Raw genomic sequence first — 113,500 nt, 5'->3', positions numbered from 1 at the left:
AAACCAGTGTTCCGCAACCTTTTTCTACTCGCGGCACACTTATGACTCGACATGACTCAACACGGCACACCAAAATGTTATTCCCCTCAAAAACGTAAGATATGATACTACAGTATTAATAGACTTTCGTAACGCCATCAACTTATTATCTTGGGTTTTGTGAGTTATATTCGGTTGACACCGATGGTTGTGTAATATGCTGCACCAGAGTAACTTCCAAACAAGACAAAAATTAAATTATATCTTCACAAACACAAGAAAATCCAGCAAAAAATAAATTTTAATTATATAACAGAATGTTTTCGACAATCTCGAAAATATGCACCTTAAAGAAGATTTGTTCTTTTGAACCAATAGAACTAATTCAATCTAATTTCATCCATAAGTTAAGTCGGTATAACACGGCAATCCCCTCTGTTTTAACGGCCCGAAGGTGCCCCTCCAACGCGGGCAAAAACGTTAGCCGCGTTAATTTTTGTGCCGACGTCGGTTTATTTCGCCTCGTCTATCGAGTAAAACCGGTTCGTATAATAAGTCCTATTAGTCCTTAACAGATTACAGTCACAATAGACTAAATATTAATCAAATAATGTTTAAAGGACTAAAAGCATTAATTAATTAATTGCCTTCTTCAGGTTGAAGAATAAATATGGAAGATTTCAACATTGTCGAAAACGTTTGTTTATATAATTACAGTGGTGCCTCGTATAACGTACGCCTCGAATAACGGACGCTGCGAACAACGGACTTTCTGTTTGGCCGTTACGTGACTCGAGCAACGGACTGGCTGCGAACAAACGGACTTTCCGGCATAATTGGTGACTGCTCCATGGGTGCGTTCTTTAATAGCGGTCGTTCTGCGTCTCCGCTACTACGGGAGTGCGCTGCTGTTTGTAGGCATTTAGGAACGACGGTGAAAGAAAGAAAGATGGCGGCGCCCGCACTATCGATAGTATCGTGATGGAGGAATCTGTTATTCTAAAATAAGAGCTTTAAAAGGCAAAAGAAGGGACCCAATTGTAAAATTTAACCATAAAATGGATTATTTGTTGAAAGAGCATTCAAAATAGCCTCGAAAAAAAATTCGTAAAGACACTTACATCACCGCGTGCGCTAACTCGCGCTTTCACAATTTCTAAATTCTACTTCATAAAACCACATAATGGACCCGGAAACGAAACTATCTGAGCCACGGAGGACGCCGTGTTGCTTTCCACCGTAAACTGCTGCTACAAGCGGCCGTTTTTGCCGTTCGACGGCGCGCACTCCCACCGGAATTTAGGAACGCGTTCCGCAGGAATTTTTAAACGAATGTCGCTCGCGCAGAGTTACGCGGTGGAATAAAAGAACGCATTCCTTGTTCATTTTTTTATGATACAGTACGGTTATCTTATGCTGCGGAACGAATTAGATGTTTTAACATGTATTTCTATGGGAAAATGCGTTTCGTATAACGGACGTTTCACTTAACGGACGTGCACCTGGAACGGATTAAGTACGTTATATGAGGCACCACTGTATACTTTATTTTCTCCCGGTGCTTACGAAGGTATATCATCTATCATCTATCTCATTGCTTGAAAACGTTTAGAGTAAAATAAATTAATATAAAAGCATTTTAAATTTATTACAAACGAAAATGACGGATCTGTATAAGAGCACGAAGGACATAGTTACTCAATTTCACAACTCAAATTACGAATGAACTTACTAATAATCCTGTTCAAGTATTAAAATTTGCCAAACTTTAATTATAATTAATTATTATTTTACTGCTTACAGAAATACTTCATCTGGAGGTATTAATGTATAAAGTTAAAAATAATAATTTAAATGTAATATTCACCTTCCCTCGCCAATTCAAAATATCTTTCGCATTTTCTTTTGTTTATTTTTAAATGTCGTTTGTATTAAATATGCATATTATCAGTTACTAATGCAAAATTAATAATTAGAATGGCGATTTCAGTTTTAATACATGGAAAAATATTTTTATTTCGTAAACGCGATAAATATACGATGAACTGTGATGCCACTCGAATCTGGCGAGCGACCAAGAATTTTTCGGTGTAATCTGTTCCGGATTCGTTGGCCCCTTGGCGAATCTGAATTAGAGGCCACCACATACAGTGTTGACTTCGGGGAATATTTTTCTTATAAAAGATTGGTTTGGAGTCCCCGTTAGTGGAATTGCCTTCTTTTGCCCGTAGAGTAACGTGCCACTGTCCATCCTCTCGGAGGTCGACATATCCATACCTATTGTGGGCCTGCCGAACCCGCAATGGGTATGAAAAAACAAATTTATGCCCTATTGCACTTGCAGGGACGGAGTAAAAAATAATGTTTATAGTAAACTTTCTGAATATTTAGTTGATTTATTTCTTTTTAAACCATCGTGTTTCGTTTTGTGCTCGTTCGAAACGTCACGAAAAAGTATTGTTGCAAACAACAATTTGATAATTATAACTAAAGAAGCCTATGCGAAACAATGCTAATTTGGTAATTGTAATTACTGTAAAGGGGTTCGTGCAATGTAAGATATGAATTTTAATTAGTTAGGCCTAACTGTATTTGATAAGTGTATAAAATTTAGGCAATATTGCGGGCTCGTTAGTAAGGTCGAGGAACACCTAGACGACTTAAGTACAATTATATTCTCTTTATTACACCGAAAATTTACACACAATATGAGATTGTAACAAACGTAGAGGCCAACGTGTACATCGCAAGGGACGAGCCAGAAAGAATAGTTCGCATTTCTTGTGCCCCCTAATTTATAGCTCCCGGAAGTAGATTTCGCTTTCGGGAACTATAAATAATAGTATTGAGAGGGGAGACAACGTGCCGCCGCCTCAGCATCATTATAAACAATGATTTCGTTTCTTAAATTTGACTCGATGTTGCAAATTTAAGATGATGTTGCCTAAATTTTTACAATAACTTCCATAATTTACAATGACACCATTTTAGAAAGTATACTTGTTAAATACAACAATTTGCACGATTGATTTTGTAATTTTTGATCATTCTAAGATGACAAATAAAGCAGATAGAGGAAATGGCGACAAGTCCCGCGCTGGACAGAAGATCCCGCCCCCGAAGACCTCAAAGAAGTCGAACAAAAGATGCGCCTGGTGCAAGAAGAAGACCGGACTGGCGACCAGCTTCATTTGCAGGTGCGGAAAGAACTTCTGCGCCAAGCACAGATATCCCGAACTACACGACTGTTCCTACGACTACAAGTCGGAGGGAAGGGGGATCCTGAAGCAGCAGCTCCCGGTGATCGGGGCCCCAAAATTACCTAAAATTTAAATAGTAAGCCATGATTTTTTATATCGTTTATTATTAGAGAAGGCAAACCAAAATTTTTATATGCATGTATCTAAGAAAACATCTTAACTTTCCAGAGATTTTATCTTCTTTTTGTAAAGTGTCTTAATGCACCAGAGAAAATTTAAACATACAGAAACTACGTGTAGCTCATCTTTGCAAGTTCATAAATTTCAAAATGTCAAAATTTATAAAAATAAATTCATTATTTCTTCTTTTGATTTTCTAACTAATCTGATGTGAAAAAAAATTAAATCTCATCTTCCATGGTAGAGACGACTTCTGTCAATTTGAAACTAAGATTTTTAATGATGATTAATCCTTACTGAGTTCTAGATTTGTGGTATAGGAACATAAAAGACATAAAACACAAATTGTGAATTTGTTAATTAAGCATATAAACTAAAATAGAGGTGGTGAACCTCAGTGGCGCATTATATCTTAATGGGCCCAGACAAATTTGAATTAGAAGCCCCACGTAGTGTTGACTTCAGACACTTTTCTTCGAGGAAGTTTTTTGAGAGAAATTCCCTGTATTCTCATTCTTTTTTTTAACGTGCCCTCAGGAGGGTGTTCTGCTCTGCACCTGTGCCACACCAGCAATCTCGGGTCTCCCAACATGGCACCAAATTTAAATTTTGACATTCTTACTGAAGTACAGTAATACCTCGACTTACGCTACCCCGACTTACGAGACCCCGGAGTTACGCGATTTTCAAATCTCGTCGATTCGTCTTTTGTTTGAGCGCCACGCAACTCTTGATTACTCACTCCCCCACACTATTGTTCAGCTTACATGTTCGGACGTGTCGCGCGGAATCGACACATAGCTACAATTTATTTTGTGTTATTTATTTCTGTGTTTGTTATATCTACGGATACTCGAGCGACTGTTTATTGAAGAGAGTTCAATTGAAAAGGGGTTACAAATTTTAGAAAATATAGACTCCAACGAAGAGCGCATTTCTTCTACAAAACGAGAAATAAAAAGAATTATTAGCACGCTACGAGGAAGTTTTGCGGGAGAAAAACAATCTTTGAGCCGTCATACGAATTTGTTCGATTTTATGAAGCTTTCTACATCAAAATAACTTCGGTTTACGATTTTAATAATATAATTTGTTATACATATGTATTATCTAAGATTTTATTAAGTATTTTTCTAAATTATTGTTTTCTTTAGTCTCCGGCCCCAATTAAAAATAATTTGTATGTATTTATGTGCGAAATTATACTCCGACTTACGCGAATTCAACTTACGCGGTTATCGCTCGGTCCCACTCATCGCGTAAGTTCGGAGTATTACTATAATGAGTTTATAAAAAATGTGAAGCCCGAGCGATACTCGAGCTCATGTGTTAAAAATATCATAAAAATGTCAAATCAAGGGATCAAGCTTTGATTCTAACGCTCGTAGAAATTGGAAGAAAACTTAAATAAAATCGGGAAATATTAAAATTATTAATCGAGAGAAAAATGTTTTTTAACCTTAAAAGGAGATGCAGCGCTGATATTATGTATCAGACTTATAAGAATTCGAAACAATTAAATACGAGCAAGAGTTTCAAGGTGCGATTAATTTCCCTTGATCGGATTAAAACACAGTGTCGAATTTAAACCTTTAGTAGCTCGAAATGGTCGGTCATCTGCCTAGATACAGGAAACCGACCAATCGGGAGCTGGAGATCCAGGGAAGAGAAATCTTATAAAAACCTGGATCTCAACGGCAAAGCAGACTTTTCCTTTGCCTCCCCTTGTGAAGACTTCTCCCAGACTTCTCCAAGAATTCTAGACTTCTTCCAGCTTCGAATTGAAGTTAAAAATCTGGACTTTTCCTTGATGTCAGAAACCTGATTTAGACATTGGGCTTCCTTCATTTCATCCAAGGACTTCCGAACATCCTGAAAACACCGACCGACCGCCCCGGGGCCAACGACACACCGTCCAGCAGCGCCATCGGAACAAGACACGCAAGACTGTAAGAGATAGTGTAAATAAACGGGTTTGTTTGTCACTGCAGCTATTTGCCTCGCTTTCCTACACCCCACATTCGATAAATCCTGACATTTGGATATCACGAATTTGGCAACCTCACAAAAATTGTTTTGGGTCCTCAGGCAGTTGGCCTTTTTGCCCATACAATAAAGCGCTACTGGCAAACCTCGGCCCATGTACCCAGGTGACACATTGAGAAAAATTATCTGGCACGCAACATATTATATGATTGTTTTGATTAACGGTTAAAAAAAAATAGCCATAAATTAGGATATACTGAACTGACTTTAAAACCATAAATTGCAGTTCGTCATCATTATCATTTTCTCAGTTTCTTTCCATTTATTCTAATTAAAGGATATTCATTTAACTTGTTTAAAGATGTCTAAAAATAGTTATTCGAACTTACTCGGCCACTTCGTTGGAGTTTGAAAATTGCTTATTTGCAATGGCACCGACTTGATTGATTTGGACTTTTAATGTACAATGGGGCCAAAAGTAATCCGGAGTGAAACTGTCCGGTGTTTCTCTTATGCCGTTAATTAAGGTGTAGAACCATTCTGAAAATTTTCTTCCCATTTCCTGTAAAATGTCAGCATCGGGTAGAAAGTTATTCGAAATTAAAGTAGTTTCTGAAGTGTCGTAATCCAAAGAAATTTGTTGCTCATCTCTACTTTCGTCGAAGTGAACTCACTCAGCAAAATTAAATCAGAAACAACCAAACACCTTAAGTTGCTGAGAAAATTTAATAAATAACAAACGTTTTCAGCCAAATCTGTTGGCCATCATCAGGCTAAACATATTCGAATGCAAACACAAAATGGAACAAAAAATTTAAATACAAACAAATAAAATAACGGATAAAATATACATATAAGAAAGTAAAAAATAAATATAAATAACAAAATATAAAAAATATGTATAGGTTAAATAAATAAATATTAATAAACTACATGAAACTCTAATAAATGCAAGACATGCATTTATCAATAAATTATATGAAATTCTGACAAATATAAGATATGCAGTGATAACAAAATCAAGGCATTAAATTAAGAGCTATCAAACCTCTTAATTAAATATTTCCATGCCGAAGGCAACCCTTCAGCATCCCTGGCATTAATGCAGGCATTATGTAATCTGCTCTTAAATATTTCAATTTTTTCGGCGCAAAACGCTAAAGTCGGTGAAGTGTACAGGTTTAATAATGTCTGCTTCACCCCACTTGACTACCGAGCCTTCAACCTGCGCCATCTGAGATAGAATTGTGGCGTTAGATCTTTTGCTGATGTTGTATTTGTGCTCCCTCAATCTAATCCCTAAGCTTCTATTAGTAACTCCAATGTAGTTTTTATTAATGCCTAGTTCTTGGTTTTCATAAGGAATTTTGTACACTCCGGCCATTCTTTCTTTATCAATACGGTCTTTGTCGTTCCTTAATAATTTGTACAAGTTGGGAGCCCTCTTGAAAATTAACTTGGTATTTTTGCGGGCTGAGATTTCCTTCATGATAGCTTCTTTCTTTCTGTCATACGTGAACTTTGTGAATTTGCGGAAATTCCCTCCTTGAGCTTTTGTTTTGTTATTCTTGTAGTTTTTGATTAGTGCGGTTATCATATCCGCCCTGTACCCTAGAATTCTAGCGATATGCGATATCCTGTAGATTTTTTTTTGTCTATCAACCACACTACTGCAGTAGAGAAAAGCCCTGCGAACAAGGGCACGGAAAGCAGCCATTTTGTATTGGTAAGGATCCTTACCAATGTTGTGAGCTTGGCCGAATCCATCCGTATTGGGCATGGAAAAAAAATCATTCTCTTAGTGCAGCCAGTTAAAAAGAAATAAATAAATAAATCATATATTTACATGCTATAATGTTTTTACCTGTAAAGTTCAAACAATGGACAGAATGTACAGTGAATAGAAGTGATGTAATTAAAAACTCAATCATTGTAATTAACTGTAAAAATTCGAGTAGGATGTTTTAAGTTGACTCCAATTAAAGATAATTTTATGTGTTAATACCTAATGCTAACAAATCGTTCTGTTTAAGCTTAGAAATATTTTGTACTATAATATTATTGTCCTACCATCGTGAGAGATTCGAAATTCTTAATTTTTCATAAATACAGTAGTTCATATTGGACCATCGTTTCTTACATTTCATCTATTTTGTCGGATTGCTTTGAGAATTATGGCCTTGTGTATTAACTTTCATCAGCAAAAGTGCATATTTTTATTGTTGTGATATAATTATGTTGAGAGTTATGAAATGATGGCCGAAGCGATAAGGCGTCAGCCTACCGCTCTGAGAGATCCGCGATCGAATCTGGGCTAGGAACCCCAGAAACTTTTCTGGAGGTGGTTTGTTTTAGACACATCGGGCCAGGCCCACAATGGGTATGATTAAAAAAGGCCTACTTAGCGCCCATAGGATGAAGACGGTCAAATATGAAAACAAGAGAAACAGAGTTATGAAAGAAACAGTCAAGAATAATTGTATTGATACTTGATAGGAAAATACACTTTTATTTATTTATATCTGTTTAATTAAAAAATGAAAATATAAACTTTAATAAAATAAACAAAAACATTCCCCATTCAGAATAATATTTTTGGCTATATTTGGGTGTATTCGTAGATATTTTCTTTAGTAAATTCAATATTTTAGTAGAATGTTTATGAAAGGCGCGGGTAATTCGTGCATTGTATTAGAAGTAAAATTAATTTAGTGTCATTTACATATTTAAAAATGTCAGAATATCATCTAGAAATAGATGGAATCGATATTAAATTTCCTCATGTCCCGTATGAAGTTCAAAAAATTTATATGTCCAAAGTGATAGAATGTTTACAAAAGGTAAGCACCATTTTCATAGAAAAGATGATGAAATTGAAGATCAAAAATCACTTTTTAATTAATGTTATGTGTAAAACAATAAAATAATCATTACAATATTACAAAGAATGAGTGACGTTCAGACATGGCTATAGTTTGACTTGAAAAGTTTGTTCATAACATCCATTAGGGTTAATGTTATCCTAGGTGCCAAGATGGCGGCTCGTCTCTGATTCCAGTAAGGAAACAGTGGAACGCACGTTCTAACCTAACCTAACCTAACCTATTCTAATAAATTACCATAATTATTAGCAACCAAATTATTAGAATAGGTTAGGTTAGGCTAGAATGTGCGTCTCACTGTTTCCTTGCTGGAATTAGAGACGAGCCACCATCTTGACATCTAAGGTAACATTAACTCATATGAGTTTTTGAACCAGCACCAAAACCAGCAGTTTAATTGTAAAGTCATAGAATGATTAATTTGATCAGACAGATATTTAGCTAAATAATAATGCTAATCTAATTGTGAGAAACGTCTGTAATTTTATGATCATGTTAACTGTAGATGAGGCCCAGCGGTTTCGTTCACTGAACACTGGGAGTTTGGTTGTGGGATCTTGCCTGGCCGAACAGGCTGGCTGCATAGAGTTTTCCGGGTTTTCTCAACATGTGTAATGCCTAAATAAGGGCCAGTTACCTTTAAAAAGACCTCCCGGAAGGCATTCCTCCCAGGCAGATCATCCGAGTGTTGCATTGTCATAACAAACAAACATAACTGTAGATGAAGTGATGTCCCACTCAGTGTCTGTACATTTTTTTACAAACATATTGTACTAAACATAGAAATTGGCAGTTATTTATTATTGAATATACAGAAATTTTTCTGAATGGTATTAAGTTTCACAAAACCTTTCACTCTTTCTCTAGCAGTTTCTTGAAAGGTTTTGTGAAACTTATTTAAAGAAACTCTAGCGTTTCTTGCATAGATGAATGGTGTTATTGTGCAAGAAATAAGCAGACATATTACAACATATATTAGTTCAATTACTCAGAACTGGATATATGTTAATAAACACTGCACAAATAACAAAGATCACCAATAATGTTTTTTGCTGGATATTGATTATTTGTACAGTATTTATTATATATATGTGTTTTGGTAAACACGTACCTTTTTCTCCATGTAAAAAATAAAGCATTCAATGGAATTTTTTGGTATTTTATTAATTTATAATCTTATAAATTATTTAGGCAAGTGTTGTTATGCATTGAATGAACATTATAAAATGACAAAACTGAACAATTCTTTGGAGGTTGCTGGAGTTTTCAATGACTGTGATGCACTTATATGACATCCAGTAAGCCTTGCTAATTGTAATATCATGTAAGGTTCTATTCTTCAACTATATTTTCTTTTGTTTTGTTGGTATTATTTTCTTACTGAAGAATTTGTATATCAGATTCTCTTATTCATGACCAATGCCTTGAACATGATTATCAGTCTTTGCATTAAATAAAAATCATATTTGAGATCATAATGTTATAATTTTTATTTATTAACATATTGGTTGCCATCCATACATTTCTGATAATCTGTTTTGGTTTGAGACATGTCAGTCATATTTAAGTGATGTTTAAATTTTATTTTAAGACATGTCATTAAAATCTACCATATTTTCATGTAACTAAGAGAGTGTACACTTATATGTGAAAATCATTTGTTTTCACATTTTTGAAACACGTTCTAATTTGCTTATAAGAGTACTGTAGTGTTGTGGCATTGTAAATTAAATGTAAATGTACTAATGTAACTAGACTTATTTAGTAACATCTCTGTGGCAACCGTTATTAAAAATAAAAACCTAAAATAAGAAAAGGCTTTTGATACTATAAAAGTTTTTTAAAAATATTGTGAATTTTTTAATTTTTTGGCTGTTATATATAACAAGAGAAAGTATGGTTATCAGTCAAAAAATGACCTGTTGAAATTTTCACATTTTTGGACTTGGGACCTTGAAATGTTGAAAAATAAAAATTTTGTGGTTTTTTTTTTTTTAATGTATGTACAGATATTTGTATGGGGCATAATTTTATTCACTCACTTTGAGGCTTAATCACTCTTGTTAGTTTTGTTGAATATTTCTGAAATTTTTCAGGGAGGTTTGTATATTGGGGGATTCATTTTATTAAGTTTTGATGGTTGATAGTTGAAGATTGAGGGGTGGGGAGATAGAGGGGGTCATGTGTTTTATTTTGAATATATCTCATATATTGTGTCCAAATCACCCATTAAAAATTATATAAATTTCCTCTTTGAAATGCAAATGGAATTTGACCCAAACAAATGGCATAAAAATTTCAGAAATGGAGTAGTTTTTTCATTTTGTGTTGGTGTTGGTTTTATGCAAAATAAAGTATTTTTGAGCATTTTTACCATAGGCTTCATAAATATTTATTTTATGAGATAAAGAAAACCACTTTTTGGTTGTTTTGATTAGCACCAAGCTTTGTAGAATTGATTCTTCCAATTCCTGGGACAAAATTTATACTTAAAATCTCTACTGTTATCATTGTATGTTGAAGTAGGCAGAACAGTATTACGGTAGAGTCCCGCTAGTCTGAAATAATTGGGACCAAGCCCTTTTTGGATTAGCTGAATAACTGAAATAATGCAGAAACAAGCAGTAGTCCGGTTTATATAGATCCAACACCAGCAATGACTTTTGTGTACAATAAAATACAACTTTTTTGTTGTGGAATTCTAAATCTTTTTGTACCATTAATACCATTTAAATTCAACTGGAAAATACAAAAAATGTATATTTTGTGAGCTAAAAAGTTTCCACTCCACCAACTGAAACATGTTCGGATTAGACAGACGTTCAGATTAGCAGTATTCGAACTAGCGGGACTCTACTGTATTTAAATTCTCATTATCATACAATCTATTCATTATGCTTCTTTGTTATATTTGTTATATCCTTTTTTATTTTCATCATTAATGATAGTAAAATCAAAATATTGATCAACTTTGAAAAACATTGAAGATGTCCTGCATCCTGTAATATCAATTAATGAGCCAAGATGCTCATTATTTGATTTTTTTAATATAATTTTTTATTGCTCTTTATGCAATAAAAAATTATTTTAAAAAAGTTTTAAAAGAATGCTTTTTATTCACATAAATGCACTAAAGCAGTGGTTGTTTCCCAAACTTTTTTGATTATAGGCACTCTTGCTAAATGCGGATTTTCCCAAGGGGCTCTATGTCAAATTCTAACTTTATAAAAATTTTATAACATTTTGTGGTGCCCCTGTGAGGAAGCCATGGCACACACTTTGGGAACTGCTGCACTAAAGGGTAAAAAGTAATTTTTTTCTCATCTTTCACAGTATTCTTGGTATTATGTGACCAAAAATAAAAGCATGGGGACTCATGTATAGAAATATTCGTAGTTTCACTGTCAAACAATTTTTATGGGCCACCCCACACTTTTATTTTTGGTTGCATAATATCAAGAATACTGTGAAGCTGAAAAAATTTTATTTTCATACCTTTTAGAGCATTTATGTGAATTAAAAGCATTTCTTTACAATTTTTTTGAAATAATTTTTATTTTGTTTTTTAGTTTTATATATGAAACATTGAATTATTGAAATTCTTCTTGGTTTAATATTTAATTGGAAAGTGAATGAAAATTGAGTTACAAGATTTCATATAGACATGACTGACAAGTCTGACATGACAAGACTGAAAAGTGGCATAGCTATGTGTAATACCATCTGTTATTCAATTTTATTTACAAATTTCAATTATTCATTAACGTTTTGCTAATTGCTAAAATTGTTTGCATACTCTAAAAAAGTGTATTCTCATCAGGAATACATATGTATGTAAAGTTTTAACTAGATGGGAAATTGGGAAGTTTGTGAAAATTAAGTTATTTTATCTGGACACGGAGACAGACAGAGTAAGTTAATAAAAAGCATGTAAAAATAAACTCGTACATCCATTTCACTAGTATGCAAACTTCCTTTTCTCCTAATAAATGGTGTTAAGTGGTAAAATTATGAGTATAAGAAAAAATTGTTAGAATTATTTTTCTTTGATTTATTATCAGTTTATGTTTTATTTGTTTATTTATTTTATGTACTTATGTATATACCGTATATTTCCGTAGATAAGGCGATAGTTGAATCATAAAAAAAGGCCCCCAAAATCCACGGTCATCTTATAGGACAGATACAAAAAAAATTAGATTGAAATTTATATAAATTAAACCTTTATAAAAAAAACAGACAAATTAATTATTTACTAGTAGAGAGTAGGGTATGTCCACAAAATAGAATAGCCCATATGATGATTTTGTGAATAGTCAAGGTCATTCACTACCCGAATGCCTGAATCAGTGCAAATGTTTGCAACAATTGCAAGGCAGTGCTGCCAGATGCAAAAAAATAAAATTTGTTTGTTCGAAAAATTATGAATAGGACACAATTCTGTATACGCTATACAGTATTATTATCCAGATGATGATTGCTGATCTAAACTAAATTCATAGGCCATTGATAGTTTGGGGGTTGTCTTATAGGACAGATATATGCTAAAACTATAAAACTTTGACGAAAATTTATACCTGGTCTTATCTACAGAAATATATGGTATATACTAGGATCATGTAAAATGTTGTAGGGTGAAAATAGGTTGTGAATGGAAAAAGTTTAAGAAGCCGTGACATAAAAATAATGATAAACTGCCATCTGAATAATGACCACAATCTGAATGCTTTATTCAAATGGATAGTCAATCTGGGTTGGCCATATCACTTATAATCAATTAATTATCAATCAATATCAATTATAATCCCACTGTTTTCAGTATGCTAGTGAACAGGAGTCCTTCCTATTCACTAGCATACAGACCCCCCCCAAACATACAGAGAGCTCCAGGTGTTTACATGATTCCCCTTTGTGATAATAGATTTCATAGGGATTTAATTTGTTGGCTTGACCAAGCATTTACCGTTAAAGCATGAAGGAACACAACTGCAACATCAATCACAGGAAGGCTACCTCCCCTTTTGCTTTATGCCTCAGATGATGATGTGGTTGATATGCTACAAGTGACTTTGTTAAGAATGGCCCTACATGATGAGCAAATTAGGGAACTGGAAGCCCTGAAGATTTTTAAGATGGATAAGAGGCAATTACATCATCAAAGAGGAGGCATCAGTTTCCCATGTGTGGCAAGCCTTTTACAAAGCTCCTTGGTAATTCGACACTCCACCAGTCATTGCACCCACCTCTGGCTACACAATCACTTTCAGATTTCAAATTTGGCTGTTCTTTGAACATTCCATCTTAGAATTTATTCTGTTTCTGAAAAAGATCTTCAGGGTAGACCAAAAATGTTTGAAGTTTGAATCTTATGACTGCTGAACTGACCGTGAGGTTCATGTTTGTATTCTGTTTGTTCTAAACATCTCAACATACAAAATACATACATTGAAAAATGAGTAAATATTCAAAATTTTGCATGAAATAAAGTGCCTCTGAAGAATGGATAAGTATGCATATAGTTTTGTAATATGCATGCCACATTCACTATACAAAAATCTGGGGCATTAGGCTTTCTATAACATGATATATTACATACAGTATATCTTAAGTAGGTCAAAATTTACAGTAATAATAATGATAATAATAAATGCTAAAGTAAATGCAAAAAATATTAAGTAGATATTAATGTAGATAATTTTTTTTAGTATATTCAAATATTTGAAGAACTATCTGGAATTGACATATTTATGGTGGTAATATAGCTGGATTGGTGTGACTCTTAGCAGGAATGATTGTTACACCAGATTTAGAGTGTATAAACAATGAATAAAGTAATTGTCATTAACATCATTATGGTTGATTTTACTAAGAACGATGCATATAACTTCTACAGTATTCAACAAGATGAGCTTGAGAGTTAGTTGCTTAGCTCTTGTGAACTGTGGAGAATTAACATGCACTAAAATTGACTTGACTTGTAAATAGTTCTTTGAGAGTCATTATACAGAAAGGGTGAATTACTGAGAAGTTACCAGCTTTCATGATACAAGGCACCATCCATTAATTATGTTACAGTTTAAAGGGGATGTCACATAAAGTACATCATTGTACACAGTGATGGAGGGGTTGAGACATTGTCTATGTGGATTTTTTAGTGGTATTAGTGGTATATGAATTTGTCCCTAAGTCTATTTACTAGTCATGTGACTAAACTATTAGAGTATGTTTGCGGAACTTTTTTAAGTCTTCAATGTCAGAGAGGGGTTCGTGAACTATTGTAGTTGTAATTAAGGAAAGGGGGTTTGACAAAAGTATATTTTTGTAATACACAATCCTCACAAAGCATTTTAATTTGCTGAGATTATTTATTTCTATAAACTAACATTTTCAACCTATTCTACAGGCCATCTTCAAGTTTACATAATTAAGATGCTTTATGAGGACTAATTAAGTCTCTGCTGACTGTAGTGTTGTGGTTGGTATATTATTGTGTACAACAGAGAGGGAGGAAAGTTAAAAGTGACTCAAAAACTATACATGTAATTAATGGACAGCCCCAAGTTTAAGTAGGAGTGTCTAATAATATCAGTTAAAATGTAAATTGACATGCAGAAAATGGAAGGCAACTAAAAATGAAGCATATGTACTGTATACATATGTCTTTGGTGGTTTTCAAAAACACCGTGATTCCAAATAAATGAGTCCAGCATGTTAATGGTTTTTAAAAAAGCTCTTAGAAAGTTTAAACTAAGGGAAAGTTGTTGGGAGTGAGTTCATAATTGCAATTTAAAATTGACAGATGAGCTGCACCTGCTTTTAAATTTACTTTAAAACATGGAGTTTGTGAGTTATTTGCAGGAAGTTATGGTAACAAAATTATGATCAATTTGTATATATTTTATTGAAATAATATTTATATATTAGTTATTTATGTAGTGGATAACTATGTTTTCCATCACTACTATTATGCATCATAGTTTTACAAAACTTACAGTAACTGCTTATAGAGAATTACAAAGTTTTCGAATAACCTAAGTGCTTTTAGATGCTTCTTGTCCATCTTTAGAACAAACCAAAACTTTCAATGTTCCAAAATTCCTGAATGCACTTCTACTTCAAACATTTTACATTGAAGAGCATAGTGGTTCCAATCCGACTTTAAAAAATTAATCAAGGTATTTGAAATAGAAATGACAATCGGTGGAATTTGAAACATCAAAAGTGTCATTTTAAATCTGAGGATAGTTGACAAGCATCCAAAAGTGCTTAGGTTATAGATTATAAAAATTTTGTACCTTAATACTACAGAAGAAGCAGATAGTTATTATGTGAACCATGTTTTATGAAAAATATTAGTTATATGAAGAGATTATTAAATTTTTAAATATAAATATTTACTATTGTATATTTATGTAGGGTGTGAATGGTTTATTGGAAAGCCCAACTGGTACAGGTAAAACATTATCATTGTTGTGCTCTAGCTTAGCATGGCTGAAGCACAGACAAGCTACCTTGGAGCAAGCAGCATTTATGCCAAGTAGTGATGCCAGAGATATTCTGAATATATCACATTTATTTAATACAGAAAACACGGCGACAGTTGGAAGAAATGGGCCAAATTTTGCATGTATGATTCTTAATTGGTTTTAATTTACAATAATTTTTATATGTTCTGTAATTCCATTTGTTCAATTTGTCAGTTTTACCCAAAATCATATACAGTTCAAGAACTCATTCTCAACTCTCACAAGTTGTTCAGGAATTAAAGAGGTCGTCATATAACAAGTAAGTTTTGTGAAATATATTCATTAACTTGTTATTTTCATGTAATTGATGTTTACATTTTCTCTTTTTATTTTATGTAATTTTTATTTCAAAATAATGGATTCTATTGTACTATAATAGAAGGTTGTTAAGTTGAAGATATAAAATTTAATATCTTTGGATAATTCTTTTGGATAATCTTTGGATAATTTAATCATTTATTTTCTGATGCAATAATTCTTTTAGACTCAGGTTATAAATAATGACTTTATGAGATTTATAAATATATTAAATTTATATAATCTGTGGATTTTTTCTAAAAAATTGTGACAAAATTTGCAGTTTATTTGAACCAAATTTGATGATGCAATTGGTAAAGCCAAGGGTGCTTCCGGTTACTAAGCATTTTACTTATTTTCATAGTGATAAGTTTCATTTATAAACTGGATGATGACTTAATAACATGGTTGTCTACAGTTGATAGTTACAAGCAATATTATTAAATGTTGTGGAACAACTAATTTTGTAAAAATGAGGATCAATAAAGTAAGTTAAATATACAACTAGAACTGATAGTAAATAATCTTTATACCAACATTCTTAGTTTAAGCTGATGGTTAGTTTTTCATCTTTGATTCAAATTAAACAACAAAAAGAAGTTTTATTTTCATTTAATTAATAGGTTAATTATAAAATGTATTACTATAATAATTTGAGGATGAGTTAGCTGTATTGGATATACAAATAATTTGTTATTTTTTTCCTTGGTATTTTTATCTTTTAATACCATGTGAACTTGTAAACCGAACACTGTCACATTAACTTGTCATCTCATATTAAATTTAATAATTAGGAATAAATTAGTTAATTTAGAATATTTTGGAAGAAGAAATTGATTCAACATATGACTTGAACCCATAGCTTCTACTTACAATATAGATACATATCAATTATGCTACTCAGACCTTTGTCCAATCTTCACTTCCAGACTGATTAATTTAGAACAGTGATTCCCAAACTTTTTCAAGCCACTGCCCTCTTGGTTCCATAAACTTATACCTAACACCCCTAACCCATTTTCCCTTGTGTGAGAATATTCTTAGAAAAATTTTTCTATGAACCTCACACTTACTGTACATTGTTCTCTACACCTGGAAACCATTAAATGCAATGTTTCTTCTTACCCATTTTAATAGAGGAAAGGGAAAGGTTGTCAGAGACCCCAACCATGGTGTATGGTTACCATTCAGTACCCTGCCAGGCCCACCAGTGGCCAAGGAGTTCTGTTCCCTGAACACTGGGAGTTCGATCGTTGGTTCGCGCCTTGCCAGGATGAGCTGGCTACGTGGAGTTTTCCAGGTTTTCTCCATGTCTGTAATGCCTGAATAGGGGTCAGTTACCCTTAAAAAGACCTCCTGGAAGGCATCCCTCTAGGCAGATCGCCCAAGTGTTGCATTGCTGTAACTTAATAAACAAACAAACAAACATCAATACCCTGCCTCCAGCACCCCCTGCTGACCACTTGCTTCTTTTTACTCTCCTAGATTTACTCACTGTCCACACTTGCAGCGTGAATGGAGCAGAAAAGTCAGGACCACTGAAAGATATTTCCTAGCATGAGGGAGAATAAAAGAGATTTAGCAGTAGAACTGAAGGGGAAGAATAAAATGAGATAGGATAGTTGATGAAAGTGCAAGAGTCTGAGTGCTGCATCATATTTATTTAATCAATCAGGATACAGGTAAATATGAACAGTGTTACAAAGTTTTTGCAGTTATAGATATGTTGGTTTTATCTATATCTATAACCGGAGTCTAGATCTATAATGTAAAATAAACAGATGCCCAACACAGTTATGTACAATAAAGTTATATGGATGTTGAAGACGAACTCATACATGGACTTACACAGATGACAATCATACTATGCTATGACACAGGAGACAAGTGGTGTGAACACATATACACATAGAATTAGTGACCTGCATAGCTGGATCCCCATAGGCTGCCACACTTTAGGTGAAAAGTTTATACTAGAAGTACTAAATATTGAAGTCAGATTCTAGTGCTTTTGTTGTGAATATAAAGTCCACTAGTTCCTTGAAAACACAAGGATAACCAATAAGAACATCCAATGGGCAGGGCCAATTGTATATTCCTTTAATGGTGGTCAACTTTTTCCCATAGGTTGCTAAAGTGACTACAGTGATAAATTAAGAGAATGGAGACATCATTACACGTGCAATAGTGGGCCTCCCTATGCCTGAACCGGTATATGTACTGATTGAAGTTACCATGACCACTGAGAAACACTCATAAGTGTTGTATAGGAGTCAATCAGAAGATGCCCCGTCTTGAGCCTGAGGCTAATGTGAGGTTAGCCGATTGGGTGGAAAAATGTCACGACAATCAAGCGGTCAATACTGTCGTGTGGGAGTGGAAAGACTCACTGAGGCAGGTTTTTCATCTGAAAACCATTTAATAAAATAACAAATCCTTACAATTATTCTTATAACAAGGCATAATGCCTATCCAAAGGTGGGAAACCAGTCTGTGCAAAACGTTCAAATGTTCCGACAATTGTTTCTCTTCCAGCGAAGGTGGTGTGGAGAGCAACGGCCCCAGGGTGCACAGCACAACTTGAAGAGATGATATCCGGCAACGGGGTGTACCTGAGCGAAACTTGCCGGGATGGGATGGCGAAGACAAATCCTGAAACATCAAACAAGCTTCCATTGTTGAATGACAGCAGCAAAAATCCAGGAGAGGTGCACTCTGAACCAAGCACGTCATGACCTTGATTTCTGCAGTTTTATAACTTTTTCCCCGAAAGCCGCCTTTTCATTGGTCTTGACTCATCACCTGGTGACAACTCAACCAATCGGAGGGCATGGGAGAGGTCAGTTTCATGACTAAATATGATTCCTCTCCAGCCATGCTTTTCTCGACTTTAGTCTTTTCTATTGTTTTAATAAAAACTTTCATTGTTCAATTGGGACATTTAATTCTTCCTATTCATGTCTGAAAAGGAGATCTTTACTTTCTTGATTGATAGCCTACATTCAGTCCTCCAAGTTGACCCTCGTTTGGGTCCTCACACTAATGTCCGGAAGAAAACGGAAGATTAGCTGACCGATGTTGCTCTTCTCCCAATTTCATTGCCATAATAGAAGTGTCGTCTGATGGACGTTGTTTTGGATAGCACTAATGGGAACCCTGTTATAGGCAGCAATTGCTGAAGAGGTACCCACTTGCTTGCTTGGCCAGAATGTCAGCCCACTCATTCCCCTCCTCCCCAGACCTATGAGATGACGATGTAGTTCAGTTTATTCCTATTAACCTCCAACCCAATGAGTCTAGCAAAGTGGTCTTTTTGACAGCTGATCTGCCTGATAGCTGTTTGGCTATCAGAACAGATCCTAATGTAGTGATTTACTAGCTTCTTCCTGTTGATATAAGTAGTTGCCTGTAGAATGGCAAAAAGCTCTGCCTGTGTGACAGTGCAGTGGCCTGCAAGCCAATAACTATCCCAGTACAGACACTTGCTGGTCCTACTTTTGATGATAACAAAGGATGCTCCCACCCGGTCACCACATTTAGAACCATCTGTAAAGATATAAATGGAAGGAGTAAGGCCCTCGTGGTATCCCAGCAAAGCAATATAGCTGAAATGACTGGGATGGATACAGATATTGTCACCTACAAATTTCTCCCTCTGCATCAGATGTTGCAACAGCCCATGATCCAAGCTGGGAAATATCCCAATATTGATATAGAGAGATTGTTAGGATCCTCTGAATTGCAGTCACTGCACAACTTCCATTTCTACATTTCTTCCTTTGCTCTGTGTGTAGGGGAAGAAGCCCAGCTAAGACCTGTAAGGCCGAGGAAGGGACGGTATTCACTATCCACGAGGCAGTAGCACCCTCTTTGGGAACCTCTGATTTAGAAGGTATAACCATACAGAACACTTGGGCATTCATTGTGCCAACTGGTACAACTATGCACCCACATCTGTTTGTGGCACTTAGCTGACTTAAACTGTCACTATGACATGGTGTATATACACAGTATATAATTACATGTAATAATTACATCTAAAAATCAACATCCATAAAACTGTTATTATGTGCTTTTCCCTACTTCGTAATCCCTACCACCCTTCCATATTTATCGATTCTACTAAAATAAACTATGTTCAGTCTCATTGCAACCTTGATATCATATTTGATGAAAAATTAATATTCCACGAACATATCTCTTACATTATTAAATCCCTTGCCATTGGCGTGGCTTTATCTGGCATTTTTGCAAAAATATTTCTTCAAAAGCCATACTCAGAACAATTTTTTTTACTAATTTTCAGTCAATAGTCGATTATTGTTTACCCGTTTGGACCATGGCTGCCCCTTATCTGCTTCAAAACATACAATCTGAATTAAATAAAGTTTATTTTCTGATACATAAATTCTACAATTTACCGACCAATTTACAATTTACTGATAGCCACAACGTGGCAAGAGTTCGCCTTGGTCTTCCTAATCTTTCTGATCGCTTAAAATATTTTGATTGCATTCTCTGCTTTAAATACTTCAATGGTCTAATTTCAAACTACTGGTTAGGTCTCCGCTTCTCAACTGTAAAAACCTGCAGTACATTATGCTTCTTCATCCCATATTTTCACCTATCTCTCTCACAAAGATCTTTTTTTTACTGTATAGCATCTCACATACAGTCTGTGGAACCATACCTACATTGTGATTTTAACTTTTTTAAAAATAAATGTAAATCTATTTTGTATATAATGTAACTTTTGTTTTGCTATGTTTATAATTTTTATTATGTCTTTTATATTTTGTTATTATTTTATTGGGGATCTTTTTTATTTCTTGTTATCAGGAGGATGGAATATAATCATCTTCAACGTTTCCAATGTACTAACTAAATAAATAAACAATCAACTGAGTAGGATTTGTATGCTATCTCTACCTACATGTATACTTACATTTCACTTCAATTAAATATGTTTTTCATTAAAATATATTTTATTTATATTTTCATTACTCATTAAGAAATTTAGAATTTTTTTAAATGCTTAATTAATTTATCTTATCTCTGAATATATCCATATATTTTGTATCAAGTGGATAGATAGATTGTAACAAAAAATCACACCTTTAAAAAAATCCAGCAATGAAATTTACTAAATAATAACGTTTTCATTCAGCTTCACTGATCTTCACAGATGATGATGAGTGAAGCTGATCGAAAACGTTATTATTTAGTAAATTTCATTGCTGGATTTTTTAAAGGCGTGATTTTTTTTGTTATAATCTCTGAATATAGAGAGAGGTATAATAAGACATGTTAAGTCAAGTTTAAATAAAATATATACAGTAGTGTTCACTTGTAATGTACCTGCATATAATGAACTCTCAGCTATAATGAATCAATTTTAAAAGTATGAATGAAACACCCATAAGAACAATATTTTTTTTTTTCAGCTACAACGAACCCATATATAATGAATAATATTTGGATTTTAAAAAAATGAAAGTTATTGCTTATAATAGATTATGAGTACAAAGAATACTCTTGCGTTAGGTTTTTAAATAAAAACTTTTTCCCATAACATAATGGGAGTAACATGAAAGGGTTTAAACAAAATGTAAGGGGTCATGACCTAATATGAGAAATATTGCTTAATTTTAGATATTTTTGCTTTTAACAACTGTAACTAATTTCAATGCACACATTTATTTATCTAATTTTTCATCACAAATTTAAATTTTTATACTCTCTCTGTACCAGTTTTCTTACTTCACTAAGATATTTTCTGAGGTTCATCTACTGACTCATTAACAATGAACTTAGAAATTTACACTGTCAATGATTTTCATTTGTTAGTGCTGTAATTTAAATTTTAAATGTTATTTCTGATCTGTTATTAACAGTTAAATGATTTTGTACCATTTCCTGCCCATTTAACGTTTAGAAATTGAAAGTATGCTTTTGATCGACTAGAAAATTTCAACTGTAAATACAGTATGTCAAATTTGAATTTCAAAACCAAACTACCACCAAATTTAAAATTTATGCTGTTTTTGGTTAGAAAAATTTTGTTTACTGACGTTGATTATAAAGAATAATGAACTGTATGTAATCTTGAGCCATATCAACTCTTGCTGTTTGTTCACTAAGTCAGAATTACGAAGTACTGTGCATACGTTTTTGTAAAATATGATGACTAAGCACTAATCAGTTTAAACAGAAACATAAGTCATTTATGTTACAGACTAAATATGAAATTATTCAAAGGTTGGAAAGCAATGTAAAGAAAAGCAAATTATGTAAAGGAATGAATGTAACTAAATTGACAGTTGCTACCATTTGGAAGAAAAAAGATAAAATACTCTTGAGCTTTGAACTTGATAATTTGAATGCTAAAAAGCTTAGAAAATCAGCACATGATGAATTTAATCAAGTATTGTTAAAATTGTTTTCTCAACAGAAACTTAAAAACATGACTATTAGTGGTGCTATATTGCAGTCAAAAGCAGAAGAATTAGGAAGCAAATTGGAAAAGAGTACTGAGTTTAAATGCAGTAGAAGTTGGATCAAGAGATTTAAAAAAAGACATTGTATTGGATGTTGGAGAAGCAGCTGTAGTAAACATGGACATGGTAGAAGACTGGTTGCAAAATAAGTGGCCCTAAAATTAGAGAAAATTTCCAAGATTGTAATATCTTTAATGCAGATGAAACGTCTTTTTTTATAAGCTTACACTAAATAGGATACTAAAATTCAAAACAGAAAGCTGTGTAGGAGGAAAATTATATAAAGAAAGAATTACTATTCTTCTAGCAGTTCTTGTGGGAATGGAAAAAAGAAAATTGTTAGTAATCAGTAAATCGAAAAATCCGAGATGTTTTAAAAATCAACTACTACCAGTAAACTACAAATCTAACTGAAGAGCTTGGATAACCTGACATTTTCTGTGGAGAATGGAATGAACTGAAAAAAAAGAAACAAAAAATTTTATTATTGATTGGCAACTGCCTGGCACATCCAGACATCAAGAATTCATGTTGAATTACACTGGTGTTCATGTCAACCAAAACAAAGTTCAAAACTACAGCCTTTAGATCAAGGGATTATACACAGTTTAAATTATTGGTGAATTCTCCTTTCAAAAATGATGAAGAATCATTTTCTATAAATTATCTTGATGCAATAAACTTTGTCCATATGGCATGGCAAAATGTATTAATGCAAATTGTTTTTAACATGCTGGCTTTCTACAAACTAATTGAGAAGTTTGATTTAGATGATGGCATTCCGATCAATGAACTTTTGAAAAGTAAACTTACAAACGATGAAACAAAAGGTGTTCAAGATGTGCTCTCTCTGCAGTTACTGGATGCATTTTTTTACCATGATTTTCAAGAATATGTCAGGATTGATGAGTGTTGTTAGTAGGGAACTTTTGATTGATGATGATATTATGCTTCAGTGTCTTCCAAAAATGATGAAATTAATGAAAAGATTAATGAGGATGAAGATGCCATTACAACATACACAGACTGTATCAATGTTCTGATAATGTCAACTTCTGAAGTTTTGCAAAAAATTACTGTTATTCAAGAGTTTTCACAAATGCATAATACTCTACAAAATATTTTAAATAGTTTTGCTGAGGTAAAACTGTATATTACAGAATGCTATGCAACTAACAAAAATCAACAAATAAAAATAACAGAATTTTTTAAGTAACCATGTACAGTACATTTATATTCATATTTTAATGGGTGACGTCCTATGTGATAATTTGTTTCATTTTATCTTTGACATGTTAAACTAACTTTAGTTTTTCAAAATGACTATTTTTTACTTCTTATCCGATATAACCAACCAGTTTTGATGGTTTGTATAGGTTTGTTATAAGCAGACACTATTGTATTTAGCTTGAAAAAAATATAATTTTATATATACTGTAAGAAATAAATATTTTTAACATTTGATGAAGAAATCTTATTTGTATCAGTTTAAAATTTAAGTGAATTATTTTTAATTTATCACATAATATTTTTTATAGTGTTTCTGCAATTGTTCTTGGTTCACGTGATCAGTTATGTCTGCATCCAGAAGTATCAAAATTACAAAGCAACTCAGCTAAACTTAATTCCTGTAAGAACAAAGTAACAAATCATACTTGTCCTTTCAATCTTAATTTAGATAACAAACTTGTTTCAAAAGATTATCAGGATAATTCCATTCTTGATATAGAAGACTTAATTGCAGCAGGAAAGAAAAATACGTGAGTATTAAAGTAGCAAGTATTGTTGTAATTTATAATTTCAACGAATTAAATAAATAATAATTTTAATATTTTGTAGATGTTGCCCATATTATGCAGCAAAATCACTAAAAAGTAGAGCTGATATTATATTTACTCCTTATAATTATTTGGTTGATCCAAAAACAAGAAGAACTCATGGCATAGAAATTACTAAAAATGTTATTATATTTGATGAAGCACATAACATTGAAAATGTTTGTGAAGATAGCATGTCTTTCCAGTTAAGATCTTCAGATCTAGCACGTTGCATCACCGAGGTAAATAATTATAAGCAGAAAATAATAATTATTATTTAACTTTATAAAAGTAAATGTGTAATTAACTTTGTCTAAAATTAAAACTATATTTTTAAATTGGTCAAAGTACACAAGGGTACACAAATATTTATTTTTAGATGCAAATATTTATGCTAGGATATTATAAATGTCAGTTTTAATTCCAGCTGCAGATATTTGATCAGATATCTGCAAATGATTTGTAAGACTTTTTTTTTCTGAAAAAGTCTGTATTATGATCCTGTTATGGTATACACTTTTCAAAAAACAGATTTCAGAAAATTAGTCTTTTGTCTGCACACAAAGCTAGAACTAATTTAAAATCGTAGGCACAAAAAACCTTTCACACACTATTTCTAGCAAACAAATTAATGAGCACAAACGTTTTCGGCCGTTTTAAAAGGCCTTCTTCAGGTGCACTGAGGACGGTTGGAAAGTCGGATAGCCAATGTTTACGTGACGTCATTGTTTATGAGGGGTTTCAAACGGCCGAAAACGTTTGTGCTCATTAATTTGTTTGCTAGAAATAGTGTGTGAAAGGTTTTTTGTGCCTACGATTAGTCTTTTGATATCAAATGTTCAGTATTTATTATTTTAAATACTTTTACGTTATTAATATAATATTGTTTAAAGTAAATGAAAATCTGTTAAAATATATTTTCTATAAATTTTATTTTGGAAGGGTAAAAATCAAATTAAGATATTTTATCAAATTTTTATAACTAGAACTTGTTTATTCTTAAAAATCACTTTGAAATTAAAATCGAAAGATTTGAAAATAAACTTTTCCTGAGAATTAGAACAACATTATACTTTCATTAATGAGAATACATTTACTTTATTTTTGATACAGCATTGGTATTTAGATTTCAATGTCTATAGATAGTTCTTCAATGATTTTATATGTTTATATTATTACTAGTTCCATGTTTTTTTGTTGTTTATTATTTTTGTTGATGCTATATTATTGACCATATACAGGGTGTCCCATAAATTTGTAAATAGTTTAAAAATTCATAAAAGTTGAAAGAATTGGTATATTTGAATGCAGTTTGCATAAAAGTTATTTCATGAAGGGGGATTTTTTTGGATAGAGAAAATGAAAATAGTTCAAATTTTTGTCAATAGAGGGTGCTGAACGCAAGAAAATCACTGGAATTGTGCAAATCTGAGTCTTATAAAATGCAGGGTGTACGATTAACAGCTCAGTTCTGAATTTTCCTGTTACTGGCGCTGACATATGGTTTTCATTATGATGTTGACATTGGTGGATAAAGCACTATTTGTGAAGTTGTTTTATCTCAGCCACGAATTGCCAGCTGAAACTTTACAAAGGTTTAGGACACAAAAGAGAATGAAGAATGGTTCAGGTCCAATCACTCCTGCCAGATTGGTTTCCATTTGTGAAGCCACATCGGAGGTATGGACCTCTGATAAACATGGTGCACCACTGCTTGGGCGATTACACAAACTTCCCATTTCTTCTAAATGTTGTACTAGGATTGCAAAATTCTTCATACCATATTATAAAAATATAAATTCCCATTGGTTTTTTGGGTAGTCAAATGTTTTGTGTAAAAAATATTTTTTTGTCCTTTTTAGACCTGTTTCAATTATAGAAATTCCTGTAATGGAATATCAAATGTTATAAAATTGAGCAACAGTTTAAATTCAAATTTATACATAAATATAAGTATTAAAATACCATTTAAAATGAATCTAAATATAGCTTAATTACATAACAACAGAAGAAAATTAACCAAAAATAAATGAATAAAATTAACTAAAATGGGAGTAATTTCAAGTAAGATAAATACACTGTACAGTTATTTTTTAAATGATAATTGTCATTAAGAAGGTGTGAAAATAGTACATTAGTTGAACATGCATGTGTGGAAGGTTATCAGGTAAACATGTAATAATAAACGAAGAAATAACGAACAAGTTGCTTTATTAACTGAAACAATTAACAGTGAACAGAATGCCCGTCACGGAGACGATGTTACACAGGTCATTCTTACCGTGTCTCCTCTCGTTCAGACTTTCAAGGAATTTGACAATTATATACAATTCCGATTAAACAAAATTTACAATTAAACTTAAACTAATTGTATTACTACTTAAAAACTAAAAAGGGAAAGGAAGGATAGAGGATAAAGATAGTCTACCAGTAGTTTAGATTTGTGGGTCCTGATATTAAGGTAATGTCGACAATGGGCACCTTGCAGACAGTGAATCTCCAATCCGTCAGCATCCAGAAAAATAAAAAACAGTTACTCATAAAAAGGTGCCAGGGCAAATCGTTGGACCTTTGCGGAACGGCTGGTTCAATTATTTTCGAGTCCTTGTCCCCACGTAGTCTGTACTGGCCCTCTCTCTCTTTTGCCCTAAGCCTTGTACCTTGTCCCTGGGTCACTCTCACCAACTTCTCTCCTTGGTGTCGAACCAAAACATGTCCGTTATTCTTACCCTTGTGACTCGTGGTTGATTCAGGCAGGATCCCCTCCTGAATCAGGAGGGGATCCTGCATTTTCCACAGCATTTTCCGTGGGTCCCCCAATCAGGACCCACGAAAATGCCGTTCCTGTCAGGTGACGAGAAGGGTTAAAAGTGGAAGGGAGAAGAATTAAGGAAAGAAGAAAGAGTTCTAATTCTATATACAGTATTTACATGCAACAAAATGGCAGACAGCCACACATGTTCATTGTTGTTTAGTAATCAAATTTAATGATTATACATATAGTAAAAAGCAAATTTTCTTGTATCTGACAATGAAACCTAAATGGTTTATTGATAAAAATAAATATCTTCATGAGCAACAATACGGATTCCGCAAAGGTTATGATACTACAGACGCTATTCTATCAGTAACTACTAAAGTTAAAGAACTGCTAACTACCCACCCCTATGTGTTAGGACTAAGTTTGGATATTGCGGGAGCGTTTAACTCTGCCTGGTGGCCTATGGTACTCCTCAGACTTCAACAAAGTAAGTGCCCAGCTTATATATATAATATATTACGGAGTTACCTGCAGGACCGCACATCTACTCTCTGCGTTGGCTCAAGGACATACACAAGACACATTTCTCGAGACTGCCCACAGGACTCAGTATTGGGCCCATTTTTGTGGAACCTGCTATTCAACGGATTCTTAAATGAAAAATTTGGAAATGACTGGACAGTGGCGTACGCAGATGACGTAATGGTACTGGTGGCTGCTTTCTCTCGGGCAGAAATGGAAGTAAAGGCTAATTCCATTCTGGCAAAAATAAAGGACTGGGGCGAAACGAACAAACTAGAATTTAACGCAAACAAGACAAAGGGAATTATTTTTACAAAGCCAAGAGCCCCACATTTATATCGAAGAGTACCTACTATACATATGGGGCATAGTCGTGTAAAAGTTGTAAAATCACTAAAGTACTTGGGCATTGTCATTAGCCACAAGCTTTGCTGGATCCCCATATCAAATATATATGTAATAGGACAAACAAGATATTCAATGCACTGTCAAAGGTAGCAAAGTCAAAGTGGGGATTGTGTCCTGAAATAATGAGTATTATTTATGACTCAGTGTTCCTGCCCATTATTGGCTATGCTGCACCTGCTTGGGCAGATGGGTTAGGGAAAGTCCATATTGACAGAAAACTACAGAGTGCCCAGAGGAGGGCCCTGCTGCGTATTTGCAGAGCCTATTCGACGGCTCCAACTGCTGCCCTGCAAGTTATTGCTAGCAAACTCCCAGTGACATTACACTTGGAAATTGCGGTACAAAGATGGAGAATGAGGAAGGGCCAAAACATCCTTTTAAGCGGTGTAATATTTGACAATATCGAGAGTACAAATAGTTGTACCCTATTGTAAAACGCACGTGGTGAAAAATAAGTCCGACGAGAGGATAAAGGAAATTTTAACAACTTTATTTTAATTTTCACTCGCGTTTGTTAAATTATACAGGATTCTCGATACACGTTTGTATTCCGACACTCCTTTTACAAAATCACTTAAAACTCGGCAGAATCGTGGTCGAAAAACTCGCGACAAAAGAATCGATGTACGCGACGCGTTACAGAAGGGGCGCGAAAAAGAAACTTATAACTAATTACTTAAAACTACTTATGCTAGAGAGGGAAAGAGAAGATGTAGAAAATAGGACAGAACAAGACAAGAACGGGTACCCAAACTTAGCTGGTGAACTTGTGATGGTGGCTACAACTCAGGCCTTCTTGGACGATATGAGATTCGACGATCGTAATGTTCGAATTTTCTAATTCGTGTTCTTCCGATAGACTTCCAAAAGAGCCTTTGTATCAGATTTCTAGAGTTTTTCTCTAGAATTCGTAACGTTCGGTTTGCTGCCTCCTTCGTGCTCCCGTCGGCGCGAAATTCCTGGAGACCTCACTAAACACGTCCTCACAGCTCGTCGTCTCGGCCCAAAAGGTGGCCAGTCTATCACTCTTTTAGCCCCTGCAGGCTATCCCTTTTTCTTTGTCTTAAAACCAGTTCATTGCCACCCACTGAGAGAAGTTTCCAGAAGAAAGAGAGCAGAGAACAAAGGGTGAAGAAATAAAGGGAAAGAGGAATATATATACATATATATAAAAGATATACAAAAAAATTATGGCGTAAGACCACATATCTATAGCTGCTTCTGTCCCTCCCTATGATTGGCCATACATTGGAGGTCAACCCTGGCCAGATCAGTCCTTCAGTGTCTTTACTGATGGATCGAAGAACAATGATGGGGTTGGATGTGCGTTTGTAGTGTATCATGGCAACCTGGAAGTGTATAATTTCTCTGATAGACTGGGCAATACTTGCTCTGCGTTTCAGGCGGAACTTTGGGCAATCCTGAAAGCAGTCAAATGGAGTAACGAGGAGCTAAGTAATACCAACATCAATCTGTTCACAGATTCCAGTTCATCACTTCAGGCTATCCACAACTTTAACTGGGGCCATCCCATAGTCAACGAAATTCTCCGGGAAATGACCAAAAACATCAATAGGTTTTCGGTGGTGTGGGTCAGAGGGCACGCTGGTGTCCTTGGAAATGAGAGAGCATACGAGCTTGCCCGCACCGCGTCTGTCTCCAGCGGCACACCTACCTATACAGCAACTCCCCAAAACTACATAATATCCAGCCTAAAGGAGTATGCGACTGAGCTATGGCAGGGTACATGGAACCTGCGGACCAACAGCATTACAAGGGATTTTTCCCCCACAGTCTCAGCTAGTAATCATCATTATATTGAACATAGAACAACACAGTTTTATACCGGGCACGGTAAATTTAATAGTTATCTCTTCAGGTTCAACAAAACAACTGAACAGAATTGTGAACTATGCAATATTCCAGATGGTGCCAGGCACTATCTGCTGCAGTGCCCGATGCTGGACGACAAACGAAGCGCCATTCTCTCCCTGCTGCCGTCCAGTGGGAACTGGCCTCAGGACTTACATGTGTTGTTACAAGACAACAACCTTTTTCAGGCTTTCAGGGACCTTGTCACCTCTTACTTCAGAAGGACTACAGTTAATTAAGTAGAGTGCTGCGAAGACAGCTTCCACTGCCAAGTGACAGTGGTGTTGTGTCTTGAAGATATTCTTAACTCCTTGGGACTCCGGCGAATTAAATACTTTTTAATTTTAATGTAGTTAAACATAAAAACGAAAAAAAAATTATAGAAATGTGTTAATTTTGAAGAAAAAGCTTCAAAGTATAATTTCCTTTGTCTCGCCTTAGCGCGAAACTTGACACCGATGTGTCATTGTTTACACAGCTGGATGACCTTGAGAACAGCTGGTGTCGTCTTTCGCGGGACATTCTCATGAAACTCTCGGGAGGAGAAGGGTAAAAAGTAGGGTGAATACTAGATGGCGGTATATTTCTAAATATTTTTTTAAAATTACGATTTTAATTGAAATTTCCGACCCCCCCGACTTAATTAAACGTATATATAATAAAATCTATTAATTAAAAAAATTAAAAAACTATTGGATGCTGTTTTTGACATCAGAAAATAGCTTTAAATAACTTTACCGAAGTAAAATCGACGCACTAGAACTTTAGAAAGATGAATAAAGTTTTATAAAAAAATCCCATAAAAAAACCATTAAGCGTTAATTGCGTGTCATTAAAGGTTAATTAAACTCGCAATAAAATTTTTTCGCGCGGGTAAAAATTTTTCAAAAAATTTGGAGACAGAAAACATCCGAAAAATCAAAAAAAAAAAAAAATTTTTTTAGGGGTCCTAAAGGACCCCATTTTTTGTAACGCTATACAACTTGCCCGAGATATCTCGGGCTAAGGGCTGAACGCGTTAATCTAGATTAATAATTGTATGCATTGAATTGTTGTCATTACCCGTGTGTGTTATTGTGCGGTGAGTAATCATCCCTGTTAAGACATCACCATCAGCTTTGATTATGTTGTCAATGTTAATGTTGTTTCATTGTGCTGTATATTTGTACATTTATATTCTGGTTATATTCTGTGATAAGACAGCACTGTAGGACATGTTGGTGCTGTGATTGTTGCTGTAAATGTTATATGCTGTATAAACTATACATTATAATACTTTGCTCATCGATAAGACATCAATGTATAAGTTGTTTATGCAGTGCACTCAACTGTGGCTTCCCCACGGATGTATATCTGTACATAACTACTTCTTTATCATCGTTGATAAGACATCAATGTAACTAGTGTAATACTTTCTGTTTTCCACCCCAGTGATGCCTAGCGGTACTGGGGCCTTTTAAATAAAGAGTTTTACAAAGTGAAAGTGAATGAAACCTAAATCTTTAATTTTTGTTGTTTTTGGTTAATTATATTCCTTTATTTTATAATTAAGTTTTATTTAGAATATTTAAAATAGTACAGATATCCCTTGTATAACATGATAGTTACATTCCAAAAAAGTGCCATGTTATGCAAATCTGCACTATATGAAACAAAGGACTAATGCAAAACATAAGGTTATGTTACAGAAGTTAGCACAAGTGTACTATTCTTTTTCATCACTAAGAGAAATATGTTTATTAAAGAAATCAATATTTTATTTCCAATAATTAACATGCATAATACGGTACTTTTAATTATGAGTTAATATTAAACTTAGTTAAACGAGGGCATTTTCTTTTTACAAAGTATCGTTGTTGTCTCAGCTTTTTTGTTGATCTTGATCAGAAGTATCAGCAATATTTTCATTTTTTTATTTTTATCATAAAAAGTTTTTATTGATGACAAAATAAAAATATGCTATTAATTGAAAATTTGTTCTAGTGGGTCACATTTGTTCAATCATGGACTGAGCAACTTTTTCCAGAATTTATGTTCAAATACTGAATTATTTGAATACCAAGATATTGCCGTATTTAATTTATTATTTTATGAATGATTTCTTACCTACAGTTAAAAAACAAGTTTAATAACACTTACCTAAAAGTGCTTAAATAAACTTTACTAAATATGAAGATTATAAAAAGAAAACACATTCTTAAGGGCTAAAGTCTGAAAGCAATAATGACTACACCTGGTTGATAAGAAAGCTAGTGCAATTTATTTATGTCTTGTCCTATCAGTTTTCATTAAAGTAAACTTGATGAAAAGCACAAAATAATTTGAAAGTTTTAATATTTTAAAATTCATAGGCAAATTTGAGACAACATGCATGCTTACTTGAAGAAAAAAAAGAATCGAATAATGAAGTTAACACACAAAAATTGAGAAATTTTATATGGAGGATTTCCAAAACTGTATTGTAGAACTACCGTGTTATATGAGGGATAACTGTATTTTATTATTTGTACATGGTGAGATGTAACTTGTAGTAACAAGTGGGAAAGTGATAATTCTATTACATGAAATACTGAATCAAAAACATAGAATAAAATTTTACGTACAAGATGTAAAATGATTTTGAAAGTTTGTTGGGTACACATGCACTTCATCAAGATCAACTCAACAGAAGTCATTGTATGCTATTTTTTACTGTTGAGTTGAGTGTATTAAAAATATTACTGTGTTGCTTGATGTATCTGTAAACGATGTCAATGTTGTGTTTTTTTGTATCATTCTTACTCTTCTCTTATGCTTATCAAAACCAAATTCTTAGTTTTTATCATGGTGCCAATATGATTACATACAGAAATTGAGAGTATATGGATGTGATTTATGCATTTGGTGCATGTGACAGCAATGCTTCTGCTGCAGCTAATTATTACAAAGACCAATAACCTAATCAAGTTATTCAGAGAGCAGAACAAACTCTTGAAGAGCATGGTTGTTTTGAACTACTTCATTGATATAGAGTTCACATTCAACAAGTTAACTTGAATGTTAGTAACTTGACTTGTTTTAGTTAACCTGAACATTATTAGATATAATCTGCATGAAATCCATTGAATCTTGATCAATTGCATGCATACTCAATAAATTTTCAAAGCCATTTTTCTCAGAAACAGTCTCATATGAAAAAATTTTATTCTATATCTTTAATTCAGTACTTCATGTAGAATCACAATCTTCCTGCTTGTATCACCAGTTACTTGATGCTCTGTATATTAATTTGGATGTAAACTGTTGTGTGATTCTATAACATTTGATATTTTGTTACCAAGAATTTCTGTAACTGAAGCTGACTAAAAATACTGAAAACATTTTTAAAATAATAATACTAATTTACTTTATTGTAAATCTATATTTAATATGGATAATGCATAAAATTAATGTTATCTGATTTTATATTTTAGATCACACAAGCAATTGAATATATTAAAGATAGAGAAATTGTTGGGCAATTTAATTCCAATTCGGAGAATACAGAATTTACTCTCTCAGATCTTTCTATTTTAAAAGTAATGTTTTGTGAATTAGAAGAGAAATTAGACAAAGAAATCAGTAATTTAACAGAAGGTAGTGCAAAACCAGCAAGTTTTGTATTTGATGTAAGTACATAACTTTATTTATTAATAATTAATATCAATATTTTTGTTTGTTGAATGTTTTGAGTGATTTGTAACTTTTGGTAGTTTAGCATCTGTTAGTTCTTGATGTATTTTTTTACTTCTGTTTAAGATGCACTTTTATGCTTACATTTTTCTACTTATCTCTTACCTTAGGCCGAGACTCCACTAAATTAAAATGGGCATAAAACCCCACACCATAAAAGCCTTTAATCACGTGATCATGATTTTACTCCTGAGCAGGTCATAAAACCAGCATAAAAGCCAGTTGAGCAGTGTTCAACTTTTGACATGAATACAGTCGTAAAACGGTACCATCCACCAATCAGAAGTCAGTGAAATCTAGGTCATTGTGACACAGTGCAAAAATGGCGGAAAAGAGCTTTTGTGTATGTTCTCTTGTGGCTACTCTAGAATAGATCTGGAAAGATTTATCAAAAACATCCAAAAGTATTCATGTATCTACGACAAGAGGTATCCCGATTATAATAATAGATGCCTAAAACACGTGATATGGACAGCCAAAGGAAAATCCTTCAATTTTGATGAGTATATGATAAAAAAGCTAAGCTTATAAGTGCTGTACATTATCTTAATAATACGATAATAAAAGTTAATATATGAAAGTAAAGATATTATTTTTACTACATTTGTAATTATAGTACAGAAAAAACTCATAGAATATAATCATTGTCTTTATATCAATATATCACGTATACAACCATACAGGCGTAACTTCGACAGCACCATTGTCGTAAAAAGTTTGCTAGCTGGACCTCCATTGCAATCCAAGCGCAAATGTAAATAGGTCACATGATTAAAAGTTCTTACAGCGAGGGGATCTTAGACCCATTTTTACGCTAGTGGATCTTGGCCTTAGTTCCTTCCTGTAGACTGAAAAGTAAAAACTATCAGGGATGATCAGTCCAGTTTACTGGACTGATCATCCCTGATAGTTTTTACTTTTCAGTTTACTGGACTGATCATCACTGATTTATGTACCTATATGTTCACAAAATCTGATTGTAACAAAGGTATTATTATCTTTGTTCTTACTAAATTCTGGAGAAAAATTTAATTTCTGAAGAGTAAATATTTATTTTATTTGAGCATTTGTTGGAGGGATTTCAGCAAACTGTTCCAGGATGATAGCAATAAAGCTTACTTTCATTTAAAGTGCTTTAAAAAAAAATACATTGAATTTAGAAATATGTGACAAACAGAATAGATATTTTCCTATTTTGTTGGCTATATAAACAGGAATAAATGTCACTTTAAAACACTCCTATCTTGGCTACTCAAGCAAGTGACCACTAAGGTAGAGTTTGATTTATATTAAAACTTTTGCAATTTTACAAGGGAATTTCAGGGGTAGTCACACAAGCAAGGTGCCTATAAAGCAATGTTTTACTATATTTGAAAACTGTATAAAACAAAATTATTTTGCTGATAATTTTAAATTAAAAAATAAAAAAATTATTAGAAATATACACTAGAACAAATCATATTAATTATACATAAAAGTTTATTTAAAATATAAAAAGCTAATTAAATATTATGAGAGCAGATACAAAATCATATAGCAGGGGTGGACAAGCAAGAGTTCAGTGGGAGCCAAAATGTAGGTTTTGCAAAGTGCATGGGAGCCACAGTTCTGTACTGTCGTGGCAGATAGTATGGTAAGGCTGGGAAGGATAGCACTTTCAGCAAGAGCCACATGTAACTCAAAAAAAGCCGCATTTGCCCATGCCTGTCATATAGGAAGATATGAAATCTGATCTAAAATTACTAAATTCTTTCACTTGAAATTTCTTGTCTTTTTTATTTTTATCATACAACATTGAAAAAAATAGTAGTTTGCTTAATTAGGTGCATGTTTAGAGAACATAAAAAAGTTTATGGGAAAAAATCTGGACTTCTAAAGAAATGTTCAATTTGAAATTTGTGTTACCAATCTAAAAAATAAAACAAGCGTTAACATATCAAAAATAGTTTTATGATTTTGATATCATAACAATTTCTTGATGATTGCAAAAGTTCTTAAACTATATTTTGTTTAAATTTATGAAAAATTGTAACATACTGTATTTTGTGAAGGAAAAATAAGAATGTGCAGTATACATGGGTAGTACTAATTCTGTACTATATAAATGTTTTTAATTGTTTTATTTATGAGTTATGCTTATAAGTTAAAAAAGTAACTCTAGAAATCAATAATGACAGTGACAAAGAGTTTTTATCTTTCGATGATGTGTAAATGTTGTAAATTTGTTACCAGTACCTAAAATTTCTTTTACCTTGTATCTGTTCTTGTGTTTTTTTAATAATTTGTTACATGAAGTTTCTTGTACCATATGTTAAAAAATAAATGCTAAAATTCCTTTATAAAACAAAAAACAAGTACCTAAATATAAACAAATAAAAATTTGAATTAAAAAATTAAAGCAAAAGACTTTTTCCTGAAAGTTTGGGCCGAAAACATAAGAGTACATTATACATGGCAAAATATTTAGGTATTTTTAAAGATTTTATTTTAAACTATCGAAATAATCAAAAGTACTCAGTTTACATTCCAAAGTGTCATTTATGAATAACTTCTCAAAATGTAAACTGAACTGTTTTTTGAATATTCACTATTTTTATATTAATGATCTCATTTTTTTCTAATTAAAGAATAAGACATCATAAAATAAAAATGTCATTATTTTTTATTTTAGTAAATATTACATTTAATCTCTTTAATTTATTTAAGCTTTTTGCAAGTGTTGGTTTAACTGCACAGAAAAAAGAAGTTGTCTTAGATTTACTGGATAAAATTATTCTTCATTTGACCATGGAAATAGGAACTTCATCTTGGGTAACAAAAGGAGCTGGACTTCAATGTTTTTCAGATTTGATAAGAATCATGTTTTCAAACTCAGCTATTCTTAATCAAAGTTTAGTGAAAAGTTTTAATGAAAAATATAGAGTAAGATTTAAATCTTTTTTCTTTACGTATACAAATAGGATAAAATAAAATAAAATATTAAAAAATTATATGTACAATATATTCTGATTATATATTTCAATGATAATTGATTTTGAAAATTATATTTAAGAATATTAACTTTTTCCCATGCCCTGAATATTTTAAAACAAAAATATTTAGTGTTTATTTTTATAATAATCAAAAAATTAACAAATCTTATCATGACACAGAATCATATATAATTTAAATCTGTATACTTAACAGATTAGTTTAACAATAATAACTGTAATTAATTTATATATACTTGTTTGTTATTAATTAATTAGAATAGTGAGCCTAATACAATGCAATCTGATCTATTTTGCTTAGTCAATTTGTTTCAAGCATTTAGTTTAAAAATCAATACTAATAAAATAGTATACTTTCCCTTATCCACAAGTCTTTCTGTTTTTAATTAATTATAATAGTATTTGATATTGATAGTATTGCCAAACAATGATCTTGAAGTCATTTTTTTGGTCAACTAATAAACATAAAATAGAGTAATCAGATTTATCTAGTCAGAAAAATATTGTGTGAAAATTTTGCTGTTTAGTTTCTTCAAAATCTATCCTACATTTTGTTTTCTTTTTTTAATTAAGTTATCAAATAGTAAATTTGATAACTTAATTAATTAACTCTGCTTTATTACAATTCACTAACTTAAATCATGTAAGTACCAGACCAAATATCTGGCTTCAAAAAAACTGGCTATTTTTGAAATGGGTTTTGAATTTGGAAGACTAGTTCAGTGCACAGTTGCCTTATTTTTGGTTTCTGTGGCATATGCATTACATGAAGCCCATTCCAGTGTGACTGCTGGAATATGGTGTATTACATACAATGTCATTTTTTACTTTTAATTGTTTCTTTTATATTTTGAATATACATTTAGCATATGTCCAGAAAATCCAGAAATCTAAACTGCTTCCAGTTTATTGTATTATTTTCCCAAATACTTTTGGCAAGCAAGCTTAACATCAGGACAACAACAATGAAATAGCTTGATTACAATGTTTTCTATAGCTGTTTACATAAATATGAATGCTTATCTGTCTAAAACTGTTGATGCTTCATCTGCTAATTACTCTACTCCTACTAGGAAAAAATACTAGCTGTATGTATGATAGAATGGGTAACATTATTTTCTAAATTCCTAGATATAAATTGTAAAATGTTATCAACAAACATAGCTATAACGAAACACCATTTTAAACTAAAATTACTGTATGCAAATGACTTATCCCCTAAATGTTATCCATCCCAGTTTTTCATAAAGCTCAAAACTTCAATAGAGAACAAAGTGCACTTATTAATTAATTTCTCATTTAAGAGTCATTTCTAAGCAGTAGTTGGCAAATGCTCTGAGTCTCTGCCATTACTTTACCTTTTATACTCTCTTTGTACAAAAACAGTTTGAAAGATGAAGTAATTAGATGAGTTTCTAGTCAAATTAGTTTGTTGTTCTCCTGATGGACTTTGTTGCTCAGAAATATTTGGATAGTGATACTTAATTTAAGTTAGTGGGTTAATTTAGTAATAACTTTTTATCATAAACAAATTGTGTTCTTATCTCATCTCTCTTTGTGTGTGTTAAATTGTTTCATGTCAGAATTAAAGTAACATTGTAAGATTATTTATATTAGTTCTTAATTACTGTTTTATTCCAGTTATTATTTATATTGTTACTATTTATTTTTTACAATTTTAATTCTCTTTGTTTTCATGTAATTAATTTTCATATAGTATGATGTTTTTTCAAGGGAAGGTGATTTATTGTCCTTTAGGCATTATTTTTAAAATTTATATAACAAAAATTTAATTCAAAATTTTTAATTTTTAAACTGTATGAAAATGGAGTTTTCCATTTGATCAATCATAGGCTTTTAGTCAATAAAAGAGTTGACAGTTTTAAAATTTAAAAAAAAAGAGTGAATGTCTTTTTGTCTTGAACTGCTACAATATTAATGTTTTCAGTACTGAATCTGAATTTCTTACTGATGTTTGTCTTCATTATTTATGATTATGTTTAATCAAATATCATACTTGTCAGTTCTAGCTGATGATTTATTTTTTGAAAGTTATGTTTCATTTTATCTTATTCTGCCATTTCTCTTAATATTTAGTGAATACTTGTTACCAGATACAATGTGTGTATTCACACACAGTATTTCTTAGTAAAAACCTAATTTTTTAATTAAAGAAAAGCTTATTATTTTGAAGAAATAAAGATCGTTACTGAAAATAAAATGAAATCATCTGAAATAAAAAATTAAAAGAAAAGTGTTGAAAATTATGAGTTATATTATTCTAAATATTAAATTTACTTTTGCTCTCAATGTAAATTATTTAACGAAATGAATCATTTATGATGGCAGCAAAATTTCATGATTAGGTGTGCTCACATGTTTAATGTTTTATTTACTTATCTTCAGAGATAAAATAGTTTTATAAATAATTCTTTGAATGTTCAACATTAAATATTAGCAGTGTGATCACCATTGAGATGATTTGTTTACTTATATATAATAATTATGTACTAGCTGATCATAATTACAGTATATCTATTCAGCTCTGTCCAGAGAGATATTTGACAATCCAAATACAACTAGATTTGATATAGTGACATTTCAGGACATGCAGAAGACATTCCCATTACAAAAAAATAATACAAAACTCGACACAAACATTTGGCTTTGCAAACAAAAAAGATTTTATTTGTACAAGACACTTGTGTTTGTTATACAGAGATCTTAGTGGTGCCGAAGAAACTACTTGATGTGGTTCCCACTCTGAAAAGTAAAGGTAATTTTACTGTCTAAAGGCAGCATGATGTTTTGATGGCAGAGTTCTACTATAGTCACTATCACTATCCTCTGCTTTGCTAGACATCAAACTATAGTGCATACTTTTGGTCTAGTGTCACAACTCCAAAGTTGATTTATGTTCATCTTCAATAATTGATATCAGTGTTACACTGTACGAAGTTAGCCACTGGCCAGAGTTTGACTGAATTATGCTCTTGTCAACTCCACTGACAGCTAGTGACCTTGAAACTCTACAATGCTGTTGGACTATAAATTGGTCTTAAAACTTGATAGCAATGAATGGTGTGTTCATCAACCAATTTTAGCAGTAATATGCTAAAAATTTTGAAAAAAAAATCAAATAGGAGAAGTTTTGTGCATTGATAATATGTATGATATACTTAATGTTTTAAGAGCAGTCTGGGGTGCATCAAGTCCAGTGGAGAATGATCAAGGTTGACTGGTGTAGTTTTGGTGGCAGTGATTGCCCTGTAACATACAGTGTAAGAAAGTGGTAAGTAAGGGTTGCCTTTAATAAACAGAGGAATGTTTTTTGTTGTTTTACTAAGAAAGTTGCACATATGCTTCAATATCTAACTAAATGGGTTTGAGAGTCAATTGCTTAACTATTATTCATTGTAGAGAACTGTGCACTAGAATCACCAGTAAAATAAATTCTCTGAGTCATAAATAAAATAAGAAGCACACCTTATGTATAATCCCAGCAATATCTTTTAATAGACCAAAACATTTTTAACCTACTAATATAGGTCTTCAGTTGGAACAACAAAAATTTAAATGAAGAGAACAAAGAACATTTTAAATTAAATTAAATAAGAAATGCATACAATTTTTATATTTTTATTGAGTTTAAAATTATGCTGAAGTTATATAAGGTTTGCTTCTTATTTTATTTACAATCTTCATCAGTCTGTGAGTTATAAGGAAAATGATATTACTAGAAATTTATCATCCTTTAAAGATAAAGTTCACACGAGAGTGCCCAATAATATCAATTAGAAGATGGATTAACATACAGAAAAAGGGAGAAATTTGAGACTTTTAAACACACATGATCAGAGATTATCTGCATGAAATTAGAATAATTTCATTCACTAGTTTTTATGTTGAATTAAAAATATTTTTATTGTAAAATAACAATATTTTTAAAAATTATTTTTGTTTTTGATAAATACAGGGTTATCTTCAGGCTCTTAACGAACATTCATGCTATAAAATTTCACATATACAGTATAACCAAAGGTTGATGAAATTTATTTAAAAGAGAAAAACACTTTTTTCTGGATTTCTTATATTTTGATTGATTTATTAAGTCCAGATATCTGAATTATTTTTATTTTATCATTTCTATTATTTCTCTTTAAGAACCTTTTTAATTCAGACTTTACTAAAAAGATATATACAGTATTATCATAGCATTATAATATAGCACTAAAACTGATTTTTAAATTAAAATTTATTACTTTTCTACATTTTTATAAAATCTTTTAATTACATATATATAGGTTTACTTATCTCCAGATGATTCACAAAATATTACAACTTTTAAGAAATCACCAAAAAAAGGATGGACATTGTATTACTGGTGTTTTTCTCCTGAGTTGAGGTATATTTCTAAAATTATTTAAGATACTAGAAACACTATTATATTATAAATTCTATTAATTTAAATTATCCATTTTACAGGATCATGAAAACATTAATTGCTTTAGATGTATATGTTTATTTTTAATCATATCTTTTGTGAAAGTGTTAATTAGTTTTCCATATTCTGCATACATTTCTAATGATCCTTACTTTTACATTTTTCTTTCCTCTAAAGCATGATTTACACTGAATGCAAAGGACACAAAACATAACAAAGTGAAGACAGCTAATGAATAAATGTGAGCATATGTAACCTCGCAAAGTGAGTTAAACATTTTTATGTCAACCAATGGGAGTACATGATAGCTAGGGCATGTTGGCAAGCACAAGCCAATAAAAACAACATATTCATCTCAACTAGAGTTCTTGACTCACAGTGGGACAAAAATAATACTGATATATAATTTAATTTTGATAAGCCCTACACAACAGTAATCAAAAAGAACGTTAACATGGTAACTGCAGTATGTATTGAATTTTTTAAGATGCCATCTGTTGGTAAAAGTGTGAAACTACAACTTGCGACCACACTTATCACTGCTTGCTTGCAGTGTGAATGAAATTTGCTCTGTATGCCTCGTTTACTCTGCTCTCTTCACATTTGCATCCTTCAGGTTCAGTGTAAATCTCACTCAATTCAATTTATATCCATACTGTTGGGTGAATTTCCAAATTTTTATTATTAATAACTTTTGCTTAATTTTTAGATTTAAGATCTTTTTGCATTTTTACATTCTTTCTTTCTCTTATCAGTTGTATAGTCATAACTTTATCCCATATTATTTTTACATTATTTTGATTTAACATGATTGTTATCTTTTCAGTTCTCAAATTCTTTTTTTTATTGATGTGTTGATTATTATTTAATTTCACAATTTTATTTTATTTGTCTGTTAATTTATAAAATACTGTTAAATTTTTTATATATATATATTTTTTTATTTTTCTGGTTGTTATATATAACAGAGGGAAAGTATTGTGATCAGTCAAAAAACGATTCTCAAGATTTTTACATTTTTGGGCTTAAGACACCTTGAAATGTCCAGAAATGCAAAAAATTTGGTTTTTTCCTGTATGGATGGATGTGTCTGGGCCCAATTTTGTTCGCCCTCTTTGAAGCTTAATAACTGTTATGTTTTTCATTGAAAATTTTTGAAATTTTGCAGGGAGGTTTGTTTATTAGGGGATTGATGCTATTAAATTTTAGTGATTAAAAGTTGAGGAGGTGGGGAGATAAAGGGGATCGTGTGTATCTTCCAGTAGGGTCAGACTTAATGATGATTTTACTTGTTATTAGCATTTAGTTTTTTATAAAACCCATCCCTATCCTCAAAATTAAGCTCTCTGCCATTTTAAAATAGTTAAAAATATAAAACGTTTTAAAATAAAATATAACAGATGGTACCACCAAATGTTGCCAGGAAAGTTAAGCAACTTGTTACTGGATCTTTGAGTATGTGATGTTTGTGCAAGTTGCTCCATTGGGGATTGATGACAAACATTACATCTGCTTTTGAGTTTAAAATGTTACAGAATGTTTATTTTTGTTTATTTTCAAATTTTATGTGCAGTTTTGTTTATTTTATGTATGATCTTACCTTTGATGATAAGCTGAAGTAGACCAGAGAGTTTGGGAATTAGTATTTATTTTGTTTTTTGTTCTAATAAAACAGTTTTGATGTGTAATATAATTTTGTTTACTAGATGATACCTGTTAATGTTTCATAATATTGTGACAGATTAAACAGTGCCCCCTTGGGTGAGGTCTGATACCACTTGTGATTTCTGGCTTGCAGGAACCTTCTGAAACCTTTCAATAAATGCATGAGCATCCATGTATGCAGGAACTGATGGTAAGGGATGGAAGAGGAAGTTGAGAGACAGAGAACCTGGAAGTAATGCACTTTAGACTGGTTAACAATTAAACAACAAACATGTATTTTTACTAAATCTTATCATATGCATACAATCATAAACTAATAATATAATATAAGTCTAATTCTACCTTATGCACCTATCATTCATAATACATATTCTACCTATCATTGAGAGAGAGGTTACATATTGCATGTGAGGATAAATATCTGTGGTATCATTTTAATATCTGGCACTCTCTGGCGAGTCTTGGAAGTTGTCATAGAGTTCTTAGGTTTAGTGGAAGAGTTCAAGGAGCCTGCTTGGGACTTATCCTTTCTTGGAAGTGTAATTAAATAGGTCTGACTTGTAGAAGTCAGCACACACATCATATTTGTCAACAGTGTAATCGGGCTCTTCTAGGTGGAACCGTGAGGGATTGGCAGACAGTCAGGAAACTGAGTAGGTCGGTGGCTGAACACTATGGTGGAGGGGCATCACTAGAGTTTCTCATTTCCCGGTCTTTTGCTTGTCCCAGGATTCCAGGATAAAAGTGAACTGTTTCCAGGAAAATCCCTGGATAGAATGAATGAATTATTTTTAAGATATACAAAATATCATGAAATCAAATGATATAATTATTTTTCATTTTTTAAAGTAATTTAATATGTTCTGCAACCTCCAAAATCATATTAATAATGCTGTGTAAGATATATATTAAAAATTACCTTTGAATTACATAGAAATTTTCACAAATAGAAAAAAATTTTTAAAATTTGCTGGAAACTGTATACAACAACAACAACAACAAAAATGCTTTGAATTAAGTTGAAAATTTTAAAAAAATGAACTTAGATCAAACTTCTAATTTAAAAGGTAACTTTTGTTTTTTATAAGATTTTGAAAACCAAAGATGGTCAATATTCCAATCACTCAATCTGATTCTTATTTTAGTAATGAAAAGTCCTGCTACCAAGAATGCTCTTTCCAATTCAATTGATGTGAGTGGAGTTGTGTTTAATGCATTTAAGAGAAAACAGATGTTATGTGTTTTTTTACGTGTAGCCTGGAAGATTTCTAGTTCGTTTTCGAGATTATAGTACTTCTTTTGATCTCTAGTATTCTTGATTTGTCTACCTCGGCTACTTTAATAGCAGCATTGAGCTTATAGCCCGATAATTTGGCTTTAATAATCAGGTTTATGAAGAAAAACTTCATACTTGCACACTTTATACTCATTTGTATCCATTCTCAATTTGCACAACCTGGCATTACACAGTTATTGAAGCCACTGGGCATGGTTAAAAATTAAGACAGCATAAGCACAATTATTCCAGATATTACAGGTTCTGACAAGTAAAGAATTTTCAGAGTCCTGCCACAAATAAGCTATGTATTGATTATTGACCATTTGTGACATGCCATAACGAGCAAATTTAAAAACTAATAAGTAGGTTTAAAATTAATAAGTACAAATGTATTCTGACAGTTTATGAGTTAATTATACTTTCTATTTGCAAAATTTCCTCAACCTTAACACAAAATAAGAAAAAAGTGAACTTTTAAGAAATTTGTAGGATTTCCCGGGACGAGAAGAATTTCTTGTGTTTAAAAAATAACCGGGATCCCGGTTGACCACCGTGATGAACAAACAGACACTTTCTCTGTGAATTTCTTTCATCTTTCTTTTTATTTGGGCCTCATCCCTTTCTATTCTTATGCCAAAATTTAGTATGTTTCTGCAGGGCTGCTAGTCCAATCCCCAATTTTTGGCAAAGTTCTTTTGATGAGTAGTTTTTGCCAGATATGTCATGTACAAAGGAAATGTTAGAAAGTTTGCAAGATTTTCTCTTTGATATGTTATATTTGTCATTTTGGGCTTAAATAATTTTTTTCTCTTTGAACAAATATTAAATTCCCTAAATTACAAAAATGCTAACCTGGATTCTCACAACATTATAGTATATTCATGTAAACAAAGTTTTAATAAATTTCTATAAATATGAAACAAGAATTTTTATTTTGAAACAACAAAATTTTAATCTTACTCATTGGAAGTGTTCATAAATTGCAGCTCTTGAAGAATTTTCATGACCTGTTAAAAGCAGGGTTGGCATGATTTAAAAAAAATGTTTTAAAACATTTAAAACATGGTTTTTTTGGAAATAAAACAATGGAATCTAGTAAAATAGAAAAAAAATCAGAAAAACTTCAGTGTAAGACTCAAGAATGTACAGAATGTTTTATTTAATATAAAATACAGCATTTTTAAATGTTTCTTTATGAATGACATTTTTAAGATTTGCATGTACAAAACCAAAACAGGATTGACAGCTGTGGCTTCTTCAGCTTGAAGAATTTCTTATTTTCAGAAATGTACAATGCTTAGTAGTGTTTGTTTAGGTGCTTGAAAACTTTAACAAGCTTTGCTGCCTTTTCCTGTCCAAGTCTATTTCTAAGTTTTGAATGAACGAGTCCATAGGTAGAGAAAATTCTCTCAATTCCCGCTGAAGAAGCCACTGCTGTGTGCAGCTGTGTAACTAATTTTAAGAGGTTCATCAATTCTGTCACATAGTGACTGCCACCATGTAAGAGGAGTGATATTAGTTAGCACCGACTCTACAAACATGTGTTGCAGAAATGGGCTAGTTTTTGCCAAGTATTTTAAAATTGAAGGCATAGCATCTGGGTAGTGAGCGTGGCAGACAGTTACTGCAGCATCCTTGATACTGTCTGTAAGCTTTGCACCCTGTATCTTGGGTCCAGAAGATTTGCTAAAAAGTGATATTCTGTGATAGCCATATCAAATCTAACTTTGGCTGCTTGCGTGACTCCAGTGATCCCCAGTTGTTGCAAGTCATTTTGAACACTATAAAAGTAATAATATCATTAGATGTATAAAATTAATGAATTTAATGAACACAATTTTGAAATTAGATTAGTTACAAAAAACAATTCTGGCTAATGTAACTTACCCAAACCATAATTCAATTCCTTCACTGATTGTGCAATCATTTCTTTGCATTTTGTCTAATGCAACAGCAATTATCTTTAAACGTGTCAGCAAATCTTCAGCATCATGCTTAATTTCAAGGTTTTGAACTTTGGCTACAATATCCTTGTGAATTACGAGCCTGTTTTCATCGCAAACCTGTTAACATAAGATTTGTAACTGTTTTTAGGATTAAACACTTGATACTCATTATTCAATACTCATTAGTACATGAGTAGAGTTAACTAGCATTAGAGTAAACAGTCAGTTTACAAAATAAAATAATCATATATTTCATCTCATCATTATTACTCTAAGTATATTATTACTATATTACTATAAGTAATCACACTTCAGCACAACTAGTATATGCTTTATGAATTAGTGACTTTTCCCACAGTGCAAAATAAGAAAATAAAAACAACTTAAAGTAATGATAGTACCTTCATTAGGATAGGCCAGTTCTGAATGTATGACTCTAAGCAATCAGCTAAGCTGTTCCAATGTACATCCTGTGGTAATATCAATCCTTTTCCACCTGCATCTTTGTATTTGGCTTTCGGGAAATGATGATTCTGGAAGTATACAATGATGTGCTTAACTTGTTCATTAACCTCTTTAATATTGATATCTTGAGCCAGTAAGTTTAAAATATGAGCAGAGCATCCATAAGTGACAATATCTAAATTTTCTGTCATTGCTAATGTTTCTCTCATTTTTTTCATATTACTTGCATTGTCACTTACCAGGCTTCTTACTTTACAGCCATACTTTTGATTGCATTTTTTTATTGCTGCAGTTGCAATAATTTCCAAGTAGTTTGATGTGTGCCTTTCTACACCTGTATCAACTGAGTCAATCAAATGAACTGTTCCACTAGGATCAGTCACACAGACACAAATCACTGGTTCATTATGGATATTACTCCACCCGTCAATAGCCATACAGACTGTAATATCCTTTAACTCATCAGCTGATTCATTCTCAATGGAATTGTATACAGTGTCCAGCAAGGGTCCCCCAATTTCCTTTCTGTGCGGAGGGTCATATCCAGGTCGCAACATCTGACAAAATTTTATAAATTTGGGGTGTTCTACACGAGTAAAGGCTGAATTGGTGGCATATATAAATTTTGTGCATTGGAGATCCAATTGCATTTTTTGATTAGTTGACGTTTTCACAATAAATTAATCAATGCGTTTCAATTTTACTTTGCTTTGGGATGCAGTGCCAGTGCCGCTTGTGGAGCCAGAAGTGACAGCAGAGCATTTCCCACTGGTCTCAGACTCTGGCAAGAGTCAGAAAGTCAGGAGCCTATCTAAATAATAAATATAGAAACAATAAATTAATTACTAATTAGGTGTGTGTTTTTAAAACTACTACTATATACAGATGTGTGAAAATTATTAGACTCAAATCAGACCAGTGCAATATAAAATGATACATTTTAGGATAAGAACCAAAAATAATACACTTTATGAATGAGTCTAATAATTTATACACTTCTGTATGTTTAGTTCAAATGATTACGATATGTAATTGTATACTATTGACTTTAGTTTCCGAGACCTAATTAATTTCCTCTCAGAAAATTTTTAATCTATTGATTTTTTTATATTAAATAATTATTTCCACGTAAAAGCGAATCTGACAGCCAAAATAATTGCCGGGGAATAAATACCCCCAAAAAACGTGTTTTTATAGAAAAACTATATGAAAAATTTTAAATAATCAAAAAATGCTTCTTTTTATAAATATAGCTGCAGGGACTATTGTTTTTTCATTTGACAGGCGTGAAAATTCACACGTGCAGTCTACATTGTTTACAAACCAGTCCACAGTATAACACAAAATTTCTGATTTTTATGCTTATTTTATTAAAATAGGGAAGAAACTGAAAAAAAAAGGATATATAAAAAATTCTACTGAATAAAAAACAAAAACGACCTGCTGATGTCATAAAAATCATCCAATAGTATTTTAAAAAATTTTACCGAAGTCAAAACGGTCCTATAAAAGTTTAGAACGATTTAATTAATTTGATTTTAAAAAACTCTCATAAAAAACAATGAGGCAATTAATATGCTAATTAATAAAACATTATAAAAAAACTTTTGTGGCAAAATTAATTAATAAAATTTTCAAAGGGATAGATAACGGTGTATATGTACTAGCCCATACATTTTTGGAAAAGGACCGTTTTTTTCGTAATGCTACGTAAACTGCCGGAGAGGGCAGAACTATGTAACCCGGGCGAAGAACTTAAGAATATCTATATAGGTACAAATTGAGCTATGACCCAGGTAAAACTTTGTAGCAAGCTATAGAAAAAATTAAAACTTATAATGATTCAAAATACTCACCCAGCTGTTGCAATTCCTGTATATCATTCTGTAGGTGGTTATCTTCAATATGTTTTTTCATACGAGCGACTAATCCAGCCATTTCTTTCCTACATATTTTGCATTGCACCCTGCATGCCGGTTTTCCTGGATTTCCAGAAATTAATTTGTACTGGTTCCAGATGTTATCAAGCTTTCTTTCTGCACTCATTTTTTACTTAACAAGGAACAATGATAATGATAATGTCTTTTTCCATCCAAGTAATATTACAATACATTAGCTGTAATGCTAATAGTATTAACTAGCATGTGCTGTCAGGAAATCTCCTCTTAGTGATAAAAGTCAGTGTGTCACTTGCTTTTATGACCCATGACAGTGAAGAAAATTTCCCATTCCCACGTTCACGTTTAGCTGACAAGTCACAAAAAGTTTATTTACTAAATTTATGTAATAAAACATTTTTTTAAAACAGTATTTTATAACGTAATATAAAACTGTTTTAAAACAAAAAACAAAGGTTTCTAAATAAAACATGTATTATTGTTTTATTTCAAGAAAAAACATAAATTTGCCAACCCTGGTTAAAAGTATTACTGATCTTGTTACTTATACTGAAAGTATTTGGCACTGTTTGTATTTAATTGTCATATATTGTCATATTAAATGCATGTATTATATAAAAATGAAGTACACTCAAATTTGTTTTTGTGCGATGAATAGGGACCGCATAAAAAAGTCTCACGTAGAAAATAACTCAAAACTGTACGAAATAACTAGGAATTGTTTTTCTAACTCCTTGGGCCTTTTTCTGCAATCCCGAATAGGAAAAAAATCCTCTAAGAATTTTATTTTTTATATTAATTAATTATTTCCACTTAAATACGAATCTAACATTTAAAAAGTTAAAAATGATTTTATTTGATAAATATAGCTGCAGGAAGTGTAATTCTTTCATTTAACAAGGTCTGAAATTTCACACCTGCAGTCTAAAGCTGGAGGGGAGCTAACTTACCGCATCTGTTCAAATATAACACAATATTTCTGATTTTTATGCTATTAAAATACGAGGGGACCGAAAAAAACGTATGAGAAAAAAATTTTACTGAATAAAAAATGAAAAAACCTGCTGATGTCATAGAAAACATTCAATAGAGTTTTAAAAAATTTTACAGAAGTCAATTATGTTCTAATTTGATTGAAATTTTCATATACTGCACAAAAAAAGACCACACAAAAACAGGTTTGAGTGTAGTTATTATATACACTGTTCAGTCACATTATAATGATTACTTATGCAGTATCCAGAATATGCATCTTTTGCAGCATATTGTACTACAGCCAGGAGGGTTGCTCTGGGATGCTATAGGAGGTATTCAATAATATAGTGGAGGTTGCTAGATGTCTGTGCTCATTTTTTAATGTTAATTTAATAATTTTAAATTTAAAAAGTAATAATGTTTTTTCAATGGCATGACCATTGTTTTATCTATTATTTCAATTATATGAGAATTAATCATCAAGTTTCAATTGATGGGTGGGGGAGCCAATTAATTGATTAACAAACAGTTAATGATTTGCTAATTGTTACATCTCTGTTTTAAAATAATTTTTATCAATAATATACTTTTTAATACTGATCTAGTACTACACTATAGTAAAAACTGTATTTAAAAAATTTTGAAATTTTTTTTTAATTGAAAGATTTATATTAACTCTAAGTTTGTGTAAAGGTATTTAATAAGACATAAATATTAATTTTCAATATTTTCATAGTCTTTCTTTCTAATGTTTTTATTTTAATTAAATCTGAGTTTTTTTTGTATTAGTTCTATCTTTGAATTGGCATTCTACAAATAAATTAAACATGGACACATGCCTAAAACCAGCACAAATTAACTCAAAATAGTACTTTTTACTAACATTTTAATCTGTAACAGGCATCCTCAGGTATAATACATATAATGCAGAACTAAAATGAACAAATTCTGCATTATATATATTATATCTGAGGATGTCTGTTACAAACAGATGAAAATGTTAGTAAATGTACTATTTTAAGTTAATTTATGCTAGTTTTATGTGCGTTATGTAAGATATTCCAGTTTTGGAGCATAATTGACTGTAAATAATTCGAAACAAATACATCTTATTCAAGATCACTTTCCACTTTATTTTCTTGTTCTTAAAAATATAAATTATTTTAAAATTTATCTCTCTTATTATTATTAATAAGTACATTTTTAGGATATTTAAAAATTACCATTATTATTTCTTTGAAAATTTTTATATTCATAAAAATACAATAATTACTAATTATTGTATTTGAATATTGTATCTGTTTTAATATTATTGTAATGTTCATACAACAGCATTTTTATATAGTGGAAGTAGCAATTATTGTCTTTGTTTCATTGCCTATATTAATGAATAAAGAATATATTGTGATCAGAAAGTCATTGTGTCCTTATGTTATATTAATTTGCAATATTGATACATGACAACTTTTTGATCATCCAATATATTGTATGAGATTATTATTTTAAGTATAATAAAATAGATTTCTGAAATTTTAAAATAATTGTTTTAACTATTAAGAAAAATAATTTGGGGAAGAAACTGTCTAAATTATTAGCTAATAAGATATACAATGTACAGATATGTAGTTGATTAATAATAACAATATATTTATAAATATTGTTTATGTTTTACAGCATGATGGATTTAATTCAACAAGGTGTTCATAGTCTTATTCTTACAAGTGGAACTTTATCTCCATTAAATTCTTTTGCTGCCGAATTAGGGATTTCTTTTCCAGTAACATTAGAAAATCCTCATATTATTGATGATGATCAAGTGTTCATTGGTGTATTGAAACAAGGACCTGACGGAACTAATTTAAATTCATCATATCAAAATAGGTAACTTGAATTTAAAGTTTAGTTCCTGTATTGAATTTATTAGGTGAATCAATATTATTTTAATTTTGTATATTTGATTTAAAAATTTTAATTTTAGATCAAATGTTCAGTACATAAATTCTTTAGGAAGAACATTAATTAATTTGGGTCGTATGGTTCCGGATGGTATGCTAGTGTTTTTCCCATCATATTCTGTTTTGCGTTCTTCTGTTGCCAAATGGGAAGAATCTGGAATTTGGAATAGCTTATCTACAGTTAAAAGTATATTTATTGAACCACAGGGAAAAATTGCTTTTCAAGAAGGTATAACCCAGTATTATGAAAAAATAGAAACTGCAGATTCTTCAGGTGCAATTTTATTTGCTGTTTGTAGAGGAAAGGTAATTTTTATGCCCTTGTTCTTTGATCATTTTTATAGTGTTAACATACAAAACCTTCTATTGTTTTTATCATGACAAGTTTTTTTACCATTACCATACTCAAACATATAAGATTAAAAATAATAATAAAAGTTAATTTTTCTACATTAGCCTATTTATTTTATGCCCATTTCAGGTTAGTGAAGGGTTAGATTTTTCAGATAAAAATGCAAGAGCTGTTTTTATTACTGGTTTACCATTTCCTCCTTGTCAAGATCCACGAGTTAAATTAAAAATGTCATATTTAAATGAATTTTGTAAAGAGAAGGTAAGATAGAAATTTAAGTTTTTGATTAATTTTATAATTATTTTAAATGTCATGCGTTAATTTAAAAAAAAAAAACTTTTTTATAAGGGGTTATCAGGTAACGAATGGTATTTATTACAAGCTTCCAGAGTTGTTAATCAAGCAGTTGGAAGAGTAATCCGACATCGAAATGATTATGGAGCAATACTGTTTTGTGATAATAGGTGAATTTGGAATTTAAATTTTTATGTTGCTTATGTTTTTTCTTAAATATGTTTTTTTATGCAATAACTGTATGACAAGGACTTTATTTTTATAATTTTGTTGAATAATCAAATATTACTTTGTTAAAATTGGTCAAAGATTATGTAGAATGAGCAAGGAAACATTTCAGATAATTACTCAACTTTAGATTTGATTGTCTGTATCTAGGCAAAAAGTTATTTCTTCAGAAACAAATTATCATTATGATCCATAAAAATTTGCTCCTTGGAGAAAATCTTACCATAAAATATTCTCAGAAGCATATTGAAGATTGATAAAATATATATTAAAAGAAAAGAATAATGAAAAAAAATTGAAATTTTTTTAACATGAAAATTTCAATGTGTTTTTAAATTTACATAGTCTCAAAGACTGAAATGAACCAGCTTGTGAATATGCTTTATGCAACTCTTTGGATTAAAGATTATTATTACATATCCTGCTATTATTTTTTTTTTAAACAAATATTCTCAATTTGTATATGATAATTAATTTTCATTTATAGGTTTTCAGAAAAAAGAATATATTCTCAGTTATCAATGTGGTTACAAGGAAGAATAAAAATTTTTAATTCATTTGGTTCAGCATTGAAAGAAATGAGTGGATTTTTTCGTAAAATAGAACAAACACCTTTTGTAAGTTTAAAAAATTTTTTTTAAATAGTAAGTTAGAAGTCATTTCATTTTATATTTTCATATTTTGTAGACAAAATTACAGAATCAAACTGCAAATTTTATTTCTTCATCCAGAAAAATAGTTGTGACTCCAGTTTGTCATTCAAAATCCAAAACAATTACTGATATAAGTGATACGTAAGTGGTTTTTATCATCATTAACCTTTAATTACCTTTGTTCTTTTTTACATTTGTAGAATTTTCTTTAGAAATCTTTACTATATTTCAATTAAAATTATTTTACTATAATAGCATAAGATGAGTCTTTAATGAATTTCAGTCTTAAGTAAGTTAGGTGGATTCAACTGTATTTACATATCTTAAATCTCACAGAAATGAGAAAAAGTATTAGTTAGACAGATGTTGAGATATTACTGTTTTCTGTGTAGGAACCTCTATAAGTTTGATTGGAAGTATGATATTTTATTAATACAATAGCAAGTATAGTACATATCTGTATTAGGTATAAATAAAACATTTTTGACATACCTTAACAGAAATAGTTTGTCACTAGCTTCTGATGCCCAACTTTCTTCATCCAATAGGATGTAAGATGAACTTGTAGCCATTCAGAAGAAAGCAGCATTAATAGCAACTTTGTACTGTATTACAAGCAATGTTTCTCAACTACAATTTATGCTATCAAAATGTAGTTGCTGAGCTTTGAATTTGTAATCAACACTTCAGTCTGTAATTTGAGATAAACATAGAATATATATTGAACTTAGGCTGAAAATGCAGGGAGAAAAGTAAATTTTGAGATAAAGAAGTTTTCAAGATAACACATTTGCGATACATGTTTAACGGTATATATATTTATTATGATCAATTTTTGTATGGATTGAATTCTGCCTGGTTAATATTTCATATTGTGCCAGATCAAGTTTATGGCATAGCAGAAGGAAAAATTATATGACCTTGTTTGCATGTCATTTGTGTGTGTGTGTTTACTTTCCTGATTATGTGATATCTTTAGTATGACTGCTTTTTGTGACATGAAGTATGAATGTGTTTCTTGCTGAAAGTGTTAATTTCTGTTTTTTATTTTTGAATTTTTTTAATAAACATATTTTCACAAAATTATAAAAATAATATTTGTTTTATATTATATTTATATTATATAATAAAATCACACGCCTTACCATATTATCCACCATGACAGTACAGAACTGCAGCTCCCATGCATTTTGCAAAACCTACACATTTTGGCTCTCACTGAACTCTTGCTTGCCCATCTCTGTTATATAGTGTGTGTGTTTATTACTCATTACTGTATTATATTTGAAATTTAACTATTATACTATGCTGTTAGTGAATGCAACCAATTATTTGGTCTTGAAAATAATTTATATATACAGGGTGGGCCAGCGAAAACGAAACGGGAGAGTGTTCATGTTCGTCCAAGCAAATCGCTCGGACAGGTCGATTTTATTCTCAAGGGGACATCTTACGCAATAAAGTTTTTGCGATTCTGAATGCAACAGACAACAAAAAATTTTAAAAACTCATTTATTTTGTATTAACTAAACAAACATTTATTTCGAAAAAAATGTTTGTTTAGTTAATATTCAGATTCGCAAAAACTTTATTGCATAAGATGTCCCCTCGAGAGTAAAATCGACCTGTCCGAGCGATTTGCTTGGACGAACACGAACACTCTGCCGTTTCATTTTCGCTGGCCCACCTTGTATAAATGTGGATGTTTGCTTGTTGTTTTTAGTGTATTGTGTCAGCCTGCATAATTGCTGTCTAATGTCATTTATTTGTGTTTCTATTCTTCTCTGCCAGGCAGGCTTGTGATAGAATTGAGTTTTGTGTATATCTGTCTGCAATTGTATTTTCAATCCGTGATGTGTCACTACTGTGACTGCCCCAGCATAAACTAATGTATGAATGTCGGAAAGTGTAGAATTTAAATGAATGTTGTTTGTATGGTAGTGAGTGTTTACATAATTTAATGTTATTCCTACTATTTTTGATGTGTTGATTTTTGGTATTTGTGGTCTTTGTGTGGGATCTGTACCTGTATATTTAATGAGTGTTTCTTCAAATATAAGTAAGAGCATATTTACTAAATCTGTGTCTATGTTATCATTGGTGGTAGTTGTTGTGTGTGTGCTATAATCAGCACACACCAGGTTATGTGATCTTCATTAATGTTAAATGTCCTGTCTGCTGATGTATTTGATCAGCAACCTGTTGTTTGATAAGTTCAAGTGTTGTTTGTGGGATAAGGTTGTTGAGTATAATTGTTCTTTTTTGATCAACAACCCTTTGTTTGGTGACAATGAGGTGAGGATATTGTCATGTGAATCTATGGTGTAGTTGTTGTCTGTACACTGTCATGTTTGTTTCGAGTTTTGTGATGGTGTAGTAAGTATAGATGATAAACTCATTCATTTCTGATGTCCATTTCATCTGTTGGCATGGTTTTCCAGCCTTTATTGTCTGCCACAGAAACACCAGGGCTAGGTTGATTCCTCACTTTTGTTGAGGGCATTTCAGTAGCCATGCTTGGGCCAGCACTACTATTGTCACCGGTAACCAAGGGAGACTGTGGCCTATTTTTCGAACGTGAGTCTCTGCCTAACCCACAAGTGTGGACCTTATTAACCTGGGCAAGTGTCTGAGCCAGTATCATACTTAGATCTGGTTACTACCATGATAAATATTTCCACAGAATGTGGGTATGGTCACTCTTAGCTTCATTTCTCCCCATAGACCTTTTACTGGCATGGATGTCCCTACCAGGAGCTTGTGCTCCAGCCTGCATTGCCCTATGGATCAGTAAAATTACTGGGCTTTCATGCCATGACTAGGTGGTGATCATGGGAGAGTTGTTGTTATTATTGATGAGATTATGTCTTGTCTCTAAAATTATGTTGCTGTCCAATGGCTGCACACCTTAGAGGTATGAAGGAGTACATGTCAGGAGTTGCAATTTGGCACAGAGTATTTGGTGCCCAAATCATGCTCACATTAAATAAACCAGACTTATAGATAGTCAGGGGACCAAGAACTGGGTCAAAAGAAAATATGAAAAAATGGCTTTGCCATTTTACTTGTTGTTATTATTTACATGATTCAAAATTGTATCATATCATCATTATTATAATGACAGAATATAAACTTTACATATTAAATGCATTGTTTTTTAATAAATATTTATTTTTTTAATAGCTCAAACAATTATAATATTATTCAAGGTTATCTTCCAGATGATGACACTAAAGAAAGTAAGTTATCAGTTTTATGTTTGAATTCATATATACATATAAATAAATAAACATACATACATATATAATTATATATATGTGTGTATGTATGTATGTGTGTGTGTGTGTGTGTGTGTGTATATAATATAATAGCTAAAATTTTAGCTAATGTTATATTTTCACATATACAATTGATGTGTAGTAATTTCAAATTTATTATATAAATTGATTTTATTATATTATGATTGTCTAACTTCTCCATATAAATTGTTATAAATCAAATTAACAGATTATAAAAAATTGTTTGATTAAAATGAAATTAATTAAATAATTCATGCAGGTTACATATTGATAGATGACATGATTTTTGATGATATAATTTTCTTTTTAAATTTTTTCCTAATCTGTCAGACTTATATTTAGTATTTAAGGTAATCAATATGTAAATATCTGATAACAGATTTACTAAGTTTTTGAGATTACATGAGATTAATAAGCAACAGTTTATGGGCAACTTTCTCAATGCAAAAACTCTGTCTATAGCATGGAAGTATATTTTATCCGTACTCTGGATTATTATTAAATTTCTTGTAAGATGATGATAGTAGTAGTAGTTATATATATCATATAGTAATAATTAATTAAAAAAACACTACAAATTTGTAATAATGAACATAAAACAAAATTTTCAGTGTGGTGTGTTGTAATTCACTGCAAATTCATATTAACAATGCTGAAAATAAATTTACAACTTTATTTTGTATAACTTTCATCAAAATGCTTTAAAATATAATACAAACAAGCTAACTTCTTAAACAATTTTCTCACAGAGTATAATTTTGATTTATTTATAAATCCTATTATTTATTTATTTCAAAAATTTCTTTTAAGATATAAATAATACAGACCAATTGATATAGAAATAGATTAATTTCTAAAATTATTAAAATCAATAATTACTAAAGGCAAATAACTTGCATTATATTATCAAATTTATGTAATAATTAATTTATGTATACAGAGAAATAACCTGATGGAAAAAATTCTACAGTTTTATTTATTGTTTGGTTTAAAGCATATATAATATAAACATCAAAATATTATTATGTTTATATTATATATGCTTTAAACTTACTTATAGAGTTACTGACAATCATTAGTATAATTTAAAGACCTATGGATGTTATGTTGCTGCTGTTGTCAGAATAGTGAAGCGTAATATGTATAATTATGTATAGATTGAAATTACTTGTCTTGGCATTGAGCTTTAAATGGTATAAACTGGTAAGGTACAGTACCTAAGATACCTATATCAAAAGATGGCTTTACATATCAAACTTTAATAATAATATTAAAGCAAAACTGTCTTGTTGATCTAAATTTTCTAAAATTAGAACATATACAGAATATATAAATTAAAGATATGTTTGAAAGTTATCAATGAAATTGCATCTTTGGCAAAAAAGAATAAATTGGATAAATAACTTAGTATCAAGATTTGTTGATTTTTCTGAACATGTCTTTTAATAAAAAAAGAAAAACACTGTTCTCTTTAAAGTTATCAATGAATTTTATACTGCATGTAATGGAATGCTTTATAATAAATTTTATAATAAAGTTTTGATAATCATAGATAGTAGCTTTTCCTCTCTTTATTAGAAAATGTTATTCATTACATTATATGTTTCTCTTCCAATTTTATTGAAGGTGGTGGTAATAATTTCATTGAAAGTACAGTCAAACCTGTTTTTATGCGGTCTTTTTATGTGCAATTTTTTATTTGTGCGGTATAGTTGGCGACTAGTCTCGTGCGATTTTTTCATGTCTCACGTTGACTTATTATAGCTAAATAAACTTATTACAGCATAAATGAACTTATTATAGTAATATTATTGCATGAATATGCGAAAAATGAAATAATTTATTTTTTAAGTCAACAAAACACCACCTGGACAAAAATATGTAAAACAGACGATAGACAAGACAATGCAGTCAAGTGCTGACATCTGTTGTCAATAAATTCTATTTCGTACGGTTTTGAGTTATTTTCTATGTCAGACTTTTTTATGCGGTCCCTATTGACCGCATAAAAACAGGTTTGACTGTATTTGCAAATAGGCCTTAAAACATTACATTAAACTTTGGAAAATAACTTTGTGTATTTTAAATTTATTAGTTTTTTTTAAATCTTACCTGCTCAGTTTACAGGTTCCAAGTTTTCTGAATGTTTTTTCTACATGTATGTATTTCCTACATATGGGGAAATAGGTTTTTGTGTGCTTACTATTAAAGGCATAACATGCATTATGTTAGTTTTATTTTGTATTAGACTCAATGAATGATATAATCACAAATATGTGATGTAACACTTGTGATTATATATGGGATTTTTCATTAAAAAGGACTAAATCCCAAACTCTTTCACTATGCATTATGCTTTTCCTTCATTAAATCTAAATGGATCTATTTCTTACATTTTCAATTCAATTAGTAAAATGCTTAAGATACAATACAAAAGTAACATATCGTTTTTTTCCTGGCAGGAAAGACTATGTATATAGTGTGTAACAATATCAAAAGAATGTCTAAGGCTTTTTACTGGTAACTTGACTTCTATCCAGTAATAGATTTTTGAGATGAGGATGACCTTGATAGGAATGTGAAACAATATTGTATTATTAAATTTCTGAATAGTGAGAACATTGTGCCAATATAGATCTCACCAGAATTTACAAAAATTTTAGTACTGTTTCATACATACTGGATAAGACAGTCCAGTGTCAGATATCTGATTATGAAGCGTACAGGATTTTATGGGAGAATTCCACATGTTTGTCAAGCAGTGAGATACTGGGATACCCAGCTGAAAATAATCACACAAAATCTCAGCATTGTCCATTATTGAATTTCAAATAGCTGGTGCTAAACATACTAATGTGTGCAGAATTGTGAGTTTTCATACAATCCATCCAATAGTTATATGGCAACGGCAAAGCATACTATGTACAGTACAACTCTGCTCCATAGCAGTATAACAAGCACAATATGAACTCAATGTTTAAACTGGCTGCTAGTCGAAAATGTATGAAAGTAAAAGATCACCAGGATACCCGGCATTAGGTAATCTGACATGAGATAATGTGAAATTAGGCTTATAGAAACAATATATTGAAGAAGGAAAGTGAAGCCAAAGTAGTACCCTTGCCAAATGATGGAAAATAAAGAAGAGAAAATAGAACAGTCCTGACAGCTTCATTGAACTTCTATTTTTTTCACCTGATACAAGATGGACTTCAAGAGCAACATTTCTGGAATGTGAAGTGAAATTTGTTAAGAAGTGCTCAATCAGACTGATAGTAGCTTTTACAAGATTAAGGTTTACAGTAGTTGTTCCTAAAGTGGTGCCACTGACCCCTGTGGGTGGTGAGTAAATCTAGGAGGGCAAAAAGAAGCAAGTGTGAGACAGGCATTGGAGGCAAGGTACTGAACAGTGACCATAGGCCAAGGTTGAAGTTACTGACAGACTTCTTACATGTTTTAATAAATGAAAGGGAGAAGAAACATTGTTTTTAATGGTTTCCGGATGTGCAGAACAATGTATAGTAAGGATACAAAGTGTGAAGTTCGTAGAAAAGTTTTCTAAGAATATTTCCAAGCTTTTCTTTCACAAATAAAAATGGGTTAGGGGTGTTGGGGTACAGTTGGGGGGCAGTGGATGCAAGTTTATGGAACCAAAATAAGTACTTTATTTTATAAAGAATTAATCTTAAAAAAGTCCATTTCTTAAAAATTACTCATAATTTATAAATTTAATTTTTATCAATTAGAATTATCTGAAAGTTCTAAACACAGTAATAGTATATTTGATGCTCTTGAAAATATGGCTCCTTCAGCATCATCAAACTTTGAAGATAATTTAGAAGTAAAATCTAAAAAAGATAATTCAGTAAGTAATAAATTTGAATATTTACTAATTTATAGATTTATTTGGAAAAATATATATATATAAAAAAGGCAATTTTCATATTATATATGTTTATCAGGAATTGAAATGTGATGATATACCAAAAACATCTGTTAAAAGACGGAAGATAAATGTTGGTTTGCATGATATTAACGGTAAAACCGAAAGTGCAATAGATAAAAGGGAGGATTCTACATTGCGAGAAAAATGGAAAAATCGTCTGCAAGAAGTATATCAAACTCTTATTATATTAATAATAATACTTAACCTAAATAGTTTATTAATAATATATGTCTATTAACTATTATTAATGAACTTCATAATTAGTTCTTAAAGATTTATTAACAATTTAACAGTAAAAATAAATTTAGTTAACAAAATTGCTAATAAACATAGTAATTTACATGAATTAGTACAATGATATAAACAAGTAAATTAATATTCTTTGTACTATGCCCTACCAAAATTTACAAATTCTATTTGAAGATAATTTATCATAAATGCCATCATTATCTGATTAGAGACTATGAAAAGTGAAAAAAAAAATGTTAGTACTGTGCAAGATACAGATGAATTAGGAGATAAATCTTTTTATAGCAAAGGATGAAAAAGAATATGTCCAGGAATATGTTTCTGAATTTGTTAGTTTTGTAACAAGCAACTCTAATGATCAAGTTCCATCAAGAAAAAGGAAGGCAGTTAATGTTGGTACTTATTATAAGTTACTAGTAAACTAAATCAAGTAATTTATGATGAATTAAAAAGGGAAATTAAAATAAATAAGCAAGCTAAAATTAACAGATAAAAATACTCAATTTTAAAATTAATTTGTACTAATTTCTATAGGCAAGTTTTGAGTATTATGTTAAAAATTCACAAGTCTGATGAAAATATAAGATCAATAGAATTTAAAAAAAGAAAAAGAATTTTATGTAACTTGGAGGTCTTCCTAGTCGATTAAACCAGTACAATAATTCAACTTATTCAATACTAAATTCTGTTGATTTGATAGATATGCAAAAACAATTAAGATTCAAAATTTGTAAAGATTAATTAGTTTACATATAAAAATATATCCTTCAGTTTAATACAACAGAAATATGTATCCAGGAATTTCATAGAAGTTAACTCAGTTAGGTATATTAGAATGCTTATTAGATTTGATCTAATTTTTACATAATTATATTAAAATAATTACTATAATAATAGTTTTTTACTCAAATTGATAATTATTGCATCCATACTAATTCTATCTCCAAAAATTGCAGAACTTATAAAGACAGACAATGAAATTAATGATTAGAAAGACACTGTATTATATTTTATTTTGTTAATTGCTTCTTGTCTTCATTGTATAAGTATTCTAAAAAATGTCCATGATAACCTTACTTTATTTAAGGACTTGTTACATCAAGAAGGAGGAGTGCACAAAAAATAGAAGACGACAATCGTTCGTCAGATATTTATTGTAATGGAAATCTGTATTTAAAATTTGAAGTTAAGACTATTTACAAACTGTCCCTTTAACACCATCACAGAAGTAACAGTTACATTAGATTGAAGAAAAAATTTCATTAAAAGACAAATAACAATTAGGAAAAAATTCACAAAGTTAAAAATGATATCAAACGTTAGCCTTTCATTTGAGGATCTGACACTTTTACATCAAAGACTTGATATGGTGAGAAGATTCTCTGGTTTTTAGTCAATTTATAATTGCTAGATGTCCACATTTCAGACTTATCATTAGCATCTACTTAAATATTTGAACATTGAATGCTAACTTATTTTTTGTTACAAAATTAATTTCTTTTCATTAATAATAATAGCAAATGCACTATTTCATTCTATCTCAGTTGGACTCTTATCTGCATATAAGTAACTATAATCATTGTCATAAGAATAACTAGTTTACACTCACCATACAACTTCCAGCACATTGAGTAATCAATCACAAACATTTTTGGTTTCGTATAGAAGCTTTCTTCAAATGAAATAACAAAAGTTATAGTTCTACTTAGTTTCCTTATGTTCTTAGCTCAGTTGAATTGTAACTTGTTATTTCACCTGAAGAGGGCCTCCGAATGATGCCAAAAACATTTGTGATTGAATATTCAATGTGCTGCAAGTTGTATGGTAAACCTAAGCTAGTTGTTATACATTGTCATAAGTCTGAAAATGCTTAAAGCTGTTTATATATTTACAATATAATTAAAATCTTGAAAGAACAATGCTTGAAGTAAAAGCATTTTTCAGAATCCACAATGTTGTCAAATGGGTGGAACTAAAATTTTTATTTTACATAAGAGTTTCAAAGAATTATAAAATGTATTCAATTTAGCCCGAGGTAAATTCATTACACATTTAAAAGACTGCAATTATTTATTTGTTTTTATAATTTTCATATTCCTTGTTAAAACTCACAGAAAATAAATATCTTAAAAAATGATGAATAAAATTAATGATAAATAGAATGAGCAGTTATTTATTTTGACATGGTCACAATGCACTTAAATTTAGTAGTGCCTTGCCCCTGTACTTTACCCATCATACTTTTCTTGTTAACAATAAAGTAATGACGGTTATGTATCTAACCGTGTTCTTATCTGATATTTTTCAATGCCATTTAATATCTGAACATAAAAAAAGAGAACATTTTTATTACTGAAAGTATTCATTATTCTATCTTATAAAAACTCTTGAAATAAGAGAAAATTTGAAAAAGCAACACTATCAATCTTGTTGGTATCATTCTTTGAAGACTTTCCTATACATGACTGATTGATTCTCATATTAGAAATATATTTAATTTTAGCAATTAATTACATAAACCAATCAGATTATCACATTTACAGCCTTCTAAATGAATTTTTAAATATTTTATCATTGCTCTTTTCTTTTTGTGTGTTGTTTTGTGTCTGTATGAATTATATAACAAGGAATGATCTACCCTTCCTGCATGAAATATTTTTTTAACATTTATATAAATAAATATTTGATAGATATTTAAACTTTTTGTAATTCTATATATTCTATTCGTGATTTAACAAAAATTTCATAAATATTTGAATTCAGCATGTACGAGTAATATATTTGTTTAAGGCAGTGTTACTCGTCGAGTTCATAAGCAAAAATTAAACCAAAAGTATTTATTGCTATTCAATTAAAGGTTCCTTGTTTAAAAGTTTTTTTTTCAAATACAAGAAAAATATACATTTCAAATAATTTTTGCATTCATAAAAATTATTTACAATGTTTTTAGTAATTATTCTGATATAATTTATGTACAGGTGAAGAGAATATTAAATTTCACAAACAGTTACACCAAGTTCTGCCAAGTTGTGAAAGAATACAAGAACGATAAAAATATCAATAATTTTGCCAAAGAAATTTCAATCCTTTTCACCAACGTTCCAGAAAGAGAAAATTTATTAAACAGTAAGAAAAAAATTTTTCTTTTTAATTTTGAATGGTGGTCAATTAAAATTTCTTACAATTTTCAGTTGTAACTCCATTGGTTTCGTGTGCACAGAGAAGTGATTTTATAAATTTATGCAAAAGTAATTTTAAAATTGGTAAATATCAGAATAATCTATAAACATTATTTTGTTATAAATATATAAACTTAAATTCATATACTGTGTATGGTTTGTATTTAGAGAGAAATGACAGTGATATGTCTGTCGAAAATGATAGTTTATTACAGGTTAGTAATAAAAACGCCACGAAGAAGTTTTGTGGGCAGGGTAATTATTGAATCTTAAAATTTCTATTTTAGAACTTCAATTACAAATTAAAATTTTTTTTTCGTATTTTAACAGCCTACACATGCGCCTATTGTGAAAATATAGCGACTGTTCCTATGATGGCCTTCTGCGGCCATGTTTGCTGTTTTTTATGTTGGAAAAATATTCGAAAGGTACGTTCATTGACGATAACGTATTTATTAATAATAATAAAAAAGTAAAATCCTTATTAAATTATTTATTTATTTATAGAAAATTCGATTTTGCCCCATCTGCAAGTGTACAAAAATTAAAAATCGTGACTTGAGACAATTGTATTTTAAATCGTGCGTAAGCCATTCTGTATATTATTAATTTAATAAAATAATTATTTTTTTAATTTAAATATTTCTTCGTCTTTTTAAATTTGTAAGTGTACAAGAATTTTAAAATGATATTTTAGTTTGTAAGGCAGGAGATAATAATAATAATTTATTTTTCTTGAAAGTAATATTTTCAACCGATAGGTGACACCACATAAATAAATTTATTCAGTTATGAATTTTTAATAATATATAATTGTTATAAAAATACTTGAAAAAATAACAACAGCTTATATATACGTTACGTAATAAATTAATGTATAGTTACGTATAAATTTTAAAAAATTATATGGCGCCATCTGTCGTTCTTTCTTTCAATTATCGATTATTATATATTTTTTTCTGTTTATAAATTTTTAATGGTCATATTAAACAATTTATAATTCAAGTAACGTATCTTTAAATTAAAATCCATCAAATAGTAGCCAAAATTGGACAAAAAAGAAATCGAAAAACGTGTGCCATTAGAATTATATAATAATTTGTATAACTCGTCCTAAGACTCAAATTATTAAAATTAATATTTTAAATTTCATTTTTGTGTAAATTTATTCGAATCTAATCCGTTTTTTTTATTAAAGAATTTGTAAATCTTCCAACGGCGATACAAATTCAAATTACCCAATAGCGTGAGAGTACAGTATATACCAGTTTATTCAAAAATAAATCATCCAATCGCTAGAATTTATACGCTTATATTATTCAATAGAATCAAACAACTAGATTTTTAAAGTTTTCAATTTATGAACAAAGGAAGGTAAGCCGGAAATGTTTATAAAATACGGTAAAGTCGAAATCTGTAAGGGTAATAGGGAAGAAGAGGATGATTTTTTTTTCTCCTTCTCTCTCTTTATAGAAAAAGAAATCCGCTCGAATTAGCATGATAAGAGATAGCGAAAGCGTCGCACCTAGAAGAAACAGTGACAAATGGAGAGGCTTAAGATGTGCTGGCTGGGTGGGAATTGGTGCGGACTCCGAGTAATAGTTCCATCTGGCACGAGTTAAGACAGCAATAAATCAAAGGAGGAGATTTAATGATTCTTCCATGCTCTGATGTAACGAACCGTACTCCCTCTACTGGCGAAAAACGGCGTCATTTTATTTTTCATCTCTCTCTCTCTCTCTCCCCCCCTCTCTCGTTCTCTCTCCCTTTACTTATTTTCTATTACGTTCTTCTCTAAGTAGTTTCTATTTCGAGTAAGAGAAAATAAAAAATAGGATGAAAAAGAGATAGCTTAAACAAGAAATAGATTCAAGTGACAAATGATGTTTTCTCCCATTGGCGAATTTCGTTGAGTTGTCATGATCTGATTGGTCGGAATTAGTGAAGTGATGGATGGCGATAAATAGCTTCTAACCAATTAGAGGACGGTCGGGGAAAACACTTATTCGCTGTTTTTTTTCTTCTTCTTTATAGCGTTTCGAAGCTTTTTTTTAAGTTTATTTTTTTTAAATGAGTTTTTACCGATAAACTTCCGACAAACTTTTGTTTGTGTTTGATGATATATGCGGATCTGGTTTTTCGCTCTCCTGGCCAAATGCGATAATTAAAATTTTTAATGCGATTGTCAAGAAAAATAATGAGATTGCTCTTGCGGGAAATTTTTTACTAATTAAAATATTGCGGATGCTTACATATCTTCTTTTAATTTATTTTTTAATTTTCTAACAAATTTTCCATCCGATAAGGCAGTTTCGAAAGTCGGTAGGGATTTAAACCCTGCGGACCGAAGAATTTTTTTTTCGGGAGTTAAAAATTTAAATAAAAAAAAGCCAATATTTCCCGTTATTCAACAGTCGATATAACGCGAGAAATGTCTTTAGATTTTTCCTTTAAGTCGGCGGTGAAAGAAAAGCGCCATTCATCATCGTCCCTCCTTATGAAAATTTACTTTCGTACGGGTTTTAAATATCCGTTCGAATTAATAAGAATGATATTATACAAAAGCCACTCGTAAAAATAGTGTAGCGTGTGTTTCGGATTAAAAAAGAAATTCCATATCTGCGATTCTGACACCGAAATCAATTATTTCAACCAAACCAATTGGACAGTGATCACAGGGTGTCTGACTGTAATCAGATTGTGGAGGTCGAGAGTGGGAGTTTTTAAGGACCGCCCCACATTTGTCACGCTAGCGGATAATCAGGGAAAGTTGGGTAACTGGGTAGAAAATTAACCAATATTTACAGTGGCTAAGATTACTTTTTACTGATTTATTAAACCGTTATAATAATATTACGCTTTATTTATAGCGCTATAAATAGGATTTAATATAAGATTTTCGCAGGAATTTAAAAATAAAAGTTTGATTAAATGGTGTAAAAAATCGATGGAAGTGTTTAATGCAATTGGGACGAAACCCAATCGGAAACGCCGTTGCGCTTATTTTTCGACGTAGAAAATCGCCAGTTAAGCATTGTTTTCCCATTGTTATAGCTTCTCGGGGACCGAGCGAATTTGAATTAGGGAGCCCCGTGTACAGTGTTGGCAGACATTTTTCTTTAGGGGGAATTCCCAGTTTCCTCGTTCGTTTTTTAACGCCGCCACTGGAGGGTTTTACGCCAATGTAGGGTCTTCGGATATGGCACCAAATTTAAATTTCGATATTCTTACTACAGTAATGAGTTGGTAAAAGATTGGTTTGAGGCCACCTGTTAGTGAGACCACCGGCGATTGCCCCCCTTTTTTTTGTCCATAGGATAATGCGCCACTGTTGTTTTCTACGTATCTGTAATTGTTTCGGGAATATTGTATTTCGATAAAAGTAGTTTTGATGCCAAAATAGGTTAATGACGAATGTTATTGGGCGTCTCACGTCCCATTAAAGCAGCCGTTTCTGTACTTTTCCGATGATAAAATAATTCTCGGTCGTGGTGATTGCAGGCGAGATGTTGGACTGACAAGATGGTTGTTGTAGACCCGCTCCCTTGTGAACTCTCTCGTCTTTTCCTGGATGACAGTAACGAAATAAAGAGTCGAAATGAATGTCTAATGAGTGTTACGATGATGTAATTATTTGATTTGTCCTTCGCTTCAGCCTATTTAGGAAAGTATGTGCATCTGCCATCTCCCGCTTAACTTCTAGTCGATAAAAGAGCTACTTATAATTAAAATGTAAACATTTTAAGAAAATAATTTTAATATATTTTTACACGGTTAAATATTATAAACCTTACAAAAAAAAGAAAAAATCCTTTTAAAACAGAGATTATTTAAACAGTACTTATTATATTTGGAGTTTAATATTGTTTTTACACAAAAACATCGGTCTGCCTCAGAAACGATAATCGCGTTAAGCAATTTCAAAATTTTCAAGTTTTCCATAAATTCGAGTTCGAACATTTTAAAAATTCGAGTTGATAGTAATTTACGTCGGGTCTTTATGATAGAAAATCCCATAACTCCGAAACTAAAACCAACAGCTTTACAACCTGCTTGTCACATAGAACGATCACAGGAGTAATAGAAGCTTATCGTCCTGCAGCTGTATGTCATTATTCGCATGGCGTTAATAGGTCGTCAGCTAATATAACTCATCTGTTCCCATAGGATGAGTAATAGGGTCATCGCCAACTATCCAATGACTCTCCGACCGACTATGAATGTCAGTCGCACTAGTGAAAATCATTGCTTACATCCTTCACCTCTTCTGTATCCAGATCCTGGATCTCTTACTAATCCAGTTGTTGAACAACACCGAACGGATCATTAAGTTTCGATTCCTACTAGAAAAACTCCTTCCCTTTTACTATAGGCGATTTTATAGTTACTTTAAGCTTAAAGATTTTTTTTTTTTTTAACCGGTATAACCGGACGTTTTATTAAATAATTTTTACACTTTTCTATATTGTTTTATATCGATGCCAGTTTTTTTTAAAATTTCATTTTTATTTTATTTCGCTACTCTAATTAAAAATGGATGCTTTCGCCAGTTAATATTTATTCGGAGGAGGCTAATAAATGAGCTTTACCCAATCAGACTTTAAGCTTTACGACGGAGCGGCGCTAATCAAAAAATTGTCTACAACAAACGTAAAATTAGGGAAGAAATTCTTCGTCTATAAATTATATAGAAATATAGACACAGCAATAAAATGAAGGAGTAAGTATAGAAAGAAACTAGCGACGGAAATGTATTTTCACAACTAACAAGACAGTTTACAATTGGATAAAAAAATTGAAAAAACTTGAAATCTCTAGGCCTTGTACTGGTTTGGACCAACATTAACAGCATCCACATTTAAAATTACATCATTTATCCGAATTTAAAAGTGGATTTTTTACTGGAGCGACGTGATTTTATATTATATATTCTGCATGAAATAAAATACATGACGATCCGAAATCGAGATTTAATGTAGATATATATAAATATCTACATTAAAAAAATTCAACAATTTGTATTAAATGTAAGAAAGTGAAGCTACAATGATGAATTTATGGCGATTAACATAGAATGATTGAGAACGAATAAAAAAATAAAAGGGGGGAGGACATAGTTTAATAAGAGCATTCTTAGAATTAAAAATGTTCTCGTGCTCGTTTCACGTGGGTGCGTGATAAAATATTTTGATTAACAGCGTATTACACGTGAATACGATTATCACCGAATAGCCTAATGCAAATATTAGTTTACTGTATACTTACACAGCGCCATCTATTAGAGAGAAACGAAGTTAAGAATCAAGTTAATAATTTACTTGATAGTTTTCTTAGAAACGTTCTCCGCCCGCATCCCGGTGTCGACGACTAAAACGCTTTTAAATAGAATTTGCACGGATTCTGACAAAGTTTTAACTGCGTCGACTGTTATAAGATTAAAGTATAAGTAGCATTTAATATTTTGCCTGGGATAATTCTCATAAGATTATTTATCTGCCATTTTGTACGACAACGCTAACCGATTGGTCATGAAAATCTCTAGAGATTCCTCCACGAATCGATAAGAAACTGGTTGGAGTGTATAAATTAACTGCGCTACCGGGTCGACGGACAATGCCAATACTATAGTTGGCTACTGTTATCACGCATTTGCGTGATTGTGACGTCGGGGCGTGGTTGGCGACATCGTCACGCGACCGAGTAAAGAAGAAAGGAAGGGAAAAAAAGAAAAAAAAATCGCAATCAGGATTACTTTAAAAACATTAACTTTCATTGTTTAGGCGTTAAATAGGAAATTATATACACGAGGATAATAGATATAATTATATTTACCGTGCGTAAAATTCATTTTTCAGATGTCTGACGACGTAAGACGATTCTAGTGTTTAATCAAACAGAAGTGGTCGTGTAAGACGTACAGAAGCTTTTATTGTTGCAATTCGGTACCGTATTCAATTATTTTATAAGCAGTAATGGATATTCGGACACGATAATCGCCTTAATTTAAATCTCGTAATGAAGAGTGTAAAATTATTCTTTAAAAATGTCTCCATTTAAAGAATATAAAGTAAATTTACTTTTAATGTTTTCTTTTTATAAAACGTGCTTAAATATACAGGAATAAAAAATTCTTTCTGCGTCGAGATTAATGTCGGTTTATCTGGAAAGATGTATTTTTTTAGTTTTGTGTAATTTATCGGCGTATAAAAATTTAAGTAAAAGAAATAAATAAGAAAAAATCTTATGCAAAGCGCAATTGCAGAATTTGTAAGTTTTTAGCACTTTCAATTTAATGACCACTATCAATAAATTTATTCGGCATACGTAAATATTTAAAGAGGAGTCGAAGGAAAAAAAACAACGTTGTTAATTGACTAAATTTTGCAAGATTTTAAACTCGCAAGTTATGTGTGTCTAACCAATTAAAAATCGTTTAAAAAATGCGAAAGATAAGAAGAAAAATAAAACTTGGACTTCTTAATGGATGTTACATTTAGATAAAAGTAACACTTCACTTAAATCTTGAAACTTAGGTAGATTGGGAGAGGGAGAGACGATTTAATTTTCAAAGTACCAAACATATTATCGATCGAAAAACAACAAATCAACGATTTAATCATAGCTGGAGAGAGAGAAAAGAGAATTTTATAAGAGTGTGTGCGTGTGTCTCTTTCCTTAATTAACAAGTTAGAAAAAGTAGTATGCGGCCTACTAAATGGATTTGACATCGCTAAGTGTTAATCAGTATGGTTTGAAATTGCAGGACTACTCGTACATCTTGATAGGTTTAATTGACTACTTTCCTAATAGGTGCATCACGTTGGAAAAAAAAACCGTCTTTAATGCACTGCGGAGCAGAAAAACATCTAAAATACCTCCTTCTCTTCTAGCTTTTCCCTTTATTTCTGAACTAATTCAATTTATCTGGGTGATAACAAGACTTTAATACTCTTGCCGACAGACACAATGGCATTGATATATGACAATAAGAGGAGACAACTACTGGGGTTGCTGTGATGTAGAGACCCCTTAATGTCTTCTACATAATGCATCGTTTTCTCTTGTAACCTATCAAGTTCTAATTCGCTTGTTTTACTTAAGATATAGTGTGGAAAATGAGTTTAAACATTCATTGTTATAAACTGCAGAAATTAATGGAATTAAAACCTTAATTTGATATATGGATAATTTAAAATTTATTAGCAACTAAAGTTTATTTTAAGATTAGGAGAATTGCTATAATATAATCTAATTTAACGTTGTATTTTTTTAATTTAAAAATGTATACATTGTGACATAAATATTAAATATGAGGAAATAAGTTATAAAATATTTTTGATCTACGCTTTATGTATCAAAAATCTCTTTAATAATAGAGTAGAGAGTGGTTATGACATCGAATGAAAAAGTCGTGTTTTTTCTTCAAATAATTACTCATAAGAGAAAATATCGTTGCCTAGACAAAACAAGGATTGTTAATAAAGTATATCGAATAAAGAATTTATTTTTCTTATTTAAATTTCAATTAAAAAGACCAGTTACAAATAGTCTAATTACGATTCAATTTAAATTCAATAAAATATTTGAACGATTACCGCTTTCTCTTTACAAACGAATATAATGTTTCACCAATCAACATCGATGTGCCTTAAGGGAAAACACGCCTAGAGTAAGTTCAGCCAATGGCGTCCGAGATGCTTTCGCTTCAAATCCCACCCTCTTCAGTTTTCATAAAGTCGATAAAGAGCCTTGAAACAGTTTGAATTTGGCGCAAGAAGAAGCCGCATTCCAGTCAACAATCATCCGAAAATTATTATTTGTGACAAAATCTAGATAATTCTCTTCAAAATAACACCTCACAATTAGGTAAGTAACGTGTAAATTATCCTTGTAGTAATTAGCCCCTACGCGCTGCACAACGTCGGTACTTTATATCTTTAAAACTTTAATTTCTACCTAAAAAATCTGTGAAAATGTCAACAACTTATAACGTGCAGATTCTTTATCATTATAAATATATAATTCGTTTCTTATCAATTATTTCTTTATATACGGTATATGTGTATTTTATTTGTTTAGAAAGCAAGATTGCTTCTTTTCTGCATAGTTAGAGAGCTTAAAGGAAAAGCCCCTTTTACAGGCGCTCGCATGGAAACTATATTTTTTAACAATAAACGAGACGAGTTTTTAATCTTTAAAGTAATGCGTGTGTACATTTAAATTATAAAAATCGTAGTATTGAAAAAAATATCTTAATATTCACGTATACCGGTCTTAGATGAATTATTTATAAAAACGAAAATAAAGTATTTATATTAGTTAATCGAGTAGTACTTAAGATAATTTAACGTTTAAAACTAGATCTGCCTAAATGAGGAGATTCTATTATTAAAGCGAAGCCATTTTCAAATTGCCTAATGTCAAGATAACACTAAAATATTTAGATTTAATCGCAAAATCAGTAAACAAATTCTATCAAATAGAGTTAAGGAAAAAGTGGAGAGGGGGAGGAAAAGAAAAAAAAAACTCGATAAAATTTTGGAAATTAAAAATTATCTAAATATCAAATGATTTCTTAATTTACTTTGAATTAATTCACGGGATCAAATCCCTAAATCTATTAACAGATAAGTAATTAAAATAATTTAATTAACTTCATTGGCTCTTCTTGATTCTCTGAAGATCTAGTTTTCAATAATAAAAACTGATTGAGAGATAAAAATCTATGAAAACGAATAAATAACGTAAACAGTTTATATCTTGTAAACTACAAGAGAAATTTAATTATATATTGTTACTTTATATTGTGATTAGAAAGCTTAATATCGTAAAGTTATTAAGAAATGTGTTTGATGCTTGATTTCTGTCCCGTGTTGTCAATAATCTAATTTCATACAGAAAAATAATGCACAGAAAAAGATTAATTGCTTGATAAATTGTAGAAATTATATATTGGAATTTTTACACGATTTACTTTGTCGATGTTTCTAAAAAATAAAATGAACCTATTTAATACTGTATTATTGGTAAAATTGTTTAATTTTTTATTTTTATTTTTACTTTGAATATAAAATTACTTGTAAAAAAATATAATTATATAGTAGATGATAGAAAGTTGTTAAAATATTTTATAAGAAGGAATTATTTATGTAAATTAAATAAAGAAAAATAAATATGCTATTACATGTATATTGATTTTTAATGCTTAATTTTAAAATTCTGCAAACTCTTTTTGTTTAAAATATAAATTATAAATTATATATAATATTAAAGAAACACAGCGATGATCGTATCTAAATTGTCTAATTCTCTAAGTAAATGACCTTAAAATTCATATAACAATTGTATTTATCCACGTTAATCGCTGCAGACGGTTTTTAGATATTTACAAACACGTAGAAAAGTGAATTGAAACGTGATTTTTGTGAAATTTGTTAATTGATTAATTTTTCTTCTTAAATATTCATTTATCAATTTGCATAAAATTAACTGTTAATGAAAATAAATTAGGAATTAAATCTATTAAATATTATCATTCATCAGCATTACCCATGGGTCCGTATATAATATTAAAACTTCATGTAAAGATAAATTTTCCTATTAAATAAGATTATGCAATATTAATGACGATTTTATTCTGTTATAAAACGAATTATATAAATTCTATTATTAATCTATCGTATTTTATACATGTTTAAAAGCTTAAATTGCTTAAGGTATGTAAAATTAAATTTCGGAAAAATTTCTAATATAAAATCGTATTTACTTTAAATTACATCAAGAAAATTTGAATAAAGAGCATAATATTCTAATATTATTTAGTATTATTAAATGTTTTCTCTATTCGGAATTAATAATTCGATTTAAGTCAACACGCCAAACAGTCGACTGATGCAAAAATTTCTAAGTACGATTGAAGAAGAATAATTTACTTTGCCAAGTTCTTGGTAATTCTAAGCTACTTCTGGGATTATAAATTCCATATATCTACTTATAATTCCGTAAATGTGTTAAATTTCTCGCCCACCAATATAATTTTCCCTTTTATATAAGGTATTTTGATATCTTCCTACCTGTATTCGACCTACAATAGCTTCTTTTCTTATGTAAACCCGCTTACAGATCTTATTTAAATTCCGCTGTCAGAGAAATTTTATCACTTTATTTCATTAATATGATTTAATTAATAATTCTATTAAAACAATTATTAGATTATTAACATATTAATATTTTAAATGAATCTTTAAAAAATATTTATATAGCCTATTCATGAATATTAAATTAAAATTTAAACAAAAGAATTTCATTTTTGACTCGGTGTGGATTTTCAATTAGTTAATTAATGCAATCAAATATGCATATTTGTTTTAATTTTAACATAATCATTCATATGCTTACGATTAATCAGAGAAATCGGATTAATATCTTCTATTGTTTATATACGTATTTAGGCCTATGCGAATTTCTTTGCTGCATTTAAATATTGCTAATTATAATAAGAACATCTATTTAAATAACGTTTAACTAATCAAACCGTTCTTTAATATCTATTTTTAAGTAATTGACTTGGAATTAAATTATAATTGCTAATTAAAAATGCCACAAATAGTTAAATATAATTATCATATAAATTACTATTTACGAAAATTTATTTTATAGTAGAAATAATTTTTTTTAAATTAAAAACACACACACACACATAGCCTATATATATATATTTATTTATATATATTTATACGCATAAGTACAATGATGATAAATTTATGTGAAGCTGTAATTTTATATGTTTTTATTATTATTTTGTTCATGTATTTTTGATTTAAAATAAATTGTTAAACACAGAAAAAAAAGGGGGAAAATATATATGCCGAAATTGTTTTTCATGCGGAAAAATTCGCATTTTCTGCATCCTTTAACTCTCGAAATTCTCTTAACAACGCTTTCTTTTATAGCCTACATCTTTATACGAGAATATCCCTTTTTATTGATAAATATACTCAAATTTAACTTTAAAAAAACGGTTGTTTGGATTATATATTAACTGATTTCTAACCTTAATTCATTTATATCTATAAAAATCTATATATATTTTTTTAATTATCCTCATTTAATTCTAGCCAATTCCGGTGGAAAAATTGCCATTAATGCCTAAACACTTTCATTGATATATATATAGGAATATAGAATATCATTTTATAATTATCTTCATAAGATATTACTTAGATTAAATTACATAAAGTAACTAAAGCTTGATATAAAATTACTTCAGATCAAGATGGAATTTAATAACTTCAAGAGATCTTTATCTGAATAATCAATTTACGAGTGTAATTTCATAGAATTTATTTTACACTTTCCACTGATTTTATCATCTTTAAATTGAGTAACTTTTCTAGAATATATATACATGTATATTTATAACATATCAAAGCTGTTACGTGTCATAATATTTATAATAAATTGAAATATTTTATATAGATTAATCATGTGGATATTATATTAATTTATTGGAGAAAATCATCATATTTTATATGGAAAAGTCACGTCCGCGAGATTAATTGCTGGCATCGTTCTTGCTAAATTGTTTGCCTTGTCTACTTTGTGTGATTAATTGCAAAACAATTTAGTTTTAATTCTACGTAAAACGAAAACTTTGAATATAAATATGCCGAATGTGGAACGTTATCTAACTAATTAAAACGATTAGAAAAAAGTTGATAAAAATAAAACTAATTGCTCTGGTTGCGTAAAGTAAATTAATACACTCAATTAACAATAAACAGGCCTATGGCGAAATTTCCAAAGTAAAAATTGATGCTTCCTATCTCTGCCAAGATTATTTATAATTTTAAACAAAATATTGTTAAATATTAGAAATTTAAGTGTATATACGATTCTATAAACCATTTATTTTTCACTATTCCCGTCTATTCTAGTTTGATATGTTCTGTTATCACTGTCCACTGACTGTATCTCCTGCAACTGTTGGATCTCGACCCGCGCCCATCCCTTTCTCTCTGTATTCGGCTGTTTCTCCTTGTAAGTAACAGATTCTGTGTTTTCTCTTTATTCTAGTCTCTTTTAATGATAAAATATGATAATTAACCATCGATTCTATTAAAATTTACCATTCAAACACTCGCAGTTCTCTCGGATAAAGACTTCGCTTCTAATCTTAATCTATATTATTTTGTTTTTTAAATTAAATTAAATTCCTTTGATGTCGGTTTTGTAAAAGTGTTTTAATTATTAGGAAGAAATAATATTTTAACGAATTAATTCGAAGGATAGCGCTTTTAAAATATGATATTGAAGCTACTTAATTATCTGCTTAATCTTTGATCTCGGATCAAAGACGAAGCAAAGATTATTGATAAAACCCTTTACAGATTAACTTTATAATATAACTTTTATCGAGTGATTTATAAACTTAGATTAGAAATAGTTCTGTATAAAATGAATTTTTAAAGAAAATTGTCATAACAATTTATTTAGAAGAAGTTTAATTAATTGAAGGTGTTTACAGTTAATTTAATAGCAATTTCTACATAAAAAGTTGTGTAAAATCTCTTTCGATGGGCTACTTTAAAGAGAAGAAAAGCATTTTCTGCTCGTTATCAACGGGGAGCGAATAAGAACTATTTAGAACGATAAATAAGAAACTATTCAGTAACAATATTAAAATCGTTGCAATATCTTCAATAACTAAATTTACACAATCGTTGGACATAATAAAAAGCTCATATGCCGCGCTTCTCTCTATTATTATTCTTCACCTTCCTCAGTTACAAAATAAATACAACAGTAATAACCTTTATAGAATATTATCGAAAGCTTTTATTTAGTTAACACTCTTTCTAAACCACAAAATAAACCTGGAGGGCAATTATAACATAATACGGGAAATTAAACAGATAATAAAAAAATCACTCTCTATTAAAAATTCATTATATAAATATATATAAATATTTTTTTAAAAACTTAAATTTATATCTGTGTAAAAATTAAGGAAAAAAAGGAAATCTTTACAAAATAAACCCCCATACAAACAAGTGAATGGAGTATGGCTTGAGGATATTTGAGTATCATTGATGGAAGTTATAAGCTTCTATTCTGTTTGTAAAATTGTCGATCGTGTATTGCATCACTTCGCTCAATTATCTCGCCTAGGACGGCTGAATAGATCTCCTTCAAATTGGAAACAGCCACGATTTGTACAGTCGGTTTCTCTTGTTTGCGCTCAGTCAAGTCGCCCATCTTGTCTCCTAGCCCCAGGCATAATAACCTAATGAATTTACAGCATGTAGTACAGGAGTTAGATTCGATTTGTCAGCCATTGGACCCGACTAGACTTGAATGCTTGTCAAAATCGGCTAAATGATAGCGTCGATTAGAGTATCGAGTTAGCGCATTAGACCCCAAGTCACGTTTGATTTTTCTTCGCAGATAATAGCTACAGTTATCAAAGTGATTTACACGACGACACCTTCGTTCGAAGGAAGCAGAGAAGGAACAGAACTACCTTCACCGTACAACAGGTAGGTTCCGAGGAAGACGGACAGAGTCTTCTTCTGTCAAAATGCTAATCGTCTAAAATGTTTTCAGTTAGAAGAGTTGGAGAAGGCCTTCTCTCAGACGCATTATCCCGATGTATTCACTAGAGAAGATCTGGCTATGAAAATTAATCTTACGGAAGCTCGAGTTCAAGTAAGAAGACGAGATTTTATCCGTCTTAAACTGTATAAAACGGACAAAAAATTGATTCAATATAAAGGGAGAAGTAGATTTAACCTTAGAGAAAGTTACAGAATAATTTCCGTTTTACACGGGTTATCTTTTTGTAGAATTCTTCGTTTGTCATTTTTTTAAATACCAAACAAGTATTAAGTAAGAAAATGCAAAGGTGTATTTGTGTGTTTATATACATATATATATATAAGTTTTTACGATGCTACAAATAATTTCCAGCAAATACGTACGGTTGCGTTGTAAACGTTGATTAATGACAACATGAAAGTTGGGTAGATTTAAATCTACAAAACACGTGATTATCGACATAAACACGCACGAAATAACGCCGGGGAATTCATAAACACTGCTATAAACGCATTTAATAGTTTTCAAAGTTTATACACAGGCCTAGTCTGCAGTCTGCTTAATTAGTTCTGTGGAAAAGTTGAATCTGTTAATAATCGCGAGTCATTAAACTCTACTATATTAATAGGTTACAAGTTTTGTACAGAATGTACAAATTTCCTCTCTTAAAGAAATTAATAAAACTGCAAATATTACGACTCAAACTTGCTCGACAAACAACAAAAATTAGCTGCGATTTTTTTCTACCTTCTCCGTCAGTACGTTCGATAAACAATCTTAGAAAATAAAATACGATTAAAGACCCGTTAAAACTGCTTTTAAATGGCCTAAAATATGCCTATAAAGTATGGCAGACTCGATATTTCTTCGTTTCCAGGAATTTCGTGCCATTTTTATACGCTTTTCTTCTTTATTCCGTTATTTTTTCTCCCTTATTGACGCCTTTAAAAGTAATGTTTTGATTTATTACATCTTCTAATTTGTTTTTGAATGAATAGAATATTTTAAAAGATGTTTTCAATCAAGTTATAGTCGACTTAAAGACGATTTGAAGCAATCTTATTAATTTGGTTTCAAGTCGGCCGAATTTTTATGTAATCAAAAATTTCAATATTAAAATTGCTTTTTTTAATCTTATTTTTTCCATATTAAATCTAGAATTTTTCAGAATTCTTAAGATTAATCAAACTTTTTTCCTTCTTCCTCCTCCTCTTCTTCTTCTTCTTCTTTTAAATTGCTTCAACAGGATATCACCAGATGATTATTTTCTACTTTATAAATGGGCTTATACATAAATATATACCATAGAAAATAATTATCTTGGTGTTTGAAATTATATAAATGGTAATAAGGTAAATTTATGTTTAATAAATAAGAAACAAATTATATATTTTTTAATTAAAAATATCGAGCGAATTGTGTATGAACATGGTTATCAAATGAGTAAACTCAGCCACGTATAACACTCCTTGCATGTGTTATGATTCATGCTGAGGGTAAAGGAGAGCATAGGGCATAATTGTAAACAATTAAACGTTGGTGATTTTAGAAAATGGCGCCTTCGCATGCAATATGAAATTACCAAAAAAAAAAAAAAGTATTGTAATTTTACTAAATTAAATTTACGATACTTTTCAATTGGTTTGCCCGGTTCTAATTGGCATTTTACACTATTTATTCAATCACAAATTATTTCATTTTTATAATCCCTACCGTAATTACCTTAATCCCTTGATAATAAACGAGTGAACCAACGCCCTTCAGCTCCAATTGACATCTTCGTTCTAAACCGTTAGCTGATAATAAGTCACGCAAATTGCTAGAATTATAACAGTAGAAGTTAATTAAGAAAACACTATGACATTTTCCTAGTCATTATGACTGTATTAATTTAAAATTTCCGCTTAGAAAATCTAATTTTAACCAATAACAAGCGCTTTACGTCAGATAATGCTATATATATATATATATAATGAAGGACTTCTCTTCTACAATTTATCTCCGCCTGAGATTTATGTGTTAAAGATGTTTATCCGGCATTCCGGTTAACCGGAATAGCAAATGCCATTCATTTGCCTAGTGTTTATGAATTATTCTTCTCGACGGAAAAAAAAAATTAATTAAGTATTTACTAATTTGATTTTGTTAAAGATAAGTTCTTAGCTTTATAATTTACAAAACCCGTGGTTAATTATAATTATTTTTATTTTCGAATTTTAATCAACTTAATTAACTTTAATCGTGTTTAAAAATTAAACCCGGCCCGTTAAGTACACAATATCTATATTTTTATATGAAAATAAACACGGAATATTTACTCTATAAAATGTTTCCAGAGGATTAAGCTGTAAATTCTCTGTAATTTTCTAACTAAAAATCGGAGAGACGAGAGAAAAATATACTGTTTTGTATACAAAGCACACCAGTTTTTGTCTTTCTCTCGTGTTAATTGCCTTCGATATTTAAACATGAGCCCGTATTATAGTATATATATATATATATATAGTTGATGAGCATCCCTCGATTCTGATGCTCTCGGTACACTTATTACACATGGTAATAAAATTTTGCATATTTGATACAATAATTTATTATCAGTTACATGACGTTAATATTAAAATTAGATCAGGAATACGGATAAAGTGAATTTATATAATATATCAACGGAGAAGGCACCTATCATACATCAGAAATTTATATTGAGAGATAGTTTAATGCGGTATACGGTGAATAATTTAAATTTGACTTTATTTGGTTCAGGCAATGCTAAATTTATTTTATTATCGCAATAATAAATTTATTTTTTAGCTATGAAATTCACTGATTATCCGAACAATTCGAATGCGATGCGGATTATCAGAGGCAGCGAAAATTGCGTGTAATTGTACGCGTAGAGCTTTTCTCATTCGAAATTTTTAAGTAAAATATTGATTAAATTTTTCTGTTTATTATTATTATTATTTTTTTTTCTTTTTCCTTTTAAGGTTTGGTTTCAAAATCGTAGAGCAAAATGGAGAAAAGCGGAAAGGTTGAGAAAAGAAAGAGAATCGAAATCCGGAGGAGGAACATCGGATAATAATGCGGATAACGAATCGACGGGTCAGGCTTGCTCGACGATAGAAAAAGTGACCGATTCTGTCGACGACGACGATGACGACGACGACGACATCACAGCAGAAGCTAAAGAAGATTCGCAGAAACCCAACGATGACGAAGAACAAGTGAATACGGATACGGAAACGGGAAGAAGTGACTCAACTGGCGATAAAACGGATGCGTGTCGTGTTCCAGGATTAAGTGGGGATAGCATATTGAACAGGTGCTCGGCCGGATCCAGTGTTAATATATCGGAATCTGGTTTTCTTAAAGATGCTACGTCTTCCTGTTTAGATTCGGGATTTTCCTTAAGAACATCGTCTCTCTTTCCGAGTTTCGCTAGCAGGTTAGTTAACGTCTAACTATTCTAAATTATGTAAATTTTAGCTTTCGGATTATAACTCGTTTCCTTTATCTTATAGCTCGCTGAACAGCCAGTCGTGTCTAGATGCCGCATCTACGACACATCCCCGTTTTCCTCTACCTCCTCTTTATTTTCCTCATCATCTGGGTCATCAGTTCGGACCACCGACTTTTCCTATAAAAGGTAATTCGTCTGTGAAGTTAATAAAGCATAAATTAGGCATTTCGTATCCCAGATAATAATTTACTCGTTTATAATAAATTCCAAGAAATTTTAAAGTTCATATATTTTTATTTTTGCTAGCCAAGTGATTAATTCGCATTAATTATCTTAACCTTTTCAATAAATTAATATAGTATTCTTGTGTTTATTGTGGCAGCCAGCCGCAATAACAATGCGAGTGTCAATGTATCCGATTATAGAATAAGTCAAGAAGTTTTGATAAGAAAATTCGTGGCACAAGCAACCTATATTTTGATTTAATTAACCAACCTATTTAATCTACAACGGGCTTCTTAAACTGTAGGTCGCCACCCCAAAAGGGGTGGCGTAACCGAATGTGGTGTTGGAGAAAAATTTGACACCGAGTATTTACGCGTAGCGACGTTTTTAGCTTCGAGTATTACGTCGGTCAATGCTGAAAACACGTCCAAGATGCCCCGCTTGCAGTGTCAGATATTCAGCCAAGGTTTAATTCTGTACGCAAAAATAAACAACACATCCGTGTTATTAGTATGCACATTTACTCTTGTCTTTAATGAATGGTAAAAAAAAAAAAAAAAAAATATGTATACGAAAGAATTGTTTTATGATTTATATATTTGTGTACCTATTTCATTTACCCGTATAACGGGGTGGCAAGTGGCGAAGGGTAAAAGTTTAATAAAACCCACTCTAGATTATTCGTGTGTATTAGTAATTATTTTAAATTATAGAAATGAAATAAAATTATCATAAGATCGCCTTCGTTAAAGCTTTCTCGTTCTTTCTTTTTCAGCATTCTCAATGTGCACCTGCTGCATTTCCAAACCTTTATCGCAATGCTCAACTTCTCATAACTTGGTATGTTCACGAGATCCGACAACGTCAAGTGTCACAGATCTTCGACGAAAGGCGCGAGAGCATTCTCAGGCCGTCCTTCAATCAGCGGTCGTCAATCCAACAGACATTTAAAAAAAAAAAAAAAAGAAGAAGAAGAAGAAGAAGAAGAAAGGCGAAGAGAATATAAAAAATACATTCGATAAAACCGGAAGTACAATCGAGCTGGCTGCCACAATAACAATTCATCCTTGTTTCAATGGTTTTATCCGGTAGGAAGATTGAAATATTAGTGTATATAGTGTAGATGTGTGTTATGTATTCAGGTGTAATTAAATGGATGTAAACCTCCATGTTAGCTGCTGTATATGAGCGCAACTTGCATGTTTGATTATATGGTCAATAAATATTTCTTTCTTATGTATCTATGTGTTATATTCTCTATTATTTCTCTTTCGTTTTCTTTTTATTTATTTTTTTTTTTTGCTTTTGATATATTTCGAATATTTATAATATAATTTAAAAACGTAACCAAAAATGATACGGTAGGCCTACGTACTAATCTACTAAATAGATTTTATAAGTGATATTTTAGAAAATGGGGTGGGTTGTAAAATGCAAGGAAATTCGAGTATAAAATAGAAAATAAAAGCAAGAATTATAGAGAAATTCGGTTTTCTAGAAGATTATTCTCGTAATTAATCAATTAATTCTTAAATTGTTTTAAAAAGTGAAGTATTTTTTCGTTGTTGTTGTGGTTATATTTTTAATACGGTTTTTTATTTGTAGACTTAAATGTATCGGTTTAAATTTATTCGCGATTTATCCGATTTAAATAGAATTTAGAAAATAATCAACGGAATTACAGGGATTATTATTATTATTTTTTGAAAGGTGTAAAATGGATAAAACGAAATGAGAAAAGAAGCATTGGAAATAAAAATGAAATTAAAATAAAATATAAGAAAGGGCCTCGTAACTGGCTGGGGTAGGGCCTGTTGTTTATACTTTGGTATATTAAATTATTTTTCGGCGAGAAATAAAAATATGATATTTTTATATTTTACATTTTCCATCGGCTGAATGATAAAACGGGGTTGGTTTCCCGTCACGAGAACTATCTTCCCAACGGACTAGATGCTGGGAATTTTTGCTTCGAAGCCGATCGAAGCGAGGCGAGTAGGAGAAAATTGGGTTACTGCTATTCACAGATCACAAATGAGGTGACGTACCAAGTGAAATCGAATCACCTGTGGCAGACGAAGGGGCTTTGCCTCCATGGCACCCATTGGCTTGATTTGATTTCGCCCAGCCCGCAACAGGGGACCTGGGTGGCCAGACCAACCCGAATTGCATCAGACATCGGACGTTCCCATTTGGAACCCTTGATCGAGTCAATGAAGGCAATTTAGACTGCAAATTTGTTTTGAGAGCAGTCCAGAACGATGATTGAATTTGTGATCCAATTTGGGCAAAGGCGGACATGTCGGATGGCTTTCGCCTTCTATCCTCCATGCGATCTCCTTCGCTGCTTAGCCATAGAAAGATCTTTGCTACGCCTGGACGTTCTTTATCGCTTTTTTTCCTTCACTTTCTTCCTTTTGACAACGTTTTTAATTTCTGTTTAATTAAATCATTTCGAAATTTATCCGATTTGCTGTTTGTTGCGGATGATCTTCTCCTTTTATCACCGTAAACAATTATTGAACGTCGAAAAGATTTCTAAAAACCAATCGTAATTAGAAAATACAGCATAACTTAAGTTCGACTTCATTTAATACGGCGCCCGTTTTTGAAATAATCTAGAAATTAATCCCGTCTTAACGATGATTTACAATAATGACAGGTTTAGTTTAATTATCATTTTCAAATTCTCTACTTTTTTCTAATTTTGCTTCGGTCCTAATCCCCGGTAATTGCATCATTTACTAAATTTAAGTTTAAGTAATTATTTTTGCGCCAAAAGTCTATTAAATACATTCTGCCAAAGTCTTTGGATATTCTTTTATTAGCAGCGAGAAATAATTCGATTTTCGTCAATTAACCGTAAAGTTTCTACTTTTGATTTCGAATTCCCGATAACGAATATTCTTTCGGCGGCGGGACTAATTTTCCTGCCAATGATTATCGACGAAAAAGCCAATGATTATCGACGAATTACAATGGCAACGTTATAATTACGGATTTTTACAATTTAATTTTCAGTTAATTCGATCGATCGAATTGAGAAATGACATTCGATCACGAAGGCGAAGAAGTAGACCTTCTATTCCCTCGGGGACCGGACGTGACGTTTCCAATGTACGACTCTTAATCGTATTGGATGAAGGGTGATTATTGTTAACTCTGCCTATTGTGACATCAAATGCCAAGATTTGATGAAGCCAATTAGAGCATCCGAATAGCATTTCTTTGATATAAAGAACAGTACTCTTGGGGGGCGAGATCTCATTTACTTGATAAAATAATTACCCGTGCAATAATCGGGATAGAATATCAAAAGAGACTCGATAAAAATATTCTGATTATATATTTCCTATTTCGGCAAAATATAAAAAATTTTAAAATCTTTGGTAAAAGTTTAATTAAAGATTAAAATTCCTTAAAAATTGTATACTCCAGTGGATTTATCACTCGGCGGTAGACCGAGTTACTGTAAAATTAATGAAAATTATATACATCTACTGCGTATAACCAATGTATTATTAAATATATTAGGCCCGCATTAATTAATAGATGGACCAGATCTACCAATTACTACATTAATTTCATTCGAAAGGAAGAGTATAGTTATAATAAAAATTAAATTATTATTAGACGTACACTATTGGAAGAACGGTAAGCTTGTACGGAATGGAAGCGATACGCTGTAAAAGGTCCTCTGGTTAGAACTACCGACGTCGAGACCCGTTTGGCATATTTTAATATTAGAATGATAAAAATGAATTCTTAAACAGGGAATTATTCTGCCCAATAAATTCTTATTCATACGGAGGACAAGCAACAATCACTCAGCGGGTTACCGATGTAGCTACTCGAAAGGAAATGCTCCCAAACAATAGGCCACGTTCTCTCTTCCCATCCTTCATTGGGGACCAGACGGGAGGTGACAATAGACCCTCTAGCTCTCTTTTGTAACAGTGACCCTCACTTTTTATCATCTACTGATTCAGTGATTGACTCAACTACATTTTGTCACAACATTATTAGTTCAAAGGTCACCGGAGCTGTGCCAAGGAGATTTCTTAATTCAATCAAACGAACGAAACGTAATCAATACACAGAACTTTGCTTTTTTTAGACAATTGCTGGATTATCATCGGTATTATTTATATTACTTATAAGATTTAAAAAATCATAGGTTAATTTTAAGAGAAAAACGTGTAAATAAATGGCCGAAACGTGACACAGACTAATAAATTACATACAGGAATATAATAAGAATAGTACAAGACGACCCGATATGGATATTTTTTTAAAATATTAAATAATAAAAATTAATTTAGATGATCTAATTTAAGTATTATTGGATGATAACCTTCATCTCTAATACATCCCGAGACAATATTGATATAATAAAATTTTGTGTTTATAGATTAAATTTGTTTTTATAAAAATACATTAAGTAATGAGATTACTATCCGGTGCACTAGAGAAGTTTGTGATACGAAGATTAAGAACCTTTATACAGGTAGAAATATTACGAAAAGGTAAACAATACCAGAGGAAAAAAACTGATTTTTAAACCGTAAAAAAGAATTTATCGATATATCTTCCAAGAATAATATCCGAATTTACATTAATAATGTCTAGCGATTCATCACAGTGTTCAATACATCCTCGAGTGTTTCCCAAATATTGTATAGGTAATAGAAAATATATATATATACACACACACATATCGAAGACGTCGGAGTAAAATATCATTAATCATTCAGATAATGATAAAATACGTAGTAAATTCAAATAATAAAGTCTTAATCGATTTTACAGTTATGAAGTAAACTTAAGAAAGGAGCAGAAAACATGCATTCAGGAGAACATCTCACATATTTGATTAATACAGACAGGCCTAACTGTTGTGTATGCCGTAATACAATAAGATATAAAAATTTTCTTTCGCATCCTAAAATATTGGATAAAATGCTTAAATATTAATAAAGTTTTTTCTACATTTTTCATATTATGAAAGACTCAAAACAATATTTGGTTATGAAACATCTCAATATGAAAAAATACAAAGATAAAAGCGTGTTTTTTAGGAAAAATAATAATAATAATAAGAGGAAAAAAAATGGAAAGACGAATTCTTTTCCGATTTTACTAGAGATTATCGGTTTTAAAATAAATTTTACCTTTAGATTTACAAGATACGTTTTCGGTTCTTACGTCTTTAGGCGACTATTTTTCATGCATATTCGAATCGCCTAGAAAGTTCCTAAATTCCAACGTGGATAATACAAAGCTTTACGAAACTTGTCTGCAATTTAATCCGAATACCGGCAAAGAATTCTACAAAATTACGTTAGATAATATCCGGTAACGAAAGCGGCAACGTAGAGGGGGGAAAAAGGGACAATTATTTGTAAAATACTCGGGCGTATAAAAGTAAATTTCGTACGAGATGTGTTGCATACATTTAAATTAGATTGGGCATAAAATATTTGGACGTTTTAGATTCTTTATGTGGCACCACGGAGATGATAAATAAATATTTGAGATATTTTTTTTTTTCCTTCTTTAGTAGACGGAATGATTCACTGTACCGAAATACATTCCGATTTGTTAAAGTAAACCACTTATCTAAATGTAATTCGAGTAACTTTAATATCTAAGCTTTTAAATCACAATTAAACCCAAATATTGATTTTTATATTGCTTTATTATTACCATATATTAATATATGTTTAAGCTATTATCATTATTATTATTATTATTTCTCGGTCGATGTGGTTAACGATTTTAAGACCGTTCCTTTATAAAGTATGACGCAAATTGCTCCGAAATTCCGTTTACCGAAACGTATATAATAATGTCGATAACGTTTAAACCGTATTATAATAAATTTGTGGGACGTTGGATAAAGGTAAATAAACTTTGTTAAAGAAGATAAATAAAATGAAATTTAATAACGTAATTATTTTATAAAGTTGGGTGTGTTTCTGTTTATTCATTTGTGATTTCTTTTATAATATCGGAGCCTTTTAAAACGATGGGAGAGCGGATGCGGGGATGCGGGGATGGATAATGCCGAATTCGATCTTGCTTAAGGGATGCTTTTCCCGTAAATAAGCGCTTAGCGGTTTATTTAGCGCGTAAAATAACAAGAAACGGGTTGTGTGTCGCGTACCGCGAATGAATAGAAGAGAAATTGTCGCTTGGCGAATGTAGACTCGCCTACTAACGACGTTTGGAAATAAATTTCCAATATATGGTCGGATAAATTGAAGAAATTGCTTATCCGTAGATAGATATAAATAGATACAATACTACTAAAACCCAATTAAGTATAATCGAATTAAAGTTAACAATATGGAAGATCATGTATTAAAAGGAAAAATCAAATATCGGATACGCCTATAGAAATTGGAGTAATAATTATTTTTAATAATTTCTCGTCCGAGACGAAATGGATAAATATTAATTTTTTTAAACGCAATTGGCGATATTAAATTTCCAAATCTCCCATAATGCATAAGTGAATAAAAATTGGCACAATTCATTGTGTTATTCACAACATAAAGGCAATTGAATCAAGCATTTCATTACAAGTTAACTTACTCCCCACCGGCCCATCTATCCAGGCTACACTTTGCTAACAAAATCACCATCTTACTAACTATCAAAAGAGATTACAATGTCCAATACTTGGATAAACTTATTTGCTTTTCGTCGGAATTGTATTACAATCTGCAATAATTAGGAATCTGACATTTGTCGCCTACAATACCCAAGACTACTTAAATAAACAACTGATGACTTCCTAGGGCGTGCAATAATGACGTAATGGTGCGAACTGGTCTAGAAAATAATTGGAAAGATTCTCTCTTCCCATCACGATGCTTGCCCCGGGCAACAGTTCTCTAGCCAATACAGCATGCAGAAAAGATGCCCTGGGCACACTCTAGATCTGACTTAACAAGGCAAATTACATAGCCTGACGCTTGACTCGGAGGGTAATCGCGAAAGTGGTTACCTTCATCAGAAATTTGGTAAGCGATTAAATAAACATTCATTTCTTCCCTCTTATTTCCCGGCTTAAAACACCGGATTAAATAACTTTTTCCGTCTTTATATCCTTTATATATATTTTCGCCGGGTTTGTATCGCATTTCCGTTATTTTATATGAACGTTGTGTATCTTAAAGCCTAAGGTTACGAAAAAACAATGTTACAATTTTTCTATTCGTATGGTTATTTTGTTTCTTTTATTTTGCCCGAAGGTCACACGTGACCGGCAGATGATTTGGTTGAAGTCTTCGACGTCATCGTTGGTAACAAACACGAGTGTTCCTACTCCGACCAGATTTTTCGGTATGGTAAACATGGCATTAATCGGCGGTTATTAGAGCCAACCTCCATTAACTAATTTCCCAATCGTCGCTCCTTCTTCCTTCGCCATCCGCCCTATTCTATCGGCATACGGCGCACAACCGCCATTCGTTAATCACCAAAACGATAATCCCCTTCATCGACTTTTCTATCATTTCTATTTCAAAAAATAAAGATAAACCAGAGAGGTATCCTCGGCCAATGGCAAACGACGTCAGTACGGAAAAATAAAAATTGCCGAATGCACCGACGCTCGCTATTGGTTATAACTGGGCGAAAAGTAAAAATTCCAACAGATTTTTAATTAGTCGAAATTAAAAATTGAAAAATTATGTAATATTTAATAATTTTGATCTAATTTCAATTTACTTAACGAGAGAATTAAAATTAAATTGCTTTTACAGGAAATTTAATTTGCAAAGTTTGAAAATTACATTAAACACCGAATGATAATTATTTTGAGAAAATTTTAAAATAAAAATCTCTCAGATATCATAATAATAATTTTACTATAATAATAATAACAATAATAAATTTGCAGTTTCGAAGAGGAAAAGGTAAAAATTTAGATGTCGATTATACGACACCAGGAAGAAATAATCGAAAGAGAAAACGTCATCCCATTGGGGAATTAAGTTTAACAGGTCGCATTTCGAATCTCAATCGGGTGGGAAAATTGAAATCTTTGGATACGAAGAAAGAATACAATCATTTTGGAACAAACATCCAAAGTGGTTTTGTTTGTGGTGACCTGAGAGAGCCGAGCCAAGATGCTTTAATTATCTCCTAAGTAATTGGTTACCCACGTCATGAATACTTGATGCGTAGCCCGACTTCGTTTTCCCAGAATTCCGCGGGGGAAGAAATAAGCGGGCGATCTTCTGTCAATAAAAGATATTCGAAATTAGGCTTAGCGCCACTTTTATACTTTTAAATTGCATTAAACACGCATTACAATTTTTCTTCTTCTTCTTTTTCTTTTTTCCGCCGAGTTAAAGCTTTTAAAATTCCTCTTTAAATTATACGTATTTCCATTTCCAGGGCCGTTTGAAAGAAAATTAATCGAGTAATTAATTAAATGATTATTATATTTGATCAAATTTGCGAAAAATCGTCGAGTTTAACTTGTTCCATATAAAACAAAGTACCGTCCTGCACGTGAGATATATATTAGGGACCTATAGCTCACGTGCCGGATTACCCCTAAGCGCGTCGGCTATATATCTAGGGGTCCTAGAGGGCCCAGAAATTGGAAAAAAAGTGTCGTTATATAGCCGCGATTAGACGTGGCTACGTTAACGTGTGGCCAGACTACGTACCGGGGGCCCGGTCTGGTGCGTCTAAGGGCCCCGGGAGGTCTTAATGAAAAAAGAAAAAGAAAGTAATATTCATTTTATTGTATTCGTTCCGACATTTATATTCGAATAAACTGGAATACGTTCGTTTTCGATTAGAGTAAAGTTAATACACATAACTTAAAAACGAATTATTCATTTCGGTCTTTCACTACAATTCGATTTACAAAATTTTCTTTTCTGTTGTAAGTTGATTTGAAAGTTAAATGAATTTCGGTAGAAAATTTAGGAATAAAATTTTATTTAGCTATTTTACGATATTAATTTTATTGTTACATTGATTAGTAGTTATGTTGTAGTGAATTAAATATAAAATCTAATTTTTAATCAAATCTAATTAAAACTGTGCGGGTTTGTCTCGTTAGCGTATATCTACGTACGGAGGAGATCATTTTAGTTAGATTTAAACTAATAAATTATACTTTTAATTAAACGAAAACAGGATTTTATATTGAATTTAACAAAATTTATGATCAAAGTGTGTGTGTGTTTTTTTTTGTTTTTTTAAATCACGAATAATATTTTTCCTACCAGATGGCGTAATTTAGACCTGTATTATTAAATAACTGAACAACATTATGCGATATTAGATAATACATAATTATAGTACACGACGTACACGAAATCCCATTAATGCTTTCTAATTAGAGATGGAAATGAAAACATCATTAAGTGTCTCATAATCTGTCCTATGCCGCTCACCGGTTATAAAATTATATTTTATGATAAAGAGAATCTCTTCCCGTTTCGACAGAAAACATTGGCATTCGTATTTATTCATCTAAATTACGGTTACGAATAAATAATAATGTAAATACACCAATGGAAAACGTATTTTTTGCGCTTCTTTTTTAATTGTGAAACGTATAATTAACGATTTCGTTTAGTATAGGCTATATATGTTTTTCTAAGCAACGATTTTCGAAATATTGAATTTAATGTCGTATTTTAATAAAATTATCTATTAAAAGAGTCGTATAATATGTAAATTTAAACTGTAATCCGTAGGCCTGTTAGTATTTTCCTCGATACGAATGTAGGGTTCGATTCTTTCACCCAATATAAGTTTCTACGTAATCCGTACAGGATGAGCGCGGCGGGATTAGTAAATCCTCCGTCCGATAGCGAGTTTATTTTACTTTATTAATTAATTTTAAATACAATCCAAAGAAATTCCGAAAACTTCCTTTTGTTTACAAAACATTATGGAAGCTTCCTCAATCATTTAAGGGGGAAAACGATTTTATTCGGGCGGAGTCGAACCAGTTTTGCGCGGGACAACCTACGTGTTAATATTGAGATACGTTGTGGAATGGAGGAAAAGGGGGGAAAAATCAAATAGAACCGTACGATTTTATATTTATTTTTTATCTGAAAATTTTTTGTTATTTCAAAAAATTTAGCTCTAGAAAATTGGAAGATTTTATTAACTGGCATTTTCCAAAATTAAAATATTATTGCAGTATTTTTGTAATGAATAAATGAATAAAATTACTAAATAGAGTTTTAACAATACGAATAATATGTTAATTATTTCGCGGAAATATAAATCGTTGGAAAATTGTAGTCAGAACAATACTTAGCCGGAGAAATCAATTGTTATCTTGTTTGTTGATACAGAAGAAAACGTGTTAAATTTATTGTTACATTTAAAATTATTTCGAAAAATTATATATAAAATAACTCATTAATTGATTAATTATATTTATTAATTTTTAATTGAAATAAAAATAGACGTCAACCCGAAAACATTGTATGTTACTCGCTAGGCAAGTTGAATGGGATTTAGAAAAGATTAATTTATATTAAATTATTCAATTTTATTAAAAAAAAAGTAACTCGTGTAAGCATTAAAATAACACGTTGGTGATCTCGGTATCATTAATAAAGACTCGTAACACGTACAATCGTATATAGGCCTATATAATTTAAAAATTCGGAACATCTGTGTGTGTAATTATACTTCTCAATCGAGCAAAACTGTACTCGAATGGGAGTTAGCAGTTTAAAAATACAAATTATAATTGGTCCTAATGGTAAAGCGAAGTATTTAAATATTTAGGAAAGCTTTACTCGAAGAACAGTATCTATCATTACTCGGAAAACAAAAGGAAACAGTTCGATCAATCAATGCCGTATTGATTATTTTATTTTATTTTTTCGTCCTCGTATAAAAGAATAATCGAACGAAGAGAGAATATATTACTTTTATTCTCTTCGAATAATATCAAAGATAGTTATATCGATATTTAAAATGATACTAGGCGTTATCTAAAGTGGGTCAGAAAATGTATTACTTTCCTGTTGCTCTTGGTAGCCGCATTCGACGAGAAAAGTGCGCTATTCAACAGGAATCGAATCCGGACTCCCTTGTGGCTGACCGGAGCTAACCACATCGATTCCAGTCTGGGCCTATAACATCCAAGCTATTGGTCATCTCGATAGTTTGACTAAATCAATTGATAGAGTTTTCGGCATTACGTGTATTATTTTACAAGAAATTCGAATGGATCTTTACACGATATATTATTCGAATTGAATTAAAATTTTAATTCTAAACAACTCGTTATATATATGTATGTATGCGTTACTACAAGAAGAAATTTATAAATTATTATAAGTTGTTCAACCGTAACTCTGACTAAAAGGTTTTCGGCTTCTTCCTCGTAGCAGGCCTAGAAGAACAATAGGATTGGTTTTATATTCTTCTAGTTATTCGGTTACCCATCCGACTTCATTTACTTAACGACGACTGAGCAGATAAATAAGATAATTTTTAACTTTTGCTTAACGGTAGACATTTCCGATTGTAAAACTCGAGTTTCTTTGTCCGAATTAAACGGCAAATATCGTTTTAAAAGCCGACGTTAATAAAAACTTATTATAAGCCGATGATTTCTACGGGACTTACAAGTTAGATGTTACTAATACGGCGACGGACACCTCTATTTAAAGGGATACTTTAAAGGGATACTGTACTACGCCACACCTGGCCAACAACCGAGTCGAGCTCTATTATTATTGGTTTAAACAGAACGCGAATATAATAGAGAGTATGGAATTTGCGAATGTTTTTTGCAAGGTCGAGAGACCCGAGACACGGAGTATCGATTGTGATTAATTATTGATGATTATTTAGAAAGCGATGCGACCGGAACCGATACTTATTTACACTGGCTAATTAGCAGGATAGATTAGGTTTTTCGGTAATTGGCCGGAAGAGACCGAGTTTGGCGATTTGGGTGCGACTATTGTAACAAAGCGGCGGCCGAGCGGAACGCAGTCGTTAACAGAAACGAGATTTATGGCGGGGGTGTCTTTTAATTACAAAAATCCATTATTTTCTTCAATTGATTAAAACCGAGTGGTGTTTTTTGGAGGCGTTTTAAAAATAGATATGGGATATGCGGACAAATTTAATAAAGTCGGGATCAAATATTTAATAGAATAATTCGAGAGTAGCCGCTGTTGCTCTCTCCAACAAGTTGTTTGAAATTTTTTAAGTCGGTCGAGCGTCACTCAAGATGGGAAACTTTAAAAGCTCACTCTCCGCTTTTAAAGAAAATTACATTGTAGAAGGAGAAGGAAATTTCGGACCGCCTTCGTTCTGCAGACTTAATAAAAAGAAGAAAGGAAGTAGACATATATAGATATTTACCTCTTGATTTATTATCTGTTGGCAAAGATATCAGTTGATTACATCAGGACCGTAGGAAACAGAGTATAAATTTATAAGGAGGAACCGCCTTCTCCGATGCGGTGGTTCGCTAGCAAAATTCACTGCGCTCCCACCCAATTACCTTGTTAAGTCACCCGCTGATACCATCTCCTAAACAGGTTAACTCTGAAAGCTCGCTGACTTATGCTTATGACTGTAACCGTCAAATACGTTTAGCCAGACTCTAACGGAATTACATGGCGGCTAGGCTCTGTTCTTCTCTACCGACAAACTAAAGGGAGGGTAGAACCCACCGAAAAGGTAAAGATGTGGGGGGACGCCGGCTTTTCACTAATTCAATACCTCCATTAAGCAAGCTACGCTACGTAAATACATATATTAATAACGGTATTGTGACTCGTCTACTGCTCGCCGTACGGCCGAAGCTTTAGGGGCAAAATAATTAGATTGTTTTGCGGTGTCTATCTGTCATGTTGCCGTGCTTGCAGTGTCTCGGTTGGTGTGAAATATTTATAGGCACACAGCCGGAGTAAAGGCGGATGTCGCCTTTGGTTGCGCTTTTCCTTCCCCTTCCGTCCCGCCCCCTCTCCTTTCTGTATTATTTACTATTTCGGGCGGTTCAATTGAAGTACAGAAGTATAAACTGCCTTCCTTTAATGTCATTAGGTGGAAAGACAAGCTGTCACACCGTGGACGCCAACAAATTGCAATCGGCCGACGTTTTACAGTTAGGGTTAAGTGCTCGGTAGGAAAGAGTAGGAGGTCGAATGGAGGGAGAAGATTTTCTTTGCTCCTGGTGAATTCTAATTGCACCAAGACGTTCGTGAGTTGATGCTTCGATGAGAATTACCCACTGAGAAACGCTGCCTTTTCTCTTTCTCCACCAAATGTTGATCGACAAACGAATTTATGGAGATAAGATGCATCCACTTTGCTCCTTCGATATCGATGCGGGACGTCCTAAATTAGATGGCCAAATGACGAACAGAAATGAGATGCACCTTCCATTTATGAAAAACCCTAATATGCTTTATATATTTTGCTGCCGTAATTGCATTTCCGGGTTTCACTTCCCAAACTTGTCTCGGCTTTCTCGTCCTTCCGATAACACAGCACTTATCCAATCTCAACTTTTTAAAGGTAAACATTCCCTTCGCCAGCATCCGGGACCAATCATGTTCCGCACTTTCAATTTCTCGTCGCCGATTGTTATTGCGCTCTTTACCGAAATAAAATAAGATTCTTAACATTTACCACAAACAACCTTCGCTAATGCCTTTCTCGGCTTCCGTCTCGTCTCTCTCCTATATCTTCCCCGAAATTAGCTAATGTCATTTTTTCATCTTCATTAGCCAAATAAACGGGCTTTCTTAATACTAATACACAAAACTCTTATTTAAACACGTCGAAATCTTCCGCTCTCTACACAAGTAAAAATTCCTAATCAGCGCTACTTAACGGAATTATAAAAGCAATAAGCACCCTTTACCTACTCATAAATTATTCCGTAAGAAATTGGAAAATAAACGGTTATTAAATTCTATTCCATTTCTTTAAAGTGTCTGGCAAACAGGGCGAATCTTATTTCATTTAAACCAGTGTAAGTACACTTGTTTTCTAAATCTGCATCCTCATCGTGTGAATTAAACTACATTATGTGCATTAATTGTCATCTCGTATACGCAGAGTACCTTGTTTTCGTTTATCCATTACTAGACAGTACCTACCTACCTTGCCTACTTACAGAGGCAATGAAGTGCCGTACACTGGAAAATAAAGTATTGTCGTTTAAATAAAAAAAGGGAAAACTCGTGTTGGGTGTAAAAGATTTGGAATAATACAAATGTTCCTCTTATCCCGTTTGATGTAGTTTAAACTTAATGCGTAAGCAAACCAGTATTTAAGCTCGTTTATCGCTAATGCGATTACACGTTTAACCAATTAATGCGTAAATATTATTATTATTAAGTTACCATTTCGTTGCCGATTCGGAAACGGTTTATGTATATAGGGACTATTAGGTGCACTTCGCATGTACTTGTGTGTACGCACACAGGTGCACTACGAGTGTGTAATTTATTTATTAAACAGATCGGTATATTTATTAGCATAGATGAGAATTATTAGGGTAAGAGGAAAATTAAAAAGGCGAAATTATATTCCGATAGGTAGGGAGCTTCATTGAATTTAAACGTTAGTATTTAAGGCATTGAATCTACACACCTGGGATTGCGGGCAAGTAAATGACTTTGTAAATCGAATAGTGTTGGCAGAAATTAGCCTCGGTGAGTATAACGTCGATTACTGTCCCCTCTGTTGCCAGATGTGCTGGTGACGACGGCATTAGATTTGGCCACTGGGGAATCGAGTCGAGTCGTGTGGCACTCTACTAAGCCTATTACCCTGTCTGGTACCACTACGATCACTATCGCTGATAGAAAGAAAGACATTTTGGTTTGTACCTCTTCCTCCTCCCCTCCTTTTTATAAACATAAATACATATTAGAACTTAACAACGGGCAAAATTAGAAAATTATTAGGGGGAAAAAATATCTATAAGTTGCGATATCGATTTAATATTAATACTTTTCGGTAATTACTTTGGAAAAATTACTCGGACAAAATAAATCTTTAATTTAAGTTGCCAAAAAGTAATTTCGCCTAACGTCTTTTTCCTCAAAATCGTTATAGTTAATACGGGATGTTGTTAATAATGTATCTCGAGCCACAAAAGTATTAAAAAATGTAGATAATTTCGGTAATGATTTTCTGGGGTTGAAATCTGCAGTGAAGCGAAAAATCACTAAGAAGGGAGAAGATTGCACATGCCGAGTTGAAAATGTTGATGTGTCGCACACAAAAAGAAAAAACTATTAAATTTCTAGCATTCTATTGGTTGACGTGGATGGTGGATGCACCCATGGGAAGTGATACTGTGGACAAAGGGATTTTTCACGGTACATCATTCACATTACTGTGACTTGTGTTAGCTGAAAGTCATTAAATACTAATAGTTCTTCAGACGACTCAAAGTAGCTGTTAAGTAAAATGAATGGTCAGCTAGTAAATGTAGGTTTTTATTTTAAGCGAAGATCATATTGTTTTAAAAGCGAAACCACAAGATGAATGACGTTCTGTTTTAGCTGTGTTTATCCCAAGATCCCTATTTATAGTTGATCGACCTGCATTTTTAACACTTTTTTTTATCCTTAGTCCACTCTCCGAATTGGGTTTCTTTCAACCAAGACTGGCCAATGTTTCTTTCGGTGTCAAGATTGCGTATAAAGGAATTTGGTTCCATTGTGTTTTGAAGTTTTCCCGATATATTCTATATATGCGCGTGTGTATATATATAAGTATATATCTTTAAAACCGGATGGAATATATATTGACAATAGGTCCGCATCGGTTACTTTCTTTTACTCGATCTCCCTCCGTTTTATATTTATTTATATAACGCGCGATTTATTTCTTATAGTAAAACTTATCTTCTCGACTTAGCTTCGGTGCACGCTTCTATCCAACGATTACATAAGTAATTTACGGGAGAATAAAGAAACATTACACCTTCTTTATTTTAGGCCTTTATCTATTTTAAAAAGAACAAAGGAAACGTCCTTAAAACCTTCGACTTTCTCGACCAAGTGTTTCCCTTAGATCCTACTTAACTGGTTAGATTGAAGAGCACATTAATCAATAGATCGATGCCGTAATGAATTTTAACCGAAACGGGATTAATATAAAGACAATTATCTCCCGAAAGCTTTCATTTAATATAAAGCCAGTTTTCTTTCACTTCCTCCTTAATAATATTAAAAGAACCCGGCATGTTTTGACAGCCTACCAGATTATATTACAACGTGTTTCCTATATGTGCAACGATGTTTTTTTTTTAATCTGTGCTCCAACAATAAAAAAAAAGAAGAGGAGGAAGAAGAAATTTCTAAATCGTTAAACTTTGAAAAATTTAAACCGAATTTCCTGGTTTGGCGTAAAAATAATTTTCTGCGAATATTATTTCCGGATGGGCGAATTGTTGGCCTTGTTAGGACCCCCGCCGATCGTCTTTCCCAAAAAGGGGTACTTAACTGCACAGTCGAATCGGCACTGGAGAGAAAGAGAGAAAAGAGAGAGATAAGAGTAATGTCGGAGCACAACACATCCGGACCGTTACCATAGAAGTAGAAAGAATAGTGCAGTCGCGTCATTTCACAAGCACAATAAATTTCGGTGATTGAGTACTAAACACTCACGCGTTGCCGGAAAGCTTTCATTTGGTGTTAGATGTTCACTTAAAGCTCTTATTTTCGACATTTGTATCTCTATTGTGTAATCCGAGAAGGTACTTTGTTCGGGAGAAACTCTCGAAATTGATTATCCGCCTAAAATTGTTTCTAATTCTTCGGTATAGTCGACTTTGAATTTTTTATGTACAACGTCGGGATTAAACGAATTCGAGCGGTCTTCCAATTAAAATCGATGGAAAATTAGTTAAAATTTACGAAAAAAAGAATAAAATTATTCCCAGTTAATAAGATAATTTAGTCAAAGTGTTGTTGCGGAGTGTCGAGTTAGAAACGTACGTTTTAATCGGGTTAGAAAGAGAAAAATCTTCAATCGGTAGACAACTTCAATTTTCATTATGGTAAATTATAACGATTTTTTTATTTTTTCCTCCTCCCTTTCGTCGTTAGACTAGAGACGATTGGTCACCGACCAGTTTCCTTTCCACTTGATTACGACTTCAACCGTCACAACTAATACAATTTTTGTTCTCGGCCCGTTTCCAAAGGCCAAAAGAAAACTTTACTCGCCAATTACGTCGCCCGTTTAAATAATTTATACATCCAAAAATTGCATAATGTAATATTCCACATTTCGTGACAACGAATTACTACTAAAAGTGGGGAAATACTAAAACACCGGCAATAAGCAATCGTTTAAGAATTCCCTGTTTTATATATATATATGTGTGTAATTTTTTAATTTTAATACACCGAAGAAAGAAAAGAAATCATCTCATGGTTACTGTATAAAACATAAAAAAGCATCTTTAAAATGCAATTTAATCGAGTTATGTTTATTAACGTTCTCTAATAATTTAATTTTCGAATTATGTTCTCATAATTTTTACTAACTTTTAAAATTTATGATAATTTTTTAATCAGTCTTTCCTGATAAGTTTACAATTAAAATTTAACTAACTCGATCATCCACGGACTGGACGAACTCGGCTTTTTTTCCCTTTAATCCGAATATCCTTTTTGTACGTGGCTTGATTAAAAATGTGAAAAGAAGGAGGAGGGGAGAAAAAAGGGTTTTATAAAAGGTTGAAAAAACATTTTTACTGTTTTTCTTAGTTTGATGGAATAATTAGATTATTAATCATCATTGTAAAAAGTAAGAGGGATAGAAGAACATCCAAGTTGCTAAGTTACATAACTGGATTTGTTGGAAAGATGTTCATCGTTAGTGACTGAAAACATCATAAATTCAAAATTAATTTTTTAGAAACATTAATAACATCGAAAAATAGACCATGTAAAATTAATAATTGCAGCAACGTTAAACAAGAATAACGTTAATTAGATTTTCTTCCTGTCTTGCCTAGTTTTTACTTATAACAACAGATGGAGAACACTTCTGCAGCTTTTTTCTTCTTCTTCTTCTTCTGTTTAGATCGATACGAGTTTAATCAAAATCGGCTTTTAGTTTTATTAATAAATTAATCGATACGAATTATTCTTACTATTAATAACACGGATATTTATAATATTAAAAAGAAAAAGAAAAAAAGTGATTCAATTTCGCAGGAAACAATGCGAATGGGGGATATTTGGAGTTTTATAAACAACAAAGCCTTTTAATGCTTCCTGTAATTCCCTGGATAACTATAATTTCTTCAGTTACGGACTGTTTAACTCGCATCGTACGTTCGACAAAATGGATTCCGAGGAAGTTGTTAAGCCAACTCCTTCCTGGTCAGTGCCTGGACATAACCTCCTTAATGGTGAATGGGCCGAGTTAACCAACCGAGTCGACCGATGTGTATTCCACCCTACACATCCGAAGACTGGCGTTAGCGCTGGCAAATCTTTCTTTGCGTGTTTATTGGTGCTTTACGGCTTAGATAAAACTCCCTGAGTCGTTAAGGCCGATCATCATCTTACTTCTTATTGTTATAGAAATTTTCTTTAAAAACTTTATCAAACTATCGATAATTTTGATCAAAAATTTATTCGCTTCTTTTTTTCCTTCTTTCCCATTTCTTCTTTTAATAACTTACTCAAAAGTTTTATTTTAGTAAAAATGTCCGAAGTGCGTGTCATCGCTGTCGATGCCTTCTATTTTGCATAACTTTCGAATAAATAAATGCAAATCTATTTACCAAAGCACTTATCCATATTTACGCTTTCTGCCCATTTTTTCCCTCCTACCCCACTCGCCACCACTATTTAAATTTCCTCAAATGTTTAATGAACGAATAAGAATTAATAAGACTTAAACTCGAAACAATTCGCCGTGTTCTTATCCGACAATAACATTTTCTTGCCAATTGTTTTCCCCCTTTATTTAAATTAATTAAGTGTTTTCTTTAAAATTTCTCGGATCCTTTAAAGTGAATTACGGGTTTTACTCTACGTCGTGTAAATCAAAATCAAATTTAATTCGCTTCGTTTATTATTTCTTTTCCGTCCGAATTATTTTATAAACGCCATTATAATTTAATAAAGATAATTATTTAAATTTTAACAATTAATTTTATGTATATACGTATATAAATCATTATATATTTAGGCCGTCTTTTTTCGAATTTGAATCGATATCGTCGATTAAGAAATTAAGTTCCTCGATATATTTTATAAATAAAATGTTTATAATAAATACACCAGAGATTAATGGTGCCTAGTGTCGACCGGAAATTTCCCTTGTTATATTACTGCTGCCATCTGTCGAGAGATACTTGTACTTACTTATAATTTAATCGTAGCCTTATATTATAATCGCAATTATTATTACTGTGTAATAAAATATTATACACGATTTATAATTAAGTCAAATTATCGACTGCTTCAGAAATTTCATATTTATGTCTGTTGTCGATTGCCGTTGGTAAGCATTCGATGACCAATTGTGGAATTTTTTTGTTTTTAAATGATCGACTTTATTGTTAATGTTTGATTTTAAATTAGGAAAACTATCGTCTTTTCCGACTTTTATTAAAGTTACAGTTAAAAAAAAAAAAGGAGAGAAAGTCTCCGAAGATCATCTACGTAATGTATGGCCGGGATCAGTGTTGTATACGGGGCGATTTGTTTTATTCGTATCGTGAATTTCGTGGACTGATTCGCTTTTACCATTACATATGCTCTTGTCTTTTGAAGAATTATATTCTCTGGAAAATAATTCTCCTATGTCTTCATTTTTAACATATGATTCCCCCCATGTATGTAATACGTTTTCGGTGAAAGAACAATAAAAATAGCGGAGAACACAATTTCCAACTTTGTTAATAATAAGATATGCGAATACGTCTAATTAATTTATCGAATACACTTAAATAATCTATGCATTAATATTTCATTTACACGGCATGTACTGTACTCACTCATTGCAAATTGTATATCATAAAAATATAATAAAGAAAATCAAAAGAAGAGACGATCGTAGCATAAATTTTTATCTTTGGAAAGATATATTAATTAATAAAGACAATGGGCTTACAAAAAAGGCCCTGGTAGAGCCCACAGGGCGAGTTTTAAAAAATCTCAAAAATAAAATAGCCAAATGATATGAAGCGTTTGTTGTCGATTATTAACGAGTTAATGTTACCTTAGGTTCCTAGATGGCGACGTTTCTTGTCGCCATTTTGGATTAGTCTGGAGACTGCGCGGTTAGCGATATTTTGATGGGAGATCACGCGACTCCCAAACTATAATAAACTACTATAGTAAATTATTCAAAACATTACTCACGTTAACGCTTCTTTTTTTCGATCCTACATTTTTTCCCTAGCTTGTTAGATTCCACTTCACTTGTTGCAGGTCTTTTCTTCCCTGATCTTGTCGTTTCTGCTACACTTGTAGACGATTTTTTCTTTGTCTTTGTATTCAAATTTGTTGTTGCCTTTTCCTTTTTCTTCTTTGTTTTCGGTGTTTTCTTCTTATTAATATTTGGAAGTGGTGCAGACGGAACAGATTCTGGTTCAAGCCAAAACACGCAACGCAACACTATCAGAATCGACTCACTACTGGTTAATTTGCATATTTCCACGATAAACTTCCAACTACAACGTCATAACTTATAAATTTGCATATTCAGTTACAATCACATTTTACATCGTGTTAAACATATTTACATATTTTGTCACTCTATTATCAGATAGCTTCTTCTGTCACCATTACCTCGCGACACGCCGATTCGAGATTACCGGAAACGCCGCCATCTTGGAACCTAAGATAACATTAACCGCATTTTTTAATAACTTTAGTGTGTAACCTCGCAAGATATTAATAACTCAACACCCACAGTTACTATACTGTTTTGCTGAGTAATAGTCACCTTCAATCTTTTGTGAAGTAAACACCGTAAAAATGGCGTCCAAAAGAAAATGGTTTTTATGATAGAGCTGCGTTATTTACGTCGTTAACGAATTTTCCGGATAAATGAGGTTCCACCTTATAGGACCACTCAAAATTTCAATAAGTATATTGATTTTGAATTTCTCAACTCCTTACACAGGAAAATGATAAAGGACTTGAATCTAAAATAAAAAGTCTTGTAACTTTATTCTTTATTTCCTCGTTGCTTGAAATAGAAAGCGCTACTTCGGGTCCCAGATACAAAGAAGACAATGAAAGAAAATTTACTGTTTTTAATCTTAAATATAACATTATTAAGTTCGGAGGAGAGTCCTGCATATTGCAGTCATGCTTTCCGTACGACAATGTTATGTTTTCTTGACAATATTTGTTGCGTCAGACGTAAATCCAATCATGTCGTTGAAATGAAGACCATTAGAATTTCATTCTTCTGTTAAATCCTCGAATAAGTGTTCTACTGTTGTTCCTTTGAATGAGATATTGAGCAGCTTAGATTCAACTTTTGTTTTGGTGTTGTAGAATTTGGATAACTACAGCCAAAAGGAATTTGTCGAAAAATCAGTTCATTCAGCAATGTTAATTTTATGCCACTATTAAAAAAGTAATTTCTCTACTGTTACCATATAAAATAATTTTTAAAAAACCACTTCGGATCGAATCCGGATGGGGAGAACCTTCGGGAATTTTTTGGGGGTGGTCCATCCGAATATATCCCATCCCTAAATTGCTAAATTTGGTCACGCTGTCCACCGCAGCGACACGTGCTGCGCTGGGTGGTGGTGTCGGGACGGCACCAACCAACGGAAAATGTCCAGACAAGGGAATTCATAGCTTTTCGGAGGAAGCAAGAGATGGATTTCTATGCGTTGAAGATACTTATTTCAAATTCGCAATTGAAATGAACTACAAGGGCAGTTTGATCTTAACAACATGGCGGCCGAAAGTAATTATAATGTTAAACGCAACTACATATTTACATATAAAATTGCCAACTTTCGGAGTAACAAATTCTGAACACAGTGGGAAAAAACACTAGCTTGAAAAAAATTGAAGAGAAAAAGAAAGCCTTCAAACTTGAAAATATTTCTCTTTTCCTTGATTTTGATGACCACGTGACAGCCGGGTGGCTGTTTAAGGCGCAAGCCTACCCGCTCTGGAGATGAAATCCCGGCGATAATCCCGGGAAGTTTCGCGAAAAGATGGCTTCGATATCTCGTGCAAACATCAATAGCACAGAAATGCGTTCTGCAGAAGAATCACTGCACGACAATATTGCAAAATTACGTTTAAAGGATGCTTTTACGTATTGTGAAAGCATTCTTCAAAATCAAGTTCTAATTTCAGCCGAGGATTCTTCGTCAATTTCGAAAGTTGCGTAGGTGGTAGGAGAGAACATTAAGCGCTCCAATATTTTCAAATATACGATATGCACGATTCTCCCCAAATTAGTTGATAGAAGTGTTTTTACGTTAATGAAGTTTGTTTTGCCAATGACACACGTATTCTTCTTATTGTAAAAGTATTGAATTTCTGAATGCGCACATTGCAGAAATATTTGTTTCGAGTATTTCTACAACAATTATCTTCCACAAAATTGTGCTCCCAATAAGCAAACAGATTGAGTAATGTTACCGTAATAAAAATGTCATTATTATTAACAAAATTGGCGCGCCCCGTCGAGCCAGTCCACGAAGGTTTAAAGTGAATGTGCAATTTTCAACTTTAATTTTCTCTTTTGATTGTTGCACCTTACTGCTTGGCACATGTCAGTCGTTGGAAATGCTATATCCTCGCAGAGTTTGATCAAAATGGTGACCTCATCTCCTCGTTAGTGATTTTTTAAGACATATCTAAGTGATTACCATTTTCAAGGAGCGAAACAAAACTGTTTTACCGAAGGAAAAGCCATTATCGATGCAAACCAATTTTGTCTACACAGTACTCGACACCAAACAGAAATATATCAGAATTGAAGAATTGTTTGCAAACTCATTCATCTTCACTGTATAACATTTTTTGCAAACTTGTTCTAAAATCTAAGGCAAACCAGTGAGAAACACAAACGAAGAGAGATAAACGCAGATACGGTAATAATTTTGAGGTTCCAATATTATAATGAGTTTTCTAAAGTGACACCAAAGTGCAGATCATTTGTTTCAATCACAAATTCTTCTGCGAAAATAACGCCAAATCCCAAGGACGAAGTTTGCGTAAGCTATTGCTGGTTCGTGTCAGCGTTTCGCCAATTGACTGCTGATTTTTAGACTTTACTGATGTTATGTCGGATTTAATTGACAACAGCATCCTGACTTCGGACATAAGCAAGCAAATATAGATTTAAATTTTTTCTTTTATTTACTTGTTTTGTAAGTTTAACTTAATAAATAACTTATCTCTTCGGTCCATTGTATTTTTGCAAAAGTAATGTTTTTTTGTTACATTACAGCTTTTACTAAGAACTTATGTGAAATTCCTCAATTCGCTTGTTCTATTTTCTCGAACTTTCTAATTCCTTTTCTATAAACGACCTGGATAGCAGAGTGTTAAGGTGTCAGCCTACCGCTTTGGGGACCTGAGAACAAATTCATATGGACCTCATAGAGCGAACTCTACCCCTGCCCCGCCAAATGGCACCACAGGGTTTGAGAGACTATGCCTTAATCATAAATCTTGATCTGATACCCTTTGGGTGTCCTGGACCCTTTATGTCAGACCTGAGATAACTACGTTCGGGACCCCTTCCTCACTCTCAGGTCCAACCCTCTTACTTGGCATACGTTTTATAGTGCAGTCTGTACTGTACACACAAATTCAGTCAGCTCATATTATTATTAACGGTCAGTGGGGTCCTCTCCCCAAAAGGGAGCCCTGCCCAGTGCCTCCACTGAGCTTACAGGTCGAAGAGACCTATTACTTTTTCCATCAAATCCTTTAGTTTCCTTTACTAGCTGCTAGCGTTCAAAGTACTTGTTTGGGATGTTTAGATCAATAGACGTAATCTGCCCCTTGGCGGAAGTCCTCGGTAAGAAGACAGTCGAGTACATAGTGCCTCGCATCACTGTGAGGACACCCACAGGAGCAGCTACCATCTCCTTGTCCAAACTTGGCCTTGAAATAGGGGAAACCTCCAGTGTCCGGTCAGTATTTGTGTCGTAAGCCAATTACAACACACTGGAATACAGCCAACTTCAGGCACAAAGGCATAGGTTGGCCTACCTACTGCACTTTGAGTCCAGTGCTCTTGCCAGTATGTCATCGATCATTGCAGTAAAGTACCTTATATATATAATCAAGGGTTCCACCGTCCTCGTTACAAATGGGCCCTGGCCAGTTGGTCAGCACGCTTATTACCCGGGATCCCGATGTGGCCTCGGACCCACCTCAAGGCAACGTGTTGCTCGTGCCTCACCCTCGGTACTCTACCTCTGATCTCCTGTACCAACATGTCCCTATGCTACCCGTCGCTCGAGGCCTGAAGCGACGACTGGCTGTCCGAGTAAACTGTGACCGGCTCCAGACCCAGGTGTTGTAGGATCCACTGAGACGCCCCCTCCGGGGCCACCAGTTCCGCTGGAACACGGACACCTCCTCGTTCAGTCTGACTGACTGACAGTACACTTGTACTACGTCAGAAAAGACGCAGTACGCACACCTACTAAGCTACCGTCTTTAGAGCCATTGGTGTATATTTCAACACCAATACCTTTCGGTTCATCACCATCCCAGTCTAGTCCAATTCTATGGGCAGAATGGACCCTCAGTACATCTGCCTGACACCTGATTCTGACCGAGTACATCTGATTGCAATGCTTAGCCTCTATACCTTCCACCATTGTTCTGTAGTAGGCTGCCTCTTGGCTGACCACCACAGGCAATGGGAGCAGTCTGGCCAAGACCAAGGTTGCATCCGTAGACAATTCACACGGGTTGAAAAACGCCAGGAATTTCTCGGGAATGGTCCATCTCGGCTGTCCCTCGCCAACTGGCTGTCCCATTGTGGGTCTGGCCAGGACATGTTTAAAAGGCCTTCTTAGTGCCCACAGGGCAGAGTAAAAAGAACTTATATTATTTTTTAATATAGTAACATTGTGAATAAGTTTTAATTAATAAAATGAGTTGCACTTTTTGTATTGTTTTAATTCTTCCCAAATGCAAGTTAATTCCCCAATCCCGAGTGCTGTTTGCTGGAAAACTATTTCTTAAGAAAGTTCTTCAAATTACAATACTGTATGTGGTCTGCAAAGAAAATTTATCAAAAAAATAAAAACCATATAAAAAATAAAAACTTTTTACTTACTATTGTAAAATTATCAGAAAAATGATTTAATTTACATTTTTTCCACTTCATATTATTATTTTCAAATCATTTTTTAGAATCACATTCTCACGTCAATGCAAAAAAAAAAATTTAATGGGACCAACGAGTTAAATAAGAAAACTAAATGCAAAGTTTGTTATCTTCCACGATGCGATACTCTTCCTCTTCCACTAAAATTTTTGGCTCTACCACCGCTTCCTCGAGCAGACCCTCCGCGAGAAGAGGCGCCAGCGCCTCCTCCTCCTTTAACTTTGGGTGGAGGAGATTTAGGACGAAGTGCTTCTATTCTCTCCGTACATCCCGTCAGATAGTCGTTGGAGCCTTTACCAAAATAAGAATTATACGTTTCATTGTTAAAATTACTATTGGTTAGATCAGGTCCCAGTGTCAGCCATCCAGGACGAATCGTGGTATCTCTTCCAAAAATGTGCAGTCGCCTTCTGCCTAAACAGAAATGTTCAATGATGTGGAATATCTCTTCTGGTTTTTCTATACTTCCATATTCGGGCTCCTCCGATATGATCAAGTCTATGTCAATGTTAGCATGGATGAAATCACCATCTGTGCTGCGTCGAACCGTCCCCTTAATACCCATTAAGCAATGTTCCTGTTTCAAAGGAAAAAATTTATATAAATAATTTTAATAAATTTATACTAATTTCTTAAATTTTAAAGATACTAATAATGTTTACTCTATGCTAACATTAATTTAATGATAACGCGCAATTATTTATTGTCACATCATCACAATGCCAGGCTGCAATTTGTAATCATATTTTTTATGAATTTAATTTAAAATATATGCTCTCCACCTCAAATTAGTAGTGGCTTGCCCCTGTACATCATACTTTTCTTTTAACAATAGAGTCATGCTGGTCATTAACAAAAGAACGGAAATTTTTGAATTGAAATAACGACTTCTGGTTTGCATCAAAAGTTCTTATATAGTTAATCAGGGGCAGGAGGCCCTGATTAACTACAGAGAACTATAGTTAATTTTAGTTATATAATTAATTATAGTAATTTGAAAAAATTGTAACCTATAAATTTCCAGCTGTTATATACACTGCTCGTCAAAAGTTAAGCATAAATCACAAAAAGCTAAATAAAGCCCAAATAACATGAAAGCTTAATGAAAATTAGTGTATAGGTATCATTTAGTATGAGAACTAGCATTTACCTCTTAAAATTATGCAAAATGTATGTAAATATGCAAATGAAGAACACTAGGAAAATACCGACATCTTCCCAGAGAGTGCTAGTTTTGCTGAAAGGGTATTGTAGACAATAAAAAACAGAAAGCAAAATTGATAAGGTGCAAACAGTACATAATCAGGTCCAAAGATATTTACAGGATTCAGAAAGATGGAGAGCTGTTGGAAGATTGGAAGCTGGTCAATTACCAAAGTGAAAAGATTCATCATTCTGTTATCTCAAGGCCTTAGAGACAATTCCAAACAACAAGACACAACATTGTGAGAAGACCTGTTTCAGGTTGTCCATGGGTGACATCTTTGGATGATCATTGTATATGGCTTCTAACCAAAAGAAACAGTGTGGCATCTGCATCATCTCTGCATACTAGCTTCATTTCATCCACAAGAAGGCAGGTATCTGTCCCAACTATTAGCAGAAGTTTTCACAAGACTGAACTTTACATCTATCGATTGATGGTATATGTGCTTTTAACCTCCAGATAGACAGGCCTGTCTGAAGTGGTGTCAAGCTGGACACTAGAACAATGGGCTCATGTCCTGTTCATGGATGAGTCTAGTTTCTCCCTAGAATCTGAGAGCAGGTGTATATTGATCTGGAGAGAGACTGGAACTCATTACAAATCATAGAACATAAGGAAAGTTTTTAGTGGTGATGGAAAGATTGTATAAGGCTGGGTTTTCATTAGGTGGATGCATCAACCTCCATATGTTTGATGGAGGTTTCATTACTTCTCAAAGATATCAGGATGAAATACTGGACCACTATGTCAAACCTTATGCTGGTGCAATCAAAGATGATTTCGTTTTAATGGATGATAGTACTCATCACATCAAGCAAACCTGGTTGGCCAATACCTTCATGGAGAGGGAACAGAATAAATGAATTGGCCTGCATATTCTCAATTCCATAGATCATCTAAGGGAATCTCTAAGGAGCTATGTTTCAGTGTCATACCTCCTCCACAAACCCTTGACCTCCAAAACCACTCTTTTGCATGAATGGCAATCACTGCTTTCTCAGTTTTTGCAATTTCTTACTGAAGGTATGAGTCGATGCTGTCAAGCTTGCATTAATGCTAGAGGAGGTCACTTTCCATATTGACCTCAACATTTGTATTGAAACCTCTTTTTTTTGTATTCACATTTATTGTTACATGCATTCATCTTTTATTCTTTCTGTTAACATTCATTTGTTTTTCCATAAATGAATGTAGTGTAAAACTAAAGCATGTATATATAACCCTATGAAAATGTTATATGTTTCAAATTATTTCATTTATCAAATATTTGCTACAAAAATTTTTTGAATTACAATAGGTAAACTAAAGAAAAAAGAAATTCATTTACATAAAATTCATCAATATGACTTATAAAATTTCTTGGTATATAACATTTTTTGTGTAAATACCTTCAGAGTTAATTTCCATGCAGAAATGAATGCCTAAGTTTATGACATTTAATCAAACAGACTTTTTATTTCTCATATACCTGAGAGTTCTTTGCTTAGGCACCACTAATGATTTTAGGAATAAAAAAAAATGTTAATCAGTCCTTCTGACCAAAATTTAATTTAAAATAATCTTCCCACTAATAATATAAAATTAAAAACTAGACAAAAATAAAAAAAAATTAAAAAATAATAGAAAAAAAAATGACAACCCAAGAAGTTACTTTAAAAACCACTGGATGAGGAATAGATTCAATAACCAAAATAGTAGGAAAGAGCACCACTATAGGAACAGTAGAATTGAGCAATTTTTTCTTCTGATTATTTTAAACATACTTAAACAGTAAAGTGGATGCAATAGAACTAATCTACATCAAATAAGCTTCTCCTACTCAAATTTTTGGTTATAATTCCATGACATTCTCTGACTTCTCCTGACCAACTTTGTACAAATTCCCTGATCCTCACATCCCTACAATATGGCATGTTGACAAAATAAAACAGCATTTGACTTACTATGCCTGTAAGCTATTGCTTCTCTAACTTTTTATTTATTTTTTTCTAATTAACAGTTATAGATTTTTATAATTGATGGATTATTAAAAATTAAAATAAAATGTTTTATTAAATTAAAGCAGTTTACCCTGTTATTAATCCACAAACATAAACCTATATAACCCTTAACCTATCATAAACCTTAAAAAAAGCCATTTATTTATTTATTATTCATTAATAAATCCTGAAATTTTCCTTTTTAAAGTATTTTTTAGTGTTCATTACTTAAAGTTCATCCTTAACTGATATTTTTGAGCCTTATAAAAACTTTTACTGAGGTCACCATCATAAATAAATTTTGCATTTTGGACGTCAAAAAGTCTGTTAATTATTATCTATGTTAAAAATAAAAATCATCATTTATGGCACTGATTTCAATTTTACTTCTATTAGTCAATGTATTGCATCAAGTTAATAATTGTACACTCCTCAAAAGTGAATATGCAACACCATGAAGGAATGCATGCAGCCACATGCAAATTGCAGGACCATCAGGGGTGACCAAAATATGCAAATGATTGTGCATCATATGTATGAATCATGTCGTGTGGTACCCAGTTTTGGGCTATAAAGACTAGCAGCCAGCTTGAGCCATAAATGTTACTGTATCAGCAATGGTGTGCACCAGCCAAACTTTTGAAGTAATGTAGAAAATGTTTTGGAGATGACAGTGAGCTGAATACAGTGAGGGGAATGATTTTTGTTTTAAATTTCATGACTTTCCCTGACTTCCCCTGACCAACTTTGTACAAATTCCCTGACCCTTACAATAATACATCACATTGACAAAATAAAACAGAATATGACTTACTATGTAAATAAGCCATTGCTTCTTTGACTTTTTAATTAGTTATTTTTTCTAATTAATAGTTACATAATTTTTATAATTGCTGAATAATTAAAATTAAAATAGTTTATCCTGTTATTAATCCACAACCATAAATCTACGTGGCTTTGAAAAAAAAATAAAAAGCCATTATTTATTATTCATTAACAAATTCTGTATAATCAATGTACAAAAGTAAATATTTATTAAATTTATCTCTTAATAAATTTCATGAATTTATAAAATTTGCTCTATCAGTAAAAGAAGGAAATGTCTGTAATAATTGTATAAACATTAAACAAAAAAAAAGGTACACAGTGATTACAATTTATATGATCTGATTTTGAGTGATTTTAAAATACAATCTTACAATGCAAGAAAATAATAAATGTTATGTAATAAGACTTGCTTATTAAATCTAAAATTGTAAAAAATATAAAAATTAATATTAAATTTTGACTGACTGTATTTATATCAAAATATATATAAATAAAATACATTGAAGCTATAAAACTGTCTTTGTGTTCCATTTAACAACAGAACACAAATACAATTTTTTAGCTTCTATATATTTTATTTATACATATTTTGATGTAAAAATTAAAATAAACTCATTTGATATGGTTTGCAAAATTAAAAAAACTGCTTATGAACTTGGTCTTTAGGTATAGCATCAAAAAATAAAAATTGATGAATATCATTTGTGCATTCTTTACGTTTCTATTATACACACCCCACACATTTCATTGTAATAGTTTTAATATTCTTATTATCAACAGTGTATCTTTATTTAAATTGTAAAAGAAAAACTTAAAAACTGGAAGAACCATGTCTTTTAAGTACAAAATACCCCAATGACATGCATTAACATGGTGTTTCTCAAACTTCACCTTCTGGAAAATCTGTTTAATAAATTTTAATGTGCCATTAACCTAATTTGCATAGTTTGCTGTCAATATATTTGCCTAGACCCAAAGGAATCTGTGAACCACACATTGTTGAGAAATCTGTTATCTGAATTATCTCAATCACCTGGACATGAAAATTTCTACTATTCAGCCCTACGCACAAAAATTTTCAGTTTTCAGATGATGCTTTTAATGATGTCATATAAAGAAAGCAATTAAGTATCTCAGAATGGATAGATTTATTGGAGAAGGCAATGCAACACCTGAAAATCTTGCAAGGAGGGAAGTGTCGCAGGAAGACTTTCTACAGGAAAATGACTATTTAGGTGTTAGATTTGTGAAGAAAACCTTAAAAACTCCATGTGGCTAGTCCACTGGTGAGATGCAAACCTGAAACCAACTACCAGTGTTTTATTCACTAAGACATTGTGAGGCTAAGCACATAAGGAAGCCAGTATTAATTACCATTGTCTAGACTCAACTTGTGTTAATTTAAAATTTCAAGTCATTTCAAAAATTTATAATGTTTTAATGAAATTATTTAAATTGTAAATGTATGAAATTTTTCCTAACTAAAGTTAATAGGAAAAATTTCATACTTAAATAATGTAAAGAAGTGTTTTAGAAGTTAGACAAAATGGCCATGGTAAAAAAAAAATAATTTCAATAATATGAAAATTTTCCTTTTTACACTATTTTTTGGTGTTCATTACTTGAAGTTCATGTTACTGAAATTTTTAAGTCTTATAAAAATTCATTCTGAGATCATCATCATAAATAAATTTTGTATTTTTGGATGACAAAAAGTCCATTAATTACTGTTTAACTTATCAGTTTAGTGTTGCATGACAAATTGTATGGTAGGCCTACTTACTTATATGTATGATTTAATTTGAATTTTCCAAGAAACAATCTTTTTTAATTATTCCTACATACTTAAAATTAGAAATAATTCATACATAAACATTCATATTTAATTATCTACTAACTTTTGTTCTTTGGAAAATTGCTCTGGATTCCAGATTTTTTGAATGACATGGATTAGCTATGTTTGTCTTTATCCAACAAATATCTTCACATCTTCTAAATCCCCATTTTCTTAAACACTATTAAAATATTTTAAAGGTAAACTATCAATACAGTAAAAATATCTGAATATAATAAAATGATTTAAAAATACGTACTTGTCTTCCTAAATCGAGTCCATCAGACGATCCACACCATAGAAATATGAACGATCGAGGTGCTGCTACTTCTTCAATTTCCAGTTTCATAATCTACAAGTTTTTAAAATTAAAATTATTCAATTAAATGAAACACTTTAATCATTTAAACTTTTCATATACTAATTTAACATGAATTATTTATATAGGCTAGTCCAAATTGTACATATAAGCTCCATTGTCAGTTGTAATAAAATAATAAAAATCTATCAGCGTTTGAAGCCATTTATATTATAATATGTTCAACATGTCTGACCTCAATGATTAACTGGCTTTGCATATTCTTCAGATGTGAATCCTGAGACTTATTTTCATTGAAATAGCACAAGGATAAAACATACCAAATCAATGTAAGGATTTAAACAGAGCCAAACTCATATATTAAATGAGATTTACTATTCCGAGTGTCTCCAAAGTATGATGTCAAACTTTGAATAAATTGAGGAAGCTCAAATTAAAGCTGTAATAAATAATTAATAATAATTATTGTTAAAAATAAAATTGAAGATAAAGTCTGTTTAAAAAGGAACCACCATTTATTCACTTTCAATATTCTGGAATACAAACTTTCGATAACCAACTTTTCTTTGTAGACTACTTGCCGTCAAAATTAAACCTTTCTTTAAAAACACAGAAAATATAGCCAATTAAAAACACAAGTTTAAAAATTGGAACTGGCAATACCACAAACACTTTCCTTCCATCCCTACCACTTGACCACTACAATTAAGTCCAAAACTCAATTAACCAAAATTGACTTGAGAAAATATTAATTCCAGAAATTAGTTTTTACACGATAACAATTGTTAATGATCTTCTGTAAGTTTGCTATTGTTATTTTTAATTTTTGCTATTTTGTCTTTTTATTTTGAATTCAAAGTTTAATCAATACAAATTAGATTGCAATGAAAAACTAATATTTGTTTTTAATAAATTAAAAAGTAACAAAAAAAGAAAAAATTGGGGCTATCATTCATACATATTAAAGTTTTACGCCTTAATATTCTTCTACTACTGTAGTAGAAATTTTTTTTTTATTTTACTTTATTTAAGGTATTTAATTTTGGATTCTTTCCCTATCAAATGGCAATTGGTTATCTAAAATTGTCCTATCTCAATTATTTCAGAAAATTGGCATTCTACTGTAATTATTTTCCAAAATTTTTTTGTAAGTCACATTTACTCCAAACTACATTTTTTACTCAATTGAAATACGAAAATTTTTGCATTACTGGGAATTTTGGCACTTTCTTAGTTTAGAGATAGCT

The 113,500-nt window shown here is 31.7% G+C and overlaps 4 protein-coding genes across 4 annotated transcripts in view; 2 read left to right on the top strand and 2 right to left on the bottom strand.

The window, feature by feature from the left end:
* The first annotated feature begins 8,018 nt into the window (after positions 1-8,018).
* On the top strand, positions 8,019-64,046 carry LOC136990054 (regulator of telomere elongation helicase 1 homolog). Its single transcript, XM_067288395.1, has 22 exons — positions 8,019-8,185; positions 15,644-15,854; positions 15,928-16,012; positions 24,086-24,307; positions 24,387-24,606; positions 33,380-33,574; positions 36,345-36,560; positions 40,933-41,033; positions 50,975-51,181; positions 51,279-51,561; positions 51,737-51,868; positions 51,956-52,071; positions 52,617-52,746; positions 52,817-52,923; positions 55,966-56,021; positions 59,828-59,946; positions 60,044-60,193; positions 63,255-63,402; positions 63,468-63,539; positions 63,624-63,670; positions 63,786-63,883; positions 63,963-64,046. The coding sequence occupies exons 1-21, from the start codon at positions 8,078-8,080 to the stop codon at positions 63,813-63,815; spliced, it is 2,955 nt and encodes a 984-aa protein (XP_067144496.1). The 5' UTR covers positions 8,019-8,077; the 3' UTR covers positions 63,816-63,883; positions 63,963-64,046.
* LOC136990088 (uncharacterized) lies at positions 45,638-47,126 on the bottom strand. Its single transcript, XM_067288440.1, has 3 exons — positions 46,364-47,126; positions 45,904-46,079; positions 45,638-45,797 (listed from the first exon to the last, which is right to left on the bottom strand). The coding sequence occupies exons 1-3, from the start codon at positions 47,075-47,077 to the stop codon at positions 45,638-45,640; spliced, it is 1,050 nt and encodes a 349-aa protein (XP_067144541.1). The 5' UTR covers positions 47,078-47,126.
* A 7,203-nt stretch (positions 64,047-71,249) lies between the features above and the next one.
* Drgx (Dorsal root ganglia homeobox) lies at positions 71,250-81,691 on the top strand. Its single transcript, XM_067288340.1, has 7 exons — positions 71,250-71,321; positions 75,392-75,494; positions 76,902-76,993; positions 77,061-77,162; positions 80,036-80,493; positions 80,570-80,694; positions 81,509-81,691. The coding sequence occupies exons 2-7, from the start codon at positions 75,398-75,400 to the stop codon at positions 81,682-81,684; spliced, it is 1,050 nt and encodes a 349-aa protein (XP_067144441.1). The 5' UTR covers positions 71,250-71,321; positions 75,392-75,397; the 3' UTR covers positions 81,685-81,691.
* Positions 81,692-106,029: 24,338 nt separating this feature from the next.
* The window catches only part of Mettl14 (methyltransferase like 14), a 14,514-nt gene continuing 7,043 nt past the window's right edge, over positions 106,030-113,500 (bottom strand). The window contains exons 8-10 of the mRNA XM_067288542.1: positions 112,194-112,286; positions 111,999-112,115; positions 106,030-106,663 (exon numbers count right to left, since the gene is read on the bottom strand). Of these exons, the coding sequence (XP_067144643.1) occupies positions 106,193-106,663; positions 111,999-112,115; positions 112,194-112,286 (681 nt within the window). The 3' untranslated portion in view covers positions 106,030-106,192. The remainder of the gene's footprint in view (positions 106,664-111,998; positions 112,116-112,193; positions 112,287-113,500) is intronic.

This window comes from Centruroides vittatus, unplaced genomic scaffold, assembly GCF_030686945.1.
Source record: "Centruroides vittatus isolate TY-2023 unplaced genomic scaffold, ASM3068694v2 scaffold_861, whole genome shotgun sequence".
NCBI lineage: Eukaryota > Metazoa > Arthropoda > Arachnida > Scorpiones > Buthidae > Centruroides > Centruroides vittatus.
This window is presented reverse-complemented; position numbering and strand designations above follow the sequence as displayed.

What these genes read in the sequence shown, in the direction of transcription:
- LOC136990054 (XM_067288395.1), top strand. Translation starts at nt 8,078, where the DNA reads ATGTCAGAATATCATCTAGAAATAGATGGAATCGATATTAAATTTCCT. An exon ending in AATTCATCATATCAAAATAG is followed by an intron (nt 51,182 to 51,278) that starts GTAACTTGAATT and finishes TTTTAATTTTAG; the next exon opens with ATCAAATGTTCAGTACATAA. An exon ending in AGATGATGACACTAAAGAAA is followed by an intron (nt 56,022 to 59,827) that starts GTAAGTTATCAG and finishes TTTATCAATTAG; the next exon opens with AATTATCTGAAAGTTCTAAA.
- LOC136990088 (XM_067288440.1), bottom strand. Translation starts at nt 47,077, where the DNA reads ATGCAATTGGATCTCCAATGCACAAAATTTATATATGCCACCAATTCA. An exon ending in ACTGGCCTATCCTAATGAAG is followed by an intron (nt 46,080 to 46,363) that starts GTACTATCATTA and finishes TTATGTTAACAG; the next exon opens with GTTTGCGATGAAAACAGGCT. An exon ending in GGAATTGAATTATGGTTTGG is followed by an intron (nt 45,798 to 45,903) that starts GTAAGTTACATT and finishes TTACTTTTATAG; the next exon opens with TGTTCAAAATGACTTGCAAC.
- Drgx (XM_067288340.1), top strand. Translation starts at nt 75,398, where the DNA reads ATGTTCTGTTATCACTGTCCACTGACTGTATCTCCTGCAACTGTTGGA. An exon ending in GTATTCGGCTGTTTCTCCTT is followed by an intron (nt 75,495 to 76,901) that starts GTAAGTAACAGA and finishes TTTTCTTCGCAG; the next exon opens with ATAATAGCTACAGTTATCAA. An exon ending in ACCGACTTTTCCTATAAAAG is followed by an intron (nt 80,695 to 81,508) that starts GTAATTCGTCTG and finishes TTTCTTTTTCAG; the next exon opens with CATTCTCAATGTGCACCTGC.